Source organism: Chiloscyllium punctatum, chromosome 17 (assembly GCF_047496795.1).
Source record: "Chiloscyllium punctatum isolate Juve2018m chromosome 17, sChiPun1.3, whole genome shotgun sequence".
Lineage (NCBI taxonomy): Eukaryota > Metazoa > Chordata > Chondrichthyes > Orectolobiformes > Hemiscylliidae > Chiloscyllium > Chiloscyllium punctatum.
The window spans coordinates 57,832,344-57,976,522 of NC_092755.1; the positions used below are offsets into that span (position 1 = coordinate 57,832,344).

The window sequence follows — 144,179 nt, forward strand, 5'->3', positions numbered from 1 at the left end:
TCTTTAATTATCCTCTACTAGTTTTTAAAGGCTTTCCAATCCTCTGGCTTCCCATTAACCTTCATCACATTATATGCTTTTTCTTTTGATTTTATGCTGTCCCAGACGTCCCTTGTCAACTGTGGTTGCCTCATCCACCCCTTAGTATGTTCCTTCTTCCTTGGGATGAATTTCTGCTGTGCCTCCTGAATTAGTCCAAGAAACTCATTGAGTCAGAGAGTCATAGAGTCATACAGCATGGAAATAGACCCTTCGGTCCATCCAGTCATTGCCAAACCTTAATCCCTAAATAAATTAGTTCCACCTGCCTGTGCTTGACCTGTTTCCCTTTAAACATTTATTATTCATGTACTTATCTAAATATCTTTTAAACGTTGTAACTATACCCGCATCCACCATCTCCTCCGCACATGAACCACTCTTTGTGGAAAGAAATTGTCTTTTTTAAATCTTTCTTCTCTCACTTCAAAAATATGTCTTAAAATGCCCCACACTAAGGAAAAGACAACTACCATTCACCTGATGTATACCCCTCATGATTTCATAAACCTCTATAAGGCCACCTCTCAACCTCCTGCACTCCAGTTAAAAAGGTCCCAGCCTATCCAGACTCTCCTTATAACTCAAATCCTCCATTACCGGCAATATCCTGGTAAATCTCTTCTGAACCCTCTCCAGCTTAATAATATTCTTCCTTTAGCAGGGTGATCAAAACTAGACACAGTATTCCAGAAGAGGCCTCACCAACATCCTGGACAACCTCAACATAATGTGCCAACTCCTACATTCAAAGCTCTGAGCAATGAAGGCAAGCATGCTAAATGCCTTCTTTCTCTTTTCTCCCCTCTATTGACTGTCTCCCTGTACCACAGTGCTATGCTCAGTTTACTTATCCTTCCTACAGCCTCCATTATCATCCATACAGGGAGCAAGAGTCTCAAACCTGTTAGACAAGATCTAGGGCTGAGGCTCCTTGAGCACTACTCCCAAATCCCTCTAACTGCCTCACTGGTAGTCACACCCTCCTGAACCGGACCACTGACCGAATTTGAGGTAGTTCATCTAAGGGAGGTGACTGTCTATTGAAACAGCACCCAGGTAACTCTCCCCCTTCCTGAAGTGTCGCAGTGTTCGAGCTCAGACTCCAGCTCATCAACTTGGAGTCAGAGTTCCTCAGGCAACGAACACTTGCTATAGATGTGATCACTATAAACTACCTTGGGGTTCACCAGCTCCCACATCCTGCAGATACAAATCATCACCTAACCTGGCATCTCTATTTTATTTACTTAGTTCTTAATTTGATTTTTAAACTTTCATACTGCTCTTTAAGTTTGTAACCTGTAAATATTTCCTCTATTTACCTTCAATCTTAAAGTAATTATAATAGATAGTCATATTAGTTGCTATAACTAACCAATTAATTTATAGCTTTCCTGTGATGTCTCTCTTTCTTTTGTACTAGGCCTGTGATCCTGGGCTTCAATATATCCTGCACTGAATTTCCACACTGCCTTGAAATTTCACAATATACTTACTTGGACTGGATCTCACTCCTGATGTGATCTCCTTTTCCTTACTGTGTACAAATTACTGGTCCTGCATGTGCTGATGAACTCCCTGAGTGATGCTGGAGCTATAATCATCCAGGAGAAAGTGAGGACTGCAGGTGCTGGAGATCAGAGTCGAGAGTGTGGTGCTGGAAAAGCACAGCAGATCAGGCAGCAACTGAGGAGCAGGAGAATCGATGTTTTGCATATAAGCCCTTCATCATACATAAGGCTCATTCCTGATGAAGGGCTGCCTGACTGGCTGTGCTTTTCCAGCACCACATGCTCAGCTATAGTCATCCAGTCAAGTAGAGAATCCAGTCAAGTCTTCCTTTGTGCTCAGTATGGCTCCAAATAGCAGAGAGCTTCCCCTCATTATTTCCATTTATTCCTGTTTACCTTAGTGTTTGCTCCTTGATGTCATACTTTGTAAAATGCTACCTTGGTGTCAAGGGAGTCACACTCACTTCCCTTCTTGAGCTTTGCTCTTTTGTCAATATTTGCATGAAGGCTGTATTCAGGTTAGGAAATGAGTGGGCTTGGTGAAACCCAAACTGTGTGCCAGTGAGCAGTTTAGTTTTGAATAAATGCTGCTTGATAGCATTGTCAACAAAATCTTTCATCACTTTTTAATGACCGACAGTTGACTGATTGGGCTGAAATTGACTGGGTTGCATTTGTCCTGTTTTTTGGGAACAGAACATATCAGGGTAAATTTCCAACTTGCTGGGTAAATGACAGTGTTCTAATTGTACTGGGTGAGCTTGGCTAGGGCCATGGATACTTCAGGAGCACTGTCTTCAGTCCCGTGTCCAGACTGTTGTTAGGGCCCAAAGCCTTTGAAGAGTCCAGTGCCTTCAACTGTTTCTTGATGTCACTTGGAGTGCATTGAATTAGCTAAAGACCGCTATCTGTAATGGTGGTGATCTTAGGGGGAAGCTGAACTGCAAAGTCTGCTTGCACTTCTGGCTAAAGGTGGCTGCAAATGATTCAGCCTTGTCTTTTACAGTGAAGTCTGGGTTTCCTCAGTAGTGCCAGTGAGCAATTTACTCTTGAGTAAGTGCCACTTCTGGAGAGCACTGTCATCCAATTCTTCATTTGTGTTGCATTGCGGAGGCAGCAGTTTGTCTCCATAAGTTGGTCACTCCACTAATGCTGTCATAAATAGAAGCATCCGGTAAGGTAGTTTGGTGAGGACAAAATCAGTAGATTTTTCTTCTCTGTTGTTGGTTCCCTCATGATTCTCACAGGCTCATTTAGTAGCTATGTCCTTTATGACTTGGTGTGCACAGTTAACAGTAGTGCTATTAAACGTCTCTTGATGATGGACATTAATATCCTGCCACCCCCAAAATGTCTTTCAATTTGAGTTCAAATAGAGAGAAATTATTCATCAGCTAAGGAGTTATGGGGTAATTAGGAGGTTTCCTTGCCCTAGTTAGACCTGATACACGAGACTTCATGGAGTCTGGATTCAATGTTGAAGATTGCTAGGACAACTCCCTTCTGAATGAATACCACTGTGCTACCACCTCATTGAGACAGGATATATCCAGGAGTGGTGATGGTTGTTTCTGGGATTTTGTCTGTTGGATATGATTCTATGAGAATGACTATGGCAGGTTGTTTCTTGACTACTGGATGGGCAGCCCTCCCAATTCTGACAAGCCAAACACAGACTTTAATATGGAGAACATAGCAAGGTCAACTGGGTTATGTATTCCATTGTCATTTTTGGTGCCTTTGTTATTCCGGTTTCATTCATTCTATCAGATTACGTAATGGTTAGATCCAACTGAGTGGCTTACTGGAATCATGACGAGGGGATGATATAGTTTTTCATTCCAGATTTATTAAATGGATAAGTAAGGTTTAAGAGGACATGGGCCAAGTGCAGGGAAATGGGTTAGCATGGATGGACATTTTGGTGGGCATGGACCAGTTTGGGCCAAAGGGTCTGTTTCTGTGCTGGAGGACTCTATGTTTCTATGAACACAGATTTCATCATTCAGCATCGTGAGATTTAAATCCATGTACACAGAGCATCAGCCTGGGTTCCTGGATTGCTAGTCGAAATGCTGATCTCCAGCATCTGCAATCCTCACTTTCTCTCAGTTCCTGGATTGCTAGTCCAGTGATACTACTGCTATGCCTCTGCCTTCCCTATGGTGAGATGACTAATTAGCTTTATCTTGCTACACGACACTGGATCTAAAACTGTTCTCTTTCTAGTTGATTTCACAAGGTCTTGTTTCAGGAAGATGTCCACAACAATGTACAAGTGACCTTCCAAGCTACCATTGCCCATTTGATTTGTCCATTCTATATGTAGATTAAACTCTAGATTATATATGAATTTCCTGTATCGGTCAGGATTGCCCAATTTGAATGCCTCAGATCTGGACTTCAGTAGGGATTGAATCTCCCAGTTCATCCATGATTTCCAGTTGGGGAACTTTTGGATTAATGTCTACAGCACACACCCACTTATCTCCCCACCCTTCAGGCTCTCTGCCTGTATTCCTGATGAAGGGCTTTTGCCCGAAACGTCGATTTTACTGCTCCTCGGATGCTGCCTGAACTGCTGTGCTTTTTCAGCACTACTCTAATCTAGACTCTGGTTTCCAGCAGCTGCAGTCATTGTTTTTACCACACTCACGAATAAAGTCTATACCGTAGTTGCATACTCTTTTAAGTGGACCACTGAGTTCTTGAATATGGACCAGTCCACCGAGTCTAAGCAGTCCCATAGAAGCCCTCCTGTTGTTGTTTCACCGTCAGACCACACAGTTTACCTGTTATTAACTCTATCTTGTCTAAACACCCTCTCTAGGTTACCGCTACCCTGCCTCCAATGCCCACTGTATACTTGCAGCTTGTCATTGTCTGTTAGGGGAACATCACAGACAGCAGACAATCAAACAATTCCAAACACAAGCTTTTACTTACTGTTAGCAAAAGTGAACAAAAGATAAAATAAATAAAAGGCTGCAGCATTCCCAAAATGTAAAACAAGTGATAGTGTGCTGCCGGATGATATAGCACATTCTGTGTGGACTGTACTGGAGTGCTCCCCCAATAGAAACGTACAAGCAGTAGAATCACACTGTCAAGCAGCCCAACATGCTGTGCTACAGTGGCCTTGATTTGGGCAAGGACAACATTATATTGCTCCATATTAGTTAGGGAGTTGCATAATGGTGTTATCAGCATTGGTTGCAATTGGTAATCCTTCTAACCAAATGCCAACTCTCTTATGCTCCTTGACCCCAAATGCACCTGTTACAGTAGAGTGCATCGGTATGTTGGAGTCATGACAGGAGCCAGGGTAGCAGGCATACACCTTCGGGAAGAGATAACAGTGATCACAGATCATCCATACATTAATCAAATGAAACCACTTCCAACTGATAAGTTCCAAATGTTGTGATATGAGCCTCTCAGTGCGATGGTGTTACAGTCAATGGCATCCTGCACTTGTGGTAAGTCAGCTATGTTTCTGAGTCATGCTGACTGGGATCCAGAACTGGGGTTGTGAATGGGAAACAAAATGAATCGGTGTGATTTTGGACAGAAGGCAATGGTCACTGCTCTAATGCATTTCTGGGTGCATGACTGAGAAATCCCACACACTCCTTGGAAGGAGCCAGACGCATAAAATTTCAAAGCAGCCATCACCTTTACAGCTACTGAGACAGGGTGGCCTCCCACTGCTCAGGTTCTGTATCCAGAATAAATCCATCACAGGTGTCCTGGAACATATACAGTCTGTGCGTGGAGACAGTGTGGAAAAAGTGAGGACTGCAGGTGCTGGAGATCACATTCGATAGTCTGTGCTGGAAAAGCACAGCAGGTCAGGCAGCATCCGAGGAGCATGTGCACCGATGTTTCGGGCATAAACCCTTCATCAAGTGCTGACACTGTGCATCGCTCATCCCCAGGAAACGGAGCCAGCTGAAACTCTACGGCCCTCCTGTGGATCCCAAGCATCCTGAGGGGCCCCGAGGCTGCAATTTCTGACGGAACTGGATACTCTTTGTCTTCTCAGAGACGTGCTGCTGCTTCTGGACTTGCTATCAGCTCTGCCTTTTCAACTCACACTGACCAAAAGGAGCAAGACGCAAGACCTACTGGAAATGACCTACATTTGGAACATTAGGAGTGAAAGACATTTGTGGATCTCAGAAAAGTTAGTGATGGTATATTCTGCACATCAGGGCAGCACACAGTCCTCCCAACAGTGAGACACGCTGTACTCCAATAACAAGGGCTAGGTCACTGCATTCATTCAGCTTCAGCCTCAGGATGTGGAGTTGTCATGCCAATTGAGTGAACAACACATTAATGAAAAGGGAGTGCCTGCTGCACTCTGAACCCCTTCCTATCTCAGATTCATATCAATCATTAAACTTTTCATTGCATTCAATACAGACCATTATCAAACTTATATGACAGACAATGAACCAATGGTCTCCACCTTCCACAGCACCCCTTGGAAGTTGCACGCTAGCCTTTGGCCATCATTCACCTCTTTCTAAATCACTGCCACTAACATCTGTATCACTGATTCACAAATGTTTAATTTACAAGGACCAATGGTATTCAACTCTAAGTATGTTCATTCTATATGAGATGAAACAATTGCAAACAAAATGTAGCTGTAGCTTGTAGCTTGTAAACACCGCACATGTCCCTTCAATGACTAAGTGTCCAGCAAACATGAATCCTACATTTTTCATTTCTTGTTGCATTTTGTATCCAGAGAATGGCACATGGTGGCAAGGAATGTAGTTTGTGGTGTACAACAATTGTACCAAACTCCATATGGTCACCAGGTGACACTGCTCCGCCCTCAGAGTTTCCATGTCCTTTTTACCTCATACTATCCTAACAACTGAGTTCCACACAAACCCATATGTAGAGGTGCACTACATTGAACTTCATCTCCAACTGTCTTTCCTATTCCCTGAACCCTGACATTACACCCTAAAGATGCCCATCTTGGTCCTTTGCTGTCCCTCTTAAGGCCACGGGCGTCGTCACTGCCAATAACCACACTTCCATAGCCTACCGTGTCTTCTGATGCTTATCCATTTAGTTCCTCCATGCCTTGAGTTTTCTCCATCTCTGTCTTTGTTCCCATCTCGATAAAGGGCAACACAGTGGCTCAGTGGTTAGCACTGTTGCCTCACAGCACCAGGGACCTGGGTTCGATTCCAGCCTGTGTGGAGTTTGCATGTTCTCCCCCTGTCTTCGTGAGTTACCTCTGGGTGCTCTGGTTTCCTCCCACAATCCAAAAATGTGCAGGTTAGGTGAACTGGCCATGTTAAATTGCCCATAGTGTTCAGGGATGTGTAGGTTAGGCACATTAGTCAGGGTTAAATATAGAGGGATGGGTTTGGGTGGGATACTCTTCGGAGGTTTGGTGTGGACTTGTTGGGCTGAAAGGCCTGTTTCCACACTGTAGGGATTCTAAGAAAAATGTCTCTGCTTCCTCCCATACACCCCTTTTGGCAGTGATCCTCTACAGGCTCACGTTGTGTACTCCTTCATGGTCAACAGATACATCACCAAGATTGTATTTACCCCAGCCTTCTGATCAATTTCGATGAAGAGCCATAGACATCACTGTCCAGACCCTGATTGACCCTGATTACAGCTCACTGATTGACAATGCATGATTTCGTTGACAGCTGGGGCTGGCCCCGCAGGACTAACCAATGCTCACACATCAGACTGTATTCAGACAGATCTCTCACTGTGAGTGTCCCAAGTGGGTGACTGATTGTAACCAAGATCCTGTACTGTGCACTAAACTGTGGCCATAAATGATGATCATGGGCATCTTTGACTAGACTGAGGACTAGCCCCATCGACTTTTCAACACAGTCATTTTTATTGAAGAAACATGCAGTGTGTTTGCTGTACAAGCAGCTGATATTTTGTCACCACCACAGTGTTGGTCATTCACCACATCACCCTCTTTTCCCTCCAACAGGCACGACAAGTAGCCTCCCTGTGTGTGTGCACAAAAGAGCACCGTCTTTGGATCTAGCTGAATGGTCAACGGCTAACAGGCATGAATGGCCAGCATGTGAATAGCGAGTGAAATGCTAATAGAGCAAGTGAGCAGCCCTAAGGTGTAGCCTGGTCAATCAGTCAGCTGGCTGCCCATCCCTGTGTGTAAACTGTCCATGCAGCAGTCTTTCAATTCTGGTTGCTAATGCACCTTGCAACACAGTCTGTGTTGCTTAGGCAAACAGAGGGGTGCTATGAGGACTGTGAGGAGTTGGCAGATATTGCAAGCATGCCAATGTCTGTGGATGAGGGGTGCATGCAACTACTGCCCATGGCCCATGCCATGAGATACAGGAAAGTGCCACCGACATCGGGAAAGGCCTTACCATACACCTCACACAATTCTGCCAAAAGTCTCATCATAGGTCACAGTGCTTAGACTCCTATACAATGCCACCCTATGTATCTATCTGTACCACTCATCAGGTCACCTTGTTTTCAATGCTTTGTTTATTAATGTTATGGATCAGGCCAAACACCCTCAAGATGTATTAAAAACATAACGTAGATCCAACTTTTTCTTATTTTAAAGGCAAATGTACAGCATTGTATTTCAAATTCAACTTATTTGATCAAACTACTCAACTTTAAGCAAAACACAAATCACTTTTAGACTACAGTTGAAATACAGACAAAATAAAAATTTAAATAAAAGAATTGACTTAACTGAAAGTCTATTGAAATGCTTAACAAAATAATATATACATTAGCTACTAATTTGTTTCAATATAGTAACATCCCCGAAACATACCCTTGGCAAAGGCAAATTCAGTAAAATAGATTGCCTCATAGCAATTCTAGCAGCAGAAAGAGAACCCCCAACTTTTAGCTGTAACAGGGAGAGGAATAAGAACTTCCACATCTAGCTCCTCGACCCCAGAAACTGCTGAAAGCTAAAACTAAAAATCCTGGTTCAGTGGGAGTTTGACCCCACCCATTCAGGCTGCTTCTATTGTACCATCCTGTAAAAAAAACCCAAGAGCTCACAAGCTGTTTACTTTAGTGGCTTTGAGCAGACCATTTTTCATCTCTGTCTCAACCTTTCCTCATAAAGAAAGGACAAAATACCTCTTAAAGCCATTGTATCATCACAGTTCTGATAAGGTGTTTTTGTTTTTATGTTTTTAACAATATGTTTGCATGGTTCCCCTATTAACTGATACCTTTCAACTCTTCCTGTTCAATTCTGCTTGTCTTTACCCAAATTGCTGCACCAGTTGCCTCAATGTTTCTCTCTTGCTTTCTAGATCTCTCTTCACCGGACCCCTCCCAATCTCACCTTTTAGTCTGAAGCTCTCGCCACAGCTTTGGATTTACAATTTTTCAAGTCATTAATCTCAGCGCAATTGAAGTGGAGTCCATTTCAACTGACCAGCTGTTTTTTCCTCCAGTACTGAATTGAAGCCCCCTCTTCCCACTTTACTCTCTCAGTCACGCGTTTAATTTTCTAATCTGCTTGACCCTATGCCAGTTGGTGAATGGGTCAGGTAACGAGACTATCATCTTTGAGGTTCTGCATTTTATTTTATTCTCTAACTCCTCAAAATCTTTGAACCAAACATCATTCATAGATTTATACATCATTAATTACTTCTACCACGATGACATGATGTCTCTCTCCAGTGCCGAGTCAATCTCCAAATGTCTCCAGTTCTGACAAAAGGGAGGTGATTAAGATAAAGCTAGGTGTCGCCAGTGCATGCGTGGAAGCGTTAATGAATTTTTGAATTGAAGGATAAATTTTGTTTGTAACTCCATCCTTGAATTTCCCAGAAATGATTCCTAGTCCGCATCAATCCATTTGATTTGAGTTGTGGTTGTGGTTCAATTCACTCTCCAGATTTGAGCATAAAACTCAAGGCTGACACTCCAGCTGTTGTGCTTTGGATGAAAAATTAAATCAATATTCTGCCTGCTTTCTCTGCTAGGTATAAAAGATACCACTATATCAAAGAAAAACAGGAGTGTTAGCACTGTGACCTCCCCAGTATTTGTCCCTCAATCAACATTGCAAAACAGCTCTGACCATTATCATTTTGCCGTGTGTGGCTGTTGGCTGTGCAAAAGAAATTACTGCTCCATTTCCAACATGACAGCAGTGACCATATTTCCAAGGTTTTTTATTGACATTCGGAAATGTCAGGTGGCTCTCAATAGTGCTATGAATATGCAAATATTGATTTATATGTATTTTTGTTTTAGTTAGGCTATAAGTGACAGTGTAGTGAAGCTGCAAATGATCAGATTTCTTTGACAGATTAATGATTTCAGTTTTATGCATCTGAGACAGGTGTGATTCAGTTCAGAGGAATATGTAATGTGGCTAGGCTAGTTGTGGCTTTTCAGTTCAAATGATTTCTATACCTATTCACTATATATTTCGGAAATATTCATTATGCTGCAGTCTGGTCACTGCTGTAAATGTTTGTAAAGAATTAAATGTAATTGTGGAAAAATACCAGGGTCGAGAGATTTTCAGGCCAAGGTGAAATGAAACAATCCTTGCACCTGAATGAGTTAGCCCAAGGCCCATTCAATGTTATCTATGAGGTCTGGTGAAATGAGACTGGAGAGCTACAGATTGGCATTAAGATCAGAGTGGTGCTGGAAAAATCCTGCAAGGCAGTCAGCATCCGAGGAGCAGGAAAATCGACATTTCGGGCAGGAGTCCTTTATCAGAGAGCTACAGATACCTGTTGGGCATCTCCAGGTAACCTTGCTGGCAAAGAGGGTTTTAATTTGGGTGGCTGTGTTGTCAGCAGTGGCACTCAAGTGGGTTCAGCAAGATGGTATAAGGTAGGAGTTAGGAAGGATTTGGCAATACTGACTAGGATTTCAGTTGACATGAGAGGAGCATTCTTGCTTCTCCCAAGTTGACATGAAGTCAAGGTTTTTAAAATTAAAACATACCTTTTTAGCAGTGGCCTCCAGAGGCTCCTTTAAAGATCACCTTTAAACTGTTGTAGACTTTTTCCTGTATGCAGCTGACCCTGGCCCCGTGCTGTACAAGGATAAATGACATCACAGGCTGATTTGTTTGTGATGCATTCCACTGGTGAACAGACATTCAGTGTTCACATATAATGTATGGCTACCTGAATTCTCGAGCTTGAGAAATCATATCCAGTGTGATTGAATGAGGGAGTAACTAGAAATAAAAGAAACAAAGCAATGATTATAAAACAGTCAATAAAATTACTAGCAGTAGGAGAACTTCAGTGTATGTGCAAGTAGTACTGCAGTACCAATTGTATTCATGATATTTTACTGGCAGGATTGATTGCAAAAATACATGCCCAATTTGTGTTTGATGTTTCTTCTTTTATGTAACAGTGGAGAACAAGGTTCACTCATGCCAACCCATTCCACTTTCCCCATTATGTTGGTAAGGCGAAGGTCAAGGATGGTCTTCTGAAAAGTATGCACAGTTCTGGGAATAGGAGGGATAACATGGCCTTGGATAGATACAATGTACAAACAACATGCCTGAAACACCATGGATACAAGGAACATTTACATAGAAAAAGTTGTGGTGTAGGACTGATCTTACTGGGATTTCCAATGATCCTCTGGTGCATGAGGAACCGTATCCCCTGTTCTGATGAAAAGTCATAAACTTATAAATTCTGATATTTTATCCACATATGCTGCCTTTGCTGAGCACTTGCATCATTTTCTGTTTTTGCTTCAGATTTCTAGCATTCTTGTATTCTGCTTTTAGATCTCACATAGAGTCATAGTGTCATAGAGATGTACAGCATGGAAACAGGCCCTTTGGCCCAACTCGTCAATGCCTAGCAGATATCCTAAATTAATCTAGTCCCATTTGCCAGCATTTGGCCCATCTCCCTCCAAACCTTCCTATTCATAGAACATAGAACATAGAAGAATACAGCACAGTACAGGCCCTTTGGCCCTCGATGTTGCGCTGATCCAAACCCACCTAACCTACACTAGCCCACTATCCTCCATATGCTTATCCAATGCCCATTTAAATGCCCATAAAGAGGGAGAATCCACCACTGCTACTGGCAGGGCATTCCATGAACTCACGCCTCGCTGAGTGAAGAGCCATTCAGCTGCCTTTTACATGTTGTAATTGTACCAGCCTCCATCAATTCTTCTGGCAGATCATTCCATACATGCACCACCCTCTGTGTGAAAACATTGCTCCTTAGGTCCCTTTTAAATCTTTCCCCTCTTACCTTAAACCTATGCCCTCTAGTTTTGAGGGAGTAACTCCCCTATCCTGGGGAAAACACCTTGGCTAATCACCCTATTGATGACAGTCATAACTTTATAAACTTTTCTAAGGTCACCTCTCGGCCTCCGAAGCATCTTTCATATTAACACAAGGTGTAGTAAAAGGAGACTTGGATTCACATTTACATTATTTCCATGGATACCAATAATATGCATGGTTTCTTCAGCACTATCAAGACCATCCATGGCCCAGGCGGTGCAGCCTCACCCCATTGAGAGCCAAGCACTCAGGAGGAGTCTGCTCATCAAGATAGACAGGCAGTGCTTGCTGTAGGGAACATTTTGGAGAACTTAACTGAGACTGTCTTCAACTCAAATGTTCTTAACTCCATTTCACAATGCCCTGTCTGGCTTAGTCTTTGCACTACCCAAGTCTGGAGCAAAGTTGAAACAGATACTCCAGCTGAAAAAAAGCACAATGACCATGGAGCAAATGGAATAGCTGCTGATATTCTGAAACACAGCAGAGATACACTCCTGTACAACCTCATATGTCTCATTTGGGATGAAGAATGTACTTATGGGGAACCTCAAGGACAATGTGACTGTGACTACATTCAAGAAGGGAGACACGTTGGTTTGAAAGAATTAGAGAGGAATCGCCATGCCGTCTGCTGCAGGGAAGCTCACTGAAAGAATCCTCTTCAACAGCCTCCTTCCAGTGGCCAATAAAATCCTTCTCAAGTCATAGTTGCAGTGCAACCTTTCCCAATAAGTGGCGTCACACACATGATTTTCATTGTGTAGTAAATTAGAGTCATAGAGTCATAGAGATGTACAGCATGGAAACAGACCCTTCAGTCCAACCCATCGATGCTGACCAGATATCCCAACCCTATCTAGTCGCACCTGCCAGCACCCGGCCCATATCCCTCCAAACCCTTCCTATTCATATACCCAGCCAAATGCCTTTTAAATGTTGAAATTGTACCTCCTCTGGCAGCTCATTCCATATATGTACCAACCTCTGTGTGAAACAGTTGCCCCTTAGGTCTCTTTTATGTCTTTCCCCTCTCACCCTAAACCTATGCCCTCTAGCTCTGGACTCCCTGACCCCAGGGAAAAGACTTTGTCTATTTATCCTATCCATGCCCCTCATAATTTTATAAACCTCTATAAGGTCACCCCTCAGCTTCCAACGCTCCAGGGAAAACAGCCCCAGCCTGTTCAGCCTCTCCCTATAGCTCAAATCCTCCAACCCTGGCGAGACATCCTTGCAAATCTTTTCTGAACCCTTTCAAGTTTCACAATATCTTTCTGACAGGATGGAGACTAGAATTGCACGCAATATTCCAACAGTGGCCTAACCAATGTCCTGTACAGCTGCAACATGACCTCCCAACTCCTGTACTCAATACTCTGACCAATAAAGGAAAGCATACCAAATGCCTTCTTCACAATCCTATCTACCTGCGACTCCACTTTCAAGGAGCTATGAACCTGCACTCCAAGGTCTCTTTGTTCAGCAACACTCCCTAGGACCTTACCATTAAGTGTATAAGTCCTGCTAAGATTTGCTTTCCCAAAATGCAGCACCTTGCATTTATCTAAATTAAACTCCATCTTCCTCTTCTCAGCCCATTGGCCCATCTGGTCAAGATCCTGTTGTAATCTGAGGTAACCCTCTTTGCTGTCCACTACACTTCCAATTTTGGTGTCATCTGCAAACTTACTAACTGGACCTCTTATGCTCGCATCCAAATCATTTATGTAAATGACAAAAATTAGAGGACCCAGCACCGATCCTTGTGGCACTCCACTGGTCACAGGCCTCCAGTCTGAAAATCAACCATCCACCACCACCCTCTGTCTTCTACCTTTGAGTCAGTTCTGTATCCAAATGGCTAGTTCTCCCTATATTCCATGAGATCTAACCTTGCTAATGAGTCTGCCATGGGGAACCTTATCGAACGCCTTACTGAAGTCCATATCATCAATCCTCTTTAGGTAAAGTGCAAACAACAGGACCAACTTCTGGCCTTTGATCTTGACTCTGTCAGTTGCAAAGATTTGTGGAGTTCCCGCCTCAAATTTGTCACCTTGTTTCACATACGTCACATGCAAGCCACAGATCTCAACCAAACCACGATTAGCCCAATCACAGTGAAGACTGGGATCAAACAAGGCTGTCATTGAATCAACTGTGTTCTCCATACTGCACCTCAACTCCAGCAAACTGTCTGTTTCAACCTATGCAGCCCCTCAATCAAGAACCAGAACAACTCAAACCTCAATTAGATTAGATTAAATTTTCGACAGTGTGGAAACAGGCCCTTCGGCCCAACAAGTCCACACCGACCCTCTGGAGACTAACCCATCCAGACCCATTTCCCTCTGACTAATGCACCTATAACTATGAGCAATTTAGCATGGCCAATTCACCTGACCTGCACATCTTTGGACTGTGGGAGGAAACCGGAGCACCCAGAGGAAACCCATGCAGACACAGAGAGAACGTGCAAACTCTATGCAGACAGTCGCCCGAGGCTGAAATCAAACCTAGGACCCTGGTGCTGTGAGGTAGCAGTGCTAACCACTGATCCATCGTGCCGCCCATTGAGCCACCGTGTCGCCCAATGATACAGCTTCAGTATACAGATGACGTTTGAGTGGCTGCTAACTCAGAAACTGAGCCTCAAGTCATTGTCAATTCCTTCTTCTAAGAGAAAATAAACCTTTCACTAACTACTTAGAAAGTAAATGTCCTCTTCTAATCAGCTCACAGAATAAAGCACTACGCTCTTCATGTAAGATGAAGGGCAAGGTCCTGGAAAACATGGACCATTATAAATATTGTGGGAGCTTCACCTAAATGAAGGCAGACTTAAATGACAAAACTCATAACTACCTCCAATATGTCAGCTCAGCCATCGGCTGTAAAAAGAATATTTGAGAATCATAATCTCAGACCTAAGTCTATGGCTTACTGGACAGCAGTGTTCCGCGTGCTCCTATATGCTTCAGAGATTTGGTCAACCTGCAGGGGCACCTCTAGGCACTGAGAAACAACTAGTAGTGTTTTCGAAGGATTCTACAAATCTGACGGCAAGTAAAAAGGAACAACAACTGCCTCCTCTCCCGAGCCAATACACCCAGCATTGTAGTGAGCTTCACTGGATAAGATACATGCCAGGTATCAGATTCCAGAAGCAGCTGCTTGATTTAGAACATGGTCATCACAGGAGATCCCAGGAGGAAAGTGAAAATGTTTCAGAGATGTCCTCAAAGCATCCCTGAAGAGGTCAGGGGAAATTGGCCAAATGGAGGAAGATCATTTGGGAAAGCATCAAACATACTGAAAGACTTTGTTGCCAATGTGCAGAGGTGAGGTTGCAGCATGTCGGGAAGCTGAAATATCATACAGCAATCTACCCAGCCCTTTGAGCACAATCTATCTTAAATGTCTGTTGATTGTACATTTTACTTAACAGCCATCTGACGCTGATTGAGCTAGTCCAGAGTAGAAACAAATAATCCTTGACCCTGATGGAGTACCTCAGAAGTTTTTTTTTATTCTTAATGTGGTGAATGTCATACTTAGGAAATGTGTAAAAGTCGAATATATTATCACTTTTTAAAGGGATCTATGACTGAGATTTTGAAAGTTATGAGAGCAATTGGCTCTCTTAGATTTCTATCAAGGAAGCAATTTTATTCTTCTACGCTTTGATATCTAAAAACTTTGGGACTAATCCAATTGATGAATTTACCTCTTCTGACCTCTGCAGTCCTACTTTTTCAGGGGAACTGGGACTACAGAAGAGACCTGTCATGCATGTACATATAGACGTATGTTTCTTACATTAGAAGTGACTACATTTCATAAATACATCATCAGCTGTATAAGTGTTTAAGTAGTCCTGAAGTTATGTAATGTATTTTGGAAAATCAAATTCTTTCTTTACTTCGTTATCATGGGAAATAAAGGACTCCTGAGCTTACTAGTTTGTATTAGGAAATCCAAAGATATTTTTACATAGTTTTCTTCTCTGAAATTGATCACAGCTTTTATTTTCTTTGTTAGAATCTTTAACCGTTGGGGAGCATTATGCATGAAATTGAAATGACTAAATAGATGGAATGAGTCTTTCTTTCATGCTGTTCTTCCATTGTATACAATGAAATGTAGCTTTGTCCTGTTTCAGTCAGAAGATTCAAGACACAAATCATGGTCATGTGATGTCATCAAAAATTATTATCATTTCAGAAACCATTTTACCCTGGATGGTAGTTAATTGTCTGCTGGTGCTCCAGCAAATGTCATACCACCATCTGCTGATGAAAAGCATGTCAAAGGAAACATCTTGCTGCATATAATGTTTTCCCCGTAACCTCTTTACATTTTCAGGGTAATTGCCTTTGCCACTACAGTGGCCCTAAGTCCAATCTAGTATATTGGCATGTTGCTGCATTGCATTACTGAAATTCCACAGGCTGCACTTTTAATCTGGTGATCAATCACTTACACATAAGTGATTAAAACTTTAGCAAAGTCTTCAAAATCTACCCCAGCAGCATTACAGAATACCATCCCGAGGTAGCATTGTACTTTAAATAAGCTGCACATATTCCTCTAGAGGAAAGAAAAATCAGTGATGTCAGCTGACCCTCAATTTGAGGATGGAATCTACTTAGGGTCATGCATATTTGCCATGGGTCTTTATGTGAACTTTTCAGTCATCTGGTCAAGCCTCTAGTCCATCAAAATTGGTTTTGCAGGCATTTTACCTGAATGGTAAAATTTGACAAATAAATTTATTTGACAAATTTCCTTCTGAATCTGGAGGATGCAGTGAAGGCATTGCTGATGGAATTTCCCTTGAACTCTTACATATCATTCATTCACAATTCAGGACTCAGTGCAGTACAAGAGTGATGATAATATGCTCTGTACACTAAGACTTTTATTGATTTGTGGAGATTTTTGTTGTCAAATATTCCTTGCCATAGTTTGTAGAAGGTTGTTGGTGCAGCTCAGTCACTGTTGGATCTTCTTGTGACCTTTTGAGAGAGCTGATTGTCAAAGTGTGGGTAGTGCTCCAGTGTCTCTCCTTCAACTTATATGGAATGTGGAATGTTTGGCTGACCAGACGTGGATTGATATACAGGTTTTGTATAGGCCACATTCAAGGTCAAGTGAGTTTATTACATGCAGAATTTAAGTGATTGAGGTGGCTTGCAAAACTGACAACACAGCAGTCAGTCACAAACTGTAGGTTTATTGCAAGATGAATTGTATATAGAAGTAGGACATTTTACTACAGTTTGACAAAATATTGGTGAGACGACATCTGAAGTGCTGTGAACAGTTTCAGACTTCTTCAGAAGGGATGAATTGTGTTAGAAACAATGCAGAGAAGATTCACTTGGCTGTTTCCTGCAGATAGGCAAAAGATCAGAGTCTACGAAGGGCTTTTGCGTCAATTTTCCTGCTTCTTGGATGCTACGTGACCTGCTATGCTTTTTCAGTACCACGCTAATCTAAACTTCTGATTCCTGCAGATGCTGGAGATTAGAGTCAAGATTAGAGTGGTGCAGGAAAAGCACAGCAAGTCAGAAAGCATCCGAGAGCAGGAAGATCAATGTTTTAGGCGAAAACCCGTCATCAGGACGAAGGGCATCCTGATGAAGAACTTTTGCCCGAAATGTTGATTTTCCTGCTCCCTGGATGCTGCCTGATCTGCTGTGCTTTTCCAGCACCACTCTGACTCCTGGAATAAAGGTGTTACCTTATGGAATGGTTGGACAAGTTGACCCTGTATCCATTGGAGTTGAGAACAATGAGGTGATTTTATTGAAGTATAAGATCCTTGACAGGATGGAGGCTGAAAGAATGTTTTACCTTATGGGAAAGACTAGACGGAAGCAACAGAGTTTAAAACTAAGAAGCTTCCCATTTAAGGAAGAGGTTAGAAGAACTCTTTTTCTCTCAGCAGGTTATTAGTATCTGGAATTCTCTTCACCAACTCACAGCTGAGACAGGGCAGTTGAATATTTTTAAGGCAGAGTTAGGTAGATTCTTGATTGACAAAAGTTATAGGGTACAGACCAGGAGGTAAAGTTGAGGCCATCATCAGTGTAGCCACTGCTTTAATCAAAGGCTCAGCAGCTTGAGGGGTTACTCCTCTTCCTAATTTGTACATTCATATGTTGTTCCATCTAAACAGTGTTTAATACATAAACTAGAAGCCATCCGATCTTTTAATGAGACAAATAACGTCGTCAGATAGATTGTAAATAATAGTCATAGAGGTCTACAGCACAGAAAAAGACCCTTCAGCCCATCAAGTCTGTGCAGATCAAAAACAACCACTATTCTAATCCCATTTTCCAGCACTTGGCCCACAGCCTTGTAAGCCTTGGCATCGCAAGAATACATCTAAATAAGGAGACTAGTACACAGCATATCAATTCCAGAATTCCCACTTGAGATGGTTGCAGTCATATCAACATGAAGCAATTGTAGGATTGTGATTAAGCTTCTTATAGATTCAAATCATTGAAGCACAATCCACAACACCTCAGATTTACTGAGTAACATGCTTTGGTCAAGTTAATTAATGTAAGGTACATTACCTGATGCTCAAAAAGGATTCCCTCAGCCACAAAAGGTAGGCTATTCAGGACGATCCATTAGGGTATTTCCTGCTACGTACTCGAGGAAAATACTTTGATTATTTTGACAGCACAATTTATGTCCCTTCTTGAAGATGGCTACAATTGTCTCATTCCTGAAGTCATTGTGACGAGCTCCCAAATGAGCAACAATCTATCAGTTTTAAAATCCTGAGCTGGAATACCATCAGGGACGCACACTTAGTGTTCCTCATCTATTTGAGTGGTTGGTCATCAGTGGTAGTTCATGCATGGTTTCCACCAGAGAATACTAGGGATGGTCTTAAGAGTATCAGCTATCACTATGGATTCATGACTGTGGAGACAGTGGGGACTATAGGTGCTAGAGAAATCCAATTTGATGAAGCGTGGTGCTGAAAAAGGCACAGCAGGTCAGGCAGCATCCAAGGAGCATAAAAGTTGATGTTTGGGGCAGGACCTTTCTTCAGGACTAGGGAGGGGGAAAAGGTTGAGAGACAAATAGAGGAAGGGGGAGTGGGGCTAGGGGAAAGGTAGGCAATAGGTGAGCGAAGGTAGGAGGTCATAGTGATGGGTTGATGGGAAGGGTGGAGTGCATAGGTGGGAAGGAAGATAGAGAGGCAAGTCAGATTAAGAGGGCACATCTGAGCTGGAGGGTTGGATCTGGGATGGGTAGGGAGAGGGGAGATTTGGAAACTGGTGACTTCAATGTTCATACTGTGTGATTCCCAAGGCGAAAGATGAGGTGTTCCTCCTCCAGTTTGCAGGTGGTCTTGTGTAGGTGATGGAGGATGCTCAGAATGGATATGTCCTTAGGGGAGTGGGGGGGGGGGGGGGGTGGTTTGAAGTGGATGGCCACAAAAAGGTGGGGTTGGTTACTACTTATGGACCAGGGGTGTTCCCTGAACCTTGCGACTTTGTGCTTGGTCTGTCCGATTTAGAGGAGACCACATCGAGAGCACCAGATACAAAGTTGAGGTTGGAGAATATACAATTAAATCTCTACTGGATTTGAAATGATCCTTGGGGGCCTTGGTCGGAGGTGAGGGGAGAGGAATGGGTGCAGGTTTGGTACCTCTTATGGCAGCAGGCGAAGGTGCCAGGAGTGGAGAGGGAGTTGGTGTGGTTGTGAACCTAACGATGGAGTTGCGCAGGGAGTGCTCCCTATGGAATGCAGATAGAAGTGGGGAGGGAAATATGTGTTTGGTGGTGAGGTCTGACTGAAGGTGACAAAAGTGGCGGAGAATGATACGCTGAGTTTGGAGACTGGTGGGTGGAATGTGAGGACCTGGGGGATTCTGTTAGGGTTAGAGGGGATGAGTTCAAAGGCAGAAGTGTGGGAAATGGAAGAGACATCTAGGATGTCCTGGAATAGAATTGTTCATCCTGAGAGCAGATACGGCAGAGGTGGAAGAATTGGGAGTAGGTGCTCATGTTTTTACAGGAGTGGAGGTAGGAGGAGGCAAGCAAGCTGTGGGAGTTGGTAGATTTGTAGTAGATTTTAGTGTGTAGTTTGTCACCAGAGATGGAGACGGAGAGTCCAGGATGGGGAGGGAGGTGTTGGAGATGAACCAAAGTGTATTTGAGGTAGGGGTGGAACGTGTTGGTGTGGTGAATGAACTGTTCGAGCTCCTTGTGAGAGCACAAGGCAGCACTGATACAGTCATCCTGTGAATGAAGGGGATTTTGTCAATTGACATTGATCGTTAGATTTTCCTGATGGATTCATTTGGCTTTGCATGTCATATTGTTGAATTTCTTAGGTCATCTCTTCCAATTGCATGTCCATTACCTTCCAGATTAGTCTTTGGGTGTCTGTCTTGAGTTTTTGGAGTACACCCTTCTAGAATTGCAACCTTGGGTTGTTCTGCCAGACAATGAAAACTATTTTGTTTTTATTCTTAGTTGTTACATATTTCGACATCATTTTTGTCAAATCAAAGCAAACATCGTCACAACAGGAATGGTCGAATTTCTTGCCAAAACTGCTGCTGGTGATAAAAGCAGTTAACTTGCCCACTTGCTATCAGGGATGCCATTTAATTTTTTGGCCTTTCTCATAAAAGCAGGAATGGATTTGTCATGCTGCTTGGATTCCTGAATCAGGTAGAATAACATTGATTTTGTAACAATGGGGCATTAGGACTGTACATGATATTGTTTCTCCATGTTGCTGCTGGCTTATGAATTTACTTTGTGTGATTTCAACTCCCTCAGATACTTTACCTGCAACCAAAATAATAATTTCACTCATAATCAAGTATGCTTTGTATTTGCCTATATGGACTGAAGCCTTACTATATATGATTCTTTGCAGAAAATTTCATGCAATTTTCTACTTCTGAAATTTCCTTATTTGCCTGCTTTGCTAAACATCCATCAAGTTCTCTTTTGAAGTTACTGACATAATTTGTCCTCCCTGATTTCCAGGCTGTCTACTCCACACATTCACATCCTTTCTAAAGTAATTAAATCAAAATGGTTTGTTCACTTTTCCTCTTCTGCACCATTGATCACATGAATTTTCCAATTCTTGTGCAGTAATAGGCCTAATCTACTGAAGTAATACTAAAAGTATTTTGTAATGCCTTAGTTTCAAAATTATTTGCTTGTTTGCAAAGACTCCCATGACCTTGCCTCTCTCTCCAACCTACTCCAACCCTACAACTCTGAGTTCTCTGCATTCCTTTACATCTGGTTTCTTGCACATCCAATTCCCATCATTCTAGCAGTGGTTGTCCCTTCAGCTGTCTTATCCTTTAGCTCTATTATCATTTTCAACCTCTCTGTGTCTCTTACCTCCTTAAAATCTTTCTCTTTTACCAAACGTTTGGTGACATATTTTAATACATTCTCATGAGCTTCAGTGTCAAAATTTGTTTGATAATGGCAACTGTGAAATGCCTTGGGAGATGATTTTAACTATGTTAAAGGTGCTTTGTAAATGCAAATCGATGTTTTTGGTGTAATTATAGTTTGAATCTTGAATTTTTTATCTAGCCAACTCAGCATCACTTACATTAAAATTGCTCTAATGGGGAATTAATTGTACAGTTTGTTCAATGCAGCTGCTATATAGTCAGCTCAAGCTTTTGATATGTCCCTCCTTACATGTTAGAATAGGCAACAACAGGTTATATCTGGGCCCCACCAAAAGGTTATAGTATGTGTCTCAAACAAGTAAAAGACAGTCAAGAGTTTTTAAATTGCCCTGCAGCAGATTTGGTAGACTGACTCTGATGTTAACAAGTCAGCAATTTTTTTTGTTAAGGTAGAAGAATAACAGATCCAAAGTTTATTTAAAGTATTTTAAAATTGCTGACAAGTGGGTAAATCTATGTAGGTTAAAAAGTTTAGTTTATAAGTTTTATCTTTCAAAAATGTAATGCACAAAAAATTGTGGTTTGTGCCTATTTCAGACACTCCCTGAAGATTTGCATTCCACCATTTCTTCTGATTAAAGCATTGGTGGGGCCTACCAGGTGATTGTATGATGTGTTGCCTGCATTGTCATCAACCTGACTAGGTGCGGTACCTTGAGACATTGAGAAGTTCTGTTTCAGAATCAATGACCAATGGAACATGTTGACGAAACATCCTTTCCAAAACCAAAAGCCAAATATTGGTTGAGAAATTGCAAGCATAAAATTAAGTAAACATATTATAACCCTGTTATAGTGAGCTTGGCACACAAGGCAGTTCTTAGATTCAATCCCAAGTTAGCACTGAGATTGTTTGAAATCAGTTGTAATAGTTGTTGCTGCCCTACAATTAGATGCAGCATTAGGTCATTGAATTATATTAAGAACAAAATGAATCAGGGACCCTACTGAAGTGCAAGGGACATTGAAATGAACTTGAATCCCAAAGATTTTCAATGACTTTGGGAAAGAGAGAAAATTGAAGAAAAGGAACTGACATGAACAAAAAGCAACCAAAATTTCAGAAATGGTAAATGACAGGGAATACACAAGCTATTGTAAATTGAAATTGCTGAGTGTAGCAGAATTTATTTTGGGTTAAAGACTGGAAGTTACTATCAATGGTTAAACTGTGTACAAACAGAGCAGTCTGAATTGCTGAGGCTAATTGCTGATATAAAATGCTGTACCATAGATCCAGTTGGATAACTCAACTCTGCTGACCAACAGTATGCAAAAGGGAGGGAGCTTGAGGGGTCGTGTGTGCTCTATGCTTGAACTGTATAAATTAAGATATTCCGAAACTGAAAGTGTGCCTTTTTGCTCTGGAGATCTAAAGCTGTAATAAAGTTGCGTTGCAATAAAGGTTACCTGAATCTACCACAAACTTGGACTCTCACTAAGAATCATGAGATCCTACAATAACTTGAAATGAAGTACGTTTAATGGTAAGGTCCCAGGGAGTGTTGCTGAACAAAGAGACCTTGAAGTGCAGGTTCACAGCTCCTTGAAAGTAGAGTTGCAGGTAGATAGGATAGTGAAGAAGGAGCTTAGTATGCTTTCTTTTATTGGTCAGAGTACTGAGTACAGGAGTTAGGAGGTCATGTTGCAGCTGTACAGGATATTTGTTAGGCCACTTTTGGAATATGCGTGCAATTCTGGTTTCCTTCCTACTGGAAGGATGCTGTGAAACTTGAAAAGATTTACAAGGATGTTGCCAGGGTTGGAGGATTTGAGCTAAAGGGAGAGGTTGAATAGACTGGGGCTGTTTTCCCTGGAGCGTCAGAGGCTGAGGTGTGACCTTAAAACGATTTATAAAATCATGAGGGGCATGGTTGGGTAAATAGACAAGGTCTTTTCCCTGGGGTGGGGGAGTTTAGAACTAAAGGGCATAGGTTTAGGGTGAGGGGCAAAGATATAAAAGAGACCTAAGGGGCAACGTTTTCATGCAGAGGATGATATGTGTGTGTGGAATGGCTGACAGAGAAAGTGGTGGAGGCTGGTACAATTGCAACATTCAAAAGGCATCTGGATAGGTATATGAACAGGAAGGGTTTGGAGGGATATGGGCCAGCTGCTGGCAGGTGGGACTAGATTGGGTTGGGATATCTGGTCGGCATGGTCGAGTTCGACCGAAGGCTCTGTTTCCGTGCTGTATATCTGTATGACTCTAAACAATGTTAGAAGCACTATCCAGGTCAAGTAGTATCTGTGGTAAGAACAATACAGCTAATCTTTTGGGTGGGGAACCTTTCTAAACACTTTCTAATACTATGAACGTTCACTTTAATAAAGAGTAAAAAACAACATGCCAATAATATTGGTAAAAATACATTAGGCAGCATCTTGGTAGAGAACAGATAACATCAAAATTTAGAGCTCAGTCCTTGTTCCGAATCAGACTAGGATTTCTTTTAATCTGTTCAATTTCAGGTCTCTGCCCAAAACAATGAAAATGAAATCTGCATTCTTATAACGCTTTCCTAACTCTGTGCTTTTTCATGCTGCCACCCAATTTGAGGCTTGAAATTGATGATTATTTCTCTGTAATAACTGTGGAAGTAGGACAAGGTGGGGAATGGGAGGTAATGTGAAAGTGGGGGACCGAGCTGTTAGAGTGGGAAGGCAGCTGTTATAAGTCAGGCAGAGCTCCGCATTGGTCACTGCTGCATTGAAGCTTGCAACCTACTTGTGACCCTGACCCGTACTTTGGGAAACCCCATCCCAGGAGCCTCACAGTCAATGAATCACAGACTGTACTGTAATATAGCAAATTGTGACAGCTAACTTGTGCAGATCAAGGTCCCAGATAAACTGAAATGTGAAAAATATCCAGATTATTTCAGTTACAATATTTGGTTAAGGACTAACTAACTGTATGCCTGGATAATACCTACAAAAAGTGCTACAAGATCCTCTTTGCCTTGCTGGTCATGTTGTTTTCGCCCAAACGGAAAGCTTTCTTCTTTCTGTCAATGAGATCTTAGATGATGTGGTCATTCTTGCTGAACCAGTCTTGGTATTTTCTGGTCTTGAAGTAAATAATTTTTTTTCACTGCATGAGATAATGGCCGTCGTCAGCTCTTTTCAGATTTTCTCCAATCCATTATAATGAACTCTTCAGAGATTTTGGTGAAGACATTGATGCAAGTTCGCAAGTCTGCTTGATTCTTGAAGTCACTCAACAGTGAGCTTTTTTTCTGAACTGTTCTTTTTTTGTCTTCAGCTGCTTCTGGTGGCAGTTGGTGGACATTGAGAAGTGGATGATCTAATGGTCTGACCAGCACTTGTCGACACTGGTCATTGCTTTGGTAATGAGGACAACCTTTTGCAGTTGGGATTGAATGATAATTGTCAATCATATACCAGTACTTTGATTATGAATACCCCAAGAAGTCTTGAACTTACCTTTTTGGAAGTACAGTGTGTTGGTGAAAACCAGCTGGTGTTCCACACATTTGGTTGGTAGAAGAATGCCATTGGTGATGCATATTCTCAAATCCTTTCTTTCTGAAGGTTCCTTTCCAGAGTTGGGCATTCTTTCAAATTCTGGTGTTGAAGTCTACAAGGTGAATAATTATATTTTCCTTCGGGATGTTGGTGAGTTTGTTATCCAGGGTGGAGGAGAAACCTTCCTTGGATTCACCTACGGCATCAAGAGTTAAGTATAGCCACTTGATTATTGGTTCATGGAAAGTTGTAGATGGAAAGTCATGAGGCGATTGTTGATGCCAGTAGAGAGCCTAAAGAGTCGGTTGACAAGTTTGTTCTTGACAGTGAATTTAATTACATACATTCGAGGTTGATCCTCAGGCTTTCCTCTTCAGAAGATGTAACCACCACCTTCTTCAATCAGCTGCCCTTTACCATCTCTTCAAATCTCCTGTAGGGCAGTTATATCTGTGTTGAAGTGTCTGAGTTCATGGGCAATAAGGACAGTTCTTTGTTCTAGACAAATACTTTTCTCATAGCAATAAGGATTCTTACATTCCAGGTTCCAATTTAATTTCATGTTGGTTTTCAGACTGGAGGTAATGAGCCCACTGGATGTGATTTACCAACCAGGCTGATGATGGAACAGACTATTTTTCAGGCAACTGAAGAGTACTGCTCATTGTGAAGAAAGCTGACAAAATGCTCTCCTGTGCCTTATACATGAGCAAAACAACTGAGCCAAATTCTACTACCTATCTGCCAGTCAGATGCTAGGGACTCCCAGATCTCACAATCCTGTCCCGATCACCTCTCATTGGAGGGCTTGTGTTGTGTCTGTGTGTATTGTCAGAGGGAAGATATTGAATTCTTCTTGTGCAGGACATCTTTTAACTTGGGAATATTGTTGTACATCAGCAGACACATAGTCCTTGACAGAAGGTAGATCCAGTTCATTTGCCAAGGAAACCATCTCCCTACTGCTGTCGCCTTCATCTGCCTACGAAGTCAGTGATCTTACATATGTGTCTTCCACCTGGATCGCCATTGAAGACTTGTTTGGGATTGTGGTTTATCTGGTTCCTCCCCTCTGACCTTACCATCATGGATGACCCTGATAGCATCGTTCTTGGGATCAACTGAACACTCAAGCCTCTCCAGCACATCAAGGTGACAATCCATGAAAAGGCAAGGTGGCAATCACAGTTCTTTAGGAACACCCAGCAGCGGTAAGACAAAGCACAGAGAAGGAGCCGGAGAAATAAATGCCAATGATGTCAAGGCCAGGGTCCAATTCCACTTCCTGGAAAAACCTGCCAGATGTGTGGTTGGAGATATGGCTCTAGGATTGGACTCATTGGCCCAAGCACCCAAGGAACCCAAGATCAGTGACACTGAACTTCCTAGATGGACAATCATACTCATTAGTGAGTGACTGCCATCCAAGACAACAGTTGGGGGCAGACATATATTCCAAAAGACATCTCTAACAGTGCAGCACATTGATTGCAATACCAGACTTTGTTAGATTAAACGCTGGTCTTTACACAAACATCTTGTCTTGAGATGGTACGTCTAGACAAGGCTAACAGTTAATTCATAAACTATTTTCCATAAATACTGTATATTTCCAACAAGTTTTATTTGCAGTTTTAAGGACCTAAAGTGTGGGTAAAGATTTTAAGTTGGGGTGAAAACTATTGGTGATTTAGTAAACTACATTTAGGGACTCCCTGCCTGGTTGATTGATTTGACCTTATGTTCCCCAATGGGCTTGTTAAGATGATATGTCTTTTTTGGTTGCATCAGGACAGCACTTGCCCCCATTCGTATGACTGGCATTCATTATAAACCATTTTAGGGGGTTTAACCCCTACCTATGGTCACCTGCAGCAGGAGATATTCGAAAGCAGTGCTCCCCTCACAAGTTCAGGTTGATTCAGACGGCGGACGATGGTCGCTGGGTAAATAAATGGAAGCGGCCGCCGGTTGCTAAGACACTCGCCCCTCCCCCTCCCATCACCCACACGCGGCGGGCGGCGGGCGCACTGCCTGCTGGTCCGAAACAAAACGCGGGGGTAAGGAGCGGCGGGGTTATTGATGGACCGGGCCAATGGGCGGGCGGAAGAGGCGTGCGCTGACCAATGGGAGCCGAGGTGGTGACGGTCGGGGGGGGTGGGGCCTGGGTGCTGGGCTGCCGCTATGTGACGGTGCCCGCGGGGGGGAGTTGGCTGTACTCGGTTGCTCGGGACCGGGACAGAGAGAGAGACAGAGCTGAGGCTCCGGACGGTTCCCAGTGTCATTGCTACCATACCACAAGAAGTGAGTGTCAAGGCACGCACGCCCCCCTGTCCAGTTGTGCGCGATCACTGGGGAGGAACGGGATTGCCTTGTTGTTAGGGCGTCAAAAAAAATATTTAAAAACCGTTAAAGAGACTCGGTGCGAAAAGAATGCCCCGGAGGGCGGGATGGGGCGACGGTTACGGTGTTCCCTCTCTTTGTCCGCTCCCTCCCTTCAAAAGCGACGGCGACGACGCCGACTGCCGCCGAGACCGTTTTGTTTTCTCAGAGAGCGATGCGCGAATTTGTTTTGTCTTTTGGGCGGGAGATGCTGAGTCCCGGATCTCTTCGCTTTATCGGGATTCATCCAGCAACCGGCTGATGGCCGCAAGGAATTGCAGATCGTCGCCCGCCTGCCCTGGTCGAGCTGGACTGGGACTGAGCAAACGGACATTAATCTTCTGCTCGCCGCCTCCCTCCATCTCCTCTCCCCTCCCCTCCTTTTATTTCTCTCCACCACTCCCTTTCTCTCCACATCCAGCTCCCTCTTTCCCTCCTTCTCTGATCCGCTTCTGATGAAAGGTCACAACCTGCAGCATTAACCCTTTTTTGTTTTTGTCTCCTGTAGCTGGTGCCAAACTTGCTGAGCATTTACTTGTTTTTAAATCTCTGCTCCCTCTTGCTCTTCCTTTTTTTCATTTTTTTTTTCTCTTTCTCTTTGCCTTCTCTCCCCAAACACACAATGGCAGTGTGCTAGACTTTTAATGTCTTTGATTTTTAATGTCTTTCAATGGAAACAGTCCACAAAATGTAGTAAATTGTGAACTTTCTATTTAATAACAAAAATGTATAACAGACTTCTTTTGCTGAAGCTTTTTGTACTTGGGGCAATTCACAAAAAATATCAAATGTAAATGAAAAATCATTTTCCCCTTTTAGTTTTGGTGTTTCTTCTGAATCGTCCAAGTGGATGCAAGATAAAAAGCTTTATTGAAAGTTTTTTTTCCCCAGTAATAATTAATTTGCTGTAGTACCAAATTATGAGAGAAATAAGGCATGAAACATTAAAAATGAATTAAGAAATTTAGATGCCCATACAGAGAACTTGGAAGTGAATTTTGGTTGTCTGAGTTATTCAAGTGTGTAGACTTTTTAAATTGAATTTTCTGTCCAGGTTTTCTGTTAAACCTATATTAAGGGCTTTGTTTAATTGGCAGATGAAAATTTACTATATGCATTTTCAGACTGGCTCAAGCAACAGTTTTTTTTTAAGTAAAATATTCAAAAGTCCTTCAGAATAGCATTATCAAACAAAATTTGAAAACACTTCAAAAAAACTTGAAGGAGATTAACGTGACATTATTTTAAAGAATCCTCGTGATAAAGGAGGAAAGAGCAGTTTAAGGATAACTTGCAGAGTTGGATGTGTTGTTGCTTGGAGTGAGACTGGAAGTAGATGGTGTTGTGAATGTTAGTTTGGAGGAATAATTTAGTTTCCAAAAAAAAATTGGATTGAGGCTTAACCATTTTACATTTTCTATACCATTTTTTTTGTGTGCTCTTATGTTCCTGGTGTGTTGGGAATCTGATAGGATTAAACTGTAAATATACTAAAATCCTGTTTTGAAGTATGAAAAACATTCTGTTTAAAACAAACAGCAATATAGGGAACAGTTTTATTTTGGAAACGAAGGATCCTTGTCTGAAATATTCATCTGTGTTCTCCATTTAGTGGGACTTTCTAACTTCTGTAGATTTTGACTGCCTCTAATATACTTTTAAATACATAATCTACATTTTTATTGATTCCATTCTAGATTAGTGCAGTTGATTGATTTCATTACTTGGATTTTTTTTTGTTGTCAGGTAAACAATGTCTGAAAGAAAAGCTGTCATCAAGAATGCTGACATGTCTGAAGACATGCAGCAGGAAGCTGTGGAATGTGCTACCCAGGCATTAGAGAAGTACAACATTGAGAAAGACATAGCAGCTTACATCAAGAAGGTGAGAGCATGGTTTTCTACCATAGAGAAATACTGAACATGCTTAGGAATCAAAGTCAAGCTTTGTCCTTTTTCGGATTTGATCTGATTTAGTAACAAAAATCAGCAGTTGGTAGGCTGAGCAAGTCTGGGGGTAAGTTAGTTCACTTGCCTAACTGGCAAGGCCGAGTGATGCCATATTCTCTCAACAGCTGTGGTTACCATGAAGGACTGACCTTCTCAACCTCTCCCCTTGCCTGTGGTATGGTGACCGTCTCGTTAAACCAATACCATTTGCCTCTCTGAGAGAAGGTCTATCATTTTGGTAGGACTTTGGTGACTTTTACAGCAAGTCTGCCTGAAACTAAACTAAGCGTTGCTCAATTGTAATAGGTTCCCACCTGCAACTAATTTTAAGTTTTTATGCAATTGGAAATTTAAAACCACTTTGCTTTTCTCATTGTAGCTTTCCTTCAACACTGGCTAAGCTTGTGCATTTGACCCCTCCTGAGTAGGGTGGTAATTAGGTTATGGAAACAGTAATTGAATTAAGGAGCTGAATTAAGCATTTATAACCTATAAAACTTTTATTTATCATACTTTTTTTTAGGTTAGATTTTTTTTAGATTAGTATCTGATTAGACTCTTCCACAACAATCTAATGCTATTCAATACCTAATGAATGTGGCCATTTGGAATAATTAGCATTTTGGTATAAAAGGAAACTTGAAATATTTTGCTTCATGAAAATAGCATTTGATTACATTGTAATTAAAACATTACTATTGTTATAATTTTTATTTCCAATGATATTTTGATATTTCTCCAGATCTGAACAGAATACATGAACTGCCAATATTTGTCTGCTTTTATTTATGTCTGGCCCCAATGAACACTGACAGGAAGTTGTTTTGGGAAACTTGAGTAAATTACTGTACCTCAAGTACCATTGATTTCTGAACCCCTTCCTGGCTGTCTCCTATTTTACTTCAGTTAGTGATGGTTTGGAAGTACACTTAACTGTTCACTGTGGAGTTTAGTTTATAGAATAACACTGTTTTAAAAATAAGACATTCAATCAGTGAAGTCAGTGACTGTGTATTTTTCCACAAACCATACAGCTTTATCTCCCACTCCTGCTCACTCTCACTGTCAATATTTTGCTGTTGCCTTCTGGTCAATCTATAGTTATGTATAATAACCCTTAATCTCCCTATCAGGTCATACCATGTAACATCCTAAGAGGTTCTTGCTACACAATACCACCAACAGCCTTAAAAAGATCTTGTAAAAGTTCCATTTAAAACTTTATTTTGTAATTTGTGCTCCTGGATGTACCACTACAAATTCCATATGCCTTTATGGTCTGTATCTGCGTAGCAAGGTCCTGTTTGTTTCTCTACTTCTTTCCTTGCATACAAAGTGCACTACTTGATCTGCATTGAATTTCACCTATTAAGCTGTCTGTCATCCCGAATGTATCTTGGTTCTGACACCTTTGGTTGGTGTTAATTAGAAAATTTGAGCATTTGGCCTCCATTCACACACCAGTACATGTTTTGTACAAGTGAAATCTAAAGTTGTATGAATTTTGAAATGTGTTAATTAGTTGAGTGGATGCTGATCCTCAAAGTTTGAATATCTTCAGAACGTTTCAGAAAGGATGATCACTTTTAGATTCTGTTCTCAATTTATTTGAGAAAGAATGTTGTCACAGTGAGTGAAGTAGTCTTTGATTTCACTTACTAGGGTTTTTGCAAAATGCAATCTTCCTCCTTTCCTGGAAAATAAGGTTTTTTTGCACTTTCAATCTTTTTGCATAGTGTTGTTCAAGCTACCTGTTTTGCAATTATTCTTCTGTCAGATTTAAGTTTATTTAAAGGTTTTTACATAACCACGCTATGTCGCTAATTTCTCCATTCTTAACTATTAGGCAAGTTACTAGACCCAAGGCAAAAAGTAATTGTGTATGTCTTCAGTTTTTGTCATTGTTGTCTTGGATATCCACCAATCTGAGCACAGCTGAGGCAATCAATTCCTAATTTCCAATTGGATTTAAACTGGAAAGGAGAGATTTACCCAACTTAAATTTAGAATGGGATACTTGCAAAAAGCAACTTTTTTTTTGTATTCATGAACTGTTGCTTATGGGTATGAGTTTACAGTTACAATTAAATACCTTTATAATCCATCTTTTGTTTTGCAGGAATTTGACAAAAAGTACAATCCCACATGGCATTGTATTGTGGGTAGAAACTTTGGAAGCTACGTGACTCATGAAACAAAACACTTCATCTATTTCTACCTGGGCCAAGTAGCCATCCTTCTTTTTAAGTCTGGCTGAAGAAGCTGAACTATTGGGCTTCAATTGCAGTTGATCCAAGGAAAAGACTACTTTAATTAAAAAGTACGCTCTGTTTTCACTAATCCACAAAGGGAAACTTGAAGAATGTGTCCAGTGTAATTTCCAACATGGTGAAACCAAATTTGAGATGGGTTTTTTTCTCCTCCCTCCCCACCCTTCTTACAAAAGGTCACTACTGAAGTTTTATGGTGACTTTGTATTTATTTTCTTTGTCCTACTTCCCAATGTTTCCAATTCAATAAATGAGTTTTGATACCACTTTTTTGTTTTAACTTTGCCTTCTCTGATTTGGTTTATTTGTATGTCTTTCACGTAACTTCATTATGGATTTTCTTATATTTCAGACAAATAGCTAACATTGCTACTAGTGATTGTCATGAATTTTAACTGTGTAGGTATAATGTTCAGTGGCCCATAAATGTAAAAGCTGTCACCTGCCTTGGCATTAATACAATAATTTATTTAGCAACTCATGGATGTTTCTTGCATACAATTAGATACAAATAGATTCACTCTTTGTGTAAAATACCCCAGTCCATATAAACAGATTGAAAAGTTGCTGGGGCTTGTACATAAGAAGAGGCTTTTACCATTAAACGTATTATCAGCAGCTGACAGTCTTTTAATTTAGTGTTAATTCTTATGAAAAACCATTTACTGCTTAAAATCAGTACAAAACATACACCACCTATTAAACTATGCTAATGTAAGTACATAGCCGACTAACTCATAGGCAAAGGAGAGAAGTCCATATCCTCACCACTCTCAAACCCATCCTTTTCACTTATTTTAACTTTAATAAAACAAGTTAAATCTTCTGCTTCAATTCACTATTGACATTAACTGTTAGGATTGATTCAAATTAGAGAATTTCAGAGGTTAAACTGATTTACTTACTGAATATTTTAGGCCTGATGTTTTAGTTTTAAGCCATAGTGGTAGGTTGTGGAGTACTGAAATTTCCTATTGTTTGTGCAACTGGAATGTCCTTACTCTTTTAAAAACAAAGCTACCCACAGCTATGAAGAGAATTAATTGTACATCATTATGATCATTTTTAGGCAATTCTGAGAGACGGAGGATGACTTTATTTGACACTAGAGGGGGAAAACAATAACTACTGCTGGAATGTATTTTTGAAACATCAAGATACTATTATAGTTGATTACCTGCTGCCTCTATTTCCCATCTTTAACATCTAGAACTTCAGTGATTTACATCAATTACATTTGTAGTATATTTAGAATAGTGAATGTCTCAAGTCAAAATGGATCAAAAGCAAAACTAGAAAGGTTCTGAAATTGGGAACAGATTAAGCTAGTAATAACGGAATAAGTGTGCTCATTTTCTTCAAACAGAATCCATGTAGGGCTGTATGAGGTTAGAGTTTGAGATGAATTTTAAGGCTTTGAATCTAGTGAAAAGTCCTGTAGTGCAACATAGTATTGATGCAGGATGAGGACAGTGAGGTTTGAATACATGTTGGATTTAATATGTTAAAAGTGAATCACAAGATACTGGTACTGTGGGAATGAAGGAATAATGCAAAAGGATGCGATTACAGAAGTGGAAGTAAGCCCAACCATCAGAAAAGTCAGTTAATTGCAATTTATACTGTCCAGTTTCAAGGATGGGAAAATAAGCTTCTGAAAAATAAATTAACTTTGTTGCATCTCCATTGTTATCATCCTATCCTTAGCTTCTAACATTGAATAAAATGAATCTATGCTCATACAAAAATAGTTGATTCACACTATTACATTTGCTGTCCAATTCTTCTAAATGTAAGAGTCTGTCATACTCTACGTATTGTGACAGGATCTGCTTCCTGTTTAGATAGTTGTCTTTTATTATGATAAAAGCTAGGCAGAGGAAATTGTTACATTTTGCTCTATTCCAAAATGGAGGGGTGAAATGTTGACCATGGCACGTGCTGCTGAAAAAAAAATTGAATGCATGTTCTTTTAAAGCCAACTATGATAGTGTACCTATGAAAATCTAACTTAAATGTCTTGCTTTGCTAAAAATATTCAGCTTAGCAACTCAATTATGATTCAGAAAATGATGTAAATTATAATAGTTCATTTGGGCCTCAAAATTCGATAACCAAGATGAATATAGCCTAAAGACAGCTTGCCTATCAAGCTGCTACTGAAATTCCCCATTCTAGCACTGAATGATTTGAGAGCTTTGTCTCCATAACCTTATTTAGATTACCGCTTCCTGACGACATTGGTCTTTTACAAATTGGTACTATATTCGTTCATCCTCTCATAAAAAAGCAATTTAGATTTGTATAATGACTTTAAGATGTCATTTTAAGGGCAAGAAATTTAAAGAATAAAGTTCTGGATTTAATCTTTCTAATCAGTGCCACTGCCTCCAGTTTGGGGAATGCTCTGATGGTGTAGACCTTGTGTCTGGTTGTGAGTTGATTCCCAGCTCTTGACATTTTACCAGTCCTGATAATCATATACTTGGAGAGTCACAATATGTGGAGTTGTTGAACAATGAACTGTTTTTCAAAATGGTAATCTATTATCATCTTGTAAATATGGCAGTTTCATACTGTGAATGCTGGAGATACAAAAATATCAGAAAATTCTAGAAATACTCAGGTCAGACTGCATCTATGGAGAGGAAAAAGAGATTAACATTTTAGTTCCATGAAGGAAATTTTGAACTGAAACATTTTAACTTCCCACTGGTACACCCTTGAGTTTTGAGTATTTTAGCATTTACTATTTTCATTACATTATCCTCTGTCTTTTCCCAACTTCCTTGCTGCCCTTATCTCTTCCATCTCCCCAAGCAGCCCTGCTTTGTTCCTGCAGTTACATATTTTAAAGCCTGCCCACTTATTTTCCCTTTGCTTTCACTCAATTGTTACAGCTGCCTAACTCCACTCTACCATCTCGCCCCTTCCCACAAGAGTTTCCATTAACTTTAAAGATATTCACTGTGGAGCAACAGAAACATAGTTCTGCCTTTCCTTAATTCTTTCAGTTCTGTCCTGTCTACTAATTTAAGAATTTAACAAGGATTGTTTCCACTGTTGTCATTTTTATTTTATCCTGTAGCTTCAGCCTCATGTCATGAGCAACTTAATAAGCAATTGGCAGATTGAATGTGTGAAGAACATGAAAACACTGCATTCTTATTCCAACCACTAGATAGAAATAGATGGCTTTTCCATTTACAGCCGCAGCCAATTGGGTTTTAGCAGTGAGACAGCCATAGTAAGAGGGAAAACCACGACAGTAGCAATTGTTTCTTGACAATGTCACAATGCAACTCTATAAAACATGACATTTGCAGTTGATATTACAACTGCAGATCACAAATGAATTGTCACTTGTCCAAAAAACAAAATGTAAGGACTTCAGTAAATTCCAGAAAGTAAAGATTTTTACTTAGAATCTAACACCAATCTAACCAGGGTTTTAAACAGCTCTGTTCCATGGCTGGTTTGTGTTATTTTAAATCACTTTGACCTTCTTAAAAACAGATATACTGTGTCTTGAGCATTAACTTTTCAAACATTTACATTGTTTCAAACTATTGTTTTCAATTAAGATCATTATCAAGAGGAATGCCAGAGTAATATGTTTCTGTCCACATTCCCTCTGTCCTTTCTTAGTTACTACTCATTTGTATCCAATCACCACAAGTTTAATTACTTTGCCCAAAACAAGAAACAATTTTCAAGCAACATGGATCAGAGGTTTTGGTTGGTGACTTTGTGGCTAGAAACCTCTGACTTGGCATTTAGGTCACTTGAGTCCAGGTTTATTTGCGAGGAAAAGAGCACATGTAATTTGATTTTGTGGCAATTCCCTTTTTGAAAAAGTAAACCACCTTCAAGATGCACTTTCTGTCAAGAGGTAGACACAAGAAAGGAACAAGAGTAGACCACTTGGCTTCTTGAGCCTGCTCGCCATTCAATAAGATCATGGGCTAATCTGATTTTAACCTCAATTTTACACTCCACCAACCCTTTGATAATCTTTCATCCCCACGGCAATCAAAAATCTATCTACCTGTCTGAAAAACATTTAAAGTTTCTGCATCTACTGCTTTTTGAGGAAGGGAATTCCAAAGACACTTAATCATCAGAGAAAATTGTTTTCCTCGTTTCTTTACGAAATGGGTGACCTCTTATTTTTTAAACAACCATCCCTTGTTCTAGACTCTCATACAAAAGGAAACATTCTTTGACATCCACTGGGCGAGTCCCTACATCATATGTTTCAATTAACTCACCACTGACTCTTCTAAACCCCAGAGGATACAGGCCCAGCCTCTCTGCATAAATATTAGTCTAGTAAACTAGTCTAGTAGATAATAGCTTCTAGCAGCTCTTCAAAAGCAGCAAATACATCTTACATCAATTTCACAGCATAGATTAAACTTGGAAATTAGCTTCTGGCTTCTGTGTCTGTTGCCTTTCTTCCACCTCTGGAGGAAGTCTTGCTGCATGGTCTAAGATCTACTTTTGGATGCCCGATGACCAAGAGGTTGAGTAAAGTCTCTTCTGTCTCGTGACTGGCACAATTGCTTCCACCTCAGGGAATCCTGGGAGGGAGCGGGCGGGGGGGAAAGAAAGGGTGACACGGTGGCTCAGTGGTTAGCACTGCTACCTCACAGCACCAGGATCCCAGGTTCAATCCGATTCCAGCCTCTGAAACTCCAGTCTGTGTGGAGTTTGCACATTCTCCCCGTGTCTGCATGGGATTCCTCTGGGTTCCTCCCACAGTTCAAAGATGTGCAGGTCAAGTGAATTGGCCATGATAAATTGCCCATAGTGTTAGGTGCATTAGTCAGAGGGAAATGGGTCTGGGTTGGTTACTCTTCGGTGGGTCAGTGTGGACTGGTTGGGCCGAAGAGCCTGTTTCCACACTGTAGGGAATCTAATAAAATAAAAAAAGGAAAGAGACCTGGCATTTTGGTTCACCTGTGTTTTGCTCCTGTCACTGCTATGCACAGATCTTGTGAAGATGAAGACTTGCCTTCATATTGAGAATGCCTTGCATGTTGTGTTGCACTATCACCGTGCTAAATGGGATAGCCTGCAAATAGATCCAGCATCCATGAGACACTGTGGGCCATCAGTACCAGCAGTATTGTACTCCACAACACAATGGATAACTTCATAGTTTGACATATCCCTCACTCTACCGTTACCATTAAGTCAGGTGATCAAACCTGGTTTGATGAAAAGTGCAGGAAAGTCTGACAGGAACTACATCAGACATATTTAAAAATGAGATGCCAATCTAGTCTAGCTATGAAACAGGACTACTTGCATGCCAAACAGCATGAGCTACAAGCAATAGAGCTAAGTGATTTTAATACATCAGAGCTAAGCTTTGCAGTTCTGCCTAAACCAGTCACGAAAATGGGCAAGTAAATAATTAATTGCAGGGAGTGACTTTACAGGTATCTCCATCCTCACTGATGGAAGGATGTCCAGCAAATCAGCACAAAAGATTAAGGGTGAAGAATTTCAACCATTTAAAACAGAGATGAGGAAACCCATCTTCGGAAGGTTGAGTGTGTTTGAAATTCCCTTCCTGAAAAGGCTGAAGGTATTCACAACAAGATGTGCCAGAAGTGCTGAGTGAATGATCTATCGCAGCCTCCTCCAGTAGCCCCCAGCATCACAGCCAATTTGATTCACTCCATGTGATATCAAGAAATGGTTGAAGGCACTGGCTTTGCAACAGCTGTGGGCCTTGACAACAATCCAGCAATAGTATTAAATACTTGTGCTCCAGCATGTGCTGCACCCGGAGCTAAGCTGTTCTGGAACAGCCACAACACTGGCCACTACTTGGAAATCTGGAAAATTGCTCAGCTGTATCCTGAACATAAAAGAAGTCCAACCCAGCCAAAAACCGTCCCATCAGTCTACTCTCAATCATCACTAAAGTGATGGAAGGTGGCATCAATAGTACTATTGAGAACCACTAGCTGTTTAGCAATGATTAGTGCACTGATGCCCAGGTTTGGGTCTACCTGGGCCACTCAGATCCAGACCTCATTACAGCCTTGTTTCAAACATGGACAAAATAGCTGAATTCCAGAGTTAAGGTGAGAGTTACTGCCCTGGACATCAAGGCCACATTCGACCAAGTGTGGCATCAAAGAGTCCTAGAAAAACTAGTTTTAATAGGAATCAGGGGAACCTTCAGGACATCTGTGCAGGGGTTCTTCAGAGTAGTGTCCTAGGCTCAACCATTTTCAGCTGCTTCATCAGTGATTTTCCATCCATCATAAGGTCAGAAGTTGAAATATTTGCTGATGATAGCACAATGTTCAACATCACACAAGTGCCAAGCAACTATTATCTCCAACAATAGAGAATCTAACCATTGTCCTTTGACATTCAATGGTGTTATTCTCACTGAAACTCCCACTATCAACATCCTGGGGGCTACCATTGACCAGAAACTCAACTGGACTTGCCATATAAGAGGCTAGGAATCCTGCAGCGATAACTCACCTCCTAACTCCCCAGAACCTGTCCACCTACAAGGTACAAGTCAGGGACATGATGGAATATTTCCCACTTAGCTGGATGAGTGCATCGCCAGCTCCAGAAAAACTCAACAAGTTTGACATAATCCAGGCCAAAACAGCTTGCTTGATTGGCACCCAACTATAAACATCCACTCCCACCACCACTGACACTCAGTAGAAGTACCTACCATGATGCACTGCATAAATTCACCAAGGCTCATTAGACTGACCACTTCCAACTGAAAGGGCAATCAGATCCCCCTATCCTGCTAAACTCCATAGATTCCAATCCAAGAGTCCACAACCACCCCTCATATCATAAGCCCTTCGTCCCAGGGATCATTCTTGTAAACCTCCTCTAAACTCTCACCAATACCGGCCTATCTTTCCCTAGATAGAGGGCCAAAAACTTCTTATAATATTCCAAATATGGTCTGACCAGATCCTTATACAGGCTCAGCAAAACATCCCTGCTCTTGTTTTAGAGCCCTCTTGAAATGAATGCCAACATTGCATTTACCATCCGAACTTCCAACTGAACCTACATGTTAACCTTACTAGAATCCTGAACTAGGACTTCAAATTCCCTTTGCACTTCAGATTTCCAAAGCTTTTCTTTGTATAGAAAACAGTCTACACCTTTATTCTTCCCACCAAAGTGCATAACTTCACACTTGGCCAATTTGTATTTCACTTCTTTATCCACTCTCCTAGCCTGTCCAAATCTTCTGCAGTCTCTCTGCTTCCTCAACACTACCTGTCCCTCCACCTATCATTGTGTCTTCTGCAAACTTAGCAACAATACCCTCAGTTCCTTTGTCCAAATCATTAATGTACAATGTGAATAGCTGTGATCCCAATACTAAGCCTTCAGAACTCCACTGGTCACCAACTGCCTGTCTGGTAAAAACCCCTTCATCCCAACTCTCTGCCTTCTGTCAGTCAGCCAATCCTCTATTCATGCTGGTACCTTGCTCCTAACACCATTGGCTCTTGTTGTGTGTGTGGATATGGGTGTTGCATTTATTGCCCATCATTAATTGCCCAGAGGGCAGTCAACTTTATTGCAGTGCATCTAATGTCTCATGTAGGCCTGACCTGACCAGACCAGCAGAGGTTCCTTCCGAATAGGACAATAGTGAACCAACAGGTCTTTACAATAAGCAACAATAATTAAATGGTCACTATTAGGTTGGTTGGCACTTTTTTTATTCCAAACAAATTTTTATTGAATTCAAATTTCACCATTTGTCATGTGGAGACTTGAACCCATGGTGCCAGAGCACTAGGCTGGGGTTCTGGATTACTAGCCCAGTGACATTATCACTATGCTACCATGGTCCCCCTTAAATAATTTAACTGTTGTTGTTGTTGTTAAATAACTTGTTCACTCACAGCATTGATTCTCACTGCATGGTTCAACTGCCTCTCCAGGAATCTTCCCTGCATAAAGAGTATTTATGATTTACTGGGACAAGCCTAGCAGTCTCAATTCTATGTAAGCACACAGCAAAATAACTTCCAATATATCTCATTTTTTTTGATGCTACACAGAAACACAATTAGCACCACCCTCTTTGGAGAAGAAAACTAGAAATCCCAAGAAACTTGAATGTTTTGTTAAAAAAGCTGTTGTTTGGAGGCTATTCCCTCAAGTTTGGCAAGGTTACCTGCTGTTCTTCGTGACTGATGAAGCAAAATGATGCATCATACTGTTGGAATTTTTGATCAATTATTTCTTTAAAGATTATTAAAGAATAATATTGTAATTTAACGTTTTTAAAGCAAGTTGCTTTAAATGGCGCTGGATGTTCTCAGTCGCTGTTAAAAAGCTCACATCTACTGTGTGGGGAAATCAGCTATTCCTGGAAGCCCAGTGGAGAATTTTTTTTGGTATAGGGTCTCTGCACTGAAAAAAGGGTAGGTTTTCCACTAGAAAACCAAGGCTTCTGCAACAGATGCTTTTGGATTGAAGCTGGTCTTTTTACATATTTTGTTGATTTGAGTCAAGTAATAAAACATTGAACTGTGAAGAAGTGCAACATTTTCATAATTTTGTATTCTTACATGGAGACAATTTGGACTTTAAAGTACATACAAACATAATTACTTCATAAAATCGTTTGCTGTTCATAACATAAAACAACATGTCATGCGAGCCTTATCTCACTAAATAAATGGTTCATCTATTGAAAGACTTGAAATGTATATATGAAGTGCAAAAGGCAATGAAGACAATTATCCGGTTCATGTCAAAAGGAGATGCATTGTGCCAATCTCCTTGGTTACAGTATTGTATAACCTACATATTGGACAGTGTGTCAGCTCTGGAACGCAAGGTGCAAGGGATCAGCTTACAGGAGCAATTGCTACTACTGACTTCAAGCAGTTATCAATAACACTCCCAAATTTTAAAACACTGGTCTCACTTATAAAGTAAAAATGTCTGCCAGCTCCACTCTATCTGTTTCACTGTCAAATTCTATAACCCACAGGGTGTCTTTGATCTATCTTTTAAGCTCTTATTGCCATGCATTCAATTAAAAGCTTTTGTGACTGTTAAATTGTGCCTCATCTGCGCATTGTAGGTGAGAGTGCCTGACAGTTTAGTGGGTACATAGTATGGTACTAAGCTACATAGGTGCTTGACTGTGGGCATGCAAACATTTAGTTTACTTACCAACAGTTATACACTTAAAAACTTTTGTCTCAGGACAGTGTCGAGCTTTATTAGTAATTATTAGTGATACATTTGGTATCATTGTTTCTTTGGTGCAATTCCTTCTGAAATTGTTAAAATTAAAACTTGGAAATTTTTAAAATTCATTCATGGGAAGGTAGGGTGCCACTAACTAGGACAGCATTTATTACCTAATTCTAATTGCCCAGAGGGCCTGCTCTGTGTCAAATGTAGGCCAGACCAGGTAGAAACAACAGTTTTCTTCCTTAAAAGGCATTAGTGAACCAGATAGGGTTTTCTGGTAATTGACGCTGGTTTCATTAGACTGCCAATTCTAGATATTTTTTGAATTCAAATTCCACCATTGAACCAGAGTGCCAAGAAGATTACCAGGGTCTTTGAATTAATAGTCTAGCAATAATACCACTCGGCCATCACCTCCCCTTAAAACTGATTCAGCAGATCTCAACTTGTCTATATAATGATCAAGGGTTAAAGTTAAACAGAGGAAAAAAGTCAACATTAGATGGAGGCCAGTAAATTAGCTGAGAGAAAGAAAGTGTTGATGGTAGGAGTGATTGAAGATTCTATGAAGTCAAAGTAAATAATGCTGCCAGAGTGGAGCTGGCAGACATTTTTACTTTAAAAGCGAGACCAGTGTTTTAAAATTTGGGAGTGTTATTGATAACTGCTTGAATCAACAAAAACCAGTTGCTGATGGAGAACTAGTGCAAGAACTGCCAAACTATCTCTTTGAAGAATTTATTACATGACATACAATTTTATTCAGTAACAAGATGATTTAAAATCCCTTTTGGTATAAAAAAAACCATACACACTGATGGGAGATTGGAACTGAGTGGAGAATTGCTAGTAGTACCATAAAATTGACACATCTCACACATTTATATATATTTTTAAAATTCCAGTATGTGCTCAGTAACACATTTCATTTTCACATTTCAGAAATTTTCCATTCTGCATTTCACCACCGAAAACTGCTCCATCCAAGAGTGCAAAATTATTCCATTAGATACATCATTCACTTTATTAAAACATTGCTCATACTTCATTGGCTGTAGTGTTTTGAGTCACATGCTGGTCATGAAAACCTCTATATATTAAGGAAACCTCTTCATCACTACAACAGTAGGAACATGCTTGCCTTTTTTCAAATACAAACAACTTGACAGGGTACTGGTTAAATGTGGCACTGTGTTGGCTTGACTACTCATCAACAAGCCAGGAGTTTAAGTCCTATCCTATGAAGTCAAAGTAAATAATGCTGGGCAAGGACAAAATAAGCTGCTTGACATTATTTCACTCAATCCACTGGTCACAGACATGTCTGTCCATGATAGTTAAAGCAGTTAATGATATATGAAGTTGATCTTTACAGACGACAAGCCCCATCATGGACGTGTCCTCACAATTTATCAGTGCAAAAGATGACATCTGTGACAGTCCTTGGATCATCAAAAGCATTCCAAAAAAGCACACCACCCAATGCTGAACTACTGTTGAGCAATTCTCTTGGATAGTGTACACCAGAGTTTATTCAAATGTCTACACCAGGATGGCCAAAATGGGGGTTAGGACTCTAAATGGGGTTGCAAGCCAAATTGTTGCTTTGCAAGCTTGGAGACAGCAATGGCCAACTCTGACCCCATTACTCTCAGTTCTCACCAAAAAGAGTTGTAAAAATTATCAAGCTTTGAAATGGAGTCACAATGGGAAAACGTCTGGCAAGCATTGGCGTGAAAGTTGTCACCTTTTCTGAGCAGGTTTCATTTCCACATTTGGGACACTACTCACCTCAAACACTGGCACATGAGAGCTTACTCATTGTTACAAAACTATTTGCCACTCCAAGAACATGCAAGTCTACTTTTCAAAAGTACATAAATTTAAAAAAGCGTACTCAAGTCAAACTAGAAAGAAATCTTTTATTCAACCATTAGAACATTTAAATAGGTTCGGTCAATCCTGCAAATCGTGTATAGACAAATGCCCACCACACACAAAAATCAAACTCTACACCGCAGAACTAAACATACAAAATGCACATAGTCTCCATTTCAGAATTACAATGACATAACCTGTTCATTGCTGAGGAATAGTGTAGGCCATGTCCTTTAGTGCTGGAACCAAACTGTTGGTCTTGCCAATTATAACTATGGATTCCCATTGCAAAGAGGGGTTTCCTATAAAGGCTACTGAGACACTAACTTCTCAGGGCAATAACGAGTGAGGTTCAGTTGAAAAAGGAAACTGTGGGACATTTGCCCTGTCTCACTTTGATTCTGTGTTTTTCTTTTAAACATTTGCATCAGACCACTTATTTTCACAATGATGTAAATGGAACTGCTTGCTGGTATGAAATCCTGAAGAGTTTACTCTAGGTTTTTAAGATGCACAGAGAGAAATGTATTTTTGTTGACATGAAACTAGATTAAAGTCTTTTCCTTGCTGAAAGAGCAGATAAAAAATACAACAGATTCTATCCAGTATATTTCAGGGAAAATATGAAATGCTAAATCCTTGATTTCTTAAATAGAAGTACATAAATTTGGCAGCCTAGTTTAATAACCACTTCTGCTGGCAAAGTTTGAATATCAGTGGCAAACATATTTCCTTCACGCCTTAGGGTTTAATACACTGATTATTAGTATAACTTTGAAGATACTGGAGCTACATCCTCACAGAGGAAAACACATGTATATAACTGGAGCAGACATGCACCCGTGTGTTTACACTTTAAAACAAGTATACTATAATGCAGCATAATCCCCTTGACTCTTACTGATAATTGCACAGCTGGAAGTATTACAGCATCTTTGCAGTGCGAATGTGATCACTCACAAACTATCTGTAATCTTGCATCTGAGACAATGAAAGCAGGGCCCCGCAGCAGGCAACAGTCTATTTTATTTCCGTCACTTCAAATTTAGAGTTTAAATCCAGAGTGAACAGCCACAATCCCTGATGTCATGTTGCTGTATTCCACCCGGTAAAACCCTGCGTCTTCAATCATTGCTTTGAACTCCTCCTGGAAACAAAAAAGATGGAAATGAAAGCAACACAACTGCTGAAATTCTCCAGGTAAACATTACATGTAATATCAAAATGACAGATGGCCTGAGACAGAGGCTAGGCTCTTCCTCAAGAGGAGAAAAGAAATAAAACACCGCACTATTCCCAAACCAAGAAACTCTTGTACAGCTCTCAGCTGTAAAGAAAATTTAAAATAAAAAAAAGGGGGTCAGCTGTAACTCAGTGGCAGTAGAGTCGGAAGGTCTTGGTGTCAACTCCCATTAGATGGACTGGAGCACAAATTCCAAGTTGATGCTACATTGTTGTACTGAGGGCATGCTGTGCTGTCAATAACATTTCAGATGTTAAGAACATAGGAACAGAGATAGGCCATATTGCCTCACAACTGCTGGTTCGACTATTCAGTCCGACATTGGCTGATCTGTAATTTGATTCCACACACCCACCTTGCTCATATCCATTAATGTGTACGGTTAACAAAAAAAAGATCATTCTAAACCTAATCAGTCTAATTTAAAAGCAACAATTAACCAAGCATCAACTGCAAATTGTACCTACACATCTCCCAACATCACTCCTGAAAAGTCTGACTCCTATCTCCGCAGGATTTATCTCCTTGTCACAAACAACAGAAATAATTTCTGCACCATCTTCCCTATTAGTTCCCATTAAAAGCTTGACAATTGTGATTAATAATTTATTAAACATCAAGGTTGTGAAAGGCAGTAGATCAATGCAAATTCTCTCACTGATGAAAGCACTGGTGTCTAATTCAATAAAAGAGTATGTGGCTTAGGGAAACTAAGGCAATCTAAGTGCCATTATGTTTCTGCCACTGAAATAGACAAACTCATTCTTCGTGGGGGGGGGGGGGGGGGGTGCAGAAAACAAAATCATTAAAACTGTAACCTTTGGAGCTGTAAGCATAGCAATATTTCCTTGACCTTATTCTGTTAAGATTCACATTTACAAAACTGTTCTTGATTCAAACATGCTGGTGAATGCTTTTTAAAATTATCTAAATGACCTTAAATCTTACCTGATCAGGAAACCGTTGGATACTTTCTACTAGGTATTGGTAGGATTTCCAATCAGCAGCAATGACCTCACCTAGCACAGGTATCACTTGAAAACTGTACAAATTATACAACCTGTGAAAAATAATATTTATTTTGAACAATTACAATGTAATCAAGTTTCAAAAGCCAAATGTGAGGGGCTCAAACTTCCTTGTTCACAGAAAAAGAAACTACTTTCTTCAGTGAGTAGGGAGAACTGTAGACCAGGTAGTTCAGATTTGATCCAAGCTGAGTCAATGATGTCGGCTCATGCAGATTCACAAAGTCTGGAACAGCATTAGGAAAAAAAGGTGAAGAGTTCTCAGGTAGGAATATTAGGTAAGGGAGGGTTGGACTCAAGGGTGTGGCTGAATTATCAAGTTCAGAGATAAAGAATGGCAACTTGGTCAAAAATATGAGAGGATGAATATGACTTATCGAACGATATCCCAACTGGAAGGTAGTTAATGTCTTCAGCTGGGGAAATATTGAAGAAATCTCGATGCAGAAAACTCGTAAAAATAGTCAGAATAGTGAAGCACAGTTTACTGATGTATTAACATATTGTACCAGACAACAAACCTGTAGAATGAGAATGTGCAGAATTGCAGCTACTATTCTTCATGAATTGCACTGATTTATGGCCAAAATAAATGGTGTAACAGTGGCAAAAGAGACAGAGACTTCTTATCAACTGACTACATCAGGTGGTGCTAGATGGAAAGTTTATTGGGTCCAGGAAGCTCACTTGAAACAAGTCAAGTTGATTTTTAAAACATGATTTCACGGAATGTGCACTTCACTGGCTAGAGCGACATTTATTGCCCATTTTGGATGGCCTTTAAGAAGGTGGCGATGCTGCAGTCTGTGTGCTGTATAAATACCTATCATGATTTGTGATGTTTTGATACAACTGAGCTGTTTGCTAGGTAGCATTTCAGAGGGCAGTTAAGATTCAATCATGTTGCTAAAAGTCTGATGCAGGCCAGGCCGGACGAGAATAGGGTACTTCCTTCCCCATAGGGAATTAATGATTTTTAAAAACAAATAATTTCATGGTCACCATTATTAAAAGCAGCATTTAGCTCCAGATTATATTAGACAAAATTAAATGGAGGGACTTGAACCATCAGAGTATTAGTGTGGATCTCTGCATGACTAGTCCAGTGACATTACCTCTTGCTACTGTCTCCCCTGGTGTTGAAACCCCTATAACAAATAAGGCTAGGCAATTTCCCCAGAGGTCTCACCTACAAACTACTTACTTGCGTTTTTGTCAGTTTAAAATAGGCATCTAGATCTTCATGGGTAGAGTCATACATGTAAATAGATTGACAAGAGCCTCATCTGAAGGTTATTAAGAGTATTTCTGAACATTGCTTGTTTTCTTTTGCTATTATTTAGTTAGTAGAAAGCTTTGAGCAATTGTTTTGACACAGCAGTGACACAATGGTTTCCCTGTTGAGTTATCTTCAACTTGTACTTTTTGGAGGCAGAGGAAGTTCAAAGCAGGGCAGAAATTATAGGCTCCATGATGAGTGATTTGCATCCACCTAATGGTATATTCACATTTACACAGAAGTACACCGTTGGAGAAACTTGTAGCATAGGTTTCTGATTCTCAAAAGGAAGTAGTGGCAGTAGACTCTAATTGCACAAATTGAGCAGAAAAAGCTCTGGCCATCCTTAATGCTGGTGATTTTCCAAAACATGGTAAATGACAGAATTCACTACGGCTACCTGGAAATGACTGGATTCTGTACTTTGCTGAATTCCAAACACATGAATCTTCCACCTGGCTTCAAAACACGATAGGCCTCTTGCAGCACCTGGTAAGCAGAAAACACAGGTAGTCAGTGACAGAGGCTTCCGCATAGATAATCTTTTACTCTATCAGGTAGAAGAGAAAGAAACTTTACAGAAATTTTGTACACAACAGATAAGATGCAGTAAAACTGTTTTAAAGAATTTTCTAATTAAGGAAATAAACTTCTTGGCCTTTCATCATTTCAACTTTAAAATAGGCACAGCATTTCTGTTTAGTGAGAGAGAGCAGACAAGGAAAGTAATGGGCAGCAGCTTCTCATCAGAAGTGATCTTAAATTGGTTTCAGTAATACACTATATCAACTTACGTGATCTATATGAGTGACATTTCTAATTCCAAAAGCAATTGTATAAACATCAAACTTGTCATCGTCAAACGGCAGCTCTTCTGCATTTCCCACCACCCAGGACAGACCTGTGGGGGAGAAACAGTATTCCTATGAACCAAATATATTATAGTTCATTCCGCAAAAATGAAATAAACAAGGATTGCCATTCTGAGTGCTAGTTGGTGTTGGACATGACTCTGGGCATGAAGTGACAAAAGCATCAAGTTCACCAGAAGAATACCAATTTGGGACAACGTTAAAAATCACAACACCAGGATATAGTCCAACAGGTTTATTTGGAAGCACTAGCTTTTGAAGTGCTGCTTCATCAGTTGGTGTGGAGCAGAATCATAAGGCACAGAATTTATAGCAACAAGATTAGAGAGTCATGGAATGTAATATTAAACCAATTTAGCTTCAGTCTTTCATTTTTTAGAATGACCATGTTAGTTTTGGTTCCTTCATATGTAAATCCCAGAACTATTTAAAAGTTACATTCTCAAGATAGCTTTAACTACAGGTGCCATCTCAGCTCAGATAATGCATTGAAGGTGTAAGGTTAAAGTCTGTATCTAAATGTTAGGCCAGACTGATTCTATTTCTAAAGTGGAATTTACAGAATCTTACATAGATTTATGTAGTTTTTGAACCAAAATAAATGTAATTCTGCAAGTACAAATTCATACTTGCAGAATTACATTTTATTTTGCTCAAAAACTGCATAAACCCATGTAAGAATCTGTAAACCCCACTTCATAAATAGAAGTGTCTTTAAATTCTGTGTCTTACGATTCTGCGTCACAACCACCCGATGAAGAAGCAGCACTTCGAAAGCCAGTGCTTCCAAATAAACCTGTTGGACTATAACCTGGTATTGTGTAATTTTTAACTTTGTTCAACCCAGTCCAACATCGGCACCTCCAAAATCATGACTACCAACTTATGAGAAATACTGAAGAATAATTATAAGTTCAGCATGAATTAGAGATTTTAGGAGCAGAGGGCAGAATTTTTTCTGATGTGGGAAAAGTGAAAGTTAACTGTTGTGCGTCCATGATTAAGCATGCAAATGAAAGGCAGTTTTAAATAAGGATGCTCTCTTGTTATTACAAGCTTGCAAAACCAAAAATATTGCAAAATGAAATGTGTATTCGATCCAACACAATCTGATCCAGACTGCTTTTCAGCTATTTACAGCTTACATTGGTGTGGCACCTTTTGTGGAGAAAATTATGTCAATGAACTTCACATCGATGCAGAGTAAAAACGAGATATTAGGAGGGACCGATCAAAGCTTCACCCCAGAGGATGATCCACAAGAAGACAAAGGTGGTGGGATGAAGTGGTTTAGACACTGGTGAGATTTCCTGACTTGGAGCTACTTATCAGTCTTTCTAAGTCCTTCATCAGATGATGCAGTTGCAATATCTAATAATATTGTAGTCATGTTGCTACGTAGGAAATTTGGACTCTCAAAGGCCCTTGCATTATTCCCTTTTTCAATTATGAGTAACCTTTTTGAACTGCTGCAATCCATACTCCAAAGCTCCATGTACCTGGGTAACATCACCTTATTATTAGTTCCAGATTTCTCTGTTCACATTTATTCCTTCAGTCCTGGTCTGCACTATCACTTGGGTCTTCTAACTCCAGATTCAATAAGTAACACCTTATTGGAACAGTTAAAAGACCAGTTGAATAGACTGAGAAAAGTGAAATCCTTTACTATAATCACTTATATACTTGCACGCTTTCAGATCTTTTTTCAAATACATCAACATCAGAACTGTTTGTGGAGGCTCCTATTAGCTTTACACATCACATGTAAGAGCTGAGGAAATGTTCCATGTTTAAAGTAATACCTACCTTCAGAATAGTTCAACTGTTCTGCTTTTTGCCTCCCAACTTTTAACATTTCCTTATTGATATCACAGATGACTGCCTTTGATCCCAAATCAGAATCTGATTTATTCTGCTGTTGATAGAAGTCACTGATTTGTTGCCATGATGGGCTCTGGTTAGATTTTACTGCTTGTCGACTCTGTCTTTCCTGCTGCATTCTTACATAATCCATGAACCTAAAGGCTATATCCCCTGCAGAAATACAATAAATTTCACATTTTATTTAAAACATTTTTTTATTACAGATAAGAAACAATCCATTTTTGCAGAGTCATGTAAACCTAGAAAGTACCAGTCTCAGACACCAGCTTGTGCAAATGATAAGCAGGATGCGACCATTTTTTTTCCAGCACTTATCTACTGGTATAATATGATGATGGAAAGAGGAAAGAAAAGCCAATGCCAATAATTTGTCACTATCAGAACAATGGATTGACTTGGGCTTTGGGAGTTTGCTTCCTGACACTACCAACTCACCTGAGAAATAACAAGGTATCAAACCAAGAACCTACACTCCAGCAAGAGTTAGCACATTAGAAAGTGAAATGTTTTGCTTTTGATATGGTTTTAAAACATTCAACATGCTTTACTTAGACTAGTGATCAGTCATTCTCATTATACTGGCAAATTCAACATCAGTGTGACGCTGGTGATAACAAAATGTTAACTTTGTTTAATATCCAGAATATAAAATGATTAAAAGAATGGCTAACGAGAGGAATGAAACTGGTCTTAGTTTCTGAAAAAACAAAATCACTGCTAACCTCAGTCAATTTACCAGTCAAAATGTAATTTAAAAAAAAATTGGAATGAAGCCTTTATCTCAGAAAGAATCTCATGCTCTCACACTGTGGAGCAGCAAGGTTTGACTCCCCTTCCCCTCAAAGCTCAAGCAGTAATGGGCCTCTGTTGAGACTGTAGTGATCCTGGCTGGGAAGGAAACATTGAGACTTCTTGTTTCTGATCAGTATCCTTTCTGGGAAGCAGAATGAAAAGAGCTCCATGCTTCTAAAATCAAGGGGAAAGAAAAGAAATCTGGGGATTTCTAGCTTTCTTACAATTATGTAATATGTATGTCAACTAGAACTACATAATAAAACATTTCATCATTTGGGTGAAAGTGTAAAGTTTACAACAGTACAATATGCATGGGTACACCCCACTCCACAATATTTTGCAACTTCTAAACAGATCTGTTAATAAACAATGATTCACTTGCACAAAGTACTCAAGCGATAATTGCCAAGAATTCCTAACTCGTTTCACTAACTAAGTGGGGAACCATTCAAAATAAACTCAATAAAGCAAAGATTTTGAGCAGGAAGCAATGTGATATTACTTTGATAGGTTGAATGCAGGCCCAAAAGTGTTGCGGCTATATTTGCTGCTTAATTTAAACAAAGATATTTGTAGAATTTTAATCTGCCTCAATACAGAAAAACAGTAGAGAAATAAAAATACAAAAAGTTAAAAAAGCAACAAAAAATATTTGTTAAACTATGAATCTAAATATGCATTCCATTTGACTCAAATATTTGTTCAATACAGTGGTTTTTGAATGTGGAGAAAAGAGAAAGCACAATTATGGATTTAGAAGGCAATACCAACTTACATACACTTTATATAGCATTGTTAATGTGGTAAAATGTCCCATGGTGCTTCACAAGAGAACTGTCAAACTAAAGCTGACTGAGCCACATAAAGTAGTTAGTTTTATGGAACATCTTGGAAAGGAGGAAAGAGACGCAGAGAGAGGTTTGAGGTGGTTGAGGCAGACTTAGGGTTGAAACAGTTAAAAATCCATTTGCTGATGGTAGAACAGTTAAAATCAGGGCTCAAGAGGCCAGAGTTGGAGGGCTGTAGATAGCTTGGAGGTTTGTGGGATCAGAAAGGATTACAGTGATAAGGTGGGGTGAGGCTATGAAGGGACTGAAGGCAAAGACAAGAACTTTAAAATCAAGGCACTGCTGACCTAGAAATATTGTAGGTCAGCAAGAATAAAATGATAGGGAAGTGGGATTTGTTGTCAATTATGATGGGAGCAAGAGTCTTGAGTGAACTCAATGAGTTTGTGGAAGATGCAACGCTAGTCAACGATGCACTGGAAAACTCAAGGCAAGAGCTAGAGGCATAGTTGAGGGTTTCAGCAACAGATGAATGGATTCACGGATAGAGTGCAGTGACTTTATGAAGGTGGAATTGTGGTCCTGGTGACGGGATAGATTTGTTATCCAAGACTCAACACTGATCCAAAGCTCAACTGATCACTATAGTGAAAAATGTTGACATTCCCTTTTTCATTTCAAGGAATCGCAGAAGTCTTATGGTGCAGAAAGAATCCACTCAGCCCACCATGCTTGCATCAATTCTTCAAATGAGCATCATTACTGAGTGCCAATCTCATGGTTCTTTCATATACCCCAGCACATTGAACGATTATTTGGAAAGAAACAATGCTGGCTTGAATCTAACCACCATCCCATGACAGTACCATTACTGAATCGGCACTATTGTTATGAAGTTGAAGGCATATACTGTACCTTTAAGAGAGTGTGAATGTCGTTCTGAACAGAGGGTTGACAAGCATCTGATGACGAGATAGCAGTCTCAGAGTGTATTGGAAAATTGAAAGTATGTAACATTTGGTTGTGAAATGGATACCTGAGTTGATTGCTGTTTTGACAACAATTTGAGTTTAACCAGTTTAAATTATGCCCCCGGATACTAAAACTGATTGAGTTTGAATTTATTGTTTTGCCAACATTAAACCAATGAGACGATCAAATGTTGGGTATATAAAAATGCAGTCATTTTGAAAATTAGACAGAGCAACTTTCATCAACACAGATCCAAGAAATTAGGAAACATTCTCATCAAAAGGTACCTTTTCATAGGAAACATATTCACAGGAAAAAGAAAGAAGACAACCCAGGGAGATCTTCATCCGGAAAAAGGCAGACACTGAAGATGACAGCTGCTCTTTGGTTTTGATATTAAGTTGTAATTTTAATAAGTGTTTTATTGGAACAGTATATTGTTATAGAGTTGGATGCAGATAATAAGCAATTAAGACAGAGGGAGGCTTAGACTTGTGAATAGTTGTTAATGTTCACTTTTAGAGTATAAAAAAAATGTTATTTTCTTTAAATAGTGGAATTTGGGGAGTTCTCTGCCACTCATACTTTAACAGAATATGAGGTGAGGTGAGCTTTTCTGGGTGTTTGGTTTAATTAACAGAAGGGTTCACTGCCTTGTCGTAAGACTACCAACATTCTGGATTTACCACTGGCCAGAAATGCAACTGGACTCGCCACATAAACACTGTGGCTACAAGAGCAGGTCAGAGGATAGAGTAATTCACCTCCTGACTCCCCAAAGCCTGTCCACATCTACAAGGCACAAGTTAGAAAGATGATGAAATACTCCTCACTTGCATGGATAAGTGCAGACCCAATAACACTCAAGAAGCTTACACTTCTTGATGAAGGGCTCATGCCTGAAACATGACTCTCCTGCTCCTCAGATACCATCAGACCTGCTGCGCTTTTCAAGCACCACCCTTTTTGACTCTGACCTCCAGGACAAAGCTTGAATGGCACTAAATCCACAAACATCCACTCCCTCTGCCGTGGAGGTTTAGTAGTAGCATATACGACCTACAAGACACTCTGCAAAAATTTACTGAGGCTCCTTAGACAGCACCTTCCAAACCCACTACCCCTTAGAAAGACAAACAGCAGATACCTGGGAACACTGCCACATGCAAGGTTCCCTCCAAGCCACTCACCACACCGACTTGCAAATATATCACTGTTCCTTCAGGGTCGCTAGGTTAAAATCTTGAAATTACCTTTCTAATAGCATAGTTGGTCCAACTTCGGCCCATGGACTGCAGTGTTTCAAGAAGGCAGCCCACCGTCACTTTCTCAAGGACAGGGAGGAATGGCCAATAAATTCTGGCCCAGCCTACATTACAGACATCTCGTGATTTAAGTGCCTAAATTGAACCCACCTCTATTACGTTTCCAGGTGGCGCATTCCAGACCTCAACTACTCATGGAGTGAAAAATATTTTCTCATATCAATCTTGCTTCTTTTAATCAATTTAAATCTATGCCCTCTCATTTTTGTTCCTTTTACAAGCGGGAACAGTTTCTTCCCTATCTACTCTACCCAGCCCAGTCGTGATTTTGGAAACAGATGTCCATGGTGGCTCATTGGTTGGCACTGCTGCCTCACAGCGCCAGGGACCTGGGATTAATTCCCACCTCGGGCAACTGTCTGTGTGGACGCCGCACATTCTCCCTGCTTCTGCATGGGTTTCCTCTGGGTGCTCCAGTTTCCTCCCACAATCCAAAGATGTGCAGATCAGGTGAATTGGCCATGCTAAATTGCCCAGAGTGTTCAGTATCCTAGACAGGGGTAAACGTAGGGGTCTGGGTGGGTTACACTTCGGAGGGTCATTGTGGACTTGTTGGGCTGAAGGGCCTGCTTCTACACTGTCGGGAATCTAATCTAAAAGTTCTCTCAACTTCATTAGTCTATTCTCATAATAAAGTTTATTATAACTGGAACCATTCTTATAAATCACTTGCGCATTTCTCCAACACATTCTCATCCACTCTATATTGCAGTGCCCAGAACTGCACACAATATTCTGGCTAAGGTCTAACAGATGTCTGATACAAGTTGATCACCTCCTTACTCTTGTACTCGATACCCTTCTTAATAAAGCAGACGATGCTGTATGTTTTACTTACTGCTCTCTTTACCTGTCCTACCACCTTCAATGATTAATGAACATGTACACCCAGGTCCAGTAGCTCCTGCATTTAGAACTCTTCTCCTTATTTTATATTATGTGTCCCTGTTTCTCCAATCAAATGCATAACCTCACATTTCTCTGCACTGAACCTCATCTGCCACCTATTTGCCCTCTCCCAACTTGACTTTTTTCTTTGAAGTTTACATTGCCCTCCACAGTTTACAATCTTTCCAAGTTTCATTTCAGCTGCAAACTTTGATATTGTCAAAATTTAGATCACTAATCAAAATCAGAAAGAGCAAGCATCCCAATATAGACATTTGGGGAAATTCACAAGAAATCTTTCTTCAGCCTAATAAATAATTATTGACCATTAACTAGTTTCTTATCACCCAGCCAATTTTGTGTCCGCATTGCTACAGTTTTATTCCAAGGTCTATATTTTCTTCAAATCTGTTATGTGGCACTGTGTCAAAGCCTCACTCCATACCAACAGCGTTTACCTCAGTGAGCCTGTTACCTCTTAACCTCAAATTTAACATATCAAAAACTCAAACATTTTCAGAGTTAGGTAAATCAAAAGGGAGAATGATCAGGAGTGAAGGAACCAGAACATTTTTACATACCCATCATAGGAGTATATTGAATAATTATTGTACCTGTTCCTCCAGCCACATCAAGCAGCTTTGTTCCAGGCAGTGGGTTCATCATACGAATCAGTGCATCTTTCCATAACCTGTGAATGCCGAGGCTCATGGCGTCGTTCATTATATCATAATTTTTGGCAACATTTTTAAATACTTTGTAAACTGTAACAAGAAATAAAAAAAAATTCTACAAAAACCACCATACATACAAGTTCAACTAAGTTGTATGCGAGTCCCTATCAGGACTGAAAGAAAATCCTGCATTCAAAGCTGGCAAATGTCAAAGACAAAAGTCAAAGGGTGGCTCAGTGGTTAGCACTGCTGCCTCAAAGGGTTTGATTCCACCCTCTGGTTACTGTCTGTGTGGAGTGCGCATATTTTCTTTTTTATTCCAGGTGCTTTGGTTTCCTTACACAATCCAAAGATGTGTAGATTAGGTGGATTGGCCATGTCAAATTTCCTATTGTATCCAGGGATGTGCAGGCTAGGTGTATTAGCCATAGGAAATGCAGGGTTACAGGGATAGGGAAGGGGTGGGGCACTCTTCAGAGGAGTGGTGTTGACTCAATGGCCTGCTTCCACACTGTAGAGGTTCTATGAGAAAAGAATTCTGTGAAAAGGATCCTACTTCATTCCAAACAATCATTCACTGAAATTTTGGTTTGTGTCTCATAGCCAATTTTGCATAACTCCCAATTATTCCTTGTATTCTACAGATTTTGCAAACACGTTTATTACATGGTACTTTGTCAAACACCTTATTCAAAGTTCACATATAGGCTCCTTATCCTTAACTCTAAGCCAGGAGACCTCAGATTGAATTCCACCTTCTCTAAAAGTGTGTAATAGCATCCGAATAGGTTGATTGGAAAGTTTCTACAGATAGATAAAGCAATGAAGAGTGAAAATCAACACTACACATCAACTCTGTTATTTGAACAAAAACACTTAAATTAGTCAGATGTGATTTACTTTTTTCCAGTTCAGGATAGCTTTTGTTTATTAATCTAAGTTTGTCAAAATGACAATTGCATCTTGCATTCGTGTCTCTGGATGTTTCATTGCCATTAACACTAGGTTAACTGGTCTTTAATTATCTACTTTAATTGCCTGTTTTGAACAGGATTGTATAATATTTGCAGCCATCCAGACACCTAACACCACTTTTGTATATCCAAAAATTGAAATATTGTTGGTACAGCAGACAGTATTTCCACTCTTACCTCCTTCAGCAACCCAGGAACCCATCTGTCCCAGACAATTTATCTACTCTGAGCACTGTCAACAATTTTGTATCCAACTTATGTACTTTTATCTTTCCCAATTCCTCTACCACTACCTTCTTTATTGTAACAATGGTAGTATTATTTCTAAAATGTGAAGTCAGATGCAAAGTAGTCATACAATATCAGCATACTCTCTGGTTCCATAAGACAATTTTATTTTTGTAGCATAATTTGCCTTATTTTCCTTTGACTAACCTTTTACACTACTAAATAAGTGTTCCCTTTTAAGTTATCTACAATCTTTTCTCATACTTTTGCATTCTCTTCACTTTCTTTTCAGCTTTCCTCTAAGAAAGAAGAGGACCAATTAGGGATTAAAGGGGATTTAGGCACAGAAACAGGTGTTATGGCTGAAATACTAAATCAGTACCTTGCATCCATCTTTACCAAGGAAGATGATGCGAGCAAATCATAATGAAAGAGGAGGTAGTTGAAATAATTGATGACCTAAAAATAGACACAGTGTTGGAAATGCTGGCTGGACTTAAAGTCACCAAGATCTGATCAGATTTTCTACAGGTTAATGATTGAAGTAAGGCTGGAAATTGCAGATGCTTTGGCCTTATCTTCCAACCCTCTGTAGATGCTGGAGTGGTGCCAGAGAATGGCCTGTTTCCACACTGTAGGGATTTTATGATGAGCTATGATGATTGACAAACTCAAACGTTGCACCATTCTTCAAAATAAAGGTTATAAAGGACACGTCCAGCAACTATAGACTGGTCAGTTTAACCGCATTGAAAGGGGAGTTCTTAGGGGGAAAGAAAAATCAGGACAAAATTCTTAAATCCATATTTGTTTAAGTGTTTAAGGAAAGTCACAATGAATTTGGCAATGGCAATTGTTTCACTAACTTAGTTGAGTTTGTTGTTTTAAATGGAGAGCGCTGATGAGAGAGATGTGGGCTTCTGAATAGGCATTTGATAAAATGACAGGCTTATGAGCAAAGTTAACACCCATGTAATAAGAGAGAGTGTACCAGTATAGTTAAGTGACAGGAAACACTGTAGTGAATGGTTTTTGTTCAGACTGGAGGAAGATGAATTACAGCAGTGCACAGGGGTCATTACTAGGGCCACTTCCTTCTCTATCAATCTAGTTCATCAATTGCCCAGGTCACAATTTCAAAATTTACGACTTGGAAACTTGGAAATTATTGTCAAATGTGAGGAGGATTATGATAATTCATCAAGAGGACACAAACTGATGGGCAGATGAAATTCAATGAAGAACATGAAGTGAAGAGCATGATGTTAAGGCAAAACAAAAATTTCAGAGATGGGGCTGAATAAGATCACACAGGGACTGGAAAATGAGGATGAGAATTTTAAAGATCAAGTCACTTCTTGACCAGGAGGCAATGTAAGTTATGAGCTAAGGATTGATAAGTGAATGGGACATGGTAAGAGTTAAGACATCAGTAGAATTTTGGATGACCTCAGATTTTTGAAGGACAGAATACTACAACCAGACAAGAATAGCTTGGAATACTAAAACTCAGAGATACCAAGGGCATTGAAGAAGTTTTCAGCAAGAGTTGAGGCAGGAGCAAAATCAGGTGGCAGCATCACAGAAGAAATAGGCTTAGTGAAGTAGGTGGTCTAAAACACATCTCGGAGTCAATTATGATACCAAGGTGGCCAACTGTGTGTTTCAATTTCTGATAGCTGCCAAGAAAAGGGAAGGTGTCAGGAGCTAGGTCTAGAAGTTGCATCAGGGACCAAAGACAAAAGTTTCTGTCTTCCTAATATTTAATAGGAGAAAATTTCTGGTAATACAAAATGTCATATAAGCAGGCTGACAATTTAGCACCAGTGGAAGAATCAAGAGATCTCAAGGGCAACACAGTGATTAGCACTGCTGCCTGACAACACCAGGGATCTGGGTTTGAATCTCGCCTTGACTGTCGATATGGAGTTTGCATGCTCTCCGCGACTTGCATGGGTTTCCACTGGATGCTCCAGTTTCTTCCCACAGTCCAAAGATGCGCAGATTAAGTGGATTGGCCATACCAAGGGTGTGTAGGTGAGGTGGTTTAACAACTAGGATGTGGGGTGTGGCTATAGGACTAAGTGGGATGGCTCTGTGGAGGGTTCGTGCAGAGTCTATCGGTCAAATCGCTTCTTTCCTCACTGTGGGGATTCTATGGTGAGGTAGAGGTAAGAGTCAGCAAGTACATGTGAAAAGTAATAGCGTGTGCTCAAATGCTCAACTAAAATCCAACACTTCCCACATGACATAAGGAGGGGCATAACTGAGAGTGAACAGGAAGACAAAGACAATTCGGGTGTCGGGCTCCTAATTAATATGCCCTTTACCAACCTGAGGTCAACTGTATGTCACCAGCGTTTAGCTCAGCGAAGTCATTTCAGAGCAGCTCACTGGAGCTTTGGGATTTCCTGGTTTCTATGGCTCGGCTACTCACAGTTATGGATCCCCTAACATGAGGAAAGTTAAGGGTCTTCCCAGGTTCACCCTAACCTCCCAAACCCCAGTCTACCTGAGCCTGCCCCACACTCGCACCTTTCTCCGCCTTTTCCGACTCGGACACCTTCTCGAAGCCGAAATGAGTTTGCTTTTCCTCGGCTCTAGCGGAACGAGCTCTCACAAAAACGGGAGCCACAAGATTCCGGCGACAAACAAAGAGCCCGTTCCTTCCCCAAAGCCCGACTGGTAGTGACCCCAGTAACCGACAGGCAGCCATCTTGTTTCTGACCCCCCCCCCGTGAATCTGGCTTCCGCTTCCGGGGCCAGGCAGCAAGGGGGTCATGATTCAACTGGGAATTGATGGCAGTTACTGCTTTCGAACCAAACAGTACTCTGTTGTACCAAAAGAACCTAATATCCAGTAAATGCGAGCACTGAGATGTTAAAACAAGTGCCCAGACTGTAAGCCTACTTAAATAATTGAATCTGTATTTATTTTGTACTAATGAGAGACATGGAGACCACCTCCCAGAAAATACAAAGTTCACTCATGGAATGCGAGAATTGTTGACTGGGACAGCATTTATTGCCCATCATTAGTTTCCTTTGGGAAGATAGTTGTGAGCTGCCTTCTTATTAAAGTCCATTTGGTGTAGATACACCGAGAATACTGTTAGGGGGTGTGTTCCAGAATTTTGACCAGCAATCCTGAAGGAACAGCAATATACTTCCAAGTCAGGATGGCGAGTGGCTTGGAGGGAACTTGTAGTTGGCGGTGTTTCCATGTATCTGCTGCCTGTGTCCTTCTAGATGGAAGTCATCATGGATTTAGAAGGTGTTGTCTAAGGAGCCTTGATGGGTTTCTGCAGTGCACCTTATTGATTGTACACAGCTGTTGGAGGGAGTAATCCTTTGTGGATGTGGTACCAATCAAATGATTGCTGCTTTATCCTGGATCGTGTTGAACTTTTTGAGTGTTGTAGCTGCACGCTTCCAGACAGAAGAAGTGTTCCATCATATTCTTGACATCCCTTATAGATGATGGACTGACTTTGGGAGGCTGGAGGTGAGTTACTCATTGCAAGATTCCTAGCCTCTGACATGTTCTTGTAGCCACAATACTTATATGACTTCACCTGCACATCCACCAATGTCAAGTATTGTATCCGTTGCTCCCGATGTAGTCTCCTCTACATTGGGGAGACTGGACACCTCCTCGCAGAGTGCTTTAGGGAAAATCTCTGGGACACCCGCACCAATCAACCCCAGTGCCCCGTGGCCCAACATTTCAACTCCCCTCCCACTCTGCCGAGGACATGCAGGTCCTGGGCCTCCTCCACCACCACTCCCTCACCACCTGACACCTGGAGGAAGAATGCCTCATCTTCCGCCTCGGAACACTTCAACCCCAGGGCATCAATGTGGACTTCACTACTTTCCTCGTTTCCCCTCCTCCCCACCTTACCCCAGTTCCAACCTTCCAGCCCAGCACTGTCCTCATGACCTGTCCTACCTGACAATCTCCCTTCCCACCTGTCTGCTCCACCCTCCCCTCTGATCTATCACCTCCATCCCCACCCCCCATTCACCTATTGTACTCTTTGCTACCTTCTCACCAGTCTCACCACCCACCCACCCACCCCCACTTATCTCTCCATCCTGGAGGCTCCCTGCCTCCATTCCTGATAAAGGGTTTTTGCCCAAAACATTGATTTTCCTGCTCCTTGGATGCTGTCTGACCTACTATGCTTTTCCAGCACCACTTTAATCTAAACTCTGGTTTCCAGCGTCTGCAGTCCTCACTTTTGCATACTGATATGACTAGTCCAGCTCGGTCAGTGATAACCCTCAGTGTTGACAGAAGGGAATTCAGTGATAGTGATGTCATTGAATGTTAGGGGCGATGGTTAAATTCTCTTTTGAAATAGAATTTAGAACATAAAACAGTACATCACAGGACAGGCCCTTCAGCCCTCGATGTTGTGCTGACCTTTTATCCTACTCGAAGATCAAACTAATCTACATACCTTTCATTTTACTATCATCATGTGCATATCCAAGAGTTACTTAAATATGCCTAATGTATCTGACTCTACTACCACTGCTGGCAGTGCATTCCACGCACCCACCACTCTCTGTGTAAAGAACCTGCCTCTGAAATCTTCCCCTAAACCTTCCACTAATCACCTTAAAATTATGCCCCCCTTGTGATAGTCATTTCCGCCCTGGGAAAATGTCTCTGGTTATCCACTCTATCTATGCCTCTCCTCATCTTGTCCACCTCTATCAAAGCACCTCTCATTCTTCATTGCTCCAATGAGAATATCCCTAGCTCCCTCAACCTTTCGACATAAGACATGCCCTGCAGTTCAGGCAGCATCCTGGTAAATCTACACTACACCCTCTAAAGCTTCTACATGAGGTGACCAGAACTGAACACAATATTCCAAGTATGGTCTAACTAGGGCTTTATGGAGCTATAGCATAACCTCCAGCTCTTAAACTTAATCCCCCTGCTAATGAAAGCCAACCCACCTTCTTAACAAACAGTCGGAGAAATTTGCCCAATAGGTTAGAGATCACAAAACACAGCTCGTAGTGAAATTGACAAACAGTTCATTGCAAACGATATCGCTGGAAGAGAAAGCAGACCAGCTGACACAGAACTGACAGTCTGTACAGGTACATCAGATTTCTCTTCCCAGAGCTGAGGATGAGACCAGTTTTCTAGTAATGACACTGATTAAGAAATGGGAAACTACAATGTATCTGGAAGTGGAATAATCTAATTGCAAGGTAGCTAATTAGAAAACAGTTATCGGAGGAATGTCACACAATGCAACATCCTGACAGTATCGACGGTTCCATTCCTCTTCACAGGTAGGTATTAATGTCTCCTCTGAAGTGTTGAGGTGCTTCCATTGTCCTGTTCTGGAGCATGTCCCTGTGGGAGTTCTGATCATGCAGGACAGAAGCTGCCTGCTGGATATGTTGGGCCAGGTCTGTGTTGTTTTCACGGGTCAGGAATGTAAATGCAGCAGTCAGCACCAATAAGTGCACATGTGCCCCCTTTCGCAGCGAGCAGGTAGTCCAGGGCCATCCTGTTCTGCAGAGCCACAGTACGGATGGTAACAGCCTCTGCATTCAGCTGGGCGAGTGCTTCTGCTGTGGAGTTTGCCACCTCCTCCAGTGTGGCGGCGAGTTTGTGGGCTTCTACCTGTAACCGCAGGGTTGCAGAGTGGGGTGACATCACGTAGAGAGCTGCTTTAATGGCAGCAATGGCTCGTCTGCTGCGGGTCATGGGCACACGTGACATAGCAGCTCCCAGTCCAGGATAAGGGCAACCAGGGTTAGGCTTTGTGGCCACAGATAAAATAGGTGCCGTTGTAGGGTCGGAGATGGTGGGTCTGGATCCCTGTCCAGATGGTGAGGAAGGTGGTATTCTGGCTGGTCCTGTTGAGGACCTGTAGGTTTAAAATGCTGCCTTCTGCAGCAGATTGGCGTGCTGCGGGAGTTAGGACTAGGGAGTCAGTGCACTGGCTCCAGCCAGCCTCCCATCCGGATGGCTGTATGCTTTTTAAATAGATGGCCCTTGTGTGTTATTGTCAGCAATGGTCAGGGCTGGGGCTCATGGGAGAGGTTGTAGGCCGGGTAAAACCGCCCTTTAGATTTGTCCAGGTGGTACCCTGCCGATCTCCAGCGGACTGGGCTGTTGTCCCCGTAGTTGGCCATGGCAAGTGTGGTTAGTTCAGGGACCTAGCTGGGTCTAGCCACCATTCCGCCATGTCAGAGATATTTAATGGGATTGAGGCTAAAGGAATGCCTCCATGAGAGTGGTTAGGGACCAAGTGCAGACCCAGCAGTGGGTCTGATTAAATCTCTGGGCATACCCATGGGCCATTTTGAGGAAGGTATTGGCGCGTAAGTCACGACGGGTTATGAAATGTCCTGTCCCTTGTCCCTGTTTACCAGCAAGCCACAGTGTGACGGTCAGACAGGTCAGGCCGAGAGTGCTGATGGCGATGGCTGCCACGAGCAGCTGGATCCATCCTTGGTGGTTGGAGTGGTGTCTTCCTCCGTGTGGTCCCTGTTCATAGGTTGTGGAGCCCTCTTGCAGTGGGTGGCATGTGCCCATTGGGGCCGTCCTTCCAGTTTCATAGCAGTCTGGGTCGTCGTTAGGATCAGGTATGGGCCTTTGCACCTTGTTCTTGCAGTTTACGTATTTACCATGCCTTTTCTGGGTACTCTTGTTCATTTTCGGCCCCAGACCTTCCTCAACACATGGTTGGGGTTGCCCAGCTCCCACAGCTGGCATCTCCTGGCAGACGGTTGATGTCTGTGCCCCCCTGGTTTCCTGGATGTCTTGGGATGACTTCTAAGTGCTGTATTTTAGGTTTCGAGGAAAAAACACAGTGATAGAGAGCTAACGGAACACAGGCAGTGAGTGATTGACAGGTTAGGCAATAAAAGTTATTTAAGCCAGTCATCGCTGACCGCAAACAAACACGTAAGTGCTGAACAAACACAGCCAGGTGGGAGAACTGCAATTGACAAAGCAAGCACTCATAAGCACAGAAAAAGCAGACACACCCAAAATAAATACTTAGAAACCACAGGACAGGACAACATAGCGGGCCCAAGTCAATTTTGTTTGAGCTGTGGATCTGTCAGTAGTAAAGCGAGAATTTGATGAGCAGTCTCTCCACGTATTGTGCCTAACTTTCTCTGCCCGACCGTCTTTCTCCTGGCTAGAACAGGTTCGTGACAGAAGTCCTGGCTCAAGGTGGATCACGTGTGGGCCAAATTAAGGTTTGTTGCAAATATTTCAGCTAATTAACTTAGTACAGGTGAGAACTTCCACAAGCCCAGTCCACACTGTTTAGTACTGAATTACCAGCTGCCAGTTAACTTACTTTCCCACCAAAGACTTATACAGGCCCAGACGTGGTAGCTTAAATGTCAGTTAACAATTTGAGCCAAGTGCCCACCTCCACAGGCCAGAGTCACTACTCACGTTCCAAATTGCAGCAGAAGCCAGCCGCCAATTAGTTAAATTTGGTAATTAATTTAGCCAGGAGAAAGTGAGGACTGCAGATGCTGGAGATCAGAGCTGAAAATGTGTTGCTGGAAAAGCGCAGCAGGTCAGGCAGCATCCAAGGAGCAAACCTGAAGAAGGGCTCATGCCCAAAACATCGATTCTCCTATTCCCTGGATACTGCCTGACCTGCTGAGCTTTTCCAGCAACACATTTTCAGTAATTAATTTAGTCGCTTACCAGACTACCTCCACAGGCCAAGTTCTGGCAGCAATTTAGGAGTCGTGCCCACTTCCACAGGCCAGAGTCACTACTCAACTTTCCCAATTGCAGTAGCTGAAGCCAATTGATCGCAAATCAGAATTGTGGCCACCCTCCGCAGTCGTCCAGCCATTCTCTGGTTTGACCCCCAGGCAGGGCTGGCCGCTAGGTACGAATAGGGTTAAATTTAAAATGTGAGGTTCGCTTACCCTGTTGAGAGAGGAAAAAAAGGGCCTGCCGACTAACGCCAAACTGTCAGAGAAATTTGCTCAATAGGCTAGAGATCACAAAACACAGCTCGAAGTGAAATTAACAAACAGTTTATTGCAAATGATATTGCTGGAAGAGAAACGGACCAGCTGACACAGAACTGACAGTCTGTACAGGTAGATCAGATTTCTCTTCCCAGAGCTGAGGATGAGACCAGTTTTCTAGTAATGTTGCACAATGACACTGATTAAGAAATGGGAAACTACAATGTGTCTGGAAATGGGACTAATCTAGTTTCAAGGATGCTAATCGGAAAACATTTATCGGATGAATGTCCTGTTCCTTCACACAATGCAACATCCTGATAGTATCGACGATTCCATTCCTCTTCACAGGTAAGTGTTAATGTCTCCTCTGAAGTGTTGAGGTGCTTCCATTGTCCTGTTCCTGGAGCATGTCCTTGCTGGTGCCTCTCTGTCTGACCTGTTCTTTGTGTGGCTTTGGTATTACTGAGTTGTGAAACTGCCCTTGGAGCTTTGAGATATCTGTGGTGCTCTGTCATTGATCATGGGAGCTCAAAGTGTATTCCCTAGTCTGCATGCTGTCTAATTCGGATTGTGAGCTGCTTGGGAATACTGGGTGTTTTGGTACAGTTTGGCCAACTTTGCTTTTGCGGGCCTATCGTGGGTTAGCAAATCTTTTCCCACACAACCGTATCAACTTGGATGCCAACTTTGAGGGATCTAAGGACGTGGACCCCAAGATCCCTCTGTACCTCAATGCCAAGAGTCCTGCCTTTAACCCTGTAACTTGCACTCAAATTCAACCTTCCAAAATGAATCACTTCACACTTTTTCAAGTTGAACGCTATCTGCCACTTCTCAGCTCAGCTCTGCATTCTGTCAATGTCCCATTGCAACCTACAACAGCCCTCAACACTATCCAGAACTCCAACCTTCATGTCCTCGGCAAACTTACTAACCCGCCCTTCTACTTGCTCATCTACGTCATTTATAAAAATCACAAAGAGCAGAGGTCCTACAACAGATCCCTGCAGAACACCACTTGTTGAATACAGTCATTGTCTGCCATTTGTATGGTGTACATTTATCAGCCCAAATCTCAATATTATCCAGGTCTTGCTCATTTGGTCATGAAATAATTCATTGTTTGAGGAGTTGTGAATGGTGCTGAACTTTGTACAAAAGTGAGCATCCCACTTTTGATGTTATGAGGGAGTGAAGGTCATTGATGAAGAAGCTGAAGATGGTTGCGCCTCGGATAGTACCCTGAGGAACTCCTTCAGAGATGTCCTGGAGCTGTGATGACTGACCTCCAATCATCACAATATTCTTCCTATATGATAGGTATGACTCCAACCAGTTGAGAGCTTCCCCTGGATTCTCACTGGCTCCAATTTTGCTGGAGCACCTTGATGCTACACTCGGTGATAGGCCTATAGCCATTGCAGTAGCCAGAAATTCCAACTTATTTCTTCATATCACATGCAGAGTTGAATTGGCTGAAGACTGACATCTGTGATGTTGGGGACAGCTGAAGCAGAGTGAGATAGATCTGTTTGGCAAGGAAATTGTCCTGCATTGTGGTTTCACCTGATTAACACCTCAATTTTAAGTATACCTGGAGCTGCTTCTGCACACTTCACTGCATCAGGTAAATCCCCTGGCATGATGGTAATTGTAAAGTGGGAGGATAAGCCAGGTCATAAAGTTGTTGAGCCCTTTGAGTTGCTTTTTCTATTTGAAGTTGGTCCCATTCCGCATAGTGCCACACAACATGATGTGAAAGCAGGATTTAGTCTCCATGAGGACAGCGTAGTGTCCTGACAGTATCTTACTGATACTGTCATTGACAGGCAGTTTGGTGAGGGTGAGATCAAATACATGTTTTCCTATTATTTTCAGTAGGGCCACAGCACTCAATATGTTAACTTTGTTTTCTCTCTCCAGATGTGGCCAGACCTGCTGAGTTTCTCCAGCAATTTCTGTTTATGTTTTAGATCTGCAGCATCCACTGTCCTTTGTTTCATTTTAAGGTTTTCTTGCCCACCTTTGATCTGCTTCCATAAATTAGATGACACGTCTCCCACATGAATGCCTCCAGAGTCTCCAGCCAGGGATTTAATGGAGAACAGTATCAGGGCAAATGACATCAAGGTGGTGAGTACAAATGAAACAAAAGAAAAGCAGCTTCTGTAATGCAATCGACCACCTCTCCTGGGAAACAATTGAACCAGAATGGCCCATGTGAAGACTAGCATTGTAATTTGTTTTAGTTTGCTTTAAGGACCCTATATGACAAACTCACAACATCGGTGATGTGCCCACCTACAGCTGCTTAAGTTCCTCCAAGTATCAACAACAGCATAAGCTGAGAGGTCTGTAGATATCTATGCCAACTCTGCATCAAATTTCCAAAACAAGAGTTGATTTACAGAAGGTATTTAAATCACTTACAGCTTACAACCAATGGGAAAAATACCAAGAAGGACCAAGTCTCACATTTTTCTGATGTAGACACAAGAATGCTACCAACCAAATCTGAACATTTGTTACCCAGGGTACAGAATTCAAAATACTCTGCCAAACGGTAGGCATTTATTGGTTAATCTGTATGATTGAGCTAAATGATAAGACTGAATGTTCTGAATACATTTTGCTGTCCTGAAATGTTAACTGTTTTTTTTCTCTCCACAGAGGCTGCCTGACCTGTTGAGTATTTCCAGCAGTTACCTTTTTTCTGCACGAATTAAGCTGTGTTAATTCTTATTAATCACTGCCAAGGGATCACAAGGGGGCTTGATTTGTCTCATCTGTAAGATTGTTTGCCATTTTGACTCAAGGGCAAGTGTGTTACAAAAACAGAAGTTGCTGGAAAAACTCAGCAGGTCTGGCAGCATCTATGAAGACAAATCAGAATTAGTGTTTCAGGTCCAGTGACTCTTCCTCAGAACTCAGAACTTAGGAAGGGTCACTGGACATGAAACACTAATTCTAATTTCTCTTCTTGGATGCTGTCAGACCTGCTGAGTTTTTCCTGCAACTTCTGTTTTTGTTTCTGATTTCCAGCATTCACAGTTTTTTTGGTTTTTATAAGTGTGTTACAGTTTAGCTGAGACAAAATGAACTAAAAAAGGTCATGAGTGAGCTAGACAATTGGATTACTAAAACAAAATCGAACAACCAGGATTCCTGGAAATCTGAAAGAAAAATAGAAAATACTGGAGAAACTCAGTAAGTCTGGCAGCATCTGCAGAGAGAAAGACAGAGTTAAGGTTCCACGTTCAGTGACTCCTTTGTCAGAATGGTCAGAGTTCAAAGATCTGAGAAAGGACCAAAACTATATATTGCCATGCAATTCTTTTTTTTGGAAACTCAAAAACTTTCTTCATATTATTTTTACCATCAGTGGAAATTCAGGAAAGGAAAAGGAGCCACTATAATGTATTATTCAGTATTTTACATGTGTAAAGGGATTGCAGTTTGTGCTTTAAAAATTATCCTGTGTATTAAATCTCGAAGACTTTTAGATAATGACGCCTAGTGGGACTAGCACTATATGTTTACACAGATGTGTACCTATGTACCAAAATACAAAATATGCTGACAATAAATGATAGGCCATCCAGCAAATGCAAAGAGAAAATACATTTGCTTTAAGGTGGCTGATTTTCTTTAGAACTTGCTTACTTTTCACTTCAATTTAGTGTCATAGTGTTTTTACAGTACAGAAAGAGGCCATCAAATAGCCATCTATTTTAATCTCATTTGCCAACATGACTTGAATGCTATGGTATTTCAAGTATTTTCACCTCAACCACTCTTTTAGACAGTGAGCTCCAGATACCCATAGTCATCTGGGAGAAAACACTTTTCCTCAAATCTCCTGTCCCTTACCTGCGTTCCCTGATGATTGTCTGCTCTACTAAAGGTGTGACCCTCTCTGACCTTTTCACAGCCCATCACCAATAACTGCTTGTAGACATTTTTAATCACAGGGAGGCAATGGCCTAGTGGTATTATTGCTTGACTTTTAATCCAGAAACCCAGCATAATTTTCTGGGGACCTGGGTTTGAATCCCACCGGCAGATGGTGGAATTTGAGTTCAATAAAAAAAAATCTGGAATTAAGGGTCAACTGATGACCATGAAACCATTTCCAATTGTCAGAAAAACCCATCTGGTACACTTATGCCCTTTAGGGGAGGAATTCTGCAGTTGTTACCTGGTTTGGCCTACATGGGACTCCAGACCTACAGCAATGTGGTTGACTCTCAACTGCCCTCTGAAATGGCCTAGCAAGCCACTAATTTGTATCAAATCACTACAAAGTCACAACAAAGAAATGAAATCGGATGGAACACCTGGCATTGTCTTTACCGATTCCAAGGTCAATGGCAAAAAGGCAAACAGCCCTGTCGACCATGCAAAGTCCTCCTTACCAATATCTGGGGCCTAGTGCTGAAATTGGGAGAGTTGTCTCACAGACTAGTCAAGCAACAGCTTGAATCATACCTTACAGATAACACCTCAGACACCACCATTACCATCTCTGGATATGTCCTGTCCCACTGGCAGGACAGACCTAGCAGAGGTAGCAGCATAGTGATATACAGTTGAGAAGGAGTTGTCCTGGGAGTCCTTAGCATCAACTTCAGACCCCATGAAGTCTCATGGCTTCAGGTTAAACATGGGCAGGGAAACCTCCTATTGGTTATCTTGTAAACCTCGTACTGTCCTCCTTCAGTTGATGAATCGGTACTCCTCCATGTTGAGCAACATTTGGAGGAAGAACTGAGGGTGGGAAGGGCACAAAATATACTCTGGGTGTGGGATTTCAGTGTCCACCAGCAAGAGCGGCTCGGCAGCAGCATTACTGATTGGGCTGGTCGGGTCCTAAAGGATGTAACTGTTATACCGTGTCTGCAGCAGATGGTGAAGGAACCAACATGAGGAAAAAACATCCTTACTAATCTGCCAGCTGCAGAAGTATCTGACCATGACAGTATAGGCAAAAGTGACCACCACACTGTCCTTGTGGAGGTGAAGTACTGCCTTCACGTTGAGAACAACCTCCATTGTGTTGTGTGGCACTGTTACCATGCTAAATGGGACAGACTTCGAACTGATCTCGCAACTCAAGACTGGGCATCCATGAGGCACTGTGGGCCATCAACAACAGCAGAACTGTACCCCAGCACAATCTGCAACCCCATGGCCTGGCATATTCCCCACTCAATCATTACCATCAAGCCAGGGGATCAACCCTGGTTCAATGGAGAGTGTAGGAGGGCATGCCAGGAGCAGCATCAGGCATACCTAAAAATGAGGTGTCATCTACCAAACAGGACCACCTGTGTGCCAAACTGCATAAACAGCAAGTGATAAACAGAGCTAAGTGATCCCACAACCAACAGATCAGATCTAAGCTCTGCGGTCCTTCCACATCCAGTTGTGAATGGTGGTGGACAATTAAACAACTCACTGGAGGAGGCGGTTCCACAAATATCCCAATCCTCAATGATGGAGGAGCCCAGCCCATCAGTGCAAAAGATAAGGCTGATGCATTTGTAACAATCTTTGGTCAGAAGTGCCAAGTGGATGGTCAATCTCAGGCTCCTCCAGTGGTCTCCAGCATCACAGATACCAGTCTCCAGCAATTCGATTCACGCCATATGATATCAAGAAACGACTGGATGCCGCAAACGCAATGGGCCCTAATAACATTCCAGCAATAGTACTGAAGATGAGTGCTCCATAACGTGCCGCTCCCCTTGCCAAACTCTTCCAGTACAGTTACAACACTGGCATCTACCTGACAATGTGGAAAATTGTCCATGCATGTCCTGTACACAAAAAGCGAGACAAATCCAACCCGGCCAATCAGCACCCAGTCAATCCACTCTCCATCATCAGGGGTCATCACCAGTGCTATCAAGCAGCATCTGATCAGCAACAACCTGCTCAGTGATGCCCAGTTTGGGTTTTACCAGGGTCACTCAGCTCCTGATCTCATTACAGCCTTGGTTCAAACATGGACAAAAGAGCTGAATTCCAGAGGTGAGGTGAGAGTGACAGCCCTTGACATCAAGACCGCATTTGACTGAGTATGGCATCAAGAAACCCTGGCAAAACTGGAATCAATGGTTATCGGGGCAACCACTTCGCTGGTTAGAGTAATATTTGGCACAAAGGAAGATGGTTGTGGATGTTCAGTCATCTCAACTCCAGGACATCTCTGCAGGACTCCCTCAGGGTAGTGTCCTAGGCCCAACAATCTTCAGCTGCTTCATCAATGACCTCCCCTTTGTCATAAGGTCAGAAATGGGGATGTTCGCGTGATTGCAGTGTTCGGCACCATTCCTCAGATACTGAAGCAGTCGTGCTCAAATGCAACAAGATCTGGACAATATCCAGGCTTGGGCCGATAAGTGGCAAGTAACATTTCGTGCCACAAAAATGCCAGACAATGTCCATCACCAATAAGAAACACTCTAACCACCGCCCCTTGACATTCAACAGTATTACCATCACTGAATCCCCCATTGTCAATATTCTTGGGGTTACCGTTGACCAGAAACTCAACTGAACTCACCAAATAGTCACAGGGGCTACAAGAGCAGATCAGAGACTAGGGATACTGTGGCCAGTAACTCACCTCCTGCCATCCCAAAGACTATCCACCATCCGCAAGGCACAGGTCAGGAGTGTGATAGAATACTTCCCACTTGCCTGGATGGGTGCAGATCCAACAACACTCAAGAAGCTTAACACCATCCAGGACAAAGCAACCTACTTGATTGGCACCACATCTACAAACATTCAATCCCTCCACCACTGGCACTCAGTAGCAGCAGTGTGTACTATCTACAAGATGAACTGCAGAAATTCACCAAAGATCCTTAGACTACACCTTCCAAACTCACGACCACTTCCATTTGGAAGGACAAGGGCAGCAGGTACTTGGGAACACCACCACCTGCAAGTTCCCCTCCAAGCCACTCACTATCCTGACTTGGAAATATACTGCCCTTCCTTCATAGTTGTTGGGTCAAAATCCTGAAATTCCCTCCCCACCAGCATTGTGGGTCAACCCACAGCAAGTCGACTGTAGCAGTTCAAGAAGGTAGTTCACCATTACCTTCTCAAGGGCAAATAGAGATGGACATCCACAATGCTTGCCGAGAGTGATGCCTAAACCCCACAAATGAATAACACAAAACCCTGTATTGTTACACCAGCTGAAGCAGTTGAGACTTGAACCGTGGACCGTAATACTTACCTCTATACCACCAGACCCTTTAGGTGGTTGTGATGTAGCGTATACAGGAGACTGCTGTGACTGGGAATCACGTGACCAACGAGAGCAGCTGCGCTAAGGAAGGCTCACCATGATTGGCGGAACGTGGAGCAAAGACTACAATTCCCGGCAGTACTGCGTGCAGAGGACGCATGCGCGGCAGCTCCAGGGTCTATAAAAGCACTTGCATCCGGGTGCTCCGGTTCCTTCCTGGCGACTCGTCGCCATTGCTTCACGGAGTGGGAGCGGTGCTGGACTGCTGAAGCTCGGCCTTTACAAACCCATACCGCTTCAGGAGCGCGGGGTGGGGGTCAAGTCAAAGCGCTGGGCCCTCTCCACTCCTCTCCAGCGGCTTGTTCCAAGCCGATTACGTCCCCCACCCCCTCCACTCTCTCTCCCCGATCCTCGCTCCGCTCGTCTTTACTTTCGCCATCTTTAGATTTGGTCACAATGCAGAGGTCGCCATGATGAAGATTAAAGTTAGGCCCCGTTACGCGATGCCCTGTGGAAAAACGGTTGGCACAACCAGCCACGTCGTTCCCGTTGAGCTGCTGGAAGCTGACGCTGGAAGATCCAGACATGGAAAAGAAGTCTGCACGTTCCTCCTCGGCAGGACCCAGCAAGGTGCCACCCTCGGACAGTAAAAGTAAACAAGGTAGAGTCGGTGGCGCCGCCCCCATTCAAATCCTGCAGTGTTTACATTGCCTTTAAAAATACTCTCAACGTCCTCCCTCCGTCTCTGTCTCTCTTCCCCTCAACGCCATCTCATACACATGTCACAATTGTTTTAGCTTTCAATAAGCCTTGACTGCACCTCGCACCCTTCGGGCATGACTAACCTGAGTTAGCTGTCGTCCTGATCCTATGTTGCACTGTAAAAGTAATCTATTTATCTCCCCCACTCCCGACACCTGTAAAAGGTTCCTGTTGGATGGCTGTGGTGGGGGACGGGTGAAAATTCCTCGATGCTCTGGTCAATATTTAGTCCGCAGCCATAAGTATAACTCTGACTCCTGTAGCTGGTTCTCGCTCTCCTTCGATGTTGACCTGCATGCCATAGGGTCGTACAGCACGGAAACAGACCCTTCGGTCCAACTTGTCCGTGCTGAGCAGATATCCCAACCCAATCTAGTCCCACCTGCCAGCACCCGGTCCATACCCCTCCAAACCCTTCCTATTCATATACCCATCCAAATGCCTTTTAAATGTTGCAGTTGTACTAGCCTCCATGACTTCCTCTGGCAGCTCATTCCACACACACACACACACCACCCTCTGTGTGGGAAAAGTTGCCCCTTTTGTAATCCTTCCCCTCTCACCCTAAACCTATGCCCTCTAGTTCTGGACCCAACCACCCCAGGGGAAAATACCCTGTCTACTTACCCTATCCATGCTCCTCATGATTTTATAAATCATTAAGGTCACCCTTCAGCCTCTGCTCCAGGGAAAACCGCCCCAGCCTATTCAACCTCTCCCTATAGTTCAAATCCTCCAACCCTGTCAACATCCTTGTAAATTTTTCCTGAACCCTTCAAGTTTCACAATATCCTCCTGATAGGAAGGAGACAAGATTTTATATGCAATACTCCAAAAGTGGCCTAATCAATGTCTTGTATAGCAAAATGACCTCCAACTCCTGTACTCAATACTCTGACCAATCAAGGAAAGCATACCAAACACTGCCTTCACTATCCTACCTACTTGTGACTCTACTTTCAAGGAGCTATGAACCTGCATTCCAAGGTCTCTGTTCAGCAACACTCCCTGGGATCTTACCATTAAGTGTATAAGTCCTGCTAAAATTTACTTTCCCAAACCTCTCATTTATCTAAATTAAACTCCATCTGCTACTTCTCAGCTCACTGGTTCATCTGATCAAGATCCTGTTTTAATGTGGGGTAACCTTTGCTGTCATCTGCAAACTTAACTATACCTCTTATGCTCGCATCCAAATCAGTTATATAAATGATGAAAAGTAGTGAACTGTGTTGATCCTTGTGGCACTCCACTGGTCACAGGCCTCCAGTTTGAAAACCACCCTCCACCACTCTGTTTTCTACCTTTGAGCCAGTTCTGTATCCAAATGGCTAGTTCTCCCTGTAGTCCATGAGATCTAACCTTGCTAACCTGTCTTCCATGGGAAATCTTGTCAAATGCCTTACTGAAGTTCATACAGATCTTGTCTACCGCTCTGTCCTCATTAATCCTTTGTTACTACTTCAAAAAAACTCAATCAAGTTTGTGAGACATGATTTCCCCCACACAAAGCCAATTTGACCATCCCTAATCAGTCCTTGCCTTTCCTAATACATGTACATCCTGTCCCTCAGGATTCCCTCCAACATCCTTGGATGAATCGGAGTTCATTCAAAACTTTGTTCATTGGTTAACTCTTAAATCCCATTCCTTTATCACCCAAGTGCTTGCCGGACAGTAAAGATTCAGGGTGCAGCAATGTATTTTAAGTTCTCATTTTTGCATCCTTCCTGGTTGTGTCCCACCCTATTTGTGTAATTCACTCCAGTCTGGCAACTGAGATCTGCACTTCCCCAATTCTGGCCTGTTGTGCATCACCAATTTTAATCCCAGCATTGGTAACCATGTCTTCAGTTTGTAGGTCTTAAGTTCCAGAATTACCTGCGTACATCTCTGCCTTTAGATTTTGCTTTTCTCTTCTAAGACAGTCCTTAAAACCCAACTCTTTAACCAAGCTTTTGAGCATCTGAATTAATATCTCTGTACCATGTAATGTCATATTTTGCTTTATGTCCCTGTGAAACATCTTGAAATGTTAAAGTTGCTATATAACTAAAATTGTTTCAACCTGGTTCTGAGCTGCGCAGTATATTTAATCCATATAAATGCACTGTTTGCAGTGTTGAAACGCATGGAAATGCTTGAGACATGTTGGAATGAAGATAAGAATTGGTTGAGTTTTTCATGGATTGATAAAGGCATTGAAGTGTCAATAATTCATGAAGTAGTTAAATATGTTTCTAAGCTCTCCTTGAATATTCTGCTTAGCTGGTGAAGGTTGAATTTCTTTATCCCTATTAGACTTTGTCAACTTGAGGCAGTTTTGTTAAAGAGCAGTACTGTTAAGGGGAAGGGAGAAAGCAGGTAACCTTGAATTTTCACTACCCAGCCCTGAAAATCCAATGCTCAGTTCTGTTTGCTACAAACTTTGCAATTTCTAAGTAAGCGTGAACAAAGTTATGCATGTGTATTTTCTTGGTCAGTGTTTCTCCCCACCCACTTGTTATTCACTTCATTATTAATAAATGCAGTTGACCTGATGGTTGGTATACAGGCAAAAGGCTAATGTTCAGCTTCGTCTTTCCAGTGACGCTGGAAAATTGTTGGTGAGCTCTGTGCTGTAACTTGTTTTGAGTGTTGGTTAGATCACTTCAGATGTTTTTATCTTTCACTACCCAGCTCTGAAAATCCAATGCTGTGTTCTGTTTGTTTCAACTTTGCAATTTTTAAATAAGCTTGAACAAAATTATGCATGTGTATTTTCTCAGTCAGTATTTCTCCCCACCCATTTACACTTTGGCAGATATTCCTGGGCTGGGTTCAGACTGGTGATTCATTTCGCTATCAATAAATGCAGTTGACCTGATACTTGGAGATATAGGCAGAAGGCTAATGTTCTGCTTCGTGCTTTCCAGTGACACTGGAAAATTGTTGGTGAGCTCTGTTGTCCTGTAACTTTTTTGTGTTGGTTAGATCCCAATGTTTTTAATTTTTAAGCTGTACACTCTCAATATTGAAAACTCTAATCAATAGCGTCTTCAATAGGGTGTAGCTTTGCTCGCTGAGCTGTAGGTTTGATATCCAGACGTTTCATTACCTGGCTAGGTAACATCGTCAGTGGCGACCTCCAAGTGAAGCGAAGCTGTTGTCTCCTGCTTTCTATTTATATCTTTCTCCTGGATGGGGTTCCTGGGGTTTGTGGTGATGTCATTTCCTGTTCGTTTTCTGAGGGGTTGATAGATTGCATCTAGATCTGTGTTTGTTTATGGTGTTGTGGTTGGAGTGCCAGGCCTCTAGGAATTCTCTGGCATGTCTTTGCTTAGCCTGTCCCAGGATAGATGTGTTGTCCCAGTCGAAATGGTGGCTTTTTTCATCCAGGTGTAGGGCTACGAGGGAGAGAGGGTCGTGTCTTTTTGTGGCTAGCTGGTGTTCATGTATCCCGGTGGCTAACTTTCTTCCTGTTTGTCCTACGTAGTGTTTGTGGCAGTCCTTGCATGGAATTTTGTAGATGACGTTGGTACAAAATTCCATGCAAGGATTGCTACAAACATTATGTAGGACAAACCGGAAGAAAGTTAGCCACCAGGATACACTAACACCAACTAGCCACAAAAAGACACTACCCTCTCTCCCTCGTAGCCCTACACACGGATGAAAAAACCCATTTTGACTGGGACAACACATCTATCCTGGGACAGGCTAAGCAAAGACATGCCAGAGAATTCCTAGAGGCCTGGCACTCGCAACTACAATGCCATAAACAAACACATAGATCTAGATGCAATCTATCAACCCCTCAGGAAATGAACCCCATGCAAGAGAAAGATATAAATAGAAAGCAGGAGACAACAGCTTCGCTTCACTTGGAGGTCGCCACTGATGATGTTCCCTAGCCAGGTAATGAAATGTCCGGATATCAAACCTACAGCTCAGCGAGCAAACCTACACCCTAAACCTCAACCTGAGCTACAAACCTTGCAGAGTCTTCAATATCGAATCTGAGATTTCTACCTCCTGTTGCTCCTGTATTCAGTACTCTGTCCAAGTATATTGCATGTGTCTGTAAAACTGTTACAGTGCATGCTATGTTGATGTTAATGTTTGACCACATGTAGATGACAGGTGGGGTTTGAGACACCTATTTCTACTGGGGTTCTTAAATTCTGGCTCTTAAACATGAACCTTCAAGTTACTGGTCAAAATTTTATGTTTAGATAAATTGTTCTTTTACATCTTAACATGTATTAATTCCTTTAGAATCTAAACTTATTAAATGCAGTTCATCTGATCATGGAAGGGTAGGAGAAGGTGGCTGATCTACAACCTGACTCTGTAGTGTTCCAATAAAAAGAGTGTTGTGGAAGCTGGTGATCTGAAATAAAAGGACAAAATGCTAGGGAAACTCATTGGCAGCATCAGTGGAAAGAGAAACCAAGCTAAAGTTTCAAATCCAATGTGCTGAGTTTCTTCAGCATTTTGTCCTTTATCATAGCTCTCCAAATTGACATGCCTTTTCTAAACAAATCAATGTTTTCAGATGAACAATTGATTCATGACCTGTTTTGTCACTTTTAAATATTTCTGCAGATGGTAAAGGTGGAACTGGATCAAGATGCTACAACAGGAAACGAGACCCGGCTTTTCCTAAAAACGAAAATGTATCTAACCAGACCCGCCGCACCAATCCACAGAAAAGCAAAGCTTTTGACAAGAGACCCCCTGCACGTGGCAGCAACAAATCCTTTAGCACTTCTGGTAATGGTGGTAGACGGGAAGAGGTGAGATTGGGCATTTTTATGATGTAATTTATAGATGCATGCTACAATGCTAAAACCAATTAGACATTGAAAGGGCCATTTGAAGAAAGGTTATTAGCTTTGTTTTATGTTGCCAAAGCTGTTCTGTACAGGGTGTGGATGAGGTCTTAATTATACAAAATTGAATTTAGCTGGTGAGTTGAACGGTCTGGGATCACTTTTAGACTGCGACCTAGTCCTAGATTCCCCAGCTAGTGGAAATGGTTTCTGTCAACCCTGTTTTCAATAAATCTTGAAATCATCAAAGCACCCCTTCACCCTTCTAAATTCAAGGCAGTACGACAGTCCTAGTTGGTGTCAGCTATGGCTCAGTTGGCAGCACTCCCGCTTCTGAATCACAAAACTAAGTTCAAATTCTACTCCTGAACTTTAGGTAATAGCTAAGATTCACTGCATTTCAGAGGTAGCATTTTTTTCAGATGAATCTAGGTCTTGTGTACTTTCTCACTCTGGGCACTATTTTGAAAGTGCCATTAACTTCTCCCTAGTGTCCTGGTCAATGACAGAAAAAACCCTGATCATCTGGCTGTTATCATAGTATTAACCACGAACATAAATGTTGATGGACACAGATTTTAGTCTGTGATACTGACACAACCAAAGCAGAATTTTGTCATCCTTAGTTTAACCATTAGATTCTAGATATTATTTTGGGAAATCAATGCTGCATTTTCTGCAAGGCTAATAAATCTTTAAGATGTGGTATCTTAAAGTGCTCCAGCTGTTTTCTAACCAGGGGTTTGCTTTAGCATAATTGGACATGACACTGGAAGTTGAACTGCTATGCAAAATAAACTTTGTTCTTCCTACAGGTAGCAGAGGTGAGGAGGGCAGAGTTCAGTCCTGCCCAGTTTACTGGTCCTAAGAAGATAAGCCTAAACCATTTGTTAAACTTCACATTTGAACCTCGTGGCCAGTCAGGCTCGCATTATGATGGTAATTGCCATGGAGGCTGGGGAAGGAGAAACAAGTGGGGTCATAAACATAAGCCATTCAACAAAGAGCAGTTCTTGCAGGCCAAGTAAGTAAAGCAAGCACTATGAATCCAGTGATCTAGACATGTTTACTTCGCCTTAGTTGATGAGGAGCATAGTTACACACAAACAGCAAACTATCTACTTTTTGACCATGATAGTTGAGGATAGTTTGGAAATTTTACTGCTATTTTGATGCTCGGGCCAAGAGTTTGAAACATGTCTTTTGTTTTTTGCTGCTTAAATGTCTGAATTATTCTAGTACATGTTCAGTTAGATAGATTCCTGCTGTAAAACTCAGCAGACTCTAATGGTCTTTAATGCCAGCATGATTTAATTGTTCCACTTAGCTGCTGCTTTAGTGGAAGTGCTGTTGAGTACTGTTGATCAGAAAAGTGTTTTAACGCCTACTGCAATGAGGTGAGAGAAGGGGGAGGATGAAGATCATATTTCCTAAATATAGTTTGTTCTGGAGTTCCACTGGGTACAGTTTGAAATTGTCAAGTGACTGCTGATCAGGGAAAAATAATGTGAAATTTGTTCTTGAGAGTCAGACTGTTGCTTTTTGTAGCTAGCTGTTGTAAAACTTAATTTCACTGTCAGCTTCTCAAAACGATGACATTACTGTGTACAGCCAAAGTTTTGGACACAGCTTTTCTTGGTCTTTAAATGAGATGAGGAACAAAGGAATATTAGTAGCATCTTGTGCTAAATGACTATTTGCAAAGTCTGATTTCAGCTAAAATAAAACAAATTACAGATGCTGAAAATCTGAAACAAAAACCAATTGCTGGAGCAACTCAACAGTTCTGGCAACATCTGTGGAGAGAAAGCAAAGGATGCACATGGCTCAACGTGAACTCTTTCTGTCCACAGATGCTGTGAGACCTGGTGAGTTTGTCTAGCAGTTTGTTTTTGGTCTAATTTAAGCTATTGGTTTTGGATGATTAATTTTCCATTTTCTCTTCAAGCTGTCAGTTTGTGGTCTCTGAAGATCAGGACTACAGTGTTCACTTTGCTGACCCAGATATATTGGTGAAATGGGACTTTGTGCAGCAGGTGGTGAGTATTGGTATTTAATAGATGGTGAGAGATATTTCGGTTTCACTAGCAATATTAATGATTTGGAGTAGAAAGCAACGCTGTGTCATGGACATCAAAAAGTAAATTTTGCTGAAAAACCCTTTAAAACTAGTTAAGTTCCTTTTAATAAGTTGTCCTTCATTTTTGTAAATGCATTACATTGTCCAAAACTGAGAAATTTGTCTACAAAGAACTCTGAGACAAAGAATTCCGATCATAATTGCCTGTGGAGCTAACACTTTCTGGATTTAGAAATATCTGCATCTCAGTTTCTTTCTTATACTACCTTCCTGCATGTGTGTTGCTTGAGACTAGGTTATCACCCAGGCATCTAGCAGTTTAAATGAAATGTTTTGAGGACTAATTGAATTTCATTGAAGACCACATTTAAGCTTATCTAGTGGGTTGATTCCTCCCATTGCGGTCAGTAGGGAGATGTCCCTGTCTAGAAACTAATATGCAGAGCTGCAATCGAACAGTCGTGCGGTAGGAAAAGTAACAACACCACTGACATCTTAAAAAAATAAACTGAATAGAATAAGTGGTTGGAGATTCTAGGGATGCAGGTGAGCAAGCAGTTCGAGGTAGCAAACAATTAAAAATAGTGGCCTACCTAAAGTTATTTCTAGGAATTCAAATTAGTCAAATTATATTAAACTACTTTAGGAATCTGCTCGGATTTTGGTATTGCGCATAATGCCAGATTCAATGTTAAGAAAGATGCATTAGGTTGGAACTTTTAACGTAATTAGTCTGATGTACAGCACGGAAACAGCCCTTCAGTCCAACTTGTCCATACTGACCAGATATCCTAAATTAATTTAGTCCCATTTGCTAGCCCAATCCCTCTAAATCCTTCCTGTCCATATGCTGATCTAGATGCCTTTTAATGAAACAGACTGAGTTTTAACTGGCGGTTTTCAAAATTCTAAGTGAGTGTTTCTGTTTGCAAGCTAATGGTCTTAAATACAAACTATTTAATAAATTAGAAAGGGAAGTGAAACTTTTTCATTTGGTAATGAGAATGTGGAACTTGCTACCACAGGAAGTGATTGAGGCAAATGGTTTGGATACTTTCAATAATGAAGTAAATTAGTACATGAGTAAAGGAGTAGAAGGCGTAATGAAGTGTATGTGGAGAATGAGAAATTGACTACTCTGAAGTACTTCTGACATCATGTATTGCTTCTGTACTGTCAGTCTCCACCTGTTCTCTATTAATTACATAGTGACTACAGCTTGCTAAAGTGTGTCTTTACTTTCTAGCGCATCTGTAGTCATGAAGTTCCTTCGTGTCCAATCTGTTTGTATCCTCCCTCTGCTGCAAAGATAACACGCTGTGGACACATCTACTGTTGGGCTTGTATTCTTCACTATCTCTCCTTAAGTGAGAAAACATGGGGTAAATGCCCTATCTGTTATGAGGCTGTACATAAAAAAGACCTCAAAAGGTGAGAATGCGATCTGCTTTCAAGAAACTAGTTACTTCTATTTGGCAACGTAGTCTTTGTTGGGAAAACATGCCAAGTGAAATGGTATGAATTTGGCAAAGTAATATTTGTTGTAAGAATTGGATACACATACTTTTAATGCAATATTCACATAGTAATAAGTCTGTGTGGCTGGTATAAATAATAGCTGAACATTTGGATATAGTATCTCAAATCCTGCATCCTCTTCTAAAGTGGTTCTGGATTTTGGATATTTCCAGATCTTGGGTCAGGCAGTTGGCACAGCGGTCAATTTGGGTAGGTGGAGTTAAGGGTTGCTTGGAGTGCAGGCTGGAGTAACATGCAAAGCTGGTAAGTAGTCTGGAACCACTGAATTGATCAAAGATTTAGTTTATTCTTATCTAAAATATTGCATGGAAGGTTAATGTACAATTGTCTTTGAATTCTGTTGGGCTTGGTAGCTTAGCAGTACTCAACATATTGTTAAAACTTACTTGGACATGGGATGACTTCACACAACAAGGTCAAAAATCATTATAACCTTAGATTAAATATTTTGATGGAAGAGGGCTTATATCTGGAAATTAACTTTGAGGGAGAGATGTGGACGAGAAGTCAAATGGTGATCGTGCATGAAACAAGTTATGCAGAAGAGATTGCAGCGTAATTGGTCATGATCATTGGTTTATCTCATTATTAAGAATAAAAACACTGAGCTGATTAATTATCCTGTTAGTAAGCATTTTTCCTAAGCTATGAACTGTTTAGTGTCAGAATCATGCTATTGGATTGTAATCTTTCAATCATGAGATTGCTTCTATGCATCTTCCAAGTACACAATTTTAAAGTTTTCATATTTGTTAATATTTTATCATCATACTTGACTCGAGAGCTAGACAATACAATAGAATAACCAGATTTAAAAGATAAATTATCTATTTGAAGAGAGTCATAAAAATTGAGATTCTCCTGTGAAATTGACACCGTTTCAATAGAGTTTCAGAAGGTGTACTAATTCATCAGGAATATGCTTTTGCTTTTTTGTGCCTTGGTGAGTTTTTTCTGTCTGAGATGGAAGACTTTGTATTCAGATTAGCTAATCTATATTTTCGAAATTGAATTGAATGATTTTATTTATCTTGGCAGCTTTGCATCCCCATGTTGTTACACTTTGTGCAAATAGAGGACAAGTCTTCTATCTGTACTATTCAAAAATTGTTTGAAAGTCTGCTTGAAATATTGTTTTTCTTTGCTTGTTGCTATCGTTGACTTGGCAGGATGTATAGATATCCCTCAAATGGTGAGATTGAGATATTTGTGCATTGTTTGTACTTGGAAGATTTTGAGTGCCGTCTGATGCTCTTAAACCATACTATTAATTTGCAAATTGTTTGTTTTATGGTTTAACGCTTCTTTCCCAGCTTCATCAAAACATTGATGTTTTCTGGCAATAGGTTCATCCTGCTTATTAAGAGTTGCTGGTCTATTCTAAAATAAAACTTTTCTTGAGCATTTTTACCACTTCAGTATTTTTTTGTTGAGGGCAAGTCTGTCAATTAACTTGTAGACCCTTTGTCCTTTCGTTGCTGTGTATCACCAGTTGATTGAGACAGCACTCGGGTATCAATCGGCCCAGTCAATCATGCAGATGTCAGGCATTGAAAAGTTATAATATTGGAATGTGAGCCTGTCTTCTCCCACTCACTTTAAAGAAGTTTTATTTGGTATCACGATAAGTTCTCTGTTTGTCCTTCACTTTCACATCAATGTAGACATGATCAAAGATTGGAGCTCTTCATAAGTAATGCAAATTTAATTAAAGCTTTGCTTTGTTTTAGTGTTGTTGCTATGGAGACGCATCAGTACAGTGTGGAGGATACAATAACCATGCAGTTGATGCGTAGAGAGAAGGGTGCCCTGATGGCTTTACCCAAATCCATGTGGATGAAAGTTGAACCAATTTACTTGGGAGGTGAGTGGAAACACTAATTCATTTGGTTCATTTTTCACTCAGCACCACTTTAGAGAAATGTGTATGTATTAGGCATTAGGGTGGATCATCCAGATTGCATACAGAATTGTGGATGTATGGGAAAGAGCTGAAGGCATCCTTACTGGATGTCCATGGTGAAGATAAGGCGTTGGGGACTGGGGAAGCTGAAGGCCAATGGTTTCATAAACTGTCAACCACAGATGTGTTGCAGATGCCATATAGGCATCTACATTTGAGTAAATGAAATAATTTTTTTGTAAAGTACTTCAACACCTACATAAAGATTATTGCATTCCGGTGTAATTCATGAGGTGTTTGAATAGTGATGCAAAACAAATGTTTTTATTGTCAGGTGATAGCGACCTCTCGTTCCGAAGTGGAATTAGAAGGGTACTGGTTTAAACTAAATTTGAGCTATTTTAAATTTGACATACTTTTGTAATCTGTGACTGTCACGTTCAAGGTCAATAAGGAGTACTAAATCCCTAAAAACAAAATGTGTTTTTACTTCAAAGTGCTAGGAATACTTTTGGTTAGAATTAGTCTATTGCCGTACTAGAAAAGGAGCTTTTAAATTGACATTGTAACGTAGGTTTGTCAGGGAGCTTAAGGATTTCATTTACCTTCACAATTTCAGTGACACTGGAAGACCAGTGGGAATTGTGAATATCTTACTATTTTTAGTTGTCATGTGATATGATTGAGCTGGTCGCTGCAATATCTGCTGGAAATCACAATTGAAAATGGTGACTCCTAAAAAAAATTATAAAATTGAGATTCTACACTTTTCCTGTAATTTGTGTACTTTCAAGTCTCATTCTTACTGTTTTGCCTGTTGCCCTATGATGTATCCTTTTGCAGTTTAAAAAATTACAAGTTTAAGTAATTTTTGACATTATTAACCACATTCTACTCTAGCTTTACTAATGATCAGACTAGTGAACAGGCAGCTGTAGTGCCACCTCATACTTCTGCCCTTCTGGACTCTAGATGTCTTCATTTGCTGCTCTTAAAGCTGAGGTGACTAATTTGGTTGAATTATTTGAGGCAGCAATAAGGATGGCACCAGTTTGTGATAGGTCTGACTGAGACTCCACTTTCAAGGAACTATGTACGTGCATCCCTGGTCTTTGTTTATCAACACTTGCCAGGGACCTGCCATTAACTCTGTCCTGCTCTGGTTTGCTTTACAAAGTGAGGCTGCCTGAAGGTGTCAGTTCAGGTTAATATTGTAGTTAAGGTACACAAGACACTTTTATCATTTGTGGCATAGGCTGTAAGAGGAGGAAGATTAAATTTGGAGGTGTTATAGGACTTCGGCTGAGCTGTATCTGGAGTACTGTGTGCAATTCTGTTTGCTGCAGTATTGAGTGCATTGGAGGGGATCTACAGGAGGTTCACCAGAATGTTGTCTGGGTTGGAGGATTTCCTCAGTGAACAGAGCTGGATAATCTTGTGTTGGTTTCCTCCGTAAAAGAGGTTGAGTGGGGACCAGATAAAGGTGTATAAGATTTGAGTGGCATGAACAGGGTGCGTAGAAATCAGTTGGAAGGATCGATAACAAGGGGATATAATTTTAAGGTGAAAGGCAAGAGGTGTTTAGCCAGCTGGTTTGGGAGTCTGGAATGCACTGCCTGGGAGGGTAGTTGAGATAGATAACCTTAGAACCTTGAAAAGATACTGAGCATTGAAGTGTCACAACATTCAAGGCTATGGATCAAACTCAGGAAGGTGAAACTAGTGTAGATTTAGAGTAGTCTTGTCAGTGCAGACCTGATGGGCCAAATGGCCTCATCTGTACTGTACAATTCTAAGTTTGCAATGATATGAAAAAGAGGCTGTGTGGTAGACAGTATAGAAGAGAATCTTAGACTGCAGGCATGTCATTGAACTGGTCAATCAGTGCAGGGAAGTGAGGCACTCCATTTTGGGAAAGTGAGGAATTCTGCAATAAGTTACATAATGACTCTCATTCCATGTTCAGATCTCTGAAGGTAGCAGGACACATCAAGAAGGTGGTTACAAAGGTTTGCAAATATTTTCATGATTTGAGGCATGCCTAGTAAGAGCAGGAAGATTATACTAGAACTATCAGCATTATTTTAGCAATAATTTTAATTTGAGTAATGCATATAGTTCTAGTCACATCAAGAATGATTGCACAACCATGTACAGAGGTTTTTGTCAGTGTTTGCTCTGAGGAAAGATCAGGTAGGCTAGAATTGCTTTCTTTGGAATAGGAGGGTGAAAGTGTGTATAATTTGGAACAGAAAGTAGATAGACTTCCTCTTAGCAGAGCATAGTAATCAGAATTTAAATTGGAAGGATTAGTGAAGTTGAATTATTGTTTTCATCCAGTGTTGAAGTCTGGAACTCTGATTAAAAGGTGGTAGGGGCAGAAATCCTCTTTAAAGCCACCATGTCTAAGGTTTTTTAATGTGGCATAACTTATTGGTCTGTGGATCTAGAGTTGGAATCTGAATTTGATGGTATAGGTCTTTTTGAGCTGGCTAGTGGACAGTAAGCTCACTAGCCACCTCCTGTGCCATAAACTTACAAATATGTTTGAAACCACGGAGAATTATCACCATTACTCTGTATCCCATAGTGTCACGATTAGATTTTCAGCGACTCGTTACCTAAATTGTCCAGCTGGAGGCTCTAATTTTAAGTTAATGAATTGATGTAACTTTTGAGTTTACTTTACATCCAAGCCCAGTTGCATCTAACCAACTTGTGTTGCAATAAACAAAATAACATTTCATTTTCAATGAATTTGACATTGTTTTAGTCTCCCTGCTATGCACATGGTAACATTTCATTTGAATACTTCAGTAGATGAAGAATACAGCCGTTATTCAAAGCTGCTTCTGGCGACAACACAGCAGGTTTTGCAGCACGTGATAGATAAAGAGCAAGCAGCCTTGTTGAGACAGTATGAAGAGGAGAAAGATACACCTGAAGCCTGCTTTATTGAAGCAGCAATGCAGGAGCTCAAGGTATGATAAACTAGCATTAACAGGCTGTCCTGTTTTGTGCATTGTAGAAGGGCCCTGAATGTTATCTGACTGCAACAGGAATAAAAATTAAGAATTTTTCGTAAATGAAAGCTTATCAGATCAAATGAAAAACTACTGTTGGTACATATTTTAGTATGAGACCAACATCTGGATTGCATCTGTTCTAATGTTCTTGTCACTCTTGATGACACGTATCATATTTGGACTATGACACTTCAAGTCGTAATACCCTGATTTTGCCTTTGACCATTTTTGTGTTGGTAGTATTGTTTAGGTGACTGGCTTTATTTGACTACACGTGGTCAGTGCTAACTTTGTGCTGTTACTGGCAATTATTCATGGTCTTTTAATTTCGTTAGATCAGGCATGAGAGAAATTAGATATACCAAAGGTGTAATTATTTCTGCAGAATACTAGACTTAAATGTGGGGCTTGTACCTCTGCAGATTGAATTATGATCTATCATTGAAGTAATGAGCCAGGCAGAAGTAAAACTTGATTTTGGTTTGCTCATCTAAAAATGATAGGGAATCCTTGCTTTTTGCTAAATTTCTAAAGTTTGAAGGCCTTAGATGACTGGTTTTCCCAGTCCTTCTGATTTTCTTTGGTGACTGGAAGATACTGAAAAATCAGCCTGTAGGTATATATATATGGGTTCTAAAAACAGATTTTTTTGACCTGAAATTATAGAGGAACTGATGCAGAGGAACATTGAGGAATGTTGGCTGTTTTTGCAGTTTTCTTGCATCTTCACACTTAAATTGGTTCAAATGAAAGAAGTGAGATTATGGTGATTATCCTGTCTTAATCTTGCTACCTGAACATGTAACTGGAGCTTATGTTAAATGTTTGTTTATTAACCAGTTCTCCTATCAAGTATTACTAGCCTGAATCTGTAGTGCAATTATTATATTCCCATTTCAAGCTGAACTTTTTGGATTTTGAAATTGCAGTTTCGAGAGCAAGAATTGCTGGGCTGTCCTACTCCAGGGAAGGACGTTCCTGGAGCGGTGTCTAAACTTGAGGAATTGACCATTGTTGATTCAACAGCACCTGCAGAGAATACCACAATATGTGGCAAGAACCAAGTTAGTACCAACATTGCAGGGTGATTTTAATTTGTGTTCATGGGGGTATTTGAAAACAATTAAAATTTAATGTAAGTGTTGGTAATTACTCGACTATTTAGCATCTAGGGGATCACCGGGCTATGTTTAGCACGGCAATTCTTTTGCTGGAAAGTATAACGGGACTTTCAGCAACACGTGGCAACGTGATCAAGGGCAACTGAGTGGCGAGTTAAGTAGTTCACCAGGTTGTGATGGTTTGGACGGCAACTGAAGCAGTATCTCAATGGGCAAACAGTGTCTTTAGTGGAAGGAGGGTTGATGGGAAGGGTAAGCATATTAGGCAAAAGATTCTTCAGCCCAGTATAGCCTACAGGCTTTATTATAGGCATGCACTGTAAGTAGTCAGGTATTGTTAGTGTTGGCAATGATATGGGGTGGGAAGTTTATGAATCAGTTATAATGTTTGGACTGCTACCTGGTAGTCTCAGTTGCCAGCAAGTCAGGGATTGCACAACTGAATTTGTGGCAGTGACTCAAGATAATGGCTTGGTTTTTGTAATGCAATATTTGCTCATTTAGCACTGAATATTGATGTTTTTGTGAATTTTAATCTGTTGGTTGTGTAAATATATATATGTTTAAATCTAATCTGATCTAGTCTGAATATTTCCTATTAGCATGTATTGGCTTATTCATCTGCATTTGATGAAATTATTGATGAATCTCCAGAGAAGACCTTTGCTCCAGCATGCACTGAAGTGGATGAGCCAATTGCTGTTCCTGAAAAAATCAGCGGTGACAAAACAGAAGGAGCTCATGGGACTAATTGTGGCGAACCTGAAAATGGGCCTTCAATTGAGGCTGCTAGACCAAGCTCAGAAACCACCTACTATTATTATTACCAAGGTGAGCCTTCTACTTAAATGGTATCAAATAAATCCTGATGTTTGTCCTGAAAGAAAAGAAACAGCTATTTAAATTATCTTATAAACATGACTGAGTTGTTGAACTAATCTGAAATCTTAATATTTAAGTTCTTGCTTTATTTTGTTTCTGCAAGACTAATTCATTCTTTTTTTCAGCTGAGGATGGGCAATATATGTTTTTGAGCCCAGTTAATGTGCGCTGTCTGGTGAGAGAGTACGGTAGTCTGGAAAAGTGTCCTGAGAAGATCACTGCAACAGTGGTGGAGATTGTTGGACATTCAATGACTGAGGTAGAGTAACTTGCATTTTATTTTATAAATTTGAACATTTTGTTCTCATGGCGGTCTTCACTTTTGGAGCATTCTTTCACTTTTGGATTTCAGTGTTGGCATCCAGTAGTCTTGAATACAGGCAGTGACATGACATTGTTTACTGTATCCCATTGCATAACTTAATTACTATTATGTGGATGGCACAGTTTGGAAGTGTAATGAAATACTTGCTACTTGTCTGAATGCTGCTCTAAGAACATGAGGCTCAACATCAGCCAGGACAAAGCAGCCCCATGATTGACGTCCCATAAAAATCCTTAACAGTTCCTCCCTGCAGCATTGCTGTTTTTGCCACATACAAAATACATAACAATATCTGGCCAAGCCTTCAACCGTATCTCCAAGCCTGTGACCTCCACCACCGTGAAGTTAAGGGTTACTGGTACAAGGGAACATCACTGCCTGTAAATTCAGTTCCCAAGCCCTACACCATCCTGATGTGAAAATATATTGCCATTCTTTTACTGGCACAAGATCAAATTCCTGGAGTGTGTTCCCTAATAGCACAGATTGCCTTCACTTTGACTGCAGTGGTTTAAGATGGCTCAGCATCTTGAAGGCAAATTGCATAGCTTTACAGTAAATACTTACCTTGCCTGTAATGACCAGATTGAGTGAATTTAATACTTAGAAAGTTAAACGTTGACTATGACCTTGGAAATTGGTTCTGTAATGCTTGTTGTGATACTTACTTTGGAATGGTTTTATCTAGAATTCAGTAGACCTTGGGCTTTCACATTAAAGCTTGATTTTTATTCTTTTCGATTACTGTGTCATTCAGTAGTATTATCTAAATATGTGAAAGACCATAAAATATAGGAGCAGAATTAAATCGTTTGGCCCATCAAGTCTGCTCCACCATTTGATTGTGGCTTATATTTCTCCTGCCTTCTCCTTGTAACCCTTGTTTCCTTGCCAGTAAGGAACCTCCGCCCCCCCCCCCAAATTCATCGCTGTCTTAAATGTACTCTGACCTGGCCTCCATAGCCTTACGAGGCAATGAGTTCCAAAGATTCACCACACTCAGGGTGAAGAAATCCCTCCTCCGTTCTTTACTCTGAGGCTGTTCCCTTGGGTCCGAGTCTCCAAGTGGAAACATCTCCACATTCACACGGCCCAAGTGCCTCATTCTTCTAACCTCCAAGTACAGAACCGGAGATCTCAACTGCTGCTCATGACAAGCCCTTCATTCCTGGGATCATTCTTGTAAACCTCCTCTGGATCTCCTCCAGTGCCAGCACATCCATCCTTTGATACAGGCCCAAAATTGCTTGCAATATTCCAAATGTCTGACAATGGCCTTATACAGCCTGAGCAGTACATCCCTGCCTTGTATTCTAAACCTCTTGAAGTGAGTATTAACATTACATTTACCTTCCTAATTGTCAACTGAACCTGCATTTTTACCTTGAGAATCCTCAATTAGGACTCCCATGTCCCTTTTTGCTTCAGATTTCCAAAGCCTTCCCCTTAGTGAATTAATAGCCTATGTTGCCTCTGGGTACTGAAATGCATAACCTCACTTTCTCACCTTGTATTCCATCTGTAACTTTCTTTCCCACTCCCACTTTGTCAAAGTCCTTCTGCAGCCTGTTCACTTCATCACTATCTGCCGCCTTACCTATCTTTGTCATCTGCAAACGTAGCAAAAACCCTCAGGTCCTTCGCCTAGATCATTAAAATATAGTGTGAATAGTTGTGGTTCCAACACTGACCCTGTTGAATTCTACTAGTCACTGGCCGCCATCCTGAAAAAGAATTGTTTATTCCATTCTGCCTTTGGCCAGTCGGCCAATCCTGTCAGTACTTTGCCCCTAATCCTATGGGCTCTTTTTTTCTTCTTCTTTAGCCTCCCATGCAGTACCTTGCCAAAGGCCTTCTGGAAATCCAAATAGATCATGTCCTTTTATCTAGCTTGCTCCTTACCATCTCACAGAATCCATTAAGATTTGTCAGACCTCCCCTTCCCTTGATGAAGCTGTGCTGACTCAGCCCTATTTTCGTGTGCACTTGCAAGTACTCTGTAATCTACCCTTAATTAATAGACTCTAAAATCTTACCAACAGCAGAGGTCAGGTAGAAGAAAGCTCATCCTGCTCACTAATCTTTTCCAGTATTTCACTTAATAAACAGGTAGAATAAATTGAAAAGAGTTGAGGTTCTATTTGCAATACATGGCATGAAGTCACCAGCTGTACAGAATTTGTTTGAATTTAATGGATAAATTCTTGCTGCGGCACTGTATGGTATGGAATGATTTAGTTTAATAACTGATCACATTCCAGCTTGAATAGAAGGGGTAATTGCCATCACTCTTGGTGAAACAATATTATTGAGTTGGCAAATTAATGTGAAGGTCATTCTGACTAACTCTTTTCTCCTCTTATTCATTTGAATTTTCCAAATTAATGGATGTTAGTTGGTAGTCAGAGTTTTCTCATTGTGTTGGAGGCCCTTTGTAGTGCAGTGGTAGTGTCTTCAGATGTAGTAGCTCTTCAGATGTCATAACATCCCTGAATAGATTGACTGAACATATCTCAAGTGAACTGTGGCATCCTTTTTAGCTGAGAGGCGTAAGCTTCTAATGAATGGTGTTATTGCATTGCTTGGTATTTTCCACCACTTACCATTTTAGGTCAAAACAAAATGCCTTGACAAACTTTCGCCTTGTAATGCCTTTGTCCCAGTCTCTTACCCAAAAGTTCAGGAATATCTTGTTCCAACTGAACTTGGCTGATTTTAGCAGAAATCATGGATTGAAGCTCCTTTAATATGGAGTATTTGCCTGTTCAGTCAGTAGAAGACTTATCAATTGGTTGTTACATAAATCTGTTATGCATTTATTGATACGCTTGAACCTCTTTCCACAGGAAGTACGCCGTAGACACCGCTATTTGTGTCATCTACCTCTTACCTGCGAGTTTGGTATTTGTGAGCTGGCTCTGAAGCCACCTGTGGTTTCTAAGGAAACTTTGGAAGCTTTTTCAGGTTTGTTTCTGCTTTGTGAATCAAGCTTGTGAATCAAGATTTGTGTTTTGAAGTTTGAAGTTGTTTCTCCTTTATAGAGGATCTAAACAGAAGGAGATGCCTTCGCTTAAAAAAAGCTCGAGATGAACGTCGAAGAGAGCGTCAGATTGAAATGGAAGAAAATAAAAAGCAAGGCAAATGTGAGCCATCTGTTCCTCTCCACTTATCTTTCAATTCAAATGTAACTTTTGTTCACTAGCTCTTTAATACATTTTCATATCTTTTAGATCCAGAAGTTCATATTGCCTTGGAAAATTTCCAGCAATTTCCAGCATGTGGATCTTCTTTAGAAATTCTACCAAGCATTGTTTCCCCAAACAGTTCTGATGGTGACCCTCTACCCTCAAGTTGTCTTTCAGTCAGTGCCACCCTTAGCAGCAGCCCCAATTTTTTGGCAGGTACGAAATTTGTATCAAAGTTTAGTCTGAGTAGCAAATATTGTTTTATTAGTGCCTTGAATATTCCTTGAACCAGTTATACAATTATTTTGTATTTAGTGTCATGCAGGCAAACATGGTACAAATTTTGTGTAGAGTAAGATTTGTTAACAAGAATGACCATTTAAATAACCTTGGTAATTTGAGTGAGCAGTGTTATTCAAGACAGCACAAAAACCATACTAAATGTTCTACAAGTCCCATCTGAATAGACAGACATGGTGATCATTGTTTAACTATACTTGGAACAAAGCAGTACTTTAAATACTGCAGTAGAATGTCAGCTTAAAATATGCTTTTATTTCTATTGTGTAAGCTTTCCTTGGGGGTGAAAAAGTGCTCATGGTTTACTGCAAATTTTAAATGACTTTCATGGTTCTTATTGCACAACTATTTGTCTTTATCTGTGACGTTGATTAACTGAAAACATTTAAGTTTGGATTGTATCTGTGGAGAGAGATAAAAGTAAATGTTCCAAGCCAGAAAAGCTTAAGACAGAAGTTTTCAGCAAGTGAATATGGCAACTGTAGAAAACAAATAAAAGGAATATCTGCTAAGATTGAAGGGAAGAGAGATGCAATTATAAAAGGGACGATCGACGTTTTGACAACTGAGTGGCGAGTTAAGTAGTTCACCAGGTTGTGATGATTTGGACGGCAACTGAAGCAGTGTCTCAACGGGCAAACAGTGTCTTTAGTGGAAGGAGGGTTGATGGGAAGGGTAAGCATATTAGGCAAAAGATTCTTCAGCCCAGTTTAGCCTACAGGCTTTATTATAGGCATGCACTGTAAGTAGTCAGGTATTGTTAATGCTGGCAATGATATGGGGTGGGAAGTTTAACGTCGATTCTCCTGCTCCTTGGATGCTGCCTGATCTATGCTTTTCCAGCAACACATTTTTCAGCTCTGATCTCCAGCATCTGCAGTCCTCACTTTGTCCTAAAAGGGACGATGCAAAGCAAAAGGGATGGCAATGAAACAAGAAGATAGGTCCGAAGGAAGCGTAACACCAAGAGTTGGTGTCCAGAAGAAATGGGGAAGTAGTTAAGATCAAGATCTTTTGAAATCAGTTTTGAAACAAAGGCTCTAAATGTCCAGTGAAAAGATAGTTGCTATTCTGGAGGCTATTTGACTGACCCATCAAATCCATGTTGGCTCTGTAGCATAAACCATTTGGTCCCATTCCTTACGTGAGAGGGTGAGGATGGTTGTCAGAGTGCACCTATTTTCTGTTCAGTATACTGTTTTTGCTGATCCTTGTGGTCTCCTCAGATATAAGGCTCCAAGCAAATTCACTGAATATTTTGTGGCCCACCTTTAGCCAGAGGGACTGATTATGAACTTGCAATCGCCTCATTTCCACTCTAATCTTTGTGCTTATCTCCTACAGTGGTCAACAAAGCTCAATTCAAAATTAAAAGAATGGCACTAATTGTTAATGAGACACTTAACAGCATCTGGGCTCAACATTGAATTCCACATTTCCACATGATAACATATGTCCCTATATTTTCAGTCAACTGTTGGAAATTATTTTATTTAACCCATTTACATCTCGGACTCAAAAGATCTTTTGTTTCTTACTCGGCACCATTTCCTTTGGCCTTCCATCATAGGAATTTAGGGCAATCAGCCAACATGAGCCTGCTCCACCATTTGAGATCATTGCTAACCATCTACCTGTGTTGTTTTCCTCTGCTATTAATTCCCCTGATGTCATAAGTATATAGATATTTATCTATCTCTTTCTTGAACGTACTTCATGATTGAACTTCCACAGCTTTCTAGGATAAAGAATCATAAAGATTCACTCCCCTCCAGGTGAAGAAATTCTTCCATTCCTCAGATCTAGATGGCCTGCTTAATCTGAGGTTGTCTCTGTTGGCCTGGACCCCTCTGTCTGGTTGTCATTGTGTCAGCCCATTAGAAATGAAAACAAAGCTGGGCAGCTCTGGCACTATCTGTGGAAAGAGAAATAGGTCCAACTCCAAATGGTAATACTGTTTCAGTTGTGAAGAGAAACAATTAACATTTGGAGTCTGATATGATTGTGTCCTCAGATGCTGCCAAATCTGAATATTCCAGCAATTTCTGTTAATGTTCTGGGAACCTGGGTTAGAATCCCACCATAGCAGGTGAAGCTTGAATTCAATAAAGAAGAGGTTGACACCCGTCTGAACTAAAACCGCAACACTCAAAGAGGAGCACTTCACCCTCTACTCTGTAAAAAGAATGTGAAAAGTGGTATAACCTGTTTTTCAGCAACTTTGAGTGGTTAAGTAAAAATAAAGTCCTAACACTCACTCTAAAATCAACAAATAACAACTTATCTAAGTGAACAAATTAACTAAACTATTAACAAACCCAGCAAATCCCTTCTAACTAATAACTATTCCTGAATAAAGCAAGATACAAAAATAGAGTTTAGTTATGAAGTAACAGCCAGGTTACCTATCTTCTGGAATGTTTTGTGCCTTATGTCGATTCTCCTGCCAGGAATGCCTTTTCCATCATTGTTACCGTTTATTATTTAGATGGTACTTTCTCTAAGATAGATGACTGGTAGAGCTTTGGATGAAAGTTAGCTGAGGTCTTTGTCCAACTGCCCCCTTTTGTACCCTTTATGAATATTTCATAAAGGGATTGGTTTTGTGTTGTCAAAACCATCAGATTTAAATTTAATAGGTTTTTGATATCTTAAGTACCTGTTTCAAATTGGCTAAATTCAGAAACCTGTTGTCTTGGTTTTAAAAAAAAAACCTGCTTGGCCTGTTAACTGAAGAAGGGCTTATGCCTGAAACGTCAATTCTCCTGCTCCTCGAATGCTGCCTGGCCTGCTGTGTTTTTCCAGCACCACATTTTTCAACTCTGGTCTCCAGCATCTGCTGTCCTCACTTTCTCCTGGCCTGTTAACTGTACAGCCTTTTGATATGCTTCACTTCAGGCTTTTGGTGTGTTTGCTTTTTAAATCCATGCACAAAAAGCACCATATTTCAAAGGTACCATGCAATGCTCTTTTTCCTCTCTTTCTCCCCCCCCGCCCCAGCATTTTACAAACACCAAATTTTAACTTCCTCCCAGTCTGCAATTACTGTACCCAATTTTGCAACACCCATCATGGCAGGTCAAGTTCAAATTCAATAAAGACTGGATTAGATTCCCTACAGTGTGGAAACAGGTCTTTCGGTCCAACCAGTCCACACTGACCCTCTGAAGAGTAACCCACTAACTAATGCACCTAACACTATGGGCAATTTTTCATGACCAATTCACCTGACCGGCACATCTTTGGTCTGTGGGAGGAAACCCACGCAGAGGCGGGGAGAACGTGCAAACTCCACACACCGTTCCACACAATCGATCCTGGTGCTTTGAGGCAGGAGTGCTAACCACTGAGCCACCAAAATCTTGAATCAAGAGTCTAATGATAAAGCCATTGTTGATTGTCAGGAAAAACCCATCTGGTTCACTAATTTTATTTAGGGATGGGAACTGTTGTCCTTACCTGGTCTGGCCTACATGTAACCCTGGATCCACAGAATGTGGTTGACTCTTAACTGCTGCCTGGCATTTAGGGTTGAGCAATAAGTGCTGGCCTAGCCGGCTTTGCCTATGTCCATGAATGAATATTAAAATCAACTGATTAAGTTGTTCCCTATATATTGCACATAATTGCTTGGAATAGGCTCCCTTTCACACTCTAAACTCTGGAACGTGGATTTACAAAACATTTTACTGTGGACCATTAACCTCAACACATCTGAGCTCAATACATACTGTGACACAGCATGACATAAATAATGGGGTTTAGCAAACGTTTCATCTGATAGCTGCAGCAGCAATAATAGATTCATTTATTTAGTCTCTTGCATAAAGTTATGAGCTTGAAGTGTTCCAAGGGTAAAGGGAATATATCTTTCAAAGAGTAAGGTTATTATTTCTGGATAAGTTGGTATTGATAATTACTTGTAATATATCCGTGGCTGCCTTTCATATCTGGATAACAGCAATTTTAAATGTTAATACATTGCAAACTTGCTAATTTATATTTTTGTGTAATTAATTCATCACTTGAAATTCTGTAACCACACCTATGGGTAATAAAAAAAATTTGCTGTAGATGCACTAACGCCACGTGAAATGGTGTCACTTTATTGCACATTTATCAGCAGGGAGGGGTTATCTGTCCTACTTTTAAAAGAAGACTTTAACAATGGATGCTTCATGTTGTGCAACTCTAGTTCTTTGGAAATGAGCCAACAAGTTCTGTAATTGGGTAGTTTTCCAAAATTGAAATGACTTGTAGATTTTGCATTCAGTTTTGTACTTCACTGAAATATTGGTGGTCACGCTACCATTTTAGGTCTGAGTTGAATGAGGCTGCTGAGTAAATTGGAATTTTAAACTTTTAGTTTCAGCCTAGTTTTGCAGTGTTTATCTTCGAGGCAACAAAATGCTAATTGTCTTTAATTGAAAAGAAGACAAGTGGGGATTTAAAGAAAAATGTCTATATTGTGGTGCTGCTTGTGAAACCTTGATAATTGAATAACAAATTCACAGCTGAATTTTACATAATCTTTATGAAGTGCTTTTTTACAGAGGCCTCTAGTGCAGTGGTATTGTCTCTACCTCTGAGCCAGGAGGCCCACGTTCAAGTCCCACTGTTCCAGGGGTGTGTAACACCTAATCACTCTGATAAGAGGTATTATCTGAGCTTGCTTCACAGCTTTCAGCTCCTAGGTTTGGGGAAGTTTTACCTCCGGCTGATGAATAGCTAGCTGTTGTGATTCAGTCTGTTCTACGTAAGATGTTAAACGAAGCAGAAACTGAAATCTGGTGTTCAGCAAAATTCCTGGACTTAACTTTATTTGACCTGGTATGAATGATATGGTTACTGGGGCGAGGCATCTGTGATATGTCCTGTCTTGTAATCTCTTTATTTTTGTAATGATTTGACCTAGCTGGAAACGTTGGAACTGCACAAAGTGAATGCTTCTGAATCACTTCTTAATTCTTCCTGTAGAATCAGCATTGAATCAATCCGTCCTTGCTTTTAGTCCAGGGAATCCTCCTCAGTGTGTTGGCAGCTTGGAAGATGAAGCGTGCTTTCCTTCATTTGCTCAGGTAATTTCAGTTGAGGTGAAAATGGATAACGTATTCAGGCATAAATATGCACTTCTGGTGTGAGCAGGTTTTGAATACAAAATTGTGCACAAGTTACTTTTACCAACCAAGATTAAAATTAGGATAATGCTTGGTTTCAAGTTGTGTACCTTACTGGTTTCTCAAGAAATGGAAGTAGAGGTCTGAGGATTAAAGGCCTCTAACTACCTGGAATTTGGGAACAGGGTGCTTATTTTGAGGGGGTTAAGAGAAATACTTATAGTACAGTATGGAGAATTAAAGAAAAGGAACGTTATACTCCAGCCACAAATTTGTAATCTGTTAGGTCGCATTTTTTAAAACTCGTGTTGACTAGGTTCATCCAACTGTCTGAATTCTATGAATCATCTTGTGTAGTTTTTATGAAAAAATAACTTGGGATGAAATTTAATTGTTTCATTGGAATTAAATGCTTTGAGGAAATCTCTTCTACTCCCCCACATCTCTTTTAGACTCCTCTGTGTTTTTAGCTTGTCAGTCACCTAGGCTTGGTTGAGTTGCGGTTTCCTCCGGGTAACCATTCTAGAAAAGCTAAATTTCTGTCCTGCTATTTACTTTAATCATCATCAATCTGATGTCTACTCAGCTGTTAATTAAGCACAGTTGCTGAAACCCTCTTCCATGCCTTTCACAGCTCGACTCTCTCTGAACTGCTGTACCTCTCTTCTGCATTCCACAAACCATAGCTTAGCTACGTTTGACACCTGATACAATACTGTCTGAAATTTAAGTTCCTTTTGTATTTAAATCCCAAATAGTCTCAATCTTCCCTATCTCCAGCCTTCTACTCTATAATTTCTCCAATATCCATGATCTTCTGTCATGTTGTGCATTTCTTCCCTACACCCTGCTGCTCTATCTCCATCTTTAGTATAGATCCTCTTTAAAACTCATCTCAAGTTTTTTGTCACACTACCTAGTCTCTCCTCCTCTGGTTTGGTATCTATTTTTTTCTCAGTCCTATGACATAATGTTTTCAACAAACGTTTTAAATACCGGTACTTGGTATATTTTTCCTTACAGATGTTGAGGGATGGGAAGGCTAAGGCAGAAGTGTGGCCCAAAGTAACTCCAAGAAAAGGTGATATTTTCTAAAGTATAGAAACTTTTAACAAGACTGTAATTGTGTTAATGATGATTTTCACATAGGGAGGTTGGAATACTGATTGAAATTGTTTTGACAGCAGAAACCAGTTTGATGCCCCCACCTGCAGCAGATAGTGATGGAGAGAGTGACATTTCAGACCGTGTACCTGTACCAAGCTTTCAAAATTCCTTTAGTCAGGCTATGGAGGCAGCATTCCTCAAGCTTGATAGAGTTCCAGGCCCAGAGTTCTGTGCAGGTAGGTGGTTTGCTCCTCTTGGGAGGGAAGGAAGAGGAAATTGGTGGTTGAATTAAAGGCAATAATCAATATGTTGACATTAATTTGATTTTAGGAAATGATGTATGGTTGTAACATTAAAATTTTGCTCACTTTGGCACTATGGGTTGCTCATGTAATTGTGAGCTGTGGACTCAGCTGTATGATGGAATGAGCCTGTTGCCAGTACCGCTTTAGAATACGTACAAGGAAGCATTGGAGTATTTTGGAGAGACTTTTATTGGTTTTATGGTAATTATTTAAATAGTTCTGAATAAAGAAAGTGTATCTCCCCAAATGCAATAATTTTTCATGTGATGGAATACTGAACATTTGCATCAAGTCTCTTGAATATTTAAATAGCCAGTGATCAATTCAAAAGAGGTCCTTGCAGAAATTGCAAGACAGTATAGATTAGATAAATACAAAGCAGTAGTTTTCTTTCAGTTTCAACTGTTCACTTATTTAGATTAGATTCCATGCAGTGTGGAAACAGGCCCTTCAGCCCAACCAGTCCACACCGACCCACCGAAGAGTAACTCTCTCAGATCCACTTCCCCTCTGACTAATGCACCTAACACTGAGCAATGTATCATGGCCAATTCACCTGACCTGCACATCTTTGGACTGTGGGAGGAAACCGGAGCACCTGGAGGAAACCCACGCAGACACGGGGAGAATGTGCAAACTCCACACAGACAGTCGCCTGAGGCTAGAATCTAACCTGGGACCCTGGTGCTATGAGGCAGCAGTGCTAACCACTGAGCCACCGTGCCACCCCTTGTGTAATGCTCCAAAAAGCCAGTAAATGAAGGGTAGAATTGGAGTCAATCTCCACACATTTTATATTATATACATGGAAAGCATGCACCTAACCCCACAACCGCTTTATTCTGTCTCCGGCTTAAGTCACCAGTTCATATCTACTATTTGTTTACAATTAAATGCAATGAATATATAACTAACACTTTACAGAACAATGTCCCCATGTCTTTTCACAACAAGCAGCAAACCAGATTTTAAATATTTAGGGGTACATGAAGGTTTTTCTCCTCCTCATTTTCAAAATTCAAAAGTAGGGTGACATAAGACACAGAACAGACGATTCATTCAGCCTCCTGGGCCTGCTCCATCAATCAGTGTCATGACTGATCTAATTGTGACCCAAATACCACTTTCCTGTCTGCATCCAATAATATTTAGCTAACTTAGCCTTGAATATATTCAGTGACCCAGACTCCAATCCTTTTCTAGGGAATTGTGTTCCAGGACATGATGTGTTGTTCTATGTAGATAATTTGACTAATACATGCAGATAAAGTAATCACAGTTGCTATTGGGTAATGACAGCACTATTTCGTCTTTTGGTAATATAGTTGACTTTGCCTAGCTGCTTGAAAAGGCATTAGGATTAGTGAGAATCTTTCATATATACAGTAAGAATAATCAGATCTTGCTGAGAAGCTGTAGAAAGGTGTTTTTGTATTCTTTCAAAATCCGCATCCGACACTTGGCTACTCTTCAGCTGGAGTGATTTAATTTGTCATTTAGCAAAATGTTTAAAAAAACAACTGGTGAATAATGCTCCCAGTGTACCAATGAAATGAATAAAATACTTAGCGAACAATTAACTTTAAAAGTAGGGATGTGGACATTTTTCCTCTAATTATGGATCCTTTTCTCTTGCAGAGGAGAGGAATCGGAAAAAGAAGAAAAAAAAGCAGATGTTGCTCTTCAGTACTTCGGTAGTTCACACAAAGTAATGTAGGCAATCATTGCCCATTTCACCCATTTCAGAATCCCAGGCAGCCAGTGCCTGTATTTGCATTCATTGCTGTCTGTGCAAAAATAATTTTGTTTGCTGCTATAGTTTGAATTTTTGTTGTATTTCAAACCTGGAAGATTACATCATTGGCAATTGTTTGAGTGGCTTGTCATTGAAAGTTTGCCTCCTGTTTATGTATACAGGTTTCACAGCTTTGAGGTTAAACATCATAGCCAATTTATATAGCTTGTGACATGGGACTTTTTTAAACAAGGGAAATTCCAATAAAATCTGGAGCTTAACTTCTGTTATGTGGACAGTGGGGGCTAATTTCTTTTTTGCTGTTATCACCCTCTACCCCAATTATTTTGTAAGTAATTGGCACTTTATTTTCTTTCAGCTAATATTTGTCATTGTTAGTCAGGTGGTGTTTTGGCCCATCTTATCCCTTCCACCAACATCACTGAAGATTTGTAAAATATTCTGCACCTCAAAATCAAATGAATCAGTGATAAACATTGAATGGGCCTGTAAGTATCACTCCTAACAAGGTTATGCTACTGGTGGCACAACATAAATTAAAATTAGCTGGAGTTTCCCTTTTTTGAAAATTTTAATTTGAAAAGTATCTTTTTTAAAAAAGTGACTGTCAAGTATCTAATGAAGTGTTGAGTTCAGCTTTGTTACTTCTACCCTTCACCTTTTTTTTCATGCAACAGCAGAGTAATAGATGCAATAAAAGACTCTTGTGCAGTGTGTTCATTTTCTGCCTTCTCCCATAAAGGGGTCAGTGACTACTGCATGATGCTCTGGAAAACCATAGCCATTCACTTAGAATGACCAGTTTCTCTCATACAATTGGAATCTTTAGATCTCATTTAGTTTGAGGGAATAGTCAGTCAATCCTGGCCAGGAAAACCACTGATCTGCCCTAGAAAAATAATTTACACAAGACTTCTTTTACTGGCTTTCCCTTTTCTTCAACTTAATGCCATTGTTTATCAACCTGCTCAGCTGTTATTACACACTTTTTGGAGCAGGTGCAACTTGAGCCTAGGCCTTCTGGCTCAAAGAAACACTACCTCTGCACTAATAGCCATCTAAACCAATGAAATAAAACACTTAAATAATCAAACTGATCTTCTGCACCAGTAGCTAAGTATATTGCAACAATGACTAATTATTGAAAGATGTTTCCCTTTTAAGCACCACTATTTCTTGACCTTTGTCCATGACTAATTTTTTAAATGCTGTATTGCAATTGGTGCAAGCACAAGGGTTTTAAATGATCTCAAACATTCCCAAATTCAAGTTTAGTCCAAGGAGATGAGTACACCCAGCTCCAATTGAGAACATTGTTACTTCTGTACATATTATATTTCACATTCCTATGTCCTGCAGCATATAGGTTTGTAACTTGATAACTACATGGTAAGCTTAAAATGAAAGTATGAACAACTGCATTGAAAAATGCTTTTTACTTTGATTTTATGGGTAGCATTAATTGAAGAAATGGGGTAATAGGTTAATATCTTAAAGAAAAGAAACTATATTTAATTTTGTAGGCTTACTCTGAAATCCTCAAGTAAGGCACAGATTGTTAACCTAAGTTGGGTGTAGGTTGCAGAGAGTTTAATAGATAAAGTATTTGATTGAGTTTTACTAGCTGAGCCAAATTTGTAGCCTTGATTATACATCAACTACAACAAGCAATAACATTTCTTCAAATTCATTTGTGGGTTAAAAGTTACACAGACGATATCTGCAGTAATCACCCATCTCTAATTGGCCTAATAGTCAATGGTTTATTAGCCATTTTAAAAAATCAACTTTTGGTTATGGGGAGCTCTATTTGGCCAGTATAGATAAGGATGACATTTCTTTTCCTGAAGAATATAATGAAACAGATGGGTTTTTAATAATCATTTAGTTTCATGATATGATCAGTGATTTAGTTCAATTAAATAAAGCTGAACTACACCTAACTGCTGTGGTTTAAGCCCACAGTAACATGATTTATTTAAACTGTCCCAGAGAAGACCTAGCAAGGTATTCAATTACTGTGGAAGGTAGCTTACCATATAAGTGCCAGCTTTTCATCTTTAAGACTATGCCTACAAAGGCTAAGCATCCAATAGCAAATATCATTCTGGACTAGTTTTTAATCACTTCAGTCCATGCCAATAAAAGTTCTTTTCCACCACAAGGCTGCCCTAATGAAAAGAATTGAGGTGTTTAACAGTGAAGAATGGTCTGGGGTGTTGAGAGCTCTAAATCTGAACTAAAGATTATTCAATTTTCAACACCATGATTGTTCAGATGGAACAAATACCACAATGCAGTTCTTGCTGTTTTGCAGTTTATTTTCATAACTTAATTCACATCTATCTCCTCTTCTTGATACTTCAATTGCTCTTGCTCCATTTCTTTCAGTGAACAACTCAAGATTGACCTTTGAATGGATTCCCTCTCCCCTGAAAACAAAAGTGAAAAGGCATTAAAAGCATCTATTTGGATGGGTCAAAAAAATGGAGGTTTTGTATAAGATCTTAAGGCTTCAATGAAATCTGCTGAAATCATCACATGATAATTGTGGTACCTTAGCAGAGAAAGCAGTCAATATACTCAAGTGACTTTTTTTCCATAAAAGAACAGTCAACATTGTAGCTGATTTAACCAAATAGTTTTTGTCAGGTTTGATTAGTGCTTCAATAATTTCTCTGATAGACGTCTTTTAGCTTTATCTATTGGAGGGACATCTGGAGGTGATCCTTTAAACAAGGCATTTAAAAAGGAAACTGTTGTTTTGAAAATGGATAGTGGAAATGGGAAGCCACAGTACTAACTCAAAGTAAAAGTTTCTCACCTTTGGTTTTACAGTCTTTCAGGAGGAGGAGCAATTGTTTGCGGTTATACTGGATGAGGAACTTTTGGCAGGTTCGGATAGTACCTCAAAAGACCAGAATTCATTATTAGTGCAGTCTTAAGGATTTAAAGGCAAAAGTTTAAAAAGCAAGAGCTTTTTAGGGTATTAGACTCAAATTTAAAATAGGTGTAACAAGTCAATAGCCAATTCTGCATCAAAAGTTTCATCATTCCTACCTCCCACATGCAGTGTGTTGAAGAAACAGGGGTACTTCTGGTTCTTGCTCTCCAGGAAAGTGATAAACTGCAGGGCAGACCATAACAGTCGGTAGAAATCTTTCCGACATCTCAATAAGACTATCCCTGTGTAGGCATTTAGGTACTTGACTGGGAGAGAAGAGGGAAAACAAAAATCAGTAACACTTATGTGAACTGTCCATTGTATTTTTTAATACCATGGCTTGCTGGGGTCCAAAGCAGAATGTGCATTAATTACTCAATCCTAGGAGAAAAAGATTGGGCTGGCACAAGTATATGATTGGCTTCAGTTTTCAACAAAGGTCACCTATAATCTCCATTTTAGTTCCACAGCTTTTCTCACTTAGAATAATGCAGAAGATGCCCCTTGTAAATGTTGAGTCAATGTTCCACAGTAGTCCTACAAATAAGTGTGTATTCAAATCCCCTTCGAAGTTTCTCTTCAATCTGCTTTATCACTTTAAAATGTTTTGAAAGCAAAATCACCCTCCCCTCTCCTGGCAGTATTCTTATCAAAATTCTAAATGTTGACTTCTTTGATCACTGACTCTTGGGATGAAAACCATTTCTCTTTTTAAAAAAAAACAAACAAACATTTTTTAGCTGCTTTGTTAAGAAGGACAAATGGCATTTGACAAGTTTGATCACTGAAGGATGTTTGTTGAAGAATTGTGTGCTGTGCTCTAAGCAAAGTAGATGAAATTAGTTATTCCAAAAATCAAATGTAAAGAATGATAGTTGCTAAAGTTTCTTCTTCCAGTTGTTTGTTACAGCAATGTTTAGTGCATTCATTCCTTGCTTCATAGTGTAAATCACTTCTTAATCCTTCTGAATTTTTGGGAAGCAAAGGAATAGGAGAGGACTATCTTTTCAGGAAAGGCATCTTCAAACCTAATGAACTCATACATTTACTACAGAGGGCTATTTTATAAGAATATAGTTTGAATGTAACATGTTTCAGCATTATCTAGGACAGGAGTTATTGGTAAGCAGAGAACAAAAGTATAAAATCTCATTCTGCCAATTATATACAATCACTGATCAGTTATTTTGAACATCAAGGAGTGCTCATTACTGGGTAAGAATTAGAGCACAATATGCGTAAACTATTGCAAACAAAAGACTGAATTCAACTAAGTCCAACTCTAGTTTTACATAAAGACTTCAGATGCCTTTAAGACCAGCCAAACAGCAGCTCCATTTCTGATTTTATACTAATGAATGGAAGTGGCTAAAGGAAGTGGAAAAGTGCACAACAATCAAAATGTTCTATGGGTGTCGCATCACAGCTGATTCTTGGGAGGCACAAGCAGATGAACTTGAACCTGAGTCTTCTAGCCTAGAAGTAGGCACATTAATGTGTTAAGAGCTTCTCTAACATTCATCCTTCCCTAAATAAAAGGTGACCAATACTACACAAGGTTTCTAGATGTGTTCTGAGTGCTCAAGCTTTCATACTCTTGTAGTTCTAATGGTAAACTATGTTCTATAGTTTTCTCAATTACATGTTGTACTAGCACATCACTAGCGTATGGGGGGTGTGGGAAAAAGAGGGGTCAATGGTAGGTTGCTTAGCAAAATCAATGTTTGTTAGATGGTAATATACTAACACAGATTAACTTTTTTTCCCTCAGCTCAGGAATAGATGTCATTCCTCCATTGGAAGTCTGCTACTGGGATACCACAAGGATTAGTATTTGAGCCCAAACTATTCACACTATAATCAAGGGATTGAGTTAGTAATGAAATGTAATATTTCAAAATATGCAGATATACATAGCTAAGTTAAGAATGTGTTTGGAGGAAGATTTGGACAGTAAGTGGGCAAAAGCATCTGGAATATAACTTATGAAGTTGTCCACTCGTTTAGGACAAAGTTTTGGTTTTTGGTGGAGTGTCAGGATTGGAAAGTAGTTGTGCAAAAGGACCTGGGTTCCTTGTTAACATGCAGGTGCAGCAAGCTATTAGGAAGGTTAATGTAATGTTAGCCTTTATTGAAAGAGGATGAGAGTTCAGGAATAGTGACGTGTTGCCTCAATTGTATAGTAGTTTCATCTGGACTACTATGCAGATTTGATCTCAAGATATTGTCACATATCCTCTATGGCAATAAAGGTTCACTAGACTGGTTCCTAGATAGGGGAACTTTCATAAGAAATTACATACCCAGTCTGCCCTTCGCCAGTATTTTGAGAAATGATAATTTCACTGAAACCTACAAAAGTCTTAAGGGATAGATAATAGTAGACGCAGGGAACAGGTTTCTACTATTTGTGAAGTATACAATCACCAGACCATTTTAAAAATAAGAGGAAATAACATTTCTGACAAATGAGAAGTTCTTGTATGAGGGCTTTACAAATCTTTAGAATTTTCTACTTGTCAGCTGTGGAAGCATAATATTTAGAGGTTGGTAGATTTGATTGTGTAAGTGTTATGGGGTTAGTATGTAAAAGACAGTGAAGTGTTTCTAAGCCTTGCTCGTTAAGTGGTTGAGCAAGGCTTGATGGGCTGAATAACCTATTCCTTTCCTGTGTTCCTAATACCAATATTAGTTCCTAAAATAGTCTTTTTCTGGTCAGCTCCTCTGTGTATAAATTAAAAAAATATCACAATGTTAATGAAAATGTTCATCTAGGCAACCTCTGCCCACTTGACTTTACCAGCCAACACATAGATTAAAATCCCCCTTTATTATTGTCAAGCCTTTTTAACACTTCCACCTTATTGTGTAGTTCCTGTTAAATTCCACTCCTCCAGGTAACTCAACATTTTTACATCCTGGCTTCCTGAAATTAGGATATCCTTCTTTAGCTAATACGTCCCTTTCCTAGCCTCCTGTCCTTAAATGTCTTACACTGTTGATTCAGGTCCCAATCCATGTCATTCCTGCAGCCATGTCTAAAATGGCTACCGCATTGTACTTATTTCTATTCACTTTTTCCAAATATGATGTCTCCTCAAACAATTTTTTGTAAGTTGTCTTTTCTGTTGGTTTGATTTGTCTGTCCCATCTCAGTTTATTTTCTGCATTAAGACCTTTCTCTTTTGCCTTAACTTCTGTTTGCTTTCTTAAATTTGATATCTCTTCCCCACTATTGTGCTTAAAACTTTCTTCCTCTTCCCTAGTTATGGACAGTTGGCAAGAATACCAGTCTAGCACAGTTAAAAATTCAGTTATTCGGTAGATGAAACAAATTAGAAATGGTATGATTTCTAGCAGGCATCAAGTGGTACGAGGAAGAACACTGACCACTTATTTCCACCAATTGACACTGGTTACACATCTGCAACAATACAAATAACTCAGTATAAGAGTGCAAGATAGAGATTCAGATTTTTCCCCAACATGTTGTATTCAGTCCCTTAAACTTTGATTGTCAACCTTCCGTTACAAACCTGCCAGAGATAATGAGCAACAGCCATATCCAAAGTCACCATGTACTTGAATGATTGCATCTTTGACTCTTTTATAGATATTCTTCTCCTCGATACAGTGCCGAAACTGTGGATTCTCGAACACCATCTCACATAACAGGTACCTGTATTTGGAGAAATATCACATTTACTTGGATATCTGAAATGGTCTCTGCATTATTTCACTCAACCTTTATGTACAACTGACTTGTCCACTAAACCTTCCTCTAATCATTTTAAAATTATGCACCCTTTTTGATAGCCAGAGACTTTTTTTCTCAGGGTGGAAATGGATATCCATTATATCTATGCTTATCATTTTATACAGCTGTTGAATCACCTCTCATCCTCCTCTTCTCCTGTAAGAAAAACCCTAGCTCTTTCAATCTTTCTCCATAAGACACATCTTGCAGTCCAAGTAGCATCCTGGTAAATTTCTCCACCCTTTAAGTTTCCACATCCATTTGCTGAGGTGGCTAGAACTCAATATTCCAAGTGTGGTCGAACCAGGGCTTTGACTTGCAGCATAACCTTGTGATTCTTAAACTCAATACCCCATTAATGAAAGCCAATATACCATACACCACAAAAATTGGCTGGTAACTTTGTTGGATCTATGGATGTGTACCCCAAGATCCCTCTCTTCCTTCATACTGCCAAGAATCCTGCTTTTAACCCTGTAATCTGCATTTAAGTCTTACAAAATGAGTCACTTCACCCTTCCAGGTTGAACTCTATTTGCTACTTCTCAGCTCAGCTCTGCATCCTGTAATGTGCCATTGCAATCTACAACAGCTCTCGACTCCAACTTTGGTGTCACCAAACCTACTAACCCATTCTTTCACTTCCTCATCCAAGTCATTCATTTAAAAAAAAATCAACTGAGGTTCCAGAACAGATCCCTGCAGAACACCACTGTCACCAAGCTCCAGGCTGAATGCTTTCCATCTACTACCACCCTCTGTCTTCTATCAGCCAGCCAATTCTGCATCCCAACAACCAAATTCCCCTGTGTCCTGTAGCCTACCATGGGAGAACCTTATCATATGCCTTGCTAAACTCCATATACACTACATCCACTGCTCTACCTTCAATGCATTTTGGCACATCCTCAAAGAATTCAATAAGGCTTATGAGGCATGCCTGGCCCTTGAAGCCTCTCTCTCAATCAAGCTAAGCTTTTCCAAATAATACATCCTGTTTCTTAATCCTCTCTAATAATTTGCCCACTACTCCCATAAGACTGACCAGTCTTTAATTCTGTTATCCCTATTCCCTTTCTTGAACAAAGGGAGTAACATTTGTCACCCTCCAATCATCTGGTATTACTCCAGTGGACAGGGTGCAAACATCATTGCCAAAGCAGCAGCAACCTCTTCCCCCACTTCCTGGAGTAATCTCATCCTGTTTGGCCCAGGGGACTTATCTATGCCATATTTTTCAAAATTTCTTCCTCCTCAACATCAACCTGTTTAAAGCATATCAGCCCGTTTACACTGTCCTCAAAGTGACAAGGTCTCTCTCAGTAGTGAATACTGAAGTGAACTATTCATTAAGGACCTCCTCTGACTCCAGGCACAAGTTCCCTCCATTATTCCTGATCAGCCCTACCCTCAGTCTGGTCCTCCTCTCGTTCCTCAAATGTAGAATACTTTGGGGTTTTCCTTAATTCTACCTGCCAAGATGTTTTCATGCCCCCTTCTACCTCTAAGTCCATTCTTCAGTTCCTCCCTGGCTACCTGGTAACCTTCTCAAGCCCTGTCTGATCATTGCCTCCTCAACATTCGCTTCCTTCCTCCTCCTGACTAGATGTTCCATATCTCTTGTCATCTAAGGTTCCTTTGCCCTGCTATCCCTTCTTTGCTTCAGTGGTTTAAACCTATCCAGTACTCTCAACCAGTGCTTCCTACACAACCTGCACATTTCTGAAATATCTTGTGTTCACTGCATCCAGTGTGGCCTACTGTATTTGAGAAAGCAAATGCAGAGGGAGTGACCGCTTTGCAGAACATCTCTGGTATGTGTAAAAGCATAACCCTGACCTTCCTGTAGCTGGTCATTTTAACAGCACCCTGCTCACAAACCCACTTGTCTGTCCTCTGTATACTGCAGTGTTTCAGCAAATTACAGCACAAGCTGGAGGAACAACATCTCATCTTCAGACTAGGCACTTTACAGCCTTCTGGACTTAATATTGAGTTCAGCACCTTTAAACTGTGAGCCAATTTTAGCTTGTTACCATGTTCTTTCCCCTCCCCACATCTTATTGTCCTTTTCAAGTCTGGCAATACCATTGTTCTACCATTCTCACATTCCAATTACTTAATCTGAACCCTACACTCACCACTCCTCTTTCTCCCTTTTCCCCCCCCCCCCAAAAAAACTGTCCCCTCCACATTTTATTTCAGTTCTGAAGAAGTCATTTAGACTCTATATCTATGGATGCCATCTGACCTGGTGATTTCCAAAATTTGTGGTTTTCACCTTGCCTGCAAGTTTTACTTGCAAAGGTGACCTTTCACCCTTTACAGCATGATCTTCTCCAGATTGAAGGAGGCGCTTTAGCAACAAACACTAGAGGAAATCACAGTAGTTACTCTCAAGCAGAACATAGTCAGATGTACAGCAAGAACCGACCCTTTGGTCCAACTTGTCCATGCTGACCAGATATCCTGAATTAATCTAGTCCTATTTGCCAGCAGTTGGCCCATATCCTTCCAAACCCTTCCTATTCATATACCCATACAGATAGCTAGTACAAATACCATATTTTAAACCTTCCATTGCTTTCTCTGGCAGCTCATCTATTCACCACTCTGTATGAAAAAGTTGCCCTGAGATCCCTTCTATCTTTCTCCTCACCCTAAACCTATTCCCTCTAGTTCTGGCCTCCCCCACTCCAGGAAAAAGACCTTGTCTATTTATGCCCCTCATGATTTTAAAACCTCTAAGGTCACCCCTCAGCCTCTACCACTCCAGGGAAAACAGCCCCAGCCTGTTCAGCCTCTCCCTGTAGCTCTCATCCTCCAATCCTGGCAACATCTTTGTAAATTTTTCTGAACCCTTTCAAGTTTCACAACATTCTTATCAGAGGAAGACCAGAATTGCATGCAATATTACAAAAGCAGCCTAACCAGCATCCTGTACTCCAATGCTCTGTGCAATAAAGAAAAACATACCAAATGCCACCTTCACTATCCTATCAGCTTGTGACGCCACTTTCAAGGAGCTATGAACCTACACTCCAAGAACATACTTGATGGGTTGAATAGCCTACACCCACTATTTATGGATTTGTTGTGCAATTGTTATAATAATTTAACCCTTACAGGCTGCATGTCATTCGTGCAAGTTTATGCTGCTCTCCATTTTACAAGAGTATTGAGAACTGTTTATAGATGCAACCTGAGTCATAGTCATACAGCATGGAAACAGACCCTTCAGTCCAACCAGTCAATGCTGACCATAACCCCACCTGCCTGTGTTTGGCCCATATCCCTCCAAACAATTCTTACTCATACAAGTATCTTTTAAACTGTACCCACATTCACCACATCCTCAAAAAGTTCATTCTATGCCTGGCCCACTATGTAAAAAAAAAATTGCCCCCCCATTGTCTTTTTAATTTTTTTCTCTCCACTTAAAAATATGCCCCCAGTCTTGAAATCCCCCACCGCAGGGAAAAGACAGCTGACACCTGTTTACCCTATGATTTTATGAGCCTCTATACTTTAGTAAGCAGTCCCAGCCTATCCCTGTAACTCAAACCAGATTTAATCTCTGGATTCAGAATTGGTTGACTGACAAAAGGCAGAGAGTGGTTATAGATGAAACATATTCTGCCTGGAGTTCAGTGGTGGCCAGCAGGACTGTTCTTGGGCCTCTGCTCTATGCAGTTTTTATGAATGACTTGGATGAGGAGGTTGAGGGGTGTGTTAGTAAATTTGCAATGACAAAGGTTGCCGGTACCGTTGATAGTATCGAGGGTTATTCCAAGCTGCAGTGTGACAAACTGGATGCAGAGCTGGGCTGAGAAATGGTAAATGAAGTTCAACCACGATAAATGCGAAGTGATGTAGTTTGGAACATCAAACTTGAATGCTGAATATAGGATTAAAGACATTATTCTTGATAGTATGGTGGAATAGTGGGATCTTGGCATTCAAGTGCCTAGATCCCTCAAAGTTGCCACCCAAGTGGATAGGGTTGCTAAGAGAGCATATGCTGTTTTGTTTTCATTACAGGGAGATCAAGTTTAAGAGCCATGAGATTTTGCTGCAGCTCTACAAAACCCTGGTGAGACCACACTTGGAATATTGTGTCCAGTTCTGGTTGCCCTGTTACAGGAAAGATACGGGGTCTTTGGAGAGGATGCAAAGAGGGTTTACCAGATGTTGCCTGGATTGGAGGGCTTGTCTTACAAAGAGAGGTTGACTAAGCTTGAACTTTTCTCTCTGGAGAGGAGTCCTGATCGAGGTGTACGAGGTAATGAGAGGCATAGATAGAGTCAATAGCCAAAGGCTGTTCCCCAGGGTAGGATTGACTGCTACAAGGGGGTCACAGTTTTAAGGTGTTAGGAGGAAGATATAGAGGAGACATCAGGGGTTATTTAGAGAGTTGTGAAAGCATGCAGTGTGTGACCAGCGGTGGTGGTGGAAACAGAATCATTAGGGACATTTAAGCAGCTGCTGGATATGCACTGCTGTCCATGTGTTATTTCATTTTAGATTAGGATTAATCCTTGGCACAACATCGTGGGCCGAAGGGCCTGTTCTGTAATGTACTTTTTTTGGTCTATGTTCTATTCCCAGCAATATCCTGGTAAATCTATTCTGAACCCTCTCCAGTCTCAGAACAGGACACGGTACTCCAGAAGAGGCAGGGGCTTTCTGATAAACGCTGGGATCTGGATACATTCCGGAAGCTGTTGGACATGTGAAAGCACACGCCGATTCACAGGAGTGTCTGCAGTGTTTCCACCTATTTCCTTTAAACCTTCAATTATTTTAGATTTTCAGAAACTATAAACAATGCAAAGGACATCAACATAAGATACAAACAACAAAATGTTAATCAGACATTCATGGGGCTTCAAGTAATACGTTATAAAACGTGCTGGAGGTCTAAAATTGTGGGCGCTTAAACTTCTGAGACAAAGGGGTCAGATAATATCTTTAACCTGATATGCTGGTTCTGATAAGAGGCCACGGATCCTAAATATCAACTTGCTATTTGACCCTTTGATTACCTCGACTTCTGATTACAGTGTGGAAACAGGCCCAAGTCCACACCAACCCTCCGAAGAGCAACCCACGCTGACCCATTCCCTGTTCTTCTTCCCCCCCAACCCCCAGATTTTGACTCATCAAGAGGATTCAGTACAACCACACATTTTACCATTTTGCCACTGGAGTCCCAAAACTCTACCCTCACTATCTGTGCTCTCATCTGACACAGCAGAAATTTAGGCGTCCTACTAACGATCACCATCGGGAGGGATGGAAAGAAAGTACTGCAAATAAAATGAAATCTCTCTGGCTAGAACCTAACAGCAAAATAATCCCGTTGAATGTCCTCCTGTGTCTATGGGAAGGCCGTTACACCTCTAGTAATAAAATAAAGCTGAACAGCAAGTCACAGTCTGGCTTCAGAAAGCTGGCGAACTGTCTACGTCCCCGCAAGATCACTACCTCCAAGTCTAGGAGCGGAGCTGATCCCAATTACCTGGATTTGAAGCGAACCATTCTGACCGCCTCCCCCCGGGCACGGCACGGCGGCCCCACTTGTTACTGCGGAAATGTAACCATCTCACTGATTGACAACACAGCCAGTCAATCACCACAGAGAAAACGACAGCCGTCGGCACGGCTTCACCAATGGGCACAAAATGGAGGCGGGGTTATCACTGGACTTCCGGGTATGGGCGGGACCAGTGCCTCCGGATCCAATATTAAACAGCATTGAGTGTCGCGATGTTAAGGATTATGTTATAGTTCTGGAGTAGTTGGCTCCTTACCCAGAGATGGGGACACGGCTACTGTGCCACAAGAAACTTTATATAATGCTTTAGGATAGATATTTTCTAATCAATCTGTTCAAACAATGGCATTCAACCTGGGGCTTAGGATCCACAACATTTTTGTGTACAACTGTTGAGCAGCTATTTTCGTTCCACATTTAATAGTGAACAGCTTTGTTGAGGTATTTATCCAATGCCAATGCTCGGTGCAGAGCTGTCCCAGTGTCCAGACTAACCTTTCTTTACCAGTTTCGACAGAGAGCTGTTTGGTACAATTGGTCAAAATTGCTGCCTTCTTTCTGACAACATAGGTGTGCAACAATCTGGTGCTGGATCTTTGAAATATTTGAACACCACGATGTAGAGAAATTTATAAATATAGGAATTTATTTGCTGGAAAACAGGGTGTCTGTTTCTTGTGTAGGTGAAACTGCTAGGCTGAAAGTAAATTTACCATAAAGAGTCAATCTTGATCCCTGAGAATACTGAACAAGTAAAACAATTGTACCACAAGGTGTCATCAAAATGTATTTTCACTATTTTTAAAGGGGACTGAAAAATCTGGCAGGATGTTTTTGTGCTTAATAGGTGTTGCTCAAATGGTATTGGAACTGATTGTACAAGAAGAAAACAATTCTGCAGTAGAAATGAGTCAAAGTTCTTCTGTCTGTTTCTAATGATGGACAGTTTCTGTAGATGATCTGGGGGTGAATTCCCAAATAATTTAGCTATTAATAAATCTCTCAGGTAACAAAGATGAAATCTTGAGCTGCAAGCACCAGTTTAATTTGAGATGCAATCTTAGTAAAGGAATTGGCAGTGTGGGTGTGATGAATGGATGCCCAAATGATTAATAATTGGCTCTTAAATTGCCAGTTGAGCTTGTTGGTGAGTGTGCATGACACTTTAGTAGCAAAAATATTAGAAAAAGGAGTAAGAGTAAATCAGGCAGCAAACCTGGTCTCTCAGTCAGTGTGAATGTGGATGACTTTAGGCTTTAACTCCACTTTTGTCCACTCCCCATTTCCTTCAATTTACTGAGACATCAACATCTTTCTTTACCTTTAAGTATAGAAGTGATGTGGAGGTGCTGGTGTTCAACTGGGTGGACAAGTTAGAAATCACGCAACATCAGGTTACAGTCCCACAGGTTTATTGTGCAGTATTGCTTTCAGAGTGCTGCTCCTTCATGAGGTAGTGGAGCAGGATCATAAGACACAGCAAAAGATCAAAGTGTCATGCAATTAAAATGATATATTGAACAAAGACTTAACAGCAATCTAGGTTTGTTCAATATATCGTTTTAATTGCATGGTACTGTGATCTTTTGCTATAAATCCTGTGTCCTATGATCCTGCCCCACTCGTTTCCTGATGAAGGGGCAGTGCTCTGAAAGCTAGTGCTTCCAAATACAGTAAATCTTTTGGACTATAACCTGGTGTTGTGTGATTTTTAACTTTATAGAAATGATGATGCACCATATTTCTCTGGGTTAGAGAACCCAAAGATTCACTTTTGAGTGAAGAATTTTCTTGTCATCTCAGTCCTAATATTGGCCCCTTATCCTGAGTTTGTGCCCCCTTAATCTAGATTACTCAGACAGGGGAAACAATGTCTCAGTGAGGCCCTCTTGTGGCACAGTCCTATCATGAGACCCAGGTTTAAGTCCTATCTGCTCCAGAGGTGTACAGTAACATGTTTGAACAGGTTGATTGAGAAAACTAGTTTAAATAAATTTCATTTTAAAAAAATTAACAACGTACTGAGTCAGACCCCTTTGTAATCCTGAATATTACAATGAGCCCCAGAGATTATAAACACTATTTACTCAGTCCAATGGCTGCAGCATTGCCTCAAATGTAAGTATATCCTTCCTTAAATAAGGAGGCTAAAATAATAAGTGATATTCTGGACATGGTTTTACCAAATTTCTGTACAACTGGAGCAAGACATCTTTATTTTTAAGCTTCAAACCCTTTATGATTATCATAAAGATCAACATGCCATTTCTTGTCCTAATTGTTTGCTGTATCAGAATTTTAACTGCATGTTCAGTGAATGAGTACACCCAAGTTTCTCTGACCATCAGTATATACAAGTTGCATTTCTTTATAGCCTCCTTATGGCTTGCATTCCCAGTTAGCTTTATGCTATCAGCATGGGTGGCATGGTGGCTCTGTGGTTAGTACTGCTGCCTCACAGCACCAGACACCCAGGTTTGATTCCAGCCTCGCGTGACTGTTTATGCGGAGTTTGCACATTCTCCCTGTGTCTGCGTGGGTTTCCTCCTGGTGCTCCGGTTTCCTCCCACAGTCCAAAGATGTGCAGGTTAGGTGAATTGGCCACACTGAATTGCCTATAGTGTTCAGGGATGTGTAGGTTAGGTGCATTAGTCAGGGGCAAATGTAGAGTGATAGTGTAGGGGAACGGGTCTGGGTCGGTTACTCTTTGGAGGGTCAGTGTGGGCCGAAGGGCCTGTTTCCACACTGTAGGGATTCTATGAACAGAGAGTAGTGTAGCTAAGTTATTGATAGAATTGGACCAAACTCCTTTTCTTAATAGCAACTAGCTGAGTAGGAATAAACTCATTGCAGAGAATTTCAAACGCTACTTGAAGACATTGATGTTCACTTACTATTGAGAGTTTAAGAGGACTCTTGGAACATTTCAACAGACTTTACAGGATGCTTTTATCAAATCTTCAATGTGCTGTTAGTATTTGGAAATTCCTTTAAGAATTCACTAAAAGCAGGGGAATGTCTGAGCAACAGAGACCATAATATAATGATAGAGAAAGACAGAGGTATAATGAAAACCAGGTCAATAGATTGGAGAAAAACTGATTTTGAGGGGCTGAGATTAGAACTTGAGAAAATAAAAATGTTGCGGAACAGCACTAGGAAACACTAACAAAGGTGTTCAACAGAGTCGAACTGAGATAATTATATTTAACTGAAAGGAAGGAACAAACTAAACGCAACTGTGACTCGGTTGATGAATGAGACGTAAGGAAACGGCTGAAAGAAATGAAAAAAGCATGTATTAAGGATAGAGACAGGGCCCTTGTGTAGTGTGAAGATAGTGTTCCTTCCCCTGCGCCAAGCAACCTGGGGTCAAGTCCCACCTGTTCCAGAGGTGTAAAAAATCATCTCTGAATAGGGTGATTAGGAAAATGGGTGAAGTGTATAGACAGCAGAGGGGTGCCTGATGAAACAGAAATACCATTTGGAGAGAAGTAAAAACAAAATTAGGAAGGCAGACATGAACAATTAAATTATCAAGGAGCATAAAACAAAACAGGAAAAACATTTACAAATTATTTAAAAAGGCTATGATGGGAGCAGGGCATTAGAAGATAGACAGGATAGCATCATGGATTGAGAAATGGCAGAAATATCCAATTATTTTGCCTTTACTGAGGAGTTGCTAAAACCCAGGTAAAATTCACTTTAGAATCATAGAATCCTTACAGTGCAGATAGAGGCTATTCAGCCCATAGACTCTCCCATCTAGACCCAAACCCCTGGTATTTACTATAAAAATTGCATAGGTATACATGATATTGAACGATGAGAAAAGTGTCCCTTGAAACAGAGTGTATTGAATAAACTAAACAAATTCCCAGGATGAAGGGCCCCAGCCAAGATGGAGTTGAGCCACAGAATGAGCAGACCTTGGGCAGGGCTAGTTAGTTTGGTTGCAGATGGGAAATCCCAAATTGTCATGCTCCTGGATGAGAAGGGATCAACTGGATCCCCTTCTTTATTCACCTTCCATCCTCGGTTGGTCACAACATGGGTAATTTAAAGGAAGATCCCCTCCGTCAGCTGCCATTCCCCCAGACCAATGAACATGTTTCAAAAGGAGCCAACTTAACCAGGCTTCCTCAGGTTAAGAGTGAGTTTATTAATTACAAGAAGAAATAATTGTATAACATACACACCCACAAACTTGAATAAGAGGTGAGTCCAAACAAAGATAAATGTTAAAAAAAAAGGATATTTGGGTCAATCTCAGAATTGTTCGTGAAGAACAGACAGTAGCTTCAGCCTTTGCAGTGGATGTTACAGGTAGCATTGACATTGATAGTTGGATGGTCATTTTCAGGACTTTTAGCTTTGCAGGTTGATTTAATTCTTTTATCCTGCTCCCTTTTGAAAGTGGTTTGCTGGCAACACTCAGAGTGTCTTCTCTCTTTCTCTGAAGCTGTTGGTCGCTTCTCCAAGCCAGTTGACTTTCTTGCAAACATTTCGGCTCCCTCCTGGGTGACGTCTTCCGTGGCCTCCAGATGAAGCGGTGTCATTGTGATCTGTCCTGAATTTATACCGTTCTGTCTGTTATGGCGGGTGGCTCTACTTCTGGTTTTATACTGCAGTGGTCTGTAGGTTGGTCTATTTCAATGCTTTTGTTTATGGAACCAGTGGGTGAATATCAGGCCTCCAGGAATTCCCAAGGTGGTCTTTGTTTAGCCTGTCCCAGTGTCGTAATGTGGGCCGAGGTGAATTGGTGTCCTTCATTATCAGTGTGTATTGATATGGGGGAGGACAGGTTGTGTCATTTTGTTGCTCGTGTATTTTGGTGGTGAGTTTCCTGCCTACTTGTTCTGTGTAATGTTCCTCGTAGTTGTTGCAAGGTATTTTATATATCACATTCGTCCTGCTTGTTGCGGGCATGGTGTCTTTTGTAGTAGCTGATGACGTGTGGCTGTTGATTTGTGTGCTGTCATTATTCCCAGAGGATGTAGGAGTCTCATTGTTAGTTCTGAGATGTTTCTAATGTAGGGTAGGGTAGGGTGGTCAGTGTGTTGGGGGGCACAATGTCTTCTTGGTGTTGTTTGTATGCCAGGCATCGGTGGATGAAGCTGATAGGATACCCATTATTGGGAAAGTCTTTGTATAGGTATTCCTGCTTTTTTTTTGCAGAGTTCTGAGGTGTTGCAGTGTGCTATGGCTTGTTTAAATAGGGTTTTGACACAGCTCTGTTTGTGGATGTTGGAGTGGTTACTGTTGTAATTGAGGATCTGGTCTGTATGTGTATCCTTTCTATACACTGTGCTAAGGAATTCACCGCTGTTTGTTCGGTTGTTCAACCACTACATCTATGAATGGGAATTGGTTGTTGTTTTCCTCTCTGGTGAACTTGATCCCAGTGAATATGCTATTGATGTGGTGGTGTGTATTTTCTAACTTGGACTCTTTAATGATAACAAAGGTATTGTCCACGTATCTAATCCACTGTCTGGGCTGGATTTGGGAAGGGCAGCGCTTTCTAGTCTTTGCGTTACTGCTTCAGCAATGAGGTGAAAGTGAGGACTGCAGATGCTGGAGATCAGAGTCGAGAGTGTGGTGCTGGAAAAGCACAGCAGGTCAGGCAGCATCTGAGGAGCAGGAAAATTGACATTCCTTTATCAGGAATGGTCCAGCAATGAGCCCAGAGATGATGAGCCCATAGGTGCCCCATTGATCTGTTGATATACCTGGTCATTAAAGACAAAGTGTGTGGTCAGGCATAGGTCCAGTAGACTATCTTTGCTGATAGTCAGTCAGTCTGTGTGGTTGATTTGTCTAGAAGTGGGGTCAGTGTTTCCTTTGCTGGTATTATATTGATAGAGGTGAACAGCGCTGTAACGTCAAATGAGACCATCATTTCATCTTTGTCAATTTTTGTATCTATGATGTTATTGAGGAATTCCTGTGCTGAGCAGATGGAGTGTGTTGAGCCTGCAATGAGGTGTTTCAGTTTTTAGTGTAGGCCCTTGGCTAGCCTGTGTGTCAGTGTGCCCAGTAGACAGACTATATATCTGATTAGGTTCCCTACAGTGCGGAAACAGGCCCTTCGGCCCAACAAGTCCACACCATCCCTCTGAAGAGTAACCTATCCAGACCCACTTCCCTCTTTCTAATGCACCTCACACTATGGGCACCGTGCACCCCCCACTGAGGTCTGAGGAGGATCTGAGCAGCACGGTGGCACAATGGTTAGCACTGCTGCCTCACAGCGCCAGAGACCTGGGTTCAATTCCCGCCTCAGGCAACACACTGTGTGGAGTTTGCACGCTCTCCCCGTGTCTGCGTGGGTTTCCTCTGGGTACTCTGGTTTCCTCCCACAGTCCAAAGATGTGTAGGTCAGGTGAGTTGGCCGTGCTAAATTGCCCGTAGTGTTAGGTAAAAGGGGTAAATGTAGGGGTATGGGTGGGTTGCGCTTCGGCGGGGCGGTGTGGACTTGTTGGGCCGAAGGGCCTGTTTCCACACTGTAAGTAATCTAATCATGGCTGGTTTGTGCACTTTGGGGAGTCTGTTAAAGCAGGGTGTGTTAGAACGTTCAGGCTTCATTTTCTTGCATTCTGTCCTGCTTTTTCTAGTTTGTTTAAAGTGTAGGTCATCTTGTTTGTTAAAACTGGTGTGAGGTCAATATCTGCAAGCATATTTTGTGCTTTTGTAATGTATCCCGATTTATTCATTCTTAGTGTCAGGTGGTCTTTTTAGGGGTAGAATCACGATTTTACTATCCTTTCCTAATCCTTCAAATGCTTTCCTGTCTGAAGTGCTGAGTGTGTTAAACTGGTTTCTCCTGTTTAGTGCAGGGAGTACAATCTATCAGATGATCTGTTGGGTTTCCTCTGTGAGTCCGTTGGATTTCAGTGTATCCTCTAGTGCTGCCAGGAAGTACCGTATATACTCATGTATAGGTCAATCTCATGTATATGTAGACCCCTTATTTTAGGCCCAAAAATCGGGTATTTTTGATATACCTCGTGTATAAGTAGACCCTAGTTTTTCAGGGGTCTCTTGCTGACCACATATGCAGCCTTAAAGGGCATGATCTGCCCATTTCCAATTCAAATGCAATACCTGCATCATCACATGTTTCGTGCGCCAGTATATATTTGAGCAATGCGATTTTCAAATTATTAAATTGAATGTTGATAACTATATATATGTTAAATATACTGTATATATTTATTTAGGAGAAAGTGAGGACTGCAATTGCTGGAGATCAGAGTTGAGAGTGTAGTGCTGGAAAAGCACAGCAGGTCAGGCAGCATCTAAGCAGCAGGAGAATTGACGGTTCAGGCAAAAGCCCTCATCAGGAATGAGGCTTGAGGGCCAGAGCAGCTGGGAAATAAATGAGAAAGGGGTGGGGCTTGGGGGAAGGTAGCTGGCAATGTGATAGATAGATGAGGGTGGGGGTGAAGGTGATAGGTCAGAGAGGAGGGTGGGAAGGAAAATGGACAAGGAGGACAGTTCAAGTGAGTGGTGCTGAGTTGGAGGCTTGGGACTGGGATAAGCTTGGGCGGAGGAGGGGAGATGAAGAAACTGGTGAAATCCACATTGATCCCGTGTGGTTGCAGGCTCCCAAGGTGGAAGATGAGGCATTCTTCCTCCAGACGTTGCGTGGTTAGGGTTTGATAATGGAGGAGGCCCAGGACCTGCATGTCCTTGGCAGAGTGGGCGTGGGAGGTACAATGTTTGGCCACGGGGTGGTGTGGCTGTTTAGTATGTGTGTCCCAGAGATATTCCCTGAAACATTCCGCAAGTTGGCATCCTGTATGTCTGATGTACAGGAGACCACATCGAGTGCATCAGATACAGTAGATGAGGTGTGTGGAAATACAAGTAAATTTCTGTCGGATGAGGAAGGATCCTTTGGGGCCTTGGACAGAGGTATCGGCACAGGTTTTGCACTTCTTGAGGTGCCAAGAGAAGGTGCTGGGGGTTGGGGGGAGTGAGTTGGTGGGGGGGGGGGGGGGGGGGGGGGGGGGGCGTGGACCCAACAAAGGAGTCGAGGAGGGAATAGTCTCTCTGGAATGCTGATAGGGGTGGCTAGAGAAATATATCTCTGGTGGTGAGGTTGGTTTGTAGGTGGCGGAAATGGCGGAGGATGATGCGATGTATTCGGAGGTTGGTGGGGTGGACGGTGAGGACCGGGGGATTCTGTCCTTGTCGGCAATTGGAGGGGTAGGATTCAAGGACGGAGGTGCAGCAAGTGGAGAAGATGCACTGAAGGGTGTCATCAACATGTGGGAGAGGAAATTGAAGTCTTTGAAGAAGGAGGCCATCTGTTGCGTTCTGTGGTGGAAAGTCCTCCTTGGAGGAGATATGGCAGAGACAGAGGAATTGGGAATAACAGATGGTGTTTTTACAGGAGGCAGGTTGGGAGGAGGTGTAGTCCAGGTAGTTGTGGAAGTGGGTTTGTAGTAAATGTCAGTGTTTAGTTGGTCGCTGGAAATGGAGATGGAGAGGTCAAGGAAGGGGAGGGAGGTGTCCGAGATGGTCCAGATGAATTTGAAGTTGGGGTGGAAGGTGTTTATGAAGTTGATGAACTGTTCAATCTCCTCATGGGAGCACGAGGTAGCACTGATACAGTCATCGATATGAGCGGAGGAACAGGTGTAACTGTGGAAGATGGACTGTTCCACATATCTGGCAAACAGGCCGGCATAGCTGGGATCCATGTGGGTGCCCATGGCTACCCCTTTGTTTTGGAGGAAGTGGGAGGATTGGAAGGAGAAGTTGTTGAGAATGAGGACCAGTTCAGCCAGGCGGATGACGGCATCATTGGAAGGGTACTGGCTGGGATGGCGTGAGAAGAAGAAATGGAGAGCTTGGAGACTTTCATCATTGTGGATAGATGTGGACGGCGACTGGATGTCCATGGTGAAGATAAGGCGTAGGGGGCCGGGGAAATAAAAGTCTTTATAAATATTTATTTATGTAATATTTACATACATATATTTGACCTGTGCATGCAAATACCAATGGTACCTCATGGCAGCTCTCAACCTTGTCTTTCTGCTGTTGCCTCAGTTTCTTAGAAGTAGGTGTCGCATACAGTTGTGCTCTGAACTCATAGTAAAACTCCCCCAAATTCAATAGCGGCCATAATTTGGTTTCCTTTTGTTGTTTATTATTTTATACAGAGATCTGGCTCTTGTTTGTCCATGTTTTGGTCATGCCAACATGAATTTCATCCCCTTGAAAACAATATCTCGTGTTTAAGTTGACCCCCTAATTTCAGCTGAAGAAAAGGTCATCAAAACTTGACCTATATGCAAGTCCATAGGAGTATGTTTTGTTGGCATCCCTGTAGTTGTAATGAAGTTGTCACATGAGGACAGCGTTCTTGGTGTCTGTTAGTTGTCTGTCTGATATGTTTCTTACTCATTTGTCTGTTTTGTTGGTCATCCTTGCTGTGGAGCTGTTTAATCGGTTTATCTTGTAGTGCTAGTCTTTTCATCGTTCTGGTCCTGTTTAGCTTTTAGTAGTCCAGTTTTCCAGCAAATAAGTCTCTCATATCAATACACACTGACAATGAAGGACACCAATTCAATTGTGACAATGTTACAACACTGGAACAGGTGAAGCAAAGACAAGTTCGGGAACTCCTGGAGGCCTGATATTCATCCACAGGTTCCATAAACAAATTGACCTCATCTACAGACCAATACAGTATGAAACAGGAAGTAGAACACCTGCCACAACAGACAGAACAGTACAAATCCAGGTCGGATCACAACGACAATGCTTCATCCAGAGGCTACACAGCACTGAAGATGTCACCCAGGAGGGAGACAAAACCTTAGCAAGAAAATCAACTGATCAGCAAACTGACAGACAACTTCAATCACAACCCAAGCTACAGATCTTCACTAAAACCTTTAACTCCCTTTCTTTACCTGTTTTGCAGGGGTGTCAAATTGCTGCTCCCGAATCTGTGATCTTCACAATGCCTTACTCCACACACAAGAACATCAAACATCTACCTCAAATTTAACTTAACACCTGAACAAGTTGAATTTAACCCCTGTCACTATGTATTCTTGAGAGGGAAATTGCAAATATATCTTGCTCCCTGACTACTGTCTTCTTTACATTATCAGGTTCACAATCCCAGATACTCACAGGGGATTTCAGTTCAGTTTATTATGCATTTCTCCCATTTAAGTCCATACATTTAACCTTACTCAACACTTTGTCAGACACGATGTAACAGGATCTCTTTCACTCTTTTTCTTGGGCTCTCCAAACAATCACTGAATTTATCTTGGGCTGTAATCTCGGCTGTATCTGTCTTCTTTTAAACAGAAAAGTTGGACTTGAAGTTCAATATGTCCACAGCTGACCCAGGGTTAAGATCCATGGTTATGATTCTTTTAATTTAAAAGAATCTGGGGAGGAGATAGCAGCGGCTTTACTGCTAAGGTTTAATAATTAATTAGATAAAGATATGATACTGAAGGAGTAGTAAAGAGCTATTACAATTCAGATATTTAAGGGAGATAGAAAGTGTTTAGGGAATTACAGACTGGTTAGCTAAATATCATAAGTAGAAAAAGATTGAATCATTACTAAAAGGGAGAATGGAGGAACATCTAAAAATTAGAAATATAACAGTTAATAGTCAGCATGGATTTCAAAAGGGCATATCTTGGCATGTGCCATTGTCCATTAGTCAGTTCATTTCAGTGAAGGTAGATAGATGGAGTCCACATAAGAATGACAATTGCTTCTAATCCGAGTGTTAAACCTCCAGAAGCAACAAGTAGGCATAAAATTGCATTAGTAACTGACTATCAGGTATATCTTATTATGAAAGCCCTTAGTTAACATCTAGTTTTGCCCCTAACAGGCTTGTGTGCAAGTTAATCATTTGGGCTGTGCGACACAGTGGTAGTGCAACTAGCTCTGAACAAGGAGGGCATGGGTTCAAGTCCCACTTATTCTAGTGGCATGTAATCATATAACAAGTCAGTTAGAAAGTACATTTAAGGCTCTTTTCACCAAAATAGACCTGAGAGCATTGATCAGTACTTGGGGCTATGATGTTGCGGCCATAACAGAGACGTGGGTTTCACAGGGACAGGAATGGTTGCTTGATGTTCCAGGGTTTAGAACGTTTAAAAAGAATAGGGAAGGCGGAAGAAGAGTAGGATTGTAGCATTGTTAATCAGAGAGTGCGTCACAGCTACAGAAATGAAGGTTGTTGAGGAAGGTTTGTCTACTGAGTCAGTATGGGTGAAAATAGGAACAGCAAGGCGCTGTGAGGCAGCAGTGCTAACCACTGTGCCACTGTGCCACCCACGGTGTTATGGGCGATTTCAACTTTCCCAATATCGACTGGAACCTCCTAAGTGCAGACGTTTTGAATGGAGCCGTTTTGTCAGGTATATTCAGGAGGGTTTCCTTACTCAGTATGTAAACAGACCAATGAGGGGAGAGGCCATTTTTGATTTGGTGCTCGGCAACGAGCCAGGACAGGTATCAGATCTCGCGGTGGGAGAACACTTTGGTGACAGTGATCACAACTGCCTCACATTTACCACAGCCTTGGAGAGGGAAAGGAGCAGTTACCGAGAGAAGATATTTAATTGGGGAAAAGGAAATTATGACACTATCAGGCAAGAGTTGGGAAGTACAGACTGGGAGCAATTGTTCCACAGAAAGGGCACAGCAGATATGTGGAGACTATTTAAGGAGCAGGTGTTGTAAGTGATGCTTGAATTTGTTTCTCTGAGACAGGTAAGAAGGGGTAAGATTAAGGAACCTTGGATGACGAGAACAGAGGAACTTCTTGTCAAAAGGAAGAAGGCAGCTTACGTAAGTTGGAGGAAGCGATGATCTAGCACAGCTTTAGAGGAGTACAAGCTTGCTAGAAAGGAGCTCAGAAATGGACTGAGGAGAGCCAGGAGGGGGCAGGAAAAAGGCTTGGCAGGAAGGATTAGGGAGAACCCAAAGGCATTTTACTTATAAGTGAGGAATAAGTGAGGAATAAGAACCAGTGGATGAATATCAGGCCTTCACTCCTGGATCAGGGAGAAGGTAAGGCCAATCAGGGATAGCAGAGGGAACTTGTGCGTGGAATCTGAGCAGATGGGGAAGCCCTAAATGAGTTTTTGGCTTCAGTTTTCACTAAGGAAAGGAACCTTGTTGTAAATGAGAACTTTGAGGAGCTTTGAGGATCTGATTTGACCAGATCAAGATTGATAAAGTTGATGTGCTGGAAAGTTTGGAAAACATTAAGATTGCTAAATCCCCAGGGCCAGATCAGATTTATCCTAGGATGCTACGGGAAGCAAGAATGGAGGTTGCTAAGCCACTGGCAAGGATCTTTGCCTCCTCACTCTCCACGGGAGTCGTACCGGAGGATTGGAAGGAGGCAAATGTAGTTCCTCTTTTCAAGAAGGGTAATAGGGAGATCCCTGGCAATCACAGACCAATCAGTCTTACGTCTGTGCTCAACAAAGTTTTGGAAAGAATTCTGAGGGATAGGATTTATGATGATTTGGCAAAGCATAGTGTGATTAAAGGCAGTCGGCATGGCTTTGTGAGGGGCAGGTCATGCCTCACAAATCTTATTGAGTTCTTTGAGGAGGTGTCAAGACAGGTTGATGAAATGGACTTCAGCAAAGCATTTGATAAGGTTCCCCATGGTAGGCTCATTCATAAAGTCAGGAAGTATGGGATACAGGGAGATTTGGCTATCTGGATTCAGAATTGGCTGGCTGACAGAAGGCAGAGAGTGGTTGTAGATGGAAAGTATTCTGCTTGAAGGTCAGTGTTGAGTGGGGTCCCGCAGGGCTCTGTTCTTGGGCCTCTGCTCTTTGTAGTTTTTATAAATGACTTGGATGAGGAGGTTGAGGGGTGGGTTAGTAAATTTGCAGATGACACAAAGGTTGGAGGTGCCATTGATTGTATCGAGGGCTATTGCAGGCTACAGCGCATCATAGACAGGATTCAGAGCTGGGCTGAGAAATGGCAGATGGAGTTCAACCTGGATAACTGCGAAGTGATGCATTTTGGAAGGTCAAACTCGAATGCTGAATATAGGATTAAAGACAGGATTCTTTGGCAGTGTGGAGGAACAGAGGGATCTGGGTGTGCAAGTACATAGATCCTTCAAAGTTGCCATGCAAGGGGATAGGGTTGTTAAGAAAGCATATGGCGTTTTGGCTTTCATTAACAGAGGGATTGAGTTTAAGAGCCGTGAGGTTTTGCTACAAGTCCCTGGTGAGACCACACTTGGAATATTGCGTCCAGTTCTGGTCACCCTAGTATAGGAAGGATACAGAGGCTTTGGAGAGGGTGCAAAGAAGGTTTACCAGGATGCTGCCTGGAGTGGAGGGTTTGCCTTATGAAGAAAGGTTGAATAAGCTTGGACTTTTCTCTCTGGAGAGAAGGAGAAAGAGAGGAGACCTGATCGAGGTGTACAAGATAATGGGAGGAATAGATAGATCAATAGCCAGAGACTTTTCTCCAGGGCAGGATTGACTAGTATGAGGGGTCACAGTTTTAAGATATTAGGAGAAAGACATAGAGGAGACGTCAGAGGTAGGTTCTTTACACAGAGAGTTGTGAATGCATGGAATGCTTTGCCAGCAGTGATGGTGGAACCAGAGTCATTAGGGACACTTAAGCAACTGCTGGACATGCACATGGATAGCAGTGAGTTGAGGGGTGTGTAGGTTAAGTTATAATATTTTACATTAGGATTAAACCTCGGCACAACATCGTGGGTTTAAGGGCCTGTTCTGTGCTGTACTTTTCTATGTTCTATGAAACAGCAGAGTTAATTTTTCAGGTTTAATGACCCTTCTTCAGAAATGAAATTCTGAAGTTCCAAGTTCTGTAGAAGGGTCACTGAACCTGAAAGGTTAACTCTGCTTTCTCTCCACTGCTGCTGCCAGTGCTGCTGTGTTTTCCCAACAATTTCTGTTTTTGTCATTCATCCAGGGGTTGGTTTGAAAAACGATTGTCACATTTATAACCATATCAAAGTGTCAATCAGATAGAGCAGTATAGTATTACAATGTTATAATACCATAATAATTAATAAAACACAATGATATTAAAACAGCATTAATTTAGTTCAAATAAACACACATCAAAATCAATTCACACAAAGGATAACTTATAATCTCAGAGATGTGTCTATCAACCACAGCTAACACGGCTAATGTAACTTATCTAGAGACAAAAAAAGACTACAGATGCTGGAATCCAAAGTAGACCAGGCAGGAGGCTGGAAAAACACAGCAAGCCAGGCAGCATCAGGAGGGACAGAAGTCAACGTTTTGGATATAACCCTTCATCAGGACTGTGGGTGGGTGTGGGGGGAGTTGCAGATAAAGGGGAAGCCGGGTGGGGTTGGGGGGGGTGGTGTAGGGTGGTGAAGTGGGGATAGATGACAACAGGTAGAGGGTACGACCTGGGTGGTCAATGGGAGGAATGAATCTGGTTGGTGGCAGAGAGCAGTGGCAGGGAGGGAGAGGGACTGCGAAGGGAGTCGGGGGATAGGGATGGAGGGTACTGAAATTGGAGAACTCCCTGTTGAGTCGAAGCAGACCCACCTCGAACTAACCATTATTGGATCTCAGCCAAGCATTCATAATGAAGCCATATATCTGACCATCTATTTCTGTTGGTACAGTTCCCAGATAATGTAACGGGCCAAAGTCTTAGAGGACTGAGGTCAGCCTGCCTCAGCACTCGTCCATTTCTGAGGTCACTTCAAGTTGTTTCTAGGGTCAGCAAGTGTATCTCAATCCTTCCCCCCATTTCTTTGAAGCTAACATAGTGCAGGAGGAAGCCATTTACATAGAAACGGAGTCTGTTGAATTTCCTGCCTTGGATTTCCTCTCTCATCAGCAGAAATCCAGCTCTGAATTTCTAGAACTAAGTTCTCAGTCACCACCCTGTCCTAATACTGACAACTTACTGCGTCAGGAACAAGAACTTTTGGGTTGCAGTGCCCACTCCTCACTAATGGTTGTTAAAGGGCAGGCTGAAAATAATATTCTGCCAATTTAAATCATTCTGATCTGAGGTTGGCAGATGGAGGAGAGGCTCCATTATTCCAGCAGGGGATGGTGGTGTCCAATAGATGGCAGCAGAGCACAGGGTAAATGCTGTGTAAGTCTCAGACGCAGCACCTACACAGGAACAGATACAGAATCATAGAGTCATGCAGAGTGGTCCACCGCACCTGCAAACACCAAACTACATTAATCCCATTCGCTTGCACTTGGTCCAGAGCTTACCAGAGCCCTGGCATTTTAAGTGGCGGCAGGGTGGCACAGTGGTTAGCACTGCTGCCTCACAGCACTAGGGTCCCAGGGTCAATTGCAGCCTCGAGCAACTGTCTGTGTGGAGTTTGCACATTCTCCCCGTGTCTGCGTGGGTTTCCTCTGGGTGCTCCGGTTTCCTCCCACAGTCCAAAGCTGTACAGGTTAGGTGAATTGGCCATGTTAAATTGCCTGTAGTGTTAGGTGCATTAGTCAGAGGGAGATGGGTCTGGGTGGGTTACTCTTCGGAGGGTCAGTGTGAACTGGTTCAGCCGAAGGGCCTGTTTCCACACTGTAGGGAATCTAATGTAATCTGTCATAGGCACACACAAAATCATATGGACTTCAGTCCTTTTTAAAAATTCTTTAATAGAATGTGGACATCAGTGACAAGACCACCCTGTATCACCCATCCCTAGTTACCCTTGACAATGTAGTGGTGATCTGCCTTCTCGGAATTGCTGCTCTCCATGTCTAGTAGGTATCTGCAGTGTTATTAGGGAGAGAGTTCCAGGTTTTTGATCTAGCAACAACGAAAAAACAGTGACAGAATTCCAAGCTAGAATTGTGTTTTGCTGATGGCACATTGGTGCACAGTGTGTCTGTGGTGGACGAGGCGTGTGCTGGCAGTCGAAACTGACGGACGGTTTCCAATCAATAGAATACTTAGCCCTGAATGGTGTTGAGCTCTCTGAGTAGCCCATCTCATCTCTGATATGGGCCTTGCGGAAAAGCTTTGAGGAGTCTGGAGGTGAGTTGCTCCATGTAGGATTCCCGGCCTACTCTTGAGGGCTACATTATTAATGTGGCTGTTCAAGTTCAGTCTCTGGTCAATGATAACCCCCCCCCAGGGATGCTGAGAGGGGGGCATTCATGGAAGATCAAGCGGAGGTGGTTAGCCTCTTTCTCTCTCGGTGGAGATTGTCATGGCCTGGCACTTGTATGGCACAATTCTCACTTCTCATTCATCAGCTCGACACTGGACGCTGTCTGGATTTTTCCTCTGTATGGCTCCTTCTATATCGGAGGAGTCAGGAATGTGCAATCATCAGGAAAAAAAAATCCCATTTCTCACCTTACGTTGGAAGCAAGGTCATTGATGAAACGGCTGAAGGTAGTTGGGCCTCAGGCATAACCTAATTCATGTGGGCAGCTTTAACAAATCATCCCTAGTGTTCATAATGCTGCACATGAAGTGACAAATCTCTTGGCAGACTTCTTATAAAATGTTGCAAGGCTCAGTTTAAACCTGAAATCCAGTGCCTACTCCTGCCTCTATCATTAGAAGCACCTAGTCTTTACTGTTGGACAGTGTCCTGGTGTAACTGGTTCTTACAGTCTAACACCAGCAGTGATGTCCTGGGGCTCAGATGATCAGTCCCTGACAACCATAGCCATCCTCCCTGTGTTAGATATGACTCCAAAGAACCTCCCACTAAGGCATTCATTGAAACCACGATGAGTTTCCCTGTCCCACCATTTCCATCAGAGAACCTCAGTGTCAGTTTCTGTATCATAATGACCCTGTGAGAGAGAGTCTGCTGGTGCAGTGGGGAGTGACCAAGCCTCTGAGCCAGAGGGTCCAGGTTCAAGACCTACTCCAGGACTTGATGACCAAGGAAGATGCTTTCATAACCCTGTCAAACCAGATCAGTATCAATGAGTGAATCCTTACTCTGTCGCAGCACAGACTCCTGGCAGTGTGGAAGCAGGCTATTTGGCCCACTGAGCCCACACAGCCCCCTCTAAAGAGCATCCCATCCAGACCCAACCCATCCGTTTAACCCTGCATATTCCATGGCTAATCCACCCAGACTGCACATCCCTTGACACTATGAGCAACGTAGCATGACCAATCCTTCTAACCTGCACATCTGTCGACTGTGGGAGGAAACCGGAGCACCCGGAGGAAACCCATGCAGACATGGGGAGAATATATAAACTCCACACACACACAGTTGCCTGAGGTGGGAATTGAACCCGGGTCCCTGGTGCTGTGAGGCAGCAATGCTAACCACTGAGCCACCGTGCCACCTGAAAGGAGCAGGTGGCAAATTGAGACAGAGCCCATGTGACGGAAGGATATTGGAACCTCTGCCTTTGCTCTCCATTACTCCAGCTACAATATCCCTGGAAAGGTCTGTATTGCCTCATCAACTGCCACCCTGCCATCTACACTGACAATGAAGAGAAAGCACTAGATATATTTTGCAGTAGTGTTATTCTCTGGTGTGAGTTCTTTGCCTGAAGATAGCACCACCGTGGACAAGGTAAGGAGGTCACTCCTAAAATCTATGATGGCACTAACCTGATCCACACTGGGTGACCAGGCCAAAGAGAAAGCCTAAAGGGTGTGATTTTTAACTTTACCAGACCGGTTTGAAAAACACGAGAGCCTTAATGTGCTATGTGTTGAGAAAATAGCCCAACCCAACAGTAGTGGACTCGCCAACTTTAAGGGCATTTAAATGGCCATTGGATAAATATATGGATGATAATGGAATAGTGTAAGTTAGATGGGCTTCAGGTTGGTTTCACAGGTTGGTGCAACATTGAGGGCCAAAGGGCCTGTACTGCGCTGCAATGTTCTGTGTTCTATAACTGGTGATGATTCAGCAATACCCTATTGGGACAGGTCTTGAGATAAAGCCAGACAAAAGCCAAGTCAGTCTATCTATTATCATTCTTGATTGGCAATAGTGCTGACGTCATTCTTACCAGACAAGGTATTGTAGAAGAAACTGTGTCATACAACAATGGAAGTAAAGCATTCAACTCCTAGTTCTGTTTAAGAAGAAACTACATTAGACACAGGGCAAAGTCTAATCAAGTTAAGCAAGGGTTAATGGAAATCATTGTGTTTTTCATAAATGATTTACCTGTATACGGACAATAAGAAACATGAATGATCAGCTCATGAGCCCCACCTATATTCTTACATCCGACATCCAGACTACTGTTTGGGGGCCTGTAATAACTCCCAAGAGGGTCTTTTTACCCTTAGAATTTCTCAGCTCTATCCACACTGACTCTACATCCCCTGATTCTAGGTCCCCCCGTGCAAGGGACTGAATATCATCTCTTACCAACAAGGCCATCCCACCCCCTCTGCCCGTCAGTCTGTCCTTACGATAGCACGTAACTTGGATTAAAAGTTGGCTGGCCGACAGGAAACAAAGAGTAGTGATAAATGGCTCCATTTCGGAATGGCAGGCAGAGACCAGTGGGGTACCGCAGGGATCCGTGCTGGGACTGTAGCTTTTTACAATATATATTAATGATATAGAAGATGGTATTAGTAATAACATTAGCAAATTTGCTGATGATACTAAGCTGGGTGGCAGGGTGAAATGTGAGGGGGATGTTAGGAGATTACAGGGTGACCTGGACAGGTTAGGTGGGTGGTCAGATACATGGCAGATGCAGTTTAATGTAGATAAATGTATGGTTATCCACTTTGGTGGCAAGATCAGGAAGGCAGATTACTACCTAAATGGAATCAATTTAGGTAAAGGGGCAGTACAAAGGGATCTCGGTGTTCTTGTACACCAGTCAATGAAGGTAAGCATGCAGGTACAGCAGGTAGTGAAGAAGGCTAATAGCATGCTGGCCTTCATAACAAGAGGGATTGAGTATAGAAGCAAAGACGTTCTTCTGCAGCAGTACAGGGCCCTGGTGAGACCACACCTGGAGTATTGTGTGCAGTTCTGGTCTCCAAATTTGAGGAAAGACATTCTGGCTATTGAGGGAGTGCAGCGTAGGTTCACGAGGTCAATTCCTGGAATGGTGGGACTACCTTACGCTGAAAGACTGGAGCGACTGGGCTTGTATACCCTTGAGTTTAGAAGACTGAGAGGGGATCTGGTTGAGACATATAAGATTATTAAAGGATTGGACACTCTGGAGGCAGGAAACATGTTTCTGCTGATGGGTGAGTGCCGAACCAGAGGACACAGCTTCTTCTTCACCCAGAGAGTGGTGGCTGTGTGGAATGCTCTGCCCCAGAGGGCAGTGGAGGCCCAGTCTCTGGATTCATTTAAGAAAGAGTTGGATAGAGCTCTCAATGATAGTGGAATCAAGAGTTATGGAGATAAGGCAGGAACAGGATACTGATTAAGGATGATCAGTCATGATCATATTGAATGGTGGTGCAGGCTCGAAGGGCAGAATGGCCTACTCCTGCACCCGTTGTCTATTGTCTAGTGGGGATACAGATGAAGCTTTGTCAGCCTTTTTACAGACTAAAGGAGAACATGCATTGCAAAAAAAGACAGGCAAACTGAACTTCAGAAGCTGAACAAGGCTTTTTTTTAATCCAAGGAGCCAGAGACTATCCCTTCGGTCAAAATGTCATCATTAGTCAGAAAGTTATTAAAGAGCCAGCAAGACAGTAACCAAATTACTGCACTGCATCCCCCATGACTTCTTGTTCACTTGATAATGGGAAATCCCACAGCAATGACAGGCCTGTCCAGCCACAGGTGCAGAATGCTGTGCATGCGTTCGGATAGGACGCTTTCATGTAGTTTTCTGAAGCATTAATAGGAGACTTTAACCTACAGTCTTGAAGACAGACCACTTTGACCTGGTGCAGTGCAAGGGAATGATGCCCTTAAGGACCAAGACAAACAAAATGCATTCCTGATTTGGTGAAATGATGGACCCACATGTTGAAATTTGATGCACTGAGCTAAAAGTAAATGGCGGGTAAATTTGTTTTCACTTGGATATCGGCGCAGATGTATCGAACGTTTTGGATGCTGTACCCGAGTTAAAGACAAAAAAAAACTGCAGGAATCCAAGATATTCAGGCAGGAAGTTGGATGAACACAGCAAGCCAGGCAGCATCGGGAGGTGGAGAAGCCAACGTTTCAGGTGTAACCCTTCTCCACCTCCTGATGCCGCCTGGCTTGCTGTGTTCTTCCAGCCTCCTGCTTGTGTGCCATAGTTAAAGCCAGGCACCTATTAAGCTTTGGACTATGGGAAGTACAAAAATTCGAGTTGGAGGCCAGATACATGCTACACCTTGCTACAACTGTCATATGAGACCTTGTATGTAATTCCTAATCATTACGTTTCTACTTTGAATAGAACCATTTATATAGGTCCGTGTTCACAGACACTGATGATCCTTCAGTCTTGGCATTGCAGGAGGACAGTGTAGAGCCTCCATCTTTCTACAAACAGAAGCAAGAAACAGTGAGAAAAGAAGATGCTTTGACCAGCCACTAGAGGGCACCTACTTAGCGTTTTCCCAGGGTATGAAGCAATAGAAAAGGCAGTCAATGTTAGACAATGAAGCTGGATAGTCAGATAGGAAATAAGAAAGCAACTAGGTGATGTTTCGCTCAATAACGAAAGCAGGTGAAGTTTCAGAAATTTCTACAGCCAGTAAAATGATCTGAGCTATCAGCAGTGATCGAGTTAGGGGGAGTTCTAGAGTCATACGAGATCTAGGGCTTGAAAACAATTGAAGCTTCAGTCAGGCTGAATGGAGCCACAGAGTCACAGGCCGAAACCAATTGAATACGACAAATCATAGCAATGATGCACAGGGAGCATCACCGTCAACTCGGAGTGTTTACAGAAAAAAACCCCTTCAATCTGCAGCAAACGCCCATCAAGGCAATTGCAACTAATTGGAAGGCATCCAGAGAGAAAGAGATGTTTGAATCCAAAGTGGATTTTGTAAATATGCAACATGTAGAAAATGTAGGTCTGAATGGAGGGGAACGGCAGGCTGCAGCAGAAACCTGTCAGCAAGCCTTGGCAGTAGTAGGCCAGCCCAATGAGCAGCCACAATCAGAGACTATAATCACATTCCTCCAATATGGTCACCCAGGGCTCTGTCAAGGGTATACGGTATATACAGGGAGACAGTGAGGTCTGCAGATTCTACTCTCCTCTATGAAAACCAAGAACACAGTTGGAGATCACTCCCTGAGGCAGAAGTGACTCTGTATGTGTGTGTGTGCACGCGCTGTGGGGGGAGTGGGCAGGAGGGAAAGTGGAGTGAAATTGTTAAAAGTTCATGATAAAATGTTAATGATAAAAAGGGATGTATTGATTGTAACGAGGTCAGTCAGATGAACCTCATAGAGTTCGAATTCCCTGATTGGGGCTGTTAATCTGATCCAATCAGGGAGCCCTGGCTGACAGATATTAACAGGAAGGTCACCCCAGGCGGGCTGTTCTAGAGGTGGTCAAAAGGTGTGTCAGGGCGGACTGAGAGCTGGAAGGTGCGTAGGGGCGGGCTGCCTTCGAGTGGCCGGAAGGTGAGAGGGACGGGGGCTTGCTGGGTCTGTATTATATGCACTTTTCTATGTAACTGGATTGGCTTTTTATGTACAAATGTCATTGTCACTGTCTTTTCATATTTGAAACTGGGATTTGTGGTTTGTCCTCAATTCCCTGTAAACTGGTTGAACGGTAGGGTTTGGGGCCTAGCTTTGCTGCTCCTCTCCCTTGTAAAATAGCTGTTGTATACAGCTGTAAATGTTAACTGTTTTTCTGTAGCCTCTTTTGTAATTGTTTAATAAAATAAAAAAAAATTAACAGGAGTGTCAGAGGTTCTGTTCACTATGAGAGCTGAGTTAGCCAGACCAGTGTCTAGTACCGTGCACATGTAAATAAAGGGTGATTCGGTGATGGGATACCCTCCTCTGTGGCGTTTCTTTAAGGGGCACTGTAAAAGAATTTGGGGAGATGTAGAGCAAAAGGGAATTGTACCTTTTACTGTCAGTATGACTATTGAATGTGTGTATCACGAGCTATGTCATAGTGATGTCAGAGCATGTGGAACTGGAGTCTGGGGTTGAAAGGCTGCAAGCATGATGTCATCGCTTACCATCCTTGGCATATCATTATGTTCAATAAAACCCAATGCTGTATGCTCACTCGAGCATAAACCTCACTTTCCTTCAAAAAGTGCAATATAAATATTTAAATAATACGTTTTGAATCCTACTGAAGGTTCATCAAATTTTATACTTCCCATGATTATGCTCTTCTCCGTTAATTATTCCCATTCCTTTAAATTTTTATCTCCCATGCTGGTATGCTCCTCACACTCGCCTTGTTTTGCAGCTTGATTTGTCAATAAAGGTGGAAATGAGCAATGTCAACTCATCAGTTACCGTCAGGCAGAATTAGCACTGATTAACTTAAAAAAACAACGTGCATAATAAATGGTACTGATTGCACACATTACTGTTTCCTGATTTAAATATTATTCTTGCACTGTGGTTGTTTCTTCATCAAAACGTCAGACAAAGTCAAAGGTGACGAAATGTGTTATTGTTTAAATTATATTTTGCATGCTCCCCTCGGGTGTTTTTGGCTGTGTTTTATAAATGTGAGGGTCGTTTTGCTCAGTTGGCTGGACAGCTGGTTTCATGACGCAGAGTGACGCCAAAAGCGTGGGTTTTAATTCCTGCAGGGGCTGAGATCACTCTCATTCCTCTCCTGAGGAATGGTGACTCTCCAGTTAAACTCATCACCACTCTCCTCTCTCCAATGAGAGGCAACCTATGGCCTTCTGGGACTATGGTGACTGTCACTTTGCAATTCTTGTTTCAGTCCGTCACCTAATTGCAAAGTATCAACTGCTTCAAACATGGGAAAGTGTAATATAATGCTGGGACATCTAGAAAGCATTAGACTTTGAGAATATGGTTAGATTAGATTAGATTCCCTACAGTTTGGAAACAGGCCCTTTGGCCCAACCAGTCCACACCGACCCTCCGAATAGTAACCCAACCAGACCCATTTCCCTCTGACTAATGCACCTAACACAACAGGCAACTTAGCATGGCCAATTCACCTGACCTGCACATAGAGTCATAGAAATGTACAGCATGGAAACAGACCCTTCGGTCCAACCCGTCCATGCTGACCAGATATCCCAACCCAATCTAGTCCCACCTGCCAGCACCCAGCCCATATCCCTCCAAACCCTTCCTATTCATATACCCATCCAAATGCCTCTTAAATGTTGCAATTGTACCAGCCTCCACCACTGCCTCTGGCAGCTCATTCCATACACGTACCACCCTCTGTGTGAAAAAGTAGCCCCTTCTGTTGCTTTTATATCTTTCCCCTCTCACCCTAAACCTATGCCCTCTAGTTCTGGACTCCCCAACCCCAGGGAAAAGACTTTGTCTATTTATCCTATCCATGCCCCTCATAATTTTGTAAACCTCTATAAGGTCACTCCTCAGTCTCTGACGCTCCAGGGAAAACAGCTCCAGCCTGTTCAGTCTCTCCCTATAGCTCAAATCCTCCAACCCTGGCAACATCCTTGTAAATCTTTTCTGAACCCTTTCAAGTTTCACAACATCCTTCTGATAGGAAGGAGACCAGAATTGCACACAATATTCCAACAGTGGCCTAACCGAAGTCCTGTACAGCCGCAACTTGACCTCCCAACTCCTGTACTCAACACTCTGACTAATAAAGGAAAGCATACCAAGTGCCTTCTTCACTATCCTATCTCCATGCAACTCCACTTTCAAGGAGTTATGAACCACCTTTGGACTGTGGGAAGAAACCCACACAGACACAGGGAGAATGTGCAAACTTCACACAGATTGCTGCCCAAGGCTGGAATTGAACCCGAGACCTTGATGCTGTGAAGCGGCAGTGCTAACCATTGAGCCACCGTGCCCCCCCCATGCATATGTAATAACTGCATCTTCCTTCACTTCAGTTCCATATAGCCAAATAAATGATACAAAATAACAACACTCAAATCTGTTAAAGGGAGATGGTAGATTCCCACATGTGAGATATAGCCATTTCCTGATAGATTATGTTATGTTTTAGGTGTTCCTTTTTCTCTCCAGTGAGATCTCAGCTAACTCACTTTTGTGAGACATCTCTCCTTGTTACCATCATCTCCAGCCAGTGTTATGTTGTTTCACATTCCACCGACTTAAAGAAATGTCAGGGGTTGCTTTAGGACATTAAAAAACAGTCATTCTCAGGATGTATGTGGGTGTTAATGGACGTGTTTGTAGCTGTAACTGAAAGGTCAGCCACTCTAATCATAGAATCGTTACAGTGTGGATGCTGCCATTTGGCTCACGGAGTCCACATCAACCCTCTGAAGAGCATCCCACCCAGACCCCTATCCAATCCCGACCTTGCCATTCCACCTAGCCTGCACACAGTAATTTCGTATGGCTACTCTACTTAATCTGCCCATTCTTAGATCATGAGAGGACACCACAGCTCCTGGACATGGGGAGAATGTGGGAACTCCACACGGACAGTCGCCCAAATCTGGGATTGAACCTGGCTGTAAGGCAGCAATGTTAACCTCTGAGCTCCCATGTTCCTAATGTGTGCTCAGTGAGGCTAGTCCAGTTAAAGAAAACCTACTTACTTCTCTAAGTGCTTAGAGTGGACCAGTTGGGTTTTTCACAACAGCCTGACAACTTTATGATCAGTTTTACCGACAACAGTTTTATTGTCCGGGTTGCTGATTCAAATTTAGATGATTGGTCATCACAGCATTTGAATTTCTAGATGAACCCAGGACATTGGATTGTTCAGTAGGTACATTGGCCATTGCACAACTGGACCCTTACAAGGCAAACCAGAGACTGAAATTCAACAGTATTGATGCAATTTCACCCTTGGTGTCTCTTGCCATTTATTAGTATCCAACGTTAGAACTTAGAACAATCTTCCCAGAGTGATTTAATGTTGGTTCATTGACAAATGCAAAATTATTTCACGGAAATGTTCATTCTGTCCCTTATTCTCTTTGATTCCAGTCTTGTCTTCCATTACTGAAAATATTCAATGGTAATTAAGAACTTACAAAGTTGGGCTTGAGACAACCTCCAAATCAGCAACCGATGTCCTTAAATGTGAGGACTGCACGAGATACATTTCAGTACTCCTGATGCTGGAGCCAGTACAGCTATTTATGGGCTGAATGGCCTTGTTTGGCATCAAGTCATTCCACAATTTGAAGTATTCACAGAATGCTGGATGCAGCATCTTGGTGTTTGTGGGTCTGTGTCCTGACAATATCACCTAGGAATTACACCCCCCCAGGATTATTCTGGAGAGAAGGAATCAATCTTTCTTTCACTGCTGGTGTGAGTAATGATTGCCTTTGGGAACATATGCAACCATATCAAAGAATCCCAGGTTATAGTCCAACAGGTTTATTTGGAAGCTTTTGGAGTGCTGCTCCTTCATCAGGTAGCTGTCACTCCTAATTGATAGAGGAGCAACACTCCAAAAGCTTCCAAATTAATCTGTTGGACTATAAACTGTTGTGTGATTAGAGGGTTTTGAGAAGATTTGTAGCTCAGGTTGAGGTTCTGGATGTAGGTATGCTCACTGAGCTGGAAGATTCATTTTCAGACATTTCGTCACCATACTAAGTAGCATCTTCAGTGAGCCTCCAGACGAAGCACTGCTGGTCATAGCATTATACATATGTACAGCATGGAAACAGACCCTTCGGTCCAACCTGTCCATGCCGACCAGATATCCCAATCCAATCTAGTCCCACCTGCCAGCACCGGCCCAAATCCCTCCAAACCCCTCCTTTTCATGTACCCATCCAATTGCCTCTTAAATGTTGCAATTGTGTCACTCCACCACTTCCTCTGGCAGCTCATTCCATACACGTATAACTCTCTGTGTGGAAAAGTTGCCCTTAGGTCTCTTTTATATCTTTCCCCTCTCACCCTAAAACTATGCCTTCTAGTTCTGGACTCCCCCTATTTATCCTATCCATGTCCCTCTCGGCTTTCCATTTATATGTTTGGGTTTCCTTGGGTTGGTGATGTCACTTCCTGTGGTGATGTCATTTCCTGCTATCTTTTTTTAGGGGGTCGTAGATGTTCGATCAACAGACACATTGACTTGGATCTCATCTAGCACCCCTAAGAAAAAGAACAGGAAATGACATCACCATAGGAAATAATGTCACCACAGGAAATGACATCACCAAACCAAGGAAACCCAAACATATAAATAGAAAGCAGGAAATGTCAGTAGTGCTTTGTCTGGTGCCACACTGAAGATGTTACCCAGTATGGTGATGAAACATCTGAAAATGGACCTTCCTGTTGTGTGAGTTTTAACTTTGTCCACCCCAGTCCAACACTGGCTCCTCCACATCACATCAAAAAAACACATCAGGAATCTTTCTAAAAGTGGACAGACCCAGTGCTGACCACTTTGCTCTCTCCAACTGAATGCCCCTTTGACCCTTACCTCCCCCTATTGCTAGCTTCTATCTTGCAGCTGACCCTGCTCCACCTGTTCATCTCTGGTTTGTCCTTCTCCTCTCTTCCTCTTCCATTCCTCACTGAACATTTCTTCTTTATCATTTCTTTTCTGAGTTCCTCCCTCTTGGAAGTATTTTGTGACTTTAGTCTAGGTGTCTGTACTTTCTGTTCCAGCCATTTATCTTCTTAAGTGGACTGAATCTAAATTATAATTTTAAATTTTACAGTGCATATTACCCTCTAAGTTATGTTTTAAATATTGAATGACATTTTCCCTCACAGTTTTAAAATATGCTTCACAATCCTTGTTCTCATCTGCTTAAACTCATTTAAATGCATGAGTTTTACCTGCATGGATATGTTGGGTATGGTTGATGATGTTAATAATGCCAAGACATATATGAAGCATAACATTTAGCTGGAGGGCACTATTAACAATAATTGCATATTTCCTTTCAAATTAGTTTGATTTAAAACATATATTACATGCAAAATGACAGTTTTATCTAAACTGGCTTTCAATCTTACCATGGCATAGGGGAAATTTGAATTGAATGAAAATCTGAAAAAAAGGGTTAGCCCAACGTTGACCACAAAAACACTGTCAATTGTTGTAACAACTCCATCTGGTTCACTAATGTCCTTCAGAGAAGGAAATCTGTCATCCTTACTTGGTCTGGCCAACATGTGAACTCCAAACCTACAGCAATGGGGCTGAATCAACTGCCCTCTGGGTAATTAGGGATGGATCATAAATGTTAGCCCACATCAGGGTGGCATGATGGCTCAGTGGTTAGCGCTGTTGCCTCACAGCATTAGGGGCCTGGGTTTGATTCCAGCCTTGAGCGTGGACTGTCTGTGTGGCGTGTGTACATTCTCCCTGTGTCTGCGTGGGTTTCCTCCCACAATCCAAAGATGCACAGGTTAGGTGAATTGACCATACTAAATTGCCCACAGTGTTCAAAGGTGTGTAGGCTAGGTGCATGAGTCAGGGGTAAATGTAGAGTGGTAGGCGGGGGAGGTATTGGGTGGATTGGTGTTGGGAAATACCTGCTCCCTTTCTACCATCACTGGCAATTAGGTTGTGAATGGGCAAGACTTCCCACCAACTGAAATCACAAAGTGGGCAATTAACAGGCACCAAGGGGCCCACATAGCAATGACTAACTCCATTCCTACCAGGCACAAACACGAGCAGCAGGGGGATGGGTCTGGGAGGGTTGTTTTTCAGAGGGTCAGTGTGGATTTGTTGGGCAAAATGGCCTGTTTCTACACTGTAGAGATTCGATGATTCTATCCTACGAAGAAATAAAGTACATTGATACAATATTGAAAATATAAATTTAATTAAAATTGAAAAGGAGCTATAATTTCTGATATGATTCATCTTTTGATAATAAATACTATTTTATGCATATTGTAATATCATAAATTACATAATTAAGTTAATGAGATATAGATTGCAATAAAATATCACAATGCTGATGTAGAAATTTTCTTCTGAAGATTGGCATTTTGCTCATTCCACATGTATTAATTAAAAAGGATGGAAGGTACAAGGAAAATATGTCTATTTTTCTGTTTGTATATTGACCTACATAATGGGTCAGGGGTCAAGTGGAAAGGGTAGTATAGTGGTCAGGTCACTGTATGAGTTATCCAGACAACCAGGCCAATGTTCTGGGGGCATTCCACCAGGGCAGCTAGTGGGATTGGAGGCAAGTCTCAGTCTCCAATATGGTGACCATGAAACTATCATCGGTCGTTGTAAAGATTTATCTGGTTCACTAATATCCTTTTGGGAAGGAAATCTGTCATCTTTGCCCAGTCTATCCTACACGTGACCCCAGACCCACAACAATGTGATTGCTCCTCTGCCCTCTGAAGTTGTCTGGATAGCCAATCAATTCAAAGGCAGTTAGGGACAGACAGAAGATGGTTTTGCAAAGCAGCACCCACATGTCATGAAAGAATAAGATAGAAACGTAATGTATCTCAAGAATATTCCATTGGCTCTGATGTGCCAAGGTGCGTGGAGGAAGAAGCTGCTAGATAAATGCAGAATCCTTATTTTGCTTTACAAAAGCATGATTTTTTTCTGTCAGCTGACAAAGGACTTCTGGAATCTATCTGGCCTAACGCAAGTTTCCATATATACATCACCATCCATGTGAATTGGTTAAACCTAAACCCCTTCCCTTGTAAATTTGAATGTATCACTCTGATCACATTGTTTGAGGGTCACATAAGAAACTTTACTGCCTCTCACTTTATCATTAGCTCTTAGATTCACTTTGGGAGTCCTTGTCAGGATTCCCTTAAGGTTAACATGCAGGTTCAGTTGGCAGTTAGGAAGGCAAGTGCAATGTTGGCATTCATTTCAAGAAGGCTAGAATACAAGTGCAGAGCTGAGGCTGAATAAGGCTCTAATAAGACTGCACTTGGAATATTAGGAGCAGTATTGGACCCTGTATCTCAGGAAGGATATGCTTGCCTTGGAAAGGTCCAGAGGTCATTTATAAGAATAATCCTGGGGATGAAAGGGCTTGTCAAGTGAGGAATGGATGAGGACGCTGGGTCTGTACTTGATGGAGTTTAGAAAGATGGGGGTGGGGTGGGGTAATCTAATTGAAACTTACAGAATACTGAGAGGCCTAAGAGTCCACTCTTAGGAAAATACGATCTGAGGGCACAGCCTCAGGCTGAAGAAATTCCACCTCATCTCCCTTTTGAACAGAGATGAAGAGGAATTCCTTCGGCCAAAAGGTGGCGAATCTGTGGAATCATCGCCTCAGAGCAGTGTGGAGGTTAAGTCATTGAGTGTATTTAAGACAGAGATAGATGGGTTCCTGATTGGTAAGGGGGACCAAGGGTTATGAGAAGGCTGGAGAATGGGGTTGAGAAGCTTACCAACCATGGTTGAATGGTGGAGCAGACTCAATGGGCCAAATGGCCTCATTCTGCTCCTGTATTTTATGGTCTTACAGTGACTTTGTTAAGATTTTCCCTGGGAGTTCTCTTGTCCAGTGTGAAGTGTCAGCAGGTTAGCCCTGGTCACCCAGGAGCCTGGACAGTGAGGAGGCACAGAGGATTGTGCAGCTGAAACTACGAGAGTGAGGTTAGCCTGGCTCCAGTGAGCAGGAGATGGAATGCTGTTCTCCTGAGATGTGTAGGGGTAGGTGGTGGGGGGGGGGGAGAGATATTGGGTGGATTGGTGTTGGGAGATACCTGCTCCCTTTTTACCATCACTGGCGATTAGGTTGTGAATGGGCAAGGTTTCCCACCAACTGAAATCACAATGTGGGCAACTAACAGGCACCAAGGGGCACACATAATGATGATTAACTCTGTTGCTACCAGGCGCAGACACTGGCAGCCTCCCCAGCTGGAGCAGCCTGTGTCCAGACGGGGTGATGGTGGGTATGGCTTCGATGTGTGCCAATCAGGGGCTGATCGGGAGCATGGGTGGTGGGGTGGAGGCAGGGAAGGAGGGGTCAGTGGGAAAAATGGTGGGAATTGGCAGCTCAGTGCCATTTCTTGCTCTGACTGCCCCTCTCCTCACAAGTCCCGGCCCGTCTTCCCACATAAAAAAGCACGCCCTTCCCGTGCCCATTGTTCCAACTTCAGAGTGACACACGATTTAGTGGGCGTTGACAGCAGCCAATGGGCATCTCAGACGGATTTCTGTACCACCACCACACTTATAGGAGAAATCAGAAAATTTTCCCCTTGCTTTTAATTATCTCTGCCATTGTGACCTACTCTACATTTGAAATGTGGGATCTAAATCACATGCTCTGTTGCATTGTTATCTTCGTTTACACGTGACTTCTAATATTTTGTTTCATTCATATTGCATTCGGTTAACTTCCCCTTCAGTTTGGGTCCAGGTGGGTATTGCAGATGCTGGAGATTAGAGTCAAGATTAGAGTGGTGCTGGAAAAGCACAGCAGTTCAGGCAGCATCTGAGGAGCAGGAAGATCGATGTTTCAGGCTAAAGCCCTTCATCAGGAAATTCCTGATGCTGCCTGACCTGCTGTGCTTTTCCAGCACCACTCTAATCTTTCCCCTTCACTTTCTTGACAGCATTAACCTGAAGGTAGCTACATAGAAAGACTTTGCTGTGTTCAATTATGTTCCTTTGCTAAAGCTCAGAAATGCGAGAGTTTCAAAATGCTCGGGGCTTAGATTTCCCCTGTATGTTGATTGTGGTAAAATTTTATTCCTGCCCTTATAAAAACTTATACATTTCATTGCACAAAGTATAAATCTACCTGCCAGTAAGAATAGGACGAAATGAAAGATAGTTACAGTGGGGTTGCACATATCAGTGTTAAAAGGATCAAGAGAAAATTGTTAAATCATTAGCAAATCCTGGTATGTTCTAAATTTTAATGTCTGAGGTCTTCCCTCTGAGTGTTTCAGCTGGAGGTTAAATCAGGAAAAGCAACACAGATTTGTTAAGGCAAGCCATGATTATGGAATTTAATATTTTTTGATGAGGTAACATTGATGGTTGATGGGGGAGACGTGGTGTAGATGGATTTCCAAAAGGTATTTGATGAAGTGACACATAAAAGGCTCATCAGCAGAGCTGAAGCTCACAGAACTAAAGGAAGAGTGTGCTGGTGGGTGGCAGAAATCCGTGTGAGATGCCCATTGGCTGCTGTCAATACCCACAAATGATACAGAGTTGGTTGAGTGACAGAAACAGAGAGTACTGTTGCTCTTCAGACCAGAAGAAAACCTTGCCATCTCTTAGTGTCCTCTACCTGATTGTATCTGCTTCTATCTGCAGCTCTCATTTGCCATAACCTCAGGGTGGACTTTGGGGGACTTTCCCCCCTCTGTCTTGTTGCATTCCCCCCTCCAGTTGATGTCAGCCCCACCCTGGGACAGGCTCTGCTGTCAACCGAGCTTTGGTTTATCTGGATGATATTTTCACACTCAATGAGCCGTTGCAGTTTTGGAGAGCTGTTGGTGAGCATTTGAAGCTTTACTGTTGCATTAACACGTCTCACCTCCTCCCAGGCCAGCAGTGTGTTTCCCACCTGTACATTTGGAAGAATGTCTTTGTTGAGCATGAGTAGGTGAAACTGGGCAACACATCAGTATGAGAGAGGCCATATGTTGGGAGGTGACAGCCTAGTGGTATTAATGCTGGATTGTTGATCCAGAGACCCAGGTAATGTTCTGGAGACCTGGGTGGAAATCCTGCCATGGCAGATGGTGGAATTTGAATTCAAAAAAACCTGAATTAAGAGTCTAATGATGACCACAAGTTGATTGTTGGGAAAAACCCATCTGATCCTAAGGTTCTTGAGGGCAGACCTGGTCAGGCCTATAGGTGACTCCAGACCCACAACAATGTGGTTAACTCTTAGGGATGGGCAATAAATGCTGTTGAGCCAGCGGTGCCTTTGTCCCATTAATGAACAAAGGACATACCTTGACTACCTCTTAACCACATTAATTGTCTCAATCGCATATATCCCGCACTGTCTCAATCTTGAGAAGTCACAGTGTGGAAGCTCTGAAGTGGTCTTCAGGGGAACCACCAGCCACTGCAGGTTATCTGACAGCATGATTCAACAGTTCTCTTGGCCAGTTGGTGGAAGTTGTCAATGCCAGTTGTTGAAACTTACTGCTGCACTTTATCTAATTCCTCAGCCATGTCAAGAGTTTTTTGATGTCTGACATTATCTGGCTGTGGCCATCTCTGGAAAAAATGACATTGCCTTCAGGAGGTGGTGGTTCCCCCTTCTGTTTAACTCTCCTTTGTTTTGACCTTGTGACAACTGAGTTATTTGCTAAGATAACTTCTGTGGGCAGTGAGGAGCTAACCAGTTGGTGTGGGACTGGAGCCACATACAGGCCAGACCAGGCAAAAGGATAGCAAGGACATCAATGAACCATGGTAATCTGACAGCTTCATCGCCACTTACACCAATAGCAGCTTGTGTACTCTGTGATTTCACTTTCTGAGGTGGAATTGTAGGACGTAGACTCAACATTTTGAATCCAGTCCTTTAGTGTTGTGGTCTACCAACTTTAATTTTTCTTTTTTGTATATCTGTTAGTCTTATTTCTATGATTTTACCATTTCCACCTTGTTTCTTACTCTCATTATACTGTCAAAGTGACCTGTAATCAGTTTGGGATGTGATGCACACATTGCAGTCTGTTCGCTGCCATTGATCAGGTTTGCAGTTAGACATTAGCATGGCTTAGAGGGCATCTGCTAACAAATATATCACTGACTATGGCTTGACTTTTATGAAATTATAGACAATGCAGCCAAGCATTAGTTCAATCTATCAAGGTTTTAAAGAAAATAATACC

The 144,179-nt window shown here is 41.5% G+C and overlaps 4 protein-coding genes across 8 annotated transcripts; 2 read left to right on the forward strand and 2 right to left on the reverse strand.

Moving 5' to 3' along the window:
• The first annotated feature begins 27,025 nt into the window (after positions 1 to 27,025).
• LOC140487871 (dynein light chain 2, cytoplasmic-like) lies at positions 27,026 to 31,738 on the forward strand. Its single transcript, XM_072587237.1, has 3 exons — positions 27,026 to 27,160; positions 28,985 to 29,123; positions 31,308 to 31,738. Exons 2-3 carry the CDS (start codon positions 28,992 to 28,994, stop codon positions 31,443 to 31,445), a joined length of 270 nt encoding a protein of 89 aa, XP_072443338.1. The 5' UTR covers positions 27,026 to 27,160; positions 28,985 to 28,991; the 3' UTR covers positions 31,446 to 31,738.
• Positions 31,739 to 42,597: 10,859 nt separating this feature from the next.
• On the reverse strand, positions 42,598 to 58,254 carry coq5 (coenzyme Q5, methyltransferase). Its single transcript, XM_072587243.1, has 7 exons — positions 58,059 to 58,254; positions 54,262 to 54,411; positions 48,802 to 49,029; positions 46,915 to 47,021; positions 46,521 to 46,609; positions 44,762 to 44,873; positions 42,598 to 43,717 (listed from the first exon to the last, which is right to left on the reverse strand). Exons 1-7 carry the CDS (start codon positions 58,237 to 58,239, stop codon positions 43,616 to 43,618), a joined length of 969 nt encoding a protein of 322 aa, XP_072443344.1. The 5' UTR covers positions 58,240 to 58,254; the 3' UTR covers positions 42,598 to 43,615.
• A 12,721-nt stretch (positions 58,255 to 70,975) lies between these two features.
• On the forward strand, positions 70,976 to 99,706 carry rnf10 (ring finger protein 10). 4 transcript variants are annotated; one of them, XM_072587241.1, is made up of 17 exons: positions 70,976 to 71,443; positions 76,132 to 76,322; positions 77,174 to 77,382; positions 78,307 to 78,397; positions 79,685 to 79,869; positions 81,708 to 81,841; positions 84,701 to 84,861; positions 85,836 to 85,970; positions 86,630 to 86,858; positions 87,035 to 87,168; positions 90,081 to 90,198; positions 90,276 to 90,377; positions 90,465 to 90,635; positions 95,697 to 95,797; positions 96,860 to 96,917; positions 97,021 to 97,179; positions 98,887 to 99,706. In XM_072587241.1, the coding sequence occupies exons 1-17, from the start codon at positions 71,368 to 71,370 to the stop codon at positions 98,958 to 98,960; spliced, it is 2,328 nt and encodes a 775-aa protein (XP_072443342.1). In that variant the 5' UTR covers positions 70,976 to 71,367; the 3' UTR covers positions 98,961 to 99,706. The 4 variants fall into 4 exon arrangements, with proteins under 4 accessions (XP_072443342.1, XP_072443343.1, XP_072443339.1 ...); XM_072587242.1 differs by having other exon boundaries at positions 97,024 to 97,179; XM_072587238.1 differs by having other exon boundaries at positions 70,977 to 71,443; positions 84,698 to 84,861.
• Positions 99,707 to 101,304: 1,598 nt separating this feature from the next.
• Positions 101,305 to 111,358, reverse strand: pop5 (POP5 homolog, ribonuclease P/MRP subunit). 2 transcript variants are annotated; one of them, XM_072587244.1, is made up of 5 exons: positions 111,227 to 111,358; positions 105,485 to 105,627; positions 102,065 to 102,214; positions 101,829 to 101,912; positions 101,305 to 101,436 (listed from the first exon to the last, which is right to left on the reverse strand). In XM_072587244.1, exons 1-5 carry the CDS (start codon positions 111,244 to 111,246, stop codon positions 101,336 to 101,338), a joined length of 498 nt encoding a protein of 165 aa, XP_072443345.1. In that variant the 5' UTR covers positions 111,247 to 111,358; the 3' UTR covers positions 101,305 to 101,335. The 2 variants fall into 2 exon arrangements, with proteins under 2 accessions (XP_072443345.1, XP_072443346.1); XM_072587245.1 differs by having other exon boundaries at positions 111,193 to 111,262.
• Between the last annotated feature and the right edge of the window lie 32,821 nt (positions 111,359 to 144,179).

Bases quoted from the DNA above. Each gene is read 5' to 3' on its own strand.
- LOC140487871 (XM_072587237.1), top strand. From the start codon at position 28,992: ATGTCTGAAAGAAAAGCTGTCATCAAGAATGCTGACATGTCTGAAGAC. The intron at 29,124-31,307 runs GTGAGAGCATGG...TTTGTTTTGCAG, and splicing joins TAGCAGCTTACATCAAGAAG to GAATTTGACAAAAAGTACAA.
- rnf10 (XM_072587238.1), top strand. From the start codon at position 71,368: ATGGAAAAGAAGTCTGCACGTTCCTCCTCGGCAGGACCCAGCAAGGTG. The intron at 79,870-81,707 runs GTGAGAATGCGA...GCTTTGTTTTAG, and splicing joins CATAAAAAAGACCTCAAAAG to TGTTGTTGCTATGGAGACGC. The intron at 95,798-96,859 runs GTAATTTCAGTT...TTTTCCTTACAG, and splicing joins GCTTTCCTTCATTTGCTCAG to ATGTTGAGGGATGGGAAGGC.
- coq5 (XM_072587243.1), bottom strand. From the start codon at position 58,239: ATGGCTGCCTGTCGGTTACTGGGGTCACTACCAGTCGGGCTTTGGGGA. The intron at 54,412-58,058 runs GTGCGAGTGTGG...TTCTTGTTACAG, and splicing joins GTCGGAAAAGGCGGAGAAAG to TTTACAAAGTATTTAAAAAT. The intron at 47,022-48,801 runs GTAGGTATTACT...TCTCCCCCACAG, and splicing joins ACAGTTGAACTATTCTGAAG to GTCTGTCCTGGGTGGTGGGA.
- pop5 (XM_072587244.1), bottom strand. From the start codon at position 111,246: ATGGTTCGCTTCAAATCCAG. The intron at 105,628-111,226 runs GTAATTGGGATC...CTCCAAATACAG, and splicing joins ATGGTTCGCTTCAAATCCAG to GTACCTGTTATGTGAGATGG. The intron at 102,215-105,484 runs GTTTGTAACGGA...CTTCTCTCCCAG, and splicing joins TTGCTCATTATCTCTGGCAG to TCAAGTACCTAAATGCCTAC.